General features: G+C 37.5%; 5 protein-coding genes and 1 non-coding gene across 7 annotated transcripts in view; 1 reads left to right on the forward strand and 5 right to left on the reverse strand.

Moving 5' to 3' along the window:
- The first annotated feature begins 35534 nt into the window (after nt 1–35534).
- Nucleotides 35535–36872, forward strand: LOC127806391 (uncharacterized). Its single transcript, XM_052343642.1, has 2 exons — nt 35535–35903; nt 36048–36872. The coding sequence occupies exons 1-2, from the start codon at nt 35535–35537 to the stop codon at nt 36870–36872; spliced, it is 1194 nt and encodes a 397-aa protein (XP_052199602.1).
- A 7113-nt stretch (nt 36873–43985) lies between these two features.
- Nucleotides 43986–45739, reverse strand: LOC127805768 (uncharacterized acetyltransferase At3g50280-like). Its single transcript, XM_052342534.1, has 2 exons — nt 45169–45739; nt 43986–45047 (listed from the first exon to the last, which is right to left on the reverse strand). Exons 1-2 carry the CDS (start codon nt 45737–45739, stop codon nt 44218–44220), a joined length of 1401 nt encoding a protein of 466 aa, XP_052198494.1. The 3' UTR covers nt 43986–44217.
- Nucleotides 45694–98939, reverse strand: LOC127805767 (transcriptional repressor ILP1). Of its 2 annotated transcripts, XR_008024183.1 has the most exons (7): nt 97727–98939; nt 60976–61143; nt 52322–53001; nt 51296–51575; nt 50367–50656; nt 47029–47311; nt 45694–45833 (listed from the first exon to the last, which is right to left on the reverse strand). XR_008024183.1 is itself a non-coding variant. In XM_052342533.1 (6 exons), the coding sequence occupies exons 1-6, from the start codon at nt 98858–98860 to the stop codon at nt 47128–47130; spliced, it is 2736 nt and encodes a 911-aa protein (XP_052198493.1). In that variant the 5' UTR covers nt 98861–98939; the 3' UTR covers nt 46854–47127. The 2 variants fall into 2 exon arrangements, 1 of the variants encoding a protein (XP_052198493.1); XM_052342533.1 differs by lacking the exon at nt 45694–45833 and having other exon boundaries at nt 46854–47311.
- Nucleotides 98940–107733: 8794 nt separating this feature from the next.
- On the reverse strand, nt 107734–107840 carry LOC127807036 (small nucleolar RNA R71). Its single transcript, XR_008024573.1, has one exon. It is a non-coding gene; the product is annotated as a small nucleolar RNA R71 (small nucleolar RNA).
- A 27427-nt stretch (nt 107841–135267) lies between these two features.
- Nucleotides 135268–136013, reverse strand: LOC127806561 (small polypeptide DEVIL 6-like). Its single transcript, XM_052343936.1, has one exon. The coding sequence runs from the start codon at nt 135743–135745 to the stop codon at nt 135602–135604; it is 144 nt and encodes a 47-aa protein (XP_052199896.1). The 5' UTR covers nt 135746–136013; the 3' UTR covers nt 135268–135601.
- Nucleotides 136014–140274: 4261 nt separating this feature from the next.
- LOC127806562 (serine/threonine-protein kinase STN7, chloroplastic) overlaps nt 140275–144179 on the reverse strand; it is a 13486-nt gene continuing 9581 nt past the window's right edge. Inside the window, exons 7-10 of the mRNA XM_052343938.1 lie at nt 141865–141958; nt 141720–141776; nt 140839–141252; nt 140275–140596 (exon numbers count right to left, since the gene is read on the reverse strand). Coding sequence (XP_052199898.1) covers nt 140435–140596; nt 140839–141252; nt 141720–141776; nt 141865–141958 — 727 coding nt within the window. The 3' untranslated portion in view covers nt 140275–140434. The remainder of the gene's footprint in view (nt 140597–140838; nt 141253–141719; nt 141777–141864; nt 141959–144179) is intronic.

Below are 144179 nucleotides of genomic sequence, written 5' to 3' on the forward strand. Positions count from 1 at the left end.
TTACACTGGTTTACACTACTCCAAAATTTTACCAAGTAATTTTACTTCAATCTATTTAAGTAAAATATTAATCTTATTTTACACAAATTTTATAATTTACAAGTAAATAATTTAAATTAAGTAATTTAATTAATACCCTCAAATTGAAGAAAAATTAATAACAGATGAAATAAGCGAAAATAACACAACTAATATTTTTTACTCAATTGTTAAATATACAATCAAAATAAATTATGTTCTTTCATAATTCAAAATAAATTATATTTTTTAATTTTCATTTCAATAGTTAAATCACCATAAAGAAAACAACAGAAGCAAAAAAAAATAACAGCAGAAAAAAAGAAAATATATAAATATATATAAATGTATATATGTACATGTAAAAAATTAAAATATTTATAACTATATATATAAACGTTGTCTTTTACAGCTGCGATGGGGCCTGACAATGGCGCTCCGAGCGACACGGGGGGGTCGACGACGGGCGACGATGGTGGGGCCATCATTGGGCAACGACGATGCGAGAGTAGTGTGCTGGGGAGGAGGGAACACTGCAATGCTGGGGTTTGAGAAAGAGAATGGGGGGAGATAAAGTAGGTTTGAGAAAGTGTGGGAGAGGGGAGACACTCCAAGGGTTTGAGAGGGGGGGAGAGACTGCAAGTTTGAGAGAGAGAATGGGGGGAGATAAAGTGGGTTTGAGAGAGGGTAGTTTTGAGAGAGAGAGAGAGTGAAAGTGAAAGAGAAAAAGAGTGAAAAGAACTGAGAGTAACAGAGAGAGTGAAAGCTTAGGGTTAATTTGTAATTTTGATTGGAGGGTTAATTTGTAATTTAAAAGGGTTTGTCAATCTGTTAGTCAAGTTGTTCGTTCGTGTAGCATTATCCATCTTTTTTAAGGTGGCCTTTAAGCCTTTCTACTCTGTTTGGCCTAACCCTTTTTTATTTATTTTTTAATTTATAAGTCTTTATATAAGTTGTGTAAATCTTAAAATTAAATAACATTTAAATTGATAACTTATTTTAATAAATATATTTTAACTTATCACGTATATAGTTATGTGTTTAATTTTAAAAAAAAATTGATAAATTATATAACTTAACAAAAAAACAAAAATAAACATATTATTAAATAATATAAATAAAATTTATAAAAATATTAATTTTTAATAAAATAAATTATAAATGAATAATAAAATTTTATTTTTAGATGTTGATAAATTATATATTATTATTAAAAAATATATATGTATATATTATATATATATATATATATATATACTAGAGAACACATAAATTCTTTTCTAAACCAATTAACTCTAGAAGGATGGAAACTTCCAAAATAAAGCTGTGACACAACAGATACATTAAATTCGTCCCCAAAGAATCCTGACTTGGATCAAAACAATCTGGTCCTCATTGGGAAGTTTTAATATCCTTACAACCAAAGATTAGTTCTATGGTGCCTCAAGTTAGCCATATATATTTATATCATGATGTCCTTTTCTTGTTTCGTCTGCATCAGGGTGTGTACTTTGAAGAGAAAACAGGAAAATAGAAGGGAAACAGTTGCCCATTGATGAATTACAGATACAGTCAACAAAGTAACAGAACTTGCCAAAAGAGGGGAAGCAACTCATATGTCAGACTCAGATGTGTCCATACAATCAAGCTGACTGCAAAAAGGATGCAACTCAAAAATCAGATGTGCCCATACCTTCAAAAAGTCACATATATCAGAAACAAAGTCACGAAGCTTTTGCATAAAGATGAACTTCTGAGTTCTAACCAGTAGCAGGTAGAGATTTCTCAAGAGCAGTAATATTCAACACCGATGCCGACAAATTTTCATCAGTCCGACTCCATGGTTCTGCTGTGAGATTCCTGATAAAAGAGACAAATTGACGTGCAAAGCAAGTGCCAAGAGATTATAAAAAAAATGCCTCCAAGCGACAAATAAGTAATATGCTGAAATTAGTATACGTAGATCACGATTTTGATTTTTTAGCTAGATAAGACCTAAATGTCAGCTAATAATTTACTTTTTTTGCCAAAATCGAGGGCATGATGGACAAGAGACCACACAAAGATGATAATCACAATAAATTATAAAAAGAATACAAATATATTTTTGATTATCACCAGCAAAATAATCATTAAGAAAAAGATATAAGAGTCCCTACAGCATAAGTCAAGTGATGGATAAGTGATACGCTAGGGTTAATACCAATAAGTCACGAGTTCGATACTCAATTTAGGCAAGGCCAAAGGCCTGCCTGCGATTTATCTTCTTTGTTAAAATTGAGGGCACGAGTGATAGGAGATCGCGCAAAGATGATAATTTCAAGAAAAAGATATAAAAGAAATAAAAAAAAGAATTAAAATAGTTGAAATTAAGGGCATCCCTGAAAGGAGAATTAGTTTATTCAAATTTTTTTACTTATTTTATTTCTGATTTAGATTTTTAGCTTTTTTTTGCAATAGATTTGTTTGAAAAATTAAAACTTGAATTTTTTTTCTTTTTCTTTGTCAGTTAAACATAGCTTATAAATAGGGGTGTGAACGATCTGATTTGATCAAGTTTAGAAAAATCTAGAAACCAAATGTATAAATTATGGTTTGAGGAAATTCCAACCCAATCCAAGCCATTTTAGTAGTGAAACCAAACAATAAAATTATAGTTTGGTTTGGTTCAAACCACAGTTGGGATAATATAAAAATTATATATATGTATATATTATGAACAACATATTTTATTAATATGTTAATTATCATTGTTTTTGGATTTGTATTGCCTTATGATTTTATTAGTTTAAGGTTTTTTTCACTCTTTTTAACTTTTTGCTCTTAGTGTTTTTTCCCTTGGTATTTTTTGCTCTTCATTCTTACTAATTAGATTGCTAATTTGTTTAGGTTCCTTTTTTATATATTTTTTAATGAAAAATCAAAATAGAACTTATTGGTATAATTTATTTATATACAAATTTTTAAACAAAAAAATTGGCTATTTTGTCACTAACATAATTTTTGGTATTACATTACTCAACAAAAATAATAACAACTTTTGGTGTAAGATATATTTTTATGTAAATCTTATAATATATAAAACAGTTTATGCTTTGGTTTGTGGTTTCTTGTGACAGAAACCCATAACCAAACCATAAACCAATTTTCTCAAAATTTAACGTTTTGGACCAAATTATGCACACCGGCCCCTACCCGGCCCCTACCCATAAATAGGCATTAGTGATGTAATTAAGAAAGGTGATTTCTTCCCTTTGTTGAATTTTCTCTCCCTCTCTTCTACTACTTCTCTCCCACCCTGATTTTCTTCTCCTCTCCATCAATTTTCTGCAACTCATTGTCAAGAATAAAACTTAGAACAGCCCTATGTACAATCAACCACCAATTGTGTCAAGAGAGGCCTGTTATGTTGCCCACTGGCGGGCAACATAGCAGGGGGCCCCACGTGCATGGGGCCCGTGCCCCCCTCACTGGCAAGCACCTGCTATGTTGCCCGCCAGTGGGTAATATAGCAGGCTTGTGTGTCAAGAATGGACAATAATTAGGCAAAAAAAGATGAATCTCTAGGTTGGATATAGCTGAATGACCTTTCACGGGAAACTTGATTTTTTTCTGATATGGTCCAAGGAAAGCTCAATAAAGGAGACTAGAAAATCTCTGATTGACTTATCATGGGAAGCATATGGGAAACTAAAAGAAAAAATCATGTCAAGAGAGGTGGGTGATTATTGATAGGGGAGAGCATTCGGTTATAACCGATTGAACCGTCAACTTTTTTACCAATCGAACCAAATCGATCATAGCCCACTAACCGAGCTGAACCGAACAGATAGGATATGCTAACCCAAAAATCGAAACCGAAATAACCTATGTAACCGAACTTCACTAAAACTTATCGAATGGGCGAGCATGATCGGAGGGAGAGAGATGTAGTTGGGGCGGTGTCGGCCTCTGCATAGGAAGGAAACGAAACGTCGAAGACAAAGATGAATGGCCAGTCCTTATTCGGTTCATCCCTTCGCTCGGCCAGAGGCCCAAATGGCCATTCATCTTTGATTGTCATGTGGCCATGAGATAGAGAGATAGAGAGACTGTCGTGAGGCGGCAGGAGGGGATCGACGGTCATGAGGCGGCGAGAGGGAGGCGACGTTCGTGAGGTGGCAAGAAGGGGGCGACGAATGTGAGGTAGTGACAATGAGATCGAGATCAAGAGAAAGAGAAAGAGAGAGAACGATAGAGGGGTCTTGAGAACGAGAACCGAGAAGTTGCGCGGGCAGGAGAGAAGCGATGGACCAGTGATGAGGCCAGAGGAAGGGGGCTACAGATCGATTGGCGAGCGGGCGTGCGCCTGCGAGAGAAAGAGAGAAAGAGGAGTCTGATGTTGTGACTCATGAGGCTGAGAGGTTTGGGGTGAGGGAGAAAGAAGTTTGGGGGGTGGGGGGAACCAGAGACTTTTTGGCAGAGAGTGTCAGGGGGTCACATGAGGGCGGAGGGCGTGAGGGAGAGAGAAAAGTTTGTGTGTGTGTGTGGCCTGTGGGGAGAATTCGGTTATTTCGGTTAACCGAAATATCTAGAATTTTTTTATAAATATAACCAAATCGATTTTTAGCCACATAATTAACCGAACCAAACCGATCGGTTCGGTCAGTTCGGTTGAACCAAAAAATGCACACCCCTAATTATTGAGATCTTCTTGTGGAAAGACTTAAAAGAGATTGTTGGAATCTTGGGTAAAAGAGGGTTAGCAAGATAGGTGTTACAACTATAAACATATGATTATTATGGAAAGGTTGATCTTTGTGGTGCAAGACTGTAAATGATAGATTCTATGAAAACAATCAAGGAAGACAACAAAGCAATCAAATCTAAAAAATCTTGAATGTATATGAGTTGTAATTAGGATGTATATTCTTTCATTTTGCTTAAGATTTCTAAGCTATAAATTATGAGGTTATAAATAGAGAATAATCCAAAAGGGCAAGGTGTCTTTGCCTATAATTTAAAACCTAGTTGATGTTATTTTTATATGGTATTAGAGCCACAACTAGGCTAGGCATAGAAAAGACAATCGTTTGAGTGAAAATGTTCTAAGAGGAGGTTAAATCATCTAGTGTTATAGGGGCTGTGGTGCCTACTAAGGGGCTTAAAACTGTAGCTCCTTCCGATAATCTATCATTGCTTATTAGTCTAGTGAAACTATCTAGCCTAGTTTTGCTCCTACAAATTGTTCATCAAAGCCTGAGGATTGGAAAACTACATCACTGGCATGAAAACTCAAAAACATGCATTTGGAGATGTACAAGCTCAATAATGGGAGATTGAGAACTTCCTTGTGATGTCTTGGTTGATCAAATCAATGAAGCCAAACATTGCCAAAGGGTGTCTACTACTAGATATGGTAGGGAAGATTTGGAATGCTGCATCACAAAGCTACTATCAAGTCGAACATGATGCACGAATTTACGAGATTCAAAAAAAGGTACATGAAACTAAACAAGGTGAGTGGTCAATTTTTCAATACTATGTTGAATTAAATAGTCTATGGTATCAAGCTTTTCAGGCAGAATGTTCTAATGATGCTTCTAAGATCCAAAAAATGATTGATAAAGAAAGGGTATTTGATTTTTTAGCTGGGTTAAATATAGATTTTGACCAAATAAGGGTTCAAATATTAGCAAGGGAGCCTTTTCCTACCTTAAAGCAGGCTTATTCCTATGTTCATCAAGAAGAAAGCAGAAGGAGTGCTATGCTCCAGCCTACTACAACAAATAGATCAACCATGATGGTGAAACCATCACTTGATAGGACCCCTACCAGCTATGGAAGTATCAATAAGAATAAGTTAAGGTGTGAATATTGTGGAAAACCTGGGCATACAAATGAGACTTGTTGGTCTTTACATGGTAAACCTACTAAGAGAAAGGATAAAAGGCAAGAAGGACGTCATCAAGGTCATCTGAAAAGCCTAGTCTCTTAAGGGAAGAATTGGTTTTCATACAGAAGCTGATGAATAAAATGAAGATGGACTCAAATACCTCTTCTACATCATACTATGCCCAAGCAGGAACATCTAGTAAAGATACTGTTACAGTATTCTATTCCTCAAATTCTATAGAATAACTAATCTGGATCATAGATTCTGGGGCTTCAGCCCATATGACTGGTTTGTATAATTCTTATTTAACCTACATTCGATGTTCCAGCAAAGAAAAGGTTAGAATTACAAATGGTACTCTCTCTCTCTCCTAGCTTTCCAAGACTACCTCCGAGATCAAGGAATCATACACCAAACCAATTGTGTTGATACCCCTTCTCAGAATGGTGTAGCAAAAAAGAAAAACAAACATCTTTTGGCGATCGCCAAGTCTATGCTCTTTCTTATGCATATTCCCAAAGTTTATTGGGGTGATGCAGTTCTTACTGCTGCCTATTTAATCAATAGCATACCACTTACAACTCTCAATTTCAAAATACCTTTGGAACTTCTAATAGGAGTTTCTTCCTATACTATCCCTTCCAAGGTGTTTGGTTGCACTTACTACGTATGAAACCACTTTCCTACAATCAACAAATTAGACATGCAAGCACTCAAATGTATATTCATTGGGCATTCTACTATATAAACAGTGTTCTAAAATACGCTAGGTGCTAGGTGGGTACCAAACTGGGGCCTAAGTGGCCTAGAAAAAATGCTATTTTTTTTTAACATTTTTTATGTAATTAGATGTTATTTTTAGGTAAATCAAAGTTGGAAAGACAAATGAAATAATTAAATTAAATCAGAGAAAACAAACTGTTATATTTGTTTTAGGTTCAAGAAAGAAAATGTAGCAATAATGCAACATAAACCATATCCGAAGAATCTAACTATCTAATTGGACTTCTTCCTCTTCATATTCTTCCAACACAATCTTCATCGAACTCAAAATTAAATTCATTGATTTCTTACTCTATTATGGGAAAGAATGAAGATTTGCAAGATTATTTGAATAGAATCAGTTATTTTAGTAAAGAATAATGTATCATTGTATAGGATCAGTTATTCTAAGGAAACTAGATTTTCCTGCTTCTTCTCCTTAATTAGTTGCTAGAGTCTAGAGTTGTATATATGTATAAGCTTTACAGAGTATATGATTTGGTATCCTTGGAAAAACATATACAGAAGATTTCTCTCAATAATCAGTTTTCTTTCATGGTATCAGAGCATGGCATGGTGCTGAATATTTCCACGATTGAGAAAGACTTCAGCCTGTTTCTCCTATTCAAGGATAAGTGAGTAAACTCGACGTGTATCCAGCAGAGGTTGCATCATTAATATCTGTCCACGAGAATTAGCATAACTATCGTTCAATCCCATAAGAAACTGCATAACTTTCTCTTTCTCATCCCGTTTCTTGAGTTTCTCCAACCCACCACATAAGTAGGTCGGGGTCTCATGATAAGATGAAAGTTCATCCCAAAAATCTTTAAGTTTTGTGTGGTAGACCGAGATTGATTGTTGTCCCTGCCTAAGTTCAACAATGTCCCGTTTAATCTCAAAAATTATTGAATCGTTCCCTTGGGAGAAACGCTCTTGTAGGTCCGCCCAGATTTCTGTTGCAGTTTCTGCATAAATCACACTATTTGCTATGTCTGGATGGATAGAGTTTAATAACCATGAGATTACCATGTCGTTACAACGTTGCCAAGAGGGAAAACTTTCATCTGTTGAAGGAGGTGGTTTGATTGAACCTGTGACAAATCCAATCTTGTTCTTAGCACTTAAGCTAATTCGCATAGCCCGACTCCATGTGCTGTAGTTGTTGCCTTCAAGCACCTTGGAGACGAGTATCATACCCGGGTGGTCCGAGTGGTGTAGTGAGTAAGAGTCCAAGGCTTCTGTCGTGGCCTTAGATGTTGTCAATCCTTTGCTGCCTTGTTCTATCATAGTGACGACTGTAATAGAGGGTTAGGTTGCGGAAGCGTTTAAAGCTTATTAGGTGTATCCAGGTATATCGGGTATAATCATCAACAATTGTTAAGAAATAACAAGCCCCAAAATGAGATTTTATTCAATGTCGTCCCCATATATCACAATGTATCAAATCAAAAGGTGATTGAGAAGAAATTAAACTAGATGGAAAGGGTAAACGAGTTTGCTTAGCTAGAGGACAAATTTCACAGACATGTTGAGAATCAAAATAAATTGTAGGATTGAGTTTTGTAAGAGTTTGAAGAGGACCGGATGATGGGTTCCCAAGACGTTGATGCCAAAGATTAGAATTTTTGCGAATGGCGCAAGCCAAGGCTGGATTTTGATCTTGTACCAGGTAGTAGAGGCCATTATGTTGCTTGCCCAGGCCAATCGTCTTCCTCGTAGCAGCGTCCTGCACGACACAAAAATCAGAAAAGAATGTCACTGTACATTTCAATTCTTGTGTTAGTTTACTAACTGATAGTAAATTAACTCGAAATTGTGGAACTTTGAGAACTCCATCCAGCTTGATATGTGGCGTGATATGCAATGGCTGCAGAATTACATGCTCTTGAACAGAACAACACTTGGACTCTTACACCACTTCCTTCTGGTCATCGTCCAATTGGATGCAAATGGGTGTACAAGATTAAACATAACTTTGACGGCACAGTTGAGCGATACAAAGCCCGATTGGTGCCCAAAGGCTTTACTCAACGTGAAGGGATTGATTCAAGGAGACATTTGCTCCCGTTGCAAAATTTACTGCAGTCCGCTGCTTACTTGCTGTGGCTGCAGTCCGCAATTGGTCACTTCATCAAATGGATGTTCAAAATGCTTTCCTCCATGGAGACTTACTTGAGGAAGTCTATATGCAGCTACCCCCTGGTTTTCGTCGACAAGGGGAGACATCTATGGTATGTTGACTCAACAAGTCACTATATGGACTTAAACAAGCCTCTCGTAGCTGGTTTCACAAATTTTCTGAACACATTCAGCAATATGGTTTCCATCAATCTAAGGCTGATTATTCTCTTTTCATAAAGGTTTTTGGTGATTCTTTCACAGCTATGCTTATATATGTAGATGACATGGTCATAACTGGCAATGATGAGAATGCAATTGCTGATCTTAAAAGGTTTCTTCACACCAAATTTCGCATCAAGGACCTTGGCCAATTACGATATTTCCTTGGTATTGAAGTGGCACGTTCAACTAATGGTATTTCAATATCCCAACGAAAGTACACTCTTGATATCCTAGATGAAGCAGGATTACTTGGGGATAAACCATTGTCAACTCCTATGGAAGAAAATATTAAACTCATGCCCACAGTAGGAGATCTATTAAAGAATCCATCCACTTATAGAAGGTTCGTCGGAAGACTAATCTATCTTACCATTACAAGACTAGAAATAAGTTATTCAATTCATATTTTAAGCCAGTTTATGCAAGAACCAAGAAAGACCCACCTAGATGTTGTCCATCATCTCTTGCGATATCTTAAAGGCACACCTGGGCAAGGATTATATTTTCCAGCGAGAGGAAATTTAATTCTAAAAGGTTTTTGTGACGCAGATTGGGCTCGATGTTCAATCACGAGGCGGTCTGTGACTGGTTATTGCATCTTTCTCGAAGGAGCTCTTATTTCATGGAAAACAAAGAAACAAGCGACAGTGTCAAGGTCTTCGGCGGAATCAGAATATCGAGCCATGGCTTCCATTACGTGTGAGCTTACGTGGCTAAAGTATTTATTGAATGATTTGCGAGTAAACCACCCACAACCAGCCAAGTTGTTCTATGATAGTCAAGTAGCACTCCACATTGCTGCCAATCCAGTTTATCACGAACGTACCAAGCATATAGAGATTGATTGTCATGTTGTTCGAGAACGAATTCAATCAGGTGCAATTGTAACTGCTCATGTTCCATCGACCTGCCAGCTTGCTGATTTGTTCACTAAGCCACTTGGTTCATCAATGTTTCATTCCTTCCTCAGCAAGTTTGGTGTTCTTGACATACATGCTCTAACTTGAAAGGGAGTATTATGGGAAAGAATGAAGATTTACAAGATTATTTGAATAGAATCAGTTATTTTAGTAAAGAATAATGTATCATTGTATAGGATTAGTTGTTCTAAGGAAACTAGATTTTCCTGTTTCTTCTACTTAATTAGTTGCTAGAGTCTAGAGTTGTATATATGTATAAGCTTTACAGAGTATATGATTTGGTATCCTTGGAAAAACATATACAAAAGATTTCTCTCAATAATCAGTTTTCTTTCATACTCATTTTCTTCTTCTGATTAAAAATCATCTTCATGAAACTCTTTCACCCTAGAACTTCTTCAAGATTGAAGCATCTCGTCTGCTCCGGATGCTTCACCAACCACTTCACAAGTGAGCCCTGTAACGACTTTATGAAACATTAACATAGATTATTAAGTTTAGGCTTTACACTTTGTGAAACACAACTTATAAGCTTACAAACAATAGAATCAAACAAAGACAGAACAAAAATAACAAAGCCATTTACAAAATACAACACAGACAAATAAGAAAGATAAATAAGAGTTCAAAATAACAAAGCCTGTGTGTAACATCCTGGTAATTTAGGAATAGTTAATAATTATTAATTAAAGTATTTGTGATGATTATTGAATATTTGTGAGTTAAAGGAAATTAATTTGTGAATTTGAGAAAATTATTTGTAATTTATCGAGGATTTGGGATTTTAGGGAATTTAATTAAGGATACAAATTATGTTCGAAAATAAGGAAAATATTTGAGAATTTATGAAACTTGTGGGTTTATGATAGATAATTTATGAATTATTGAATATTTATGGTCTTGAAGAATTTAACGAAGAATATCAAACTTAATTGAATTTATGAATGGAGAGGTATTGCAACCAATTGGAAGATGTTGGGGTCTAGGAGAAATTATCAGAAACTATTGGTCGAATCACCTTATGAATAAAATATGCAAGATATTAATTAATGAGGCATGTGGATCAAGGTAGGCGCGCGCATAGGGGTGAGGCTGGTTGCAGGTTCGAGGTTGCTAGCAGGCGGGATGCTGGCTGAGTTTTGCTGAAATTTTTTCCAGCATAGTGGGACTCCAAATGACGTTGTTTTTAGAGGCACGCAGCAACCATGTAGGGCTGCCTTCTTGTGCCACGTGGCAGTTGTTGAGATGCCCTCCTTCTTTGTCCACCACAGCTCAATTCTTTTCTCATTTTTTATGTAAATGCCCTTGAAAAATGAGGAGAATAAGAATGATGATGTAGTCAAGAGTGGACTACGAAATGATGGATTTGAAATGAATAATTTAACTGAAGACTCAGTGAAAGTGAGCATAAATAGGTGAGCAGGGAGTGAAATTGAAGGCATGAAGTAAAGAAAAAAGTAAAGAAAAAGAAGTGGCTGTGAACTTGAGGAGAAATTGAGGCAGTAAGGTATGGTTAATTTTAAAATTAATTTATCATTAGTTAATTTGGGAAGCTAGTCAATTAGTGAATTGATAATGTTTGGAATTAGTGTATTAGCTTAATTAAGTTAAAGTTTATTTTAATTAGTTAATTTAATGAGTTAGTTAGTTAGCTAAATTAACTAGTAAGTTAGTTAATTTAAGGGATGATGTCTAAATTAGTTAATTTAGGAAAATTAGTCAATTAATAACTTAGTGGACTCGGTAGCCAAATGAATTTAATTATGGGTTGCTAAATTAGTTCTTGACCTTGCTTTGTAAATATTTTGTTAAGGGATTTTAGGTGTGTCAATAGTACAAATTATCAGGCGACACGTATCTTAAGGTAAGGGTTTAATATGCTCTGTGTGTAAATTACTTTTTTCATGAGTTGCATAAGATGTTGGGGGAGTACCTAGGCATGAGGCAGTAGATTTCTGACCGTTGGAGTCTCGAGATAAGGTCTTGGAGGAAACCACTAGGGGCAACCTAGAGCCTGAGATAGGTGCAGTGGACAGGTTTGCATGCATGTTGCACTTCATATTTATCTATGATATCATACTTAATAATTTACTGCATTCCTTATTACCTTTATGGAGTCTCAGAACTCACTCCTTCATTCCCACTAACCACACAGATAGCTCAGGGTCCGGTAAGGAAAATGCGGTGTATACCGATGATCAGTTGAATGATGAGAGTGGCAACCTATGATGGGAATGCAACCTAATAACTTGTATCTGTCATGTAATTATTTTGTGGTTGTGTCGAACGCTGTTTATATTTGCCTGTTGGACTCATTTCTTTTAATGAGCACTTTGTACACGTAAGTTATGATATACCCTAATTGCAACTTATTAATTTGCTTATTAGGCATAGGTCAAATTCAAGACTCAAGTGTCCTTTCGCTTCCTATGAGTCTTAGATCTCGAGTTCTCGATGGTCAGAGACGGTGAAACCTGGACCCCACCCAGGGCGCCTACTTTATTTTTATTCTCCTACTATTAGGGCATAGCCGACCTTTGGAATGGGACCTATTGATGTAACCTTGGGTTACGATGACACCTGGTAGTGGGGACGAGGCGTCATATTATGCATGGTTGCTTTTCGTTGTTACTTGCTGCAACAAGTAACAATTTTTTGTATCGAAGGAAGAAGAATTGCAAACTCAGATGATGGTCATACGTACTGAAGAAAGAAGAGCAAGAATCGACAAGAAATGACAAAAAGACGATTGGCTACTATGATGACGACAACGAGAGAGAGAAAGCGACAAGTCCACGAGAGACAAATTAGGCGGGTGCGACAAGAGAGAGAATGGGAAAATGATAGTTAAGAGAGAAAGAGAAAGCAATGAGAGAGAGAGAAAGAAAAGGAAAATACCAAACAACTCAATATTAGCATACATGCATGTCTGAGCGACACAGGTGGCGACCTAGGTAGTTATGTGTCACCTAGGCCGCCTAGGCGCCTATTAGGTTTGATTAATCAAGTCGATGCCTAGAGGTGCCAATTTGAAAGTATTCGCGACGACCAGGGGCTGCCTTTTAGAACATTGTACACAGAAAGGGTACAAGTGTTACCATCCACTTATCCAAAAGTTCTTTGTCAGTATGGATATCACATTTAGAAAGGATGAGGCTTATTTTTAGTCCAACATCTCACATCTTCAGGGGGAGAATATTAGTCCCAATGTACAAGAAGAGATGTTCATACAATGGACTGATACTGTTGTTGATTTGAGGGCAGAAGGTGGAGAAACTACTGATGATTTGAGGGCAGAAAGAGGAGAGACTGCTGATGGTTTTTATTATTCTGCTAATTTTGATAAACCTAGGTAGGAGGAAGATCCAGAAAATGCTGATCAACAACAAGAACCAAACGGACCTAGAAATGGAGAGTGTTTGACTTATTTTCGAAAGAAACATGCCCTTCAACAAAGTCTACCTAGCCAAAAAGATTCCTAAGACCTCACTAATCCAAGTAAACACTCCATTGAATTTGAACAACTTCCAATTTTCAATCAATTTCCAGCAACTAACCCTGATCTTACTAATCTTAATTCTACAGTTTCTAAAGCTAAACCTGTTTTTGACTCTTCATTTGAACTCTTTGATTTTTACCTTTCAATAGGTATCAGAAAATGAGTTAGGAGCTATACACAACATCCTATCTCCACATTTGTTACTTATGATTCTCTGTTTGTCACCTATAAGAATTTTTTATCCTCTTTAAAATCTGTAACAGTACCCATAGATTGGAAGCATGTTACCAGTAAACCATGCTAGAAACATGCTATGGAAGAGAAAATGAGAGCCCTAATAAAGAATAACACATGAAAAATCACTAAACTGCCACTTGATAAGAAACCAATTAGCTATAAGTGGGTTTTCACTGTTAAGTACAGGACAGATGGAACAATTGAAAAATACAAGGCAATGCTGGTGGCTAAGGGGTTTGCTCAAACCTATGGAGTGGACTATGAAGAAACTTTTGCCCTAGTAGCAAAAATGAACACAATACGAATTCTTCTACCATGTGCAGCTATTCTAGACTAAGACTTACATCAGTTGAATGTAAAAAATGCATTTCTACATGGAAAGCTGGAAGAACATGTATATATGGAAATCCCACCAAGTTTTAACAATTCAGAAAAGCAAGGGAGAGTTTGCACCTTATAGAAATCCCTATATGGTCTTAAGCAATCCCCTAAGGCTTTCTTTGATAGATTTAGCAGGGCTCTAATAAGTCTTGGTTACCAGCAAAGTAATGCTGATCACACCATGTTCTTTAAAAGAAAGGAACACAAGCTAACTATTCTTATTGTTTATGTTGATGACATAATGGTGACATGGAATGACTATGAAGGAATACACCAATTGAAGGAATACTTGGGGGAGAATTTGAGATCAAGGATCTTGGGCAGCTAAGGTACTTCTTGGGAATTGAAGTAGCCAAATTTGACAAGGGCAACTTTATTTCCCAAAGAAAATATGTTTTAGATTTATTAACTAAAACATGTATGCTATGAAGGAGAAAAGGCTAATAAGGACAAGTATCAAAGATTGGTCGGGAAGCTGATATACATGTCCCATACCAAATATTGCGTATTCAAACTCTTGACAAGCCCATGAATATGCACTATAAAAAAATTAATTTTTTGCCAAAACATTGCATTTTGCGACAATTTGTAAACTGCCGCAAAATACATTTTTAACGACGATTTTTTTAACATTTTGCGATGGTTTTTCAAAACTGTTGCAAAATTCATTAAAATATTTAATTTTGCGGCGATTTTCAAAAAATCGTCGCTAAATTTAGAAAATAATTAAAAAATAAAATTGAATTTAGCGATGATTTCTGAGAAATCGTCGCTAAATTTAAAAATAATTAAATAATTAAAATTAAAATACATTTGCGCTATTTTCAAAATCGTCGCAAAATTGACTAAAAATTAAATTTAGCAACGATTTTTGAGAAATCGCCGCTAAATTAAAAAATAATTAAATAATTTAAAATTAAAATTAAATTAACATTTACAGTGGTTTTTTAAAATCGCCGTAAAATTCATTAAAAATTTGAATTTTACTTAAAAAAATAATTAAAAATTAAATTAATAAAAAGAAATTTAAAATTTAATTTAAATTAATAGCAAAATTAATTAAAATTTTTAATTTAAAAAAATAAAAATAAAAGATATTTAACAAAATTTTAATATATAAAATTTTAATAAATTTAAAAAATATATAAAATATTTTTTATTTTTTAATCAATTAATTTATTTTATTTAATTCAATTAAATTATTTTTAATTTATTCCTTTATTCTTTTAAAAAATAAGAAATTAGTTAATGTTTTTTAATTTACATTAAAAAATATAAAATATAATTCTAGAAAATAGTGGTTGGATTGCTATATAATTTATATGCGCGGTTATATAATAAGGGGGCTTGGTACATCAGACGGTTTCGGGCACGCGCACACATAGGGGAGGTTGCGGGTTCAAAATTGAGAAAAGAAATGTTGGAAATTTAATTTCTAGCATTGTCACGTGGTGTGCGGGTCTGGGCGTGAGCGGCCGACCTAGCCGCCCATGGGAGAAATTAAAATTTTAATTTTCTTTTAATTTTTACAGAACCACCGCTAAATCGCAAAAAATATGATTTGTGGTGATTATTCCAACGGTTGCTGAAAATTGCTGCTAAATATAAAAAAAAATCGTCATTAAATATCAATTTTTTTGTAGTAATGATAGGGAGAAAACATTCAATAGCAAAATTACAATATTGTTGAGGGGTTTAGGGTAATTTTGTCTAAACAATTTGCTTCGCTAAGGTCGTTGGTAAGAGGAGTCAGGCAGTATAGAATTGCTCTTATATTTTATGTTATTATAAATATAAATTCAAATCTTTTGGCTAGTTTAAGATATTAAAATTTCTTTTTTTAATTTTATTTATTTGGTAAAATTAGAATAAGATATGATAGTTGACAAGCTGTGCATTATCATATTAATTAAAATTAATATTAAATTTTAATTTGTTTCTGTATGAGTAATTAACATATATAAGAATTAACAACAAAATGAATAAATAATATGTGATTGAGTAATGCTATTTATGTAGATTAGGTGTAATTTTCCCATTGGCCAATGAAAAGATGCACAAAAAATGGACACTTATACATTTTCATTACTTAATAAAAATGTGTCATTTAAGCTGAAAATTCGTCATCAATATAGATAAATAGCATTATTCTATGCAATTGACAGGTATCAAAGTCATCACTTCATTTCAACCTCTGAGAATGGCGAATAATATCAAAGTCATCTCCACCAACACCGTTCGAGCGGCAACCGTTAGTGGTGCATTGTCGCACCGGATAGTGCTAACTTCATGGGATCTCCAGCTTCTTTTGGTCGGCCCCACCCAAAAGGTTTCTTAAACCCACTCCATTTCCACAATCAAGGGCGGAGCCAAGTGAGCCCCAATGGGGCAACTACCCCTACTGGGCCATATATTTTTTTAATTATTTTATATTATTTTTAATTAATTTTACTTTTTAAAAATTATTTAAAATTATTGTATTAAAACTTAGTTTAAATAGGTCAAATGGTCCAAATCCATTAAGTCCTAAGTCCTAATTCATTTAATTTCTAAATTTATCATATTTCTTACTTTTTTTCTCCCAATACCTACATAATTTTTTTTTGAAAGCTACTACAACAATTGAAAGAGTATTTTCTACAATGAACACTGTGAAGAATCGATTACGTAATAGGATTAAAAATCAATGGATGAATGATAGGTTAGTTGTGCATATTAAAAATAATATATTTAATAAAATTGATAATAAAGCCATTATACGACATTATCAAAGTGTAAAAAGTTGTAGGAAACAATTGTAAAAAATTTGTATATTTTAATATTATTATTAGTCTTATTTTTAAAATTATATTTTTATATTTAAATTCGCCCCTACTAAGTCAATTGAATTTCATGTAAATTATAGATTCAATGATTTTTGCACTTTTTAAAAATAAATTGAGATTTTATTTGGAGTTGAGGTGGGGGTTAATTAATTTGGGTCACTAGTTATAGTTTCTTATCTTTTTTTTATTTTTTTTTATCTCAAATCATCAACTAGCGTCACTTTACTCCATTTAAGAATAAATTTAGTATTTTTATTTTTAATTAACTTGTAACAATAAAATTGTTTTTAATTTTTTAAAATTAATTAAAATATTCTGGTTATTTTCTTCTTTTTTTTTGGCATATAAATCTAGGTTTTCTCAAAAAATAAAATTTATCAAATTATAAAATTTAAAGAGGATGGATTGAATTTTGGCCTAAAAATTAAAAAATCATTGCCACCAAAAAACTCAGGAAAAGAAAAAAAAAGAGAAAAAAAATTAAGTATTAAAATTAGGGTTATCTTATTTTTCTCAAAATTAAGGTTTTCTTATGAAATTTTGATTAATAGTTCAAGTAGATGAACCAATTGCTAGGAAAGCCCCCAATGGTAAATCTCCTCGTTCAACTCGAGAAATACTATACTCACAAATAAATTTGATAGATAGTTCTTATAAATTGATGTAAAATATATAAATTATAATAATTTTACAAAGATTTATAGTAATTTTATTTAATTTCATAGTAATTTTATTAAAATTAATAATAAATTTATTTATTATTATAAATTTAAATAATAATATTATAAATTTATATAAAATTGTTACTGAAGTGCCATGAAAAAAGGGATAAAATAAATCAAAAAGAAAAAAAGAAGAGAGAGGATTAAAGAAAGTTGTTGGCAAAATTGCCGCCAGTTGGCAGCCTTTGCAGCCGCAAAGAGCTGCATACGCGAGGCACAGATGCCTCGCGGCTCGCGCAGCCTCGCGACTGTCTGCCGCGAGGGGAGCAGCTGCCTTGCGACAGTGTTGGCCGCAAGGCACACTGCCGCGAGGCCCAGCTGCCCCGCGGCTGCATCGTAATAGCCTCCCCCACTTTTTCAGATTGGTCCTGACCCATTCAATGACTGCCACGTGTCAACACCAGTCACCCTTGAGAATCGAGCCCTATAAATACCCAGCTACAAGACATTAATGGGGACTCTCCCAACTTTGGTAAAATCTGGACACTTTAAATATACTTTTATTATTTTTTCGTGAATATTCATCGGGATTCGAGACTGACTTTGGCATCGGAGGGTCTTCGCGGGGAAGATTCCCGGGACCATTCTAACCCATTTTCTTAGCATTAACAGGGTTAAATCCTTGCAGCGAACTAGCGGCGAGGGAAAAGTCTTGCGGCGAACCTAGCTGCGAGGAAAAAGTCTTGCGGCGAACTTAGCGACGAGGGAAAAGTCTTGTGGCGAACCTAGTGGCGAGAGCTAGAGACAAGACCTTGTGGCTAGAGTTAGTGGCAAGAGCTAATGGCAAGACCTTGTCGCAAGAGCTAGCGACGAGAGCTAGTGGCAAGACCTTGTGACGAGAGCTAGTGGCAAGCCCTTGTGGCGAGAGCTAGCGGCAAGAGCTAGTGGCGAGACCTTGTGGCAAGAGCTAGCGGCGAGAGCTAGTGGCAAGACCTTGTGGCGAGAGCTAGTGGCAAGACCTTGTGGCGAGAGCTAGTGGCAAGACCTTATGGTAAGAGCTAGCGGCGAGAGCTAGTGGCAAGACCTCGTGGCGAGAGCTAGTGGCAAGACCTTGTGGCGAGAGCTAGCGGCGAAAGCTAGTGGCAAGACCTCGTGGCGAGAGCTAGTGGCGAAAGCTAGTGGCGAGAACTAGCGGCAAATCCTTACGGCGAGCATCCTAATGACAATCTCCCTTGAACCAACATCTCTTACGGCAACCTAACTTCACCCGACACCGAGCTCAAGTGGACCCCACATCACAAATTTTAATTGTTGTATTTTGGCAACAACAATTTGGCGCCGTCTATGGGAAACGCAACAAAAAGACAATTTCAGCACAAAATGCCGAGAGGGACAAGATCAGCCAGTTGGGCGAGCCCGCCTGACCTCACCCGAATGAGCGCCCGTACCAAGACGAGAGCCACGAAAAGCTCCCACCAGGTGCACTCTACAGTACCAGAATTTTTAGTAGATCACCCTAACAACAAAGTGCGTTCCGGGAACTTTCCCGTGCTCGAATGCAACCATACGGCCGGATTGGGGGGCATGGAGCATTCAGAGCAGGGAGAAGCACACATAGCTAGATTGAGGAGATACGCGATAGGGCGAGAGGAACAAGTCCCCCATGCAGTGCCCGCTAGTCAGGAACCACGCTCATTTGGACAATCTTCAATTCCAAATAGAAATCTCGTGGGGACTTCAAGAATAGCTCCACCCACGGTCTTACTCTCAGATTATGAACTATTGCGGAAGAATTTTGAGGAGCTGAAGAAACATAATAACGAACTCAAAATGTCCAATGAGGAGAATATGAGAAGACTACAGGAAGTCATTGTTTTGTTACTTGAACTAAGGTCGGACATTCACATTCCCTATATGGGACAAGTCGATACAAGGGTAGAACATCGGAGATCCCAAGACAACCCTTCAAGAGCCCCTCAACAGGGAACAAGAATTAGAACTCCAGGGCTGAATAGTCAAGTCTCGGAAGCAACGGACTCGAGAAGGAAAAATAACAGGAGGGCAAAAAAAGCTCCCACGTGTAGAGAGACAACAGAAAACACTTACTCGAAAGTGCCTTATGACCCATCTCTTTGCCAAAATGAAAGAAAGCAAGAAACACTCAGCATGTCCGACATTAAACGCCTCATAGAAGAAGTGCTAGAACAGAGGTAAGTAATGATGATACCAAAGGTAACTCCCTAGAAAAGGTTCCCTCTATCTAAAGAACTCCAAAGGCGACCAGTGCAACCAGGGTTCGAACTGCCGCACCTTTCGATATACTCGGGAAGGGAAGACCCCGAGAAGCATTTACAACATTTTGTCGCAATAGCCGTGTTACATGGATGGAATGAGGTCACGAGATGCAGGGCTTTCCCACTCTTCTTGACAGGACAAACTCAACAGTGGTTCACCGAGTTACCAGCAGGACATATACGATCATTCGAACAGTTGAAGAAAGAATTCCTAAATGCATTCTCCATCTATCTCCCGAAGAAGAAGAATGCGATGTATCTAATGAGCTTACAGTAGAAGCCGAATGAATCCCTGAAGCAATACATCGTGCGATTTAGAGCCACGGTGCAGGAAGTATGGAATTTTCCAATCGGGTTAGCGGTGTCAGCCCTACTAAACAGAACTACACACGCCCCGCTTAGAAGATCATTAGCTTTCTCCGAGCCAAATTCTGTGACTGAGTTGTTCGACCGAGCAGAATAGTTTGTCACCCAAATGGAAATTTTAGATGCAGAGAAAGGTAATAGAAGGAGAAGGAAAACCCAGCCCGAAGTGCGAAGGGCCTTACAAAATCCAGAAAATGATAGACCCCAACAGGTGCACACTACCGACACCACAAAGTGAGACGATAGGAAAAGCTTGGAACACCGTGCACCTCGAGAGGTACTTCCCGGCTTTAGCCCCAGGGGAAGGGACGAAGCACGAGACATAGAGTCAAGCCTGTCATCAGAAGCGTTACTCGACCCGGTTAGAGGCCGGAATTGTCTTTAAATTTTCCATTCTAATAACATCCCCCGATAAATAAAAGAATATATCCCATGTATTCCTATGGAGTAGGAAAAACTATAAGTCGAACCACGTAAAATCTGCAGGAGCCCAGATTATTTGTATGTGTCATGCAGGTATGGCGGCTAAAGCACAGCTCGCTTCCAATAGGTCAAGTCGCCTAGCGGCAATCTGGTGCCAATGACCACGGGTTGGCCTGGGATTACCAGAACATCTGATGCCTATGCCCGCAGACTCACCCGGATCCCTCATTTGAGTTCGATGCTATGCCTTTTTGGCAAGACCTCACTCCTTAGTTGATCTGGTGCCTAGGTCTCCTGGCAAACTCGGATGTCTGGTAGGAATCCCGTGCTGCACCACCGGCCAAACCTAGATTCCCTGAGGTAGACTGGCCCTAGGAAGACGAAAAATAAGTGAAGTGATCACCTGATAGCTCCAACATAAGACCACTCCCGAAGGTCAAGTCACCTAGTGTCAATCTGGTGCCGATGACCATGAGCTGGCCCGGGATCACTAGAGGATCCAATGCCTATGCCCGCTGTAATACCCGAGAAATTTGGGTTAATTAAAAAGAAGCAATTTATTAGAGAAATGGGATTTTAGAGAAAATTGGTATCTAAATAGCCCAAAAAATTGACCAAATCAACTACCGGGAGTGCCCTGGAGCCGAGATGCCAAAGAAAAATAATGTGACATTAACAAGCACCCCGAGATAGGATTTATGGTGCCTAAAGAAATTGGATCGGGAACAGTTTTCGGTACAGCAAAAATATAACTATCAATTAGGCTGCAATACCGAATTGTTATAGATGACTTATGGGAAGTCAACGAAAGCTTGAGGGGGCTTCGTTTTTTCATAAGGAACAACCCTTCAGTGGTTTCAGGAAGAAACGAAAAGGTTTAGGGCCAAAACGAAGATTTGGGCCTAAGTGCAGTTTTTTGAAATTGCTAGAGGGAGGCCGAAACGATATTTTTTTGGAATCTTCAGGGGTCAAATTGATGTTTTAGGACTTGAGGGTCTTGAAATCAATTATCAAAAGTTCAGGGGTTAGGTTGAAAAAGGCCAAAATGAGAATACCAAAAGTTGAGGGGCTAAAATGCAATTTTTCGAAAAAGCTAGCATAGGCAAATCTGACTGGTCGTCCATGGCCGATTTTGTCCACGGGGTTGCATGAGGCTTGGTTGGGGGAGCATCTTTTGTAAAGAGCTTTCCCGACAAAAGCCATCGTGGTGGCCAAATTTTGAAGAAAAAGCGGCCGAAAGTTGGCTGAATTTTTCGTGCGCCTGCAACTTGCAATTGCTGTCATATAAGGCTCGATTGAGGGCCATCTGAGGGAGGTCAATCCTCCTAAGGTGATGGGTAAGGCGGCCAAGGGTGTTTGAAGGCTCGAAAATGCCTATAAATAGGCGTTCAATGGTGGCCGAAAATAGGGAGAAATTTAGCTTCAAATCGAGGGCTCTAATGAACGAATTGGCCATCCATTTTAAGGGTATTTTGAAGCCCATGAAAGGTAGAGAATTTCTGGAAAATTAGAGGCGTTTTCGTGTTGGTTTGATGGTGATTCAAAGCTCGTCGGAAAAATGAGGCGGGCGGTTTGGCCGAGCATTTGGCCGGTCGATTGAGCCACTTCGGGTGGTCTTTTCAGGCCACAAATGGTGCCATTAGGATCGAATGGAGAAGGGCTATCTGAGGGAGGAAGAAACCAGCATCGCCGGCGACCGGAGCGCCAGGGAAGACAACCGGCGGGTGCCGGTCACGCGCTGGCCTTCACGTGCTCCACTCGCCCTAGGCGCATGGGGGCACGTGAGGGCGCGTGGGGGCACGTGGGTGGCTAGAAAAAATGTGGAAAACTTTCTAAAAAATCAGAAAAATTATTTTACAGAGGTTCATGTTAGAAAACATTGATCAAATCATACACAGCGGAAAATAAAATTTGATTTTATTGGTATCATGTTTTTCAAATCTTACGGTTAAATCGAAGACATAAAACGAAAAGTTACCTCGAAACAAAATCTGATTTCGTTGCCGATAACCCGCCTGATATCTCCTACGCGTGAGATGCCGAGTCGGTCCACCCGAAATCGCCAAGACTTCAATAGACTTGAGAGAAAAAGGGATTCGGAAATTTTCTCAAAAATTTCCATTTTGATTCAACTAATTGATTCATTGGATTTTGGGTTTAATGTTATATTTATAGACAAGAAACCCTAAAACCCTAAATGCTATTGGGCCGGGCTTTAGGTGCTAGCAAAAAGTCTAATCCAAATTAATAATTAAATAAATAATCATATTACTTATTTAATTATTCTTATTTCTTAAATAATTGCACTTATAATTTAGTAATTCCATAATTACTAAATTTGCCCATTTTTCTTTTAAAATGACTTCTATTGGGTGGGACTTTCTGGGTTCACAATTAAATTGGCAACGAGAATTAATCAATTATTAATTCTCGTAAAACATGAGTGACATCTAGCAATATGTCATGATTACCCAATTTAATGTGAAGCGAGAATGTGAACCTTATACTACGGTGCCCTGCAATACAGTCCCTCTATCATACTATATCCTGACGAGATATGAGATCACGGTCAGTAGGTCAAATCTCTCGATCTCGTCGTATGACCAAATCCAATAATCACACTTGACTAATATGACACACCCTCTACGGAATCCAAATTCCGTCATCATATTACCTCGGCCAAGGATTTATCGTCAAGTGACTATTGGATCGCATAGGACATCCTCCTCGTATATCTCGAGGTGATAGATTCCATGTCTGACGCACATATACCTCGTGTGTCACTGAACTAGGCACATAGATACGTACGGCTATCCCTGATTAGGACAACCATATAATATCGCTGATATCCTAATCCACTAATACATAGATATCCATGTCATCTCAGGTCTAAGGACTGATGCAAATCCGTAGTTAATATTAAATCATTGACCCGTGAGATAAAACTCATGTGATTCAATACTAATAGTCCCGTTCAATGAACTCGTTCCTATAACAAGCACCCACTCGTCTTCTTTCTGTATCTTATACAGAGTGGTACGAGACCCACCAATCTTGTCTTTTGGTATCTTATACCGAACAAGGAGGAAGACGATGTGCCAGCCTTTGCGAGTTACTAATTATCCAAGTTAGGAACTCTATGGCCAGGAACATATTTATAGTATAACGTATTGTGGATTATCGGTCTCAATTATTCTTAACAATTAAGAATGGTATCCACTCCTTATTATACTAAAGGATATTTGTATGTTCAATTTAAATCATATTGTAAATTAAATTAAACATAAAACTTGCCATTAAATGAGGTTTAAAGAATTACAAGATCAAGCCCTATTGTGTCACTAGAACTGGTCTTAAGGGCTTATATCTAACAGTTCGTGCAAAAATATCTGAGTTTAGGATTCCTGATGTCTCGATTTTAGAGCTAAAGAACCTCGTTTTACATGAAAATGCAGTATCCAGGTAAGTCCAATATTTTTCCTTGGAAGTTCATAGCATATTATGAATTGTTGTGGAGATAGATTTGAGAAAATGGTCCTGATGTATTTATTGGGATTTCTAGAAGGAAAAATGAAATAAAATGAAGGAAAATAGGAAATAAATGGAATATTGAGGATATTTAATGATTAAATATTATTTTATGATTGAGGAGATCGAGATGATGTGATTGGTGCAACTTTTGAGAGTTGGCACGAGAATCGAGGTGGGGCACCCATATCGAGGCGATGCACACTTTTTGAGAAAATGCAAGTTTATTTCAAATGTGAGTAATTTTATCCTAAACATGGTTTGTGAGTTATCCTACCCTATATGATATTCATGAGATGATTGTTTATATGCATGCTATTTGTGAATGCAATATTAATTTTGTCATATTGCATGGAAAGTCGTGATAATTGCATGACACGATATTATTGTCACATTGATATTTGTGTATGGGAATAGGGTGTCGCCCCCAGAATGTAGCCGTAATTCCCCAAAAGCGTTGAGGGAATAACGTTGGGCTTATCCTGCAGAGGTTCGGGATTTGCCTAGCATTCATAGCCGGGCTTGCGGGCCAGGGAAGTTACACTAAGGGCAAATGTTGTTCATATTACTGCATCATGCATTCATATATATATGTTTTGGACCCTCACTAGAAGTTTCATCTTCTAATGGGTTATGCCCCTGGAACATTCCACGTTCCAGTTTTAAACTTACAGTTAGGGTAGGAAGTAGGTTGAGATATGACGGCACGTGATGGCACGACCAATGGATTCAGAGAACTAACTCGGATATGTTTTAGTTAATGTTTTATTGATGATTAGCCTTGTTAGAATATTTTGGAATCTCCATGTATTTATGTATTTCAATATTGAGGATATGATGTTAACTATGGTACGAATTCTTATGTTATAAATAAAGTGAATTGATTATGTACCATATCAGGTTTCGATTATCGCTTCCGTATTTTTAATAATTTGCTGGGGGTTTTGTTTGGAATTCGGTACTTAAGGTTAAGTTATGTACCGAGAAAGAAAGAAAAAAATAATTTATGTATATTTGAGTCCCAGCATAGTGACACGCTCGGTAAGGGAAAAGCAGGGTGTTACACCCGCAGACTCACCCAAATCCCTCGTTTGAGTTTGGTACTATGCCTTTTTGGCTAGACCCGACTCCTTGGTTAATCTGGCGCCTAGGTCTCTCGGCAAACTCGAATGCCTGGTAGGAATTTCGCTCCAGGCAACTGTCCAAACCCAGATCCCTTGAGGTAGACTGGCCCAAGGAAGGCATGAAAAGACAACAACCCTATGACAACTCTGCCATGACCCCGCTTATCGAAGTTGAGTCATCTAGTTGCAATCTGGTACCTATGACCACGAGTCGGCCCGAGATTACTAGAACATCAGATGCCTATACCCGCAGACTCACCCAGATCCCTCGTTTGAGTTCGATGCTATGCCTTTTTAGCTAGACCCGACTCCTCGGTTGATCCGGTGCCTAGGTCTCCTGGCAAACTCAGATGTTTGGTAGAAATCCCATGCTGGATCACTGGCCAAACGTAGATTCCCTGAGATAGGCTAACCCCGAAAGACGGACATGGAGAACATAATAGCCAAAGCGCTATAATCCATCATAGGATCGTCGGATGCTCCGGAGACTGTGCCTGTAGGCTCATCGGGATCCATTGACTGAGTCCGGTGCTATGCTCCCGAGCTAGACTTGACTCCTTAGTTGATCCGGCGCCCAGACCTCCCGGCAAGCTCGGACACCCGGTAAGAATTCCACAATAAAGTCTATCTATCAGGGGTATGGTTGCCCAAAGATAATTTGGTACTTCAGCCCCTGATCGAGGTAAGATCTTCTTGGGCATTCTGAAACACTTGGTTGAGTCAAGGTGTTAGACCCGACTCCTTGGCTAAATATTTTACTCTTCAATTTTGTCTAAAGACAAAACAGAAGAGTATGGGGCAATTATAGTGCCATGAAAAAAGGGATAAAATAAATCAAAAAGAAAAAAAGAATACGGGATTAAAGAAAGTTGGCGGCAACAATTGCCGCCAGCTGGCAGCCTTTGCAGCCGCAAGGAGCTGCATGCCCCGAGGCACAGATGCCTTGCGGCTGCATGCCGCGACGCACAACAGCCTCACGGCTGTCTGCCGTGAGGGGAGCAGCTGCCTTGCTGCAGTATTGGCCGCAAGGCACACTGCCGCGAGGCCCAGCTGCCCCGCGACTGCATCGTTGTAGCCTCCCTCATTTTTTTGGATTGGTCCTGACCCATTCAGCGCCCGCCACGTGTCAACACCAGTTACCCTCGAGAATCGAGCCCTATAAATACCCAGCTACAGGACATTAATGGGGACTCTCCCAACTTTGGTAAAATCTGGACACTTTGAATATACTTTTATTATTTTTTTCGTGAATATTCATCGAGATTCGGGACTAACTTTGGCATCGGAGGGTCTTCGCGGGGAAGATTCCCGCGAGCCTTCTAACCCGTTTTCTCAGCATTAACAGGGTCAAATCCTTGCGGCGAGGGAAAAATCTTGTGACGAACCTAGCGGTGAGAAAAAAGTCTTGTGGCGAACCTAGCGACGAGGGAAAAGTCTTGCGGCGAACCTAGCAGCGAGAGCTAGTGGCAAGACCTTGTGGCAAGAGCTAGTGGTAAGAGCTACTGGCAAGACCTTGTGGCAAGAGCTAATGGCAAGACCTAGTGGCGAGAGCTAGTGGCAAGACCTTGTGGCGAGAGGTAGTGGCGAGAGCTAGTGACAAGACCTTATGGCAAGAGCTAGCGACGAGAGCTAGTGGCAAGACCTTGTGGCAAGAGCTAGCGACGAGAGCTAGTGGCAAGACCTTGTGGCAAGAGCTAGTGGCAAGACCTTATGGCAAGAGCTAGTGACGAGAGCTCGTGGCAAGAGCTAGCGGTGAGAGCTAGTGGCAAGACCTCGTGGCCAAAACTAATGGCAAGACCTTGTGGCGAGAGCTAGTGGCGAGAGCTAGCGGCGAGAGCTAGTGGCAAGACCTCGTGGCGAAAGCTAGTGGCGAGAACTAGCGGCAAATCCTTGCGGCGAGCTGGCTGCACTCCCACCCTGCAATTAAAACACAAAACAAAACACAATAAAAATTTTATATTTTTTTCTTTCTTTAGGTGAGAGGTTTATACTCGTCAGTGTACGAGTGCAATTGTAGTCCAAACTTAAATTTATATTTTCTGAATGAGTCCAGGTCGTCCACTGAGAGATTTATTTATGGAAAAATAAAAAGAATGTCACACACAAGCACACACACATTTGGACAAATTGGCAACAAGGTTTTTTATGGTTTTTTAAACAACAAATACTAGGAAATAAATCAAGGCAGTAATTGAAATAAATACTTTAAGTGAGAATATTAAATTGGATAGTACTTGAGTTAAGACAATTTCAGTGTCAACCCGTTGATTCTCAAATTTTAACAGATAAGGTTAGTAACATTAATTTAATTTCAGATATGAGGGTTTGTTATTAAATGCAATTAGAGATTATGATAGTTCTAGTTTAAGCAATCCCCATACATGATATGTGATATTCTAATTTAAGCAACTACCATAAATCCAATTACAATTAATATACAAGACAACTAAATTAATCATCCGGGTTTGGGTATGATAGCGTTTCCAGTTCTAGTAACTCTCATGCATGACATGAAAGCTCTAAGTTAGGCTTACGCTCCAATCCAAACCTAGTGATTTCTCAATAATTAAGATACACTCATACTGAAATTTAAATTAATGTTACTCATTTAAAGCGCAGCTTTCTGTGGGAATCATTGGCGTTGGACACTGTCCTTGTCTTAACCCAAGATTAGATTTAGTTACTCATTTCCATTTAAAAGTTAATTGACATGAATTTAAACGGCGTAATTTAAATAACAGAATTTAAATGACAAGAATTAAAATAGCAGAAACTAACCAGCCATTTAGGCGGTGAACAATTAAATGACAAGAATTAAAATTACAGAAATTTAAAGACATCAACTAACCGGCCATTTAGGCGGTGAACAATTAAAAGACAATAATTAAAATTACAGAAATTTAAAGGCATAAATTAACCTGCCATTTAGGCGGTGAATAATAAAGTAACAATAAATGACATAAGAATTTAAAAGAAGAAAGAAAGGAAGTAAGATCACAAGAGAAAATAATAAAGAATATGAGAGAGAACAAAAGCAATTTTCAAAGAGAGAATTCTAAGGAAATAACTAAACTTTGATTCAAGAATAATAATCACACTTACAAATGCAATCAAGTGAGCTATTTATAGGCCACAAGATGCAATACAAACCACACAATTTCAATTATTCAATTAGACATAATTATATCTAATGGGCACTCACACACTTAAAGTTAAATGGATTTTAACTATAATACACACCTAATATTAAATGGATTTTAGCTAAAATACATACCTAATAAAGCACTCATAAAGTTAAATGAATTTTAGCTATAATATCCACCTAATAGTTAAATGGATTTTAGCTAAAAAACACACCTAATAAAGCTCTCACATAAAAAATAAAAATAGATTTCTATAAATTGGTTTTTTAATCTTCATTAGGATTAAAAACAATCCTTGGGCCTTCTCCAAATAATATCTTCCATGGGTTGCTCAAATTGGGCCTTAATTCTTTATGGACTTGAATTCTTCATGGACTTTAATTTTTCATGGGCTTGATTTCTTCATGGGCTTGAATTCTTCATGGGCTTGATTTCTTCATGGACTTGAAGTCTTCATGGCTAAAAAATAAAAAATAATAATAATAATTTAATGTTATTAATAAATTATATATTATATATATGTATTACACATGGCACATATATATATATTAGATTATATTATATATATATTACATGCATGCATATAATGATGTATATGTATTATATATAATTTTATATATTATTATTATTTACTTTAGAACTTCATTTCATTCATCTTTCAATTTAAACTTGCATATAACCATAAAATATATATTAATATCTAATTTAAGCCATATTTAAGATCAAAAAAGGGGATATAATTATAATAAAATTTTTACAAAATTAATCACTAATCACGAGCATCCTAACGACAATCTCCCTTGAAGCAACATCTTTTACAACAACCTAACTTCACCCGACACCGAGCTCGAATGGACCCCACATCACAAATTTTAATTGTTGTATTTTAGCAACAACAATTACAAATTTACACGATGGATGTAAATTTGTAAAATTTGATTGTAAAAATTATGTGGAAACATCTGAGGGCTCCATTTCAATGTTTTTAAAATATTTTTATTTTTAAAATATCAAAAAATAATAAAAATATTTTTTGATTATTTCTATAATTTTGAAAATGAAAATATCAAAAATGTTCAATACGAGGAGATTAGAGATGAAACTTTGATTTTTAAAATTTATTTGAATGTATTATGAAATTTATGTTTATTTTTAATTAAATAATTAATTTTTATAATTTTTTATATCAAAAATTATATTGATAAAAAATTATATTTTTTTAATTTACTTATTTTTTATATGTTTATTTTTTTTCAAAAATATTACTTTTTATTTTTATTTAATATCATGTATATTGCCTATTTTCGTGTAACTTAACTTACATGGAGACATTTGTAGGAGTTCTACTACAGGGCCATACCACCTCATAGAAAGGCTTACAGAATAGGGTTGAAAAGACCAAAACACCCTCCATTGCATAGCCCAGTCCTCGCCTCTCTCTTTTCTCCCTCCCATGGCAGATCTACACGCAGAGCCCTTGCCTCCCTCATCTCTATCTTTTCTGCGCGACCCCCCAACCGCCACACCTTGCCTCGCTCGTCGCCTCTCCTCAGTTGTCACCTTGCCTCCAGCATTGTCGCCTCGTTACACCTCGCCGATCGTCGCTGGATGCAGCGACGGTCGGCGAGGCGACGATGCTGGCGGCGAGGCAACGAGAGAGGCAAGGCGCAACGGTCGCACGGAGAAGACAGAGAGGAGGGAGGCAAGGGCTCAACAAAATAGCCATGGAAGAAGGGAGAGAAGAGAGAGCCGAAGGTGGGCGAGGGCAATTGGGTCATTTTAACCCTATTCGGTAAGCCTGTCTATAAGGCGTCGGGCAATGTAGAATTATTCCATTTGTGGATGGAGAGCAGCAATAATATATATATATATATATATTTATTATAGAGATGGTTAGGGCCAGGGGAGGGGGCTCAAAGTATTAAATGCATCTCTATCTTCCAAGTCGACATATGCATGCACCTCCACACAACATGAAGACCCAGAGGTGTAGACTGGCGGGAGTGAAAGGGATTTGGCAAAAAGATTTGAGCAAGTCTAAGAGAAATTTAAACATTATATAATTTATTTAATTATATATTTATTAAAAATTAAATAAATTGAACATTATCACGCTTAAACGTTGTTTGACAGCGTTTTAGAAAATTTCTCCCTTATTTTTTTTCAAAATGTTGTTCATATCTTATTTAGTTGATCTAATATTTTACAATTTTAACCTTTAACAACTATTATATTTTCAATTTTATCTCTCTCTTTCATCTCTCTTACCTTATCTTTTTCATCGGCTCCTTCTAGCTCCTATACTATCATGACCCTCCTCCATCATGGCCATTGATTGCAACCTCTAATTCCTCCACTACAGTCATTGCCCGCCACCTTCAGCTCATCCATTGTGGTCGTCTATGTTGCACGGAAACACCTTATATGCCTATTTTTTTAGAAGAATATCCCTTTCCACGTTTCCATTTCCTATCAGAAACGTTTCCCGTTTCTGTTTCCGTGCAACATAGGTGGTCGTCGATAGTTATCTTCAGCTCCACCATTGCGACCACAACTTGCCGCCTCCAACTCCTCTATTATTACTCCAGCTTCCAACAAATTCATATATTTTTAATAATTATATTAATATATTTTTTATTAATTATATATAATTTATCAATACGTAACAATTTTACTAACTAAACATTAATTTATAATTTTTTTAATTAAAAATTAATATTTTTATTAATTTCATTTATATTATTCAACAACATATCCATATTAGTCTTTTTGTTAAGTTCTGATAACTTATCAGATTTTTCAAATCAAACACATAATTATATAAGTGACAGTTTAAAATACATTTATCCAAATACATTATCAATGTAAAAGTTACCTGTTACGGGTATTTCTCGCTCCACTCTTTGTAGGCCGGATTTAACATGATGGTTTGGCCCAAACGTTCGAGGCCCAATAAATCGAACTGAGCTCGTTAAAGCGAGCTCGGATAGTGCTGAAGCTCGGGGTCAAACATCGGGGCCAAGCGAGCTCCCGGTAGCGCCTCTGACTCTTTGACATATTCAAACGGCCCCCAGATATACTCTAGAAAGGTTCCCAGCGACCTTCACAGCTCGTCGGCTTAGCTCGTCAGCTCGCATCACAGAAGAGGTGCGTGTTGCGGCATACAGGCAAGCAAAGAGCCGCCCTGACTAGGCCCATTGGGCCCATTCTCTCGGCCTATCTCACCGACCCATGTCGGTCCCATCCTGGCCTTCTGGCAACATCATTACAGTCGCATCTGGATTTCCAAACGTCCCCCTCAGATCCCATTCTCATTAATGACAGATCTCATCCGCATTAATGACAGATCCCATCCACATTAATGGAAGATCCCATCCTCATTAATGAGTCTCGTCAACACCTCGCCGCCGCAGGAACACCCTCGCCGGCTTTTCCATCCCATCACCTCCACACATACGAAGCAGGCAAGAAAGCTTTTGAGCTGATATATATATCAACCAACCCTCTTAAGGGCGAGGGTATGTACTCTTGACGACTAACTTAAGAACATCCAATATTTCTGCTTACTCGCTCACTAACTTGAGCTTCGGAGTATCTTGCAAGGACGGGCCGTCCGCTCAGCAAAACAGACCAAATACCTCATTGTCCATCTCTCGGATCTACCATACAAGTGCGGGTTAACAAATCTCCGTCAACCAATTCTAAACGTCGATATTTTGGCGCTAAAAGGAGGGCTGCTCTGGTAAAATTATCAATGTCGAGAACTAGAAACACGGGAGGTTCCGGGGCAACAACCAACCGACCTACAAATCATGCCAACTGTATGCTGGAGATTCCGCAAGCTGGGGGAGTTGTGGCATCTACCTCCATGCCTCCTCCGGCCGAAGCTACCCATGGAATCCCTTCACGGTGCCCTTACCCGCCCGTGACTCCAACCGCCGATGCAGAGGTAACGCAGATATGGTAGCAACGTTAGGAAACACTGGAGAACACTGTCATGCAGCTCGCCAATGCAATGAAGGTGTTAGCCCAAGCACAAGTCCAGACAGCACAGACGCAGGCGACTCCCTCTCAACCTCCGGGTGGCGGACCCCCTCCAGAAGAAAGAGAAGGTAGGAGGGACACAAGGCGAGCTGGCTCGGTCCGCTCCTCCAACCTACACTCTCGAAGGGCGAAAGAGTGGCGATGCTACAACGGGGAGCCTAGGGTGCACCTCGCCAAACAAAGGACGAGTGCCAGCCCTTATGGAAATCGCGATGAATATACCCATGAAGGGAATCGCCGACTTGGGAATCCACGACATAAGAGTTCCTGGGCGGGGATCAGCAATGGTCATGACACCCGCCGCAGCTCCCCTGACGTTGAGAATAGGGGACGACCTCCCCCGCGAGATCGCCATCGCTCAGGACCAGTTTCCGCACGGGAAGAACAACCCCCACCGGATGGTCGGCGAATCAGGACCCCATAGTGGAGGAACTACTGCTAAGAATTCAACAGCTGGAGGCCAGACATGGGGCGCACAATCGGAGGGAAACCCGTAAAGAAAAGACCCTGTTCTCCAGGGAAATAGAGCTGGAGCCCCTCCCCCGTAGATTTAAGGTCCCCAGCATCCCTCAGTACAATGGGGACAGCGACCCCTTCGATCACTTGGACGCTTTCAATGTCCAGATGGACCTGCAAACCTCTAGCTCATTGGCCAAGTGTCGAGCTTTTCCCGCGACCTTGGGAGATATTCCCCGGGCGTGGCTAAGAAGACTTCACCCCCGCAACATTTGCAGTTGGGAGGAATGCCAAAGGAAATTTATAGATCAGTACAGGTCGTTTCGAAGGCAACTCGCTCCAATATGCCACCTCGCTACAGTATTCCAACGGTCTGGCGAATCTTTGAAAGATTACATAGAAAAGTTCAAACACAAAGTGAATAATGTCGAGAGCCCCTCCGACGAAAGTATCCTAACTGCGATCTCCGCCTGGCTTCGGAAGGATGGGAAACTTTACAAAAGCATCTATAAGTCTCCAGTAAGGGATCTCGGCGAGTTTTACGAGCGAGCTGCGAAGGAGGTTTGGTGGGAAAAAACATTCGGCCTAAAAAAGTCGAGCGACCAGAAGAAGGGGGCGGAACACACCGACCAGAGCAAGAAGAGAGCTGATGAAGACTCTCGCAAGGAAGGTTGAGAACGAAGCCCCAATGACCAGACGGCCAAAAAGGCGAGGTTCGGACAGGGAAATGAACGACCAGCACGCTAGAGTCGGTATGAAAATTACAACATCTTATCCGACTCCCAAGACAGGATCTTCGCTACAGAGCGCAACAAGGAGGATTTCGGAAGGCCTAATCCCCTGAAGACTCCCGACAAGTACAGAACCAAGAGCAAATTTTGCGCCTACCACAACGAAGTGGGACATACCACCTCTGAATGCTGGGCGCTGAAAGATGCAATCGAAGAACTGATCAGGAGAGGTCAGCTGCGTGACTATGTGGTGCATCCTAGGAATCAGCAGCCCAAACAGCCGACTCAGCAAAACCCTGGTCAAACTCCTGAGCAGGATCAGACGCCTATGGTGAGAACTATCTTCACTATCCATGGGGGGGCCCACATCACGGGGACTTCCAATAGGTCACACGAATGATATGTTCGGGAAGCCGACCACCTTCTGCTTATCGGGGATGGCAGCCAAGAGTGACCCTCCAAGAAATCCAAGACAGCTTCGGAAGATGTCTCTTTCACTAAAGATGATTTTAAAGACGTGCACTGGCCGCACAATGATGCCCTTGTAATCCGAGCTTGGATCGGCAATATGGAAGTACGGAGAGTCATGATAGACACAGGTAGGTCGGTGAACGTCATGTATAAGGAATGTTTCGACCAGATGGGATTAAGCCTGGACCAACTGACCTCCTCTCCGGAGCCCCTATACGGATTCATTAGTGATGCGGTAATACCGAAATGGTGCCTAAGGCTCCCATTAACAGTTGGGGAATCAGACCTCCAGGCCACGACAATGGCGGATTTCCTCATCATTGATAGTCATTCCGCATACAATGTCGTCATGGGTAGACCAACCATGAACGACTTGGACCTGGTTATCTCAACCAAGACCCTGGCAATCAAATTCCCGACCCTAAAGGGGATCGGTTGTATGAAGGGTGAACAGTAGTCAGCGAGGCGCTGTTACGAGAAGGCACTGAAAATAGGGCTTAAAGGAAAAAAGATAAATATGGTTTCCGGAGGGGAGGCCCGAGTCTCCAATAACCAGGGAGTCAGCCACAACCTAGACCCACGCAATGTGGACTGCAACCGAACCGCCAGCCCGGCGGACGAGCTGGAAGATGTTATAGTCAGCAGCTCAGACTTTGAAAGGCGTCTCCAGGTGGGCAGAGGTCTCTTCCTCAAGATAAAATCCCAACTGACCGAATTCCTTAATGCCAATCTGGACGTGTTCGCGTGGAACCATGAAGATATCGTGGGAATAGACCCAACGATAATGCAGCATCAGCTCAATGTCAACCCCAACCATAAACCGGTTCGTCAGAAAAGGAGACCGATGATGGCCGAGCGATATGTGGCTTTGAAGGAAGAAGTGGATAAACTCTTAGCCAGTAGGTTTATCCGGGAAGCTCAATATCTGACATAGGTGGCGAACCCGGTCCTGGTGAAGAAGAAGAACGGGAAGTGGAGAACTTGCATCGACTTCACTGACCTAAACAAAGCTTGCCCAAAAGACAACTTCCCTCTACCAAGAATTGACCAGCTCGTGGATGCAACGGCCGACCACCAGCTTCTAAGCTTCATGGATGCCTACTCAGGGTACAATCAGATCCCAATAAACCCCGATGAAGAGGAGCATACGTCCTTTATGACGGACCAAGGATTATACTGTTATAAGGTAATGCCCTTTGGACTGAGAAATGCAGGGGTGACATACCAACGGCTAGTCAACATGATATTTGGAGATCTAATAGGGAAAACCATGGAAGTATACATTGATGATATGCTGGTGAAATCCAGACAGGTCGCCAACCATGTTAACGACCTAGGAGAAACATTCTAGATTCTGAGGAAGTACCAAATGAACTTAAATCCACTCAAATGCTCGTTCGGTGTGACTTCTGGAAAGTTTTTGGGATTCATGGTAAATGAAAGGGGAATCGAGGCCAACCCTGAGAAGATCCAAGCTCTACTTGACATGCGATCGCCCACCAAGACTAAGGAAGGGCAAAGCCTAAACAGACAGGTTACGACCCTTAGCAGGTTCGTCTCCAAATCTTCTGATAAATCCATCCAATTTTTCAAAATCCTGAAGAAAACAAGTAGCTTCGAATGGACGGAAGAGTGCGAGACTGCCTTCCAGCAATTGAAAGACTACATGGGACGGGCTTCCCTCATGTCAAAGCCAAAAGAAGGGGAGGAACTGATTGTCTACCTAGGGGTGTCTGAATACGCAATAAGCACCGCCCTGGTTCGAGATGAAGACCGGGTTCAATATCCAATATACTATGTAAGCCACAGGCTACTCAACGCTAAAACAAGATAATTCCCCATGGAAAAGCTCGCTTTCTCCCTAGTGGTCGCATCCCGAAAGCTACGCCCCTATTTTCAAGCCCATTAGATCGGTGTGTTGACCAAACATCCACTGAAGCAGATTTTACAGAAGCCTGATTCATCCGGCCGCCTCCTCAAATGCGCGATCGAGCTCGCCCAATTCAACATAAAATACAAGCCAAGGACAGCCATAAAGGGTCAGATACTAGCAGACTTCGTTGCAAAATTTATAGGACCGGCGGAAGAACCAGCCCCCCCAACCTCGTCAGTCTGGGAATTATTTGTTTATGGCTCTTCCAGCGAGCATGGGTCAAGAGCTGGCGTACTCCTGGTGAGCCCGGAGGGACACAAAATCCCCTACGCATTGGGGTTCGGGTTTAAAGAAACCAACAACGAAGTCGAATACGAAGCACTACTAGCCGGTCTCCGCCTAGCAAAAGAAGTCAAGACAGAGCGGTTAAAAATTTTCAACGACTCCCAGCTCGTGGTATGTCAAGTACAAGGGGAATATCAGGAAAAGGGCCCAACGATGGTAGCGTACCTCCAGAAAGTTCAGGAATTGTTACACTTTTTCGAAGAGTGCGAAGTAAATCAAGTCCCGTGGAGCCAAAACTCTCATGCCGATGCCCTAGTTCGCTTGGCTTCAGTTGGAGAAATTGACTCATTGGGAACCATCCCCATAGAATTTCTAGCAACACCGAGCGCGGAGAAAAGAACTGAGACATTGACGGTCGAGCTAAGGCCAGATTCATGGATGAAACCAATCATGGACTATTTGCAAGGGGGACAGTTGCCAAGCGACAAACTTGAGGCACGCTGCCTTAGAGCCGGGTGGCCAGATATTGTATCTGCGACGATATGCTGTACAAACGAGGGTTCTCAGTCCCGTTACTCAGATGCATCGATGAGCCTGATTGCCAAGTGATTCTCAATGAAATCCATGCTGGCCACTGCGGCAATCATGCTGGGGGGATATCCCTAGCCTAGAAGGCATTCCGCCAAGGCTTTTACTGGCCTACCATGAAGCGAGATGCTACAGACCTGGCAATGAGGTGCAATGCATGTCAGAGGTTTGCAAAAGTGTCATGAGCTCCCCCCGCCTATCTTTAGCAAATGAGCAGCCCGTGGCCTTTCGCCATGTGGGGCATGGACCTGATCGGGTCGCTTCCAACAGCTCGCGGCGAGTGTAAGCATGCTATCGTGGCTGTAGATTACTTCACCAAGTGGGGGGAGGCAAAGGAGCTCGCACAGATATCCACCACAAAGGTAGAAAACTTTGTGTGGAACAACATCATCTGCAGGTTCAGCGTCCCTCAACAAATAGTCACCGACAATGGGACCCAATTTACCAACGAGCAATTCGTACAATTTTGCGAGTCACTGGGGATCAGAAAAAGTTTCACAGCCGTGGACCACCCACAAGCCAACGGTCAAGTCGAAGCCTTGAATAAGATAATCAAACAAATATTAAAGACCAGGCTGGAATCAAGAAAGGGAGCGTGGGTGGATGAACTACAAACCGTGCTCTGGGCTTATCGAAGCACAGCTCGCACAACCACGGGAGAAATCCCGTTTTCTATGGTATATGGATCTGAGGCGATGATCCCAGTGAAAAATGAAGTAACAAGCCAACGAAGAGTCACTTTCGACCAAGAGAACAATGATCAATTACTGGCCTCAAGTCTCAACCTGCTTGAGGAAACAAGGGAGACAACTCGCCTAAGAGTGGCAACTTACCAACAGTGCATGGCAAGATACTATAATCGAAAGGTCCAAGTCTGATGTTACAAAGTCAACGACCTCGGGCTATGCCTTGTTCTTCCCGGAGCTCGAAAGAGCAGTGAAGGGATGTTGGGCCCAAGCTGGGAAGGCCCCTATACTGTGAAGGAAAATCTTGGAAACGGAGCGTATCACTTGGCCAATATGGACGGAGCAGTTCTCCCGTGAGCTTGGAACGCGGAGCATCTAAGACCATACTTTCGATAAGCAAACGTCTTCTCCCTCTCTCACATTCTCAATTGCGAACTTTGTTGATATTTATTTCACTAAATCGAGCAACGAAATTCTGTTTGCACCATATTAATGTGTTCTTTATCTTTGATAAATCTTTTTTACACCCATGCTTTGGCTATTAAGAATAAGAACCAGAAAATAACTGAAGGAATTGAAGACTACAATTTGCGACCTGGGGCCCATTCAACTTGGCCAACGTGCCATGGTTTGTGGCTTATCCAAGCAATCATCTTAGTCTTCACCCTAAGTCATGGTTGGCAAAGCGGAGCCCATTCATCTTGGCCATAGTGTCATGGTTTGGCGCTAAAACAAGTCACCACCCTTAAAAACAATCATGGTTCACTGGCAAGGGTCCTATTATCTTGACAAAATGCATGAACCGCAACCTGCCTGAGTGTTCATCTTGACCTCCTCAAAGCCCTCAAAAGTCATGGTACGTTAGCTGGGGGCAAACCATGACCCACCTGGGCATATAACTTGACGGCAAAATTTGAATTAATTTAACAACTATCTTACTGCTGCATGTTAGTTTGGATTTAATCCCGCGATCGTAACCAACTGAGCATGTAGTTCGAGCTAACAGTGCCTTACTTAACGTGTTGTTTAAAGTCACTCGTTCTCAAATTTTCTTATTTCCAAGTTAAAGGTATACCCGAGTTAACTGAACTTAAGCTCATTTCTATGCTGTGTTTTCAAAATTTACAGCAAATAACAAAGAAACAAAAAGTCGATTCGATGAAAGAAATGTATTACTCCCGAGATTCGAGTATAGCAGTGAAGAAAGAAAAAGAAAAAATGGTCTAAGGGCCTGGAGGATCTTGGCTTGAAGTCGCTGTGCCTTGGAAAGCTGGGTTGGTGGTGTCCTCAGCAGAAAGATTGACCATGGCCTGGTCAAGCTCGGGCGCGGGGGCGTCGACTTCGGAGCTCGTAGCATCGGCGGCGTATTTCTTTATCGCCTCCACCGCTTCCTCGCCAAAGAATGAGAAGTCAAGGTCTAGATGCGCTTTCCATAAAGTGAAAAGGAACGAGCTGCAGACATCGAATTTGACCTCTGAGCACTCCCTCGCGACCCAGACCTCGACGTCGACCTTCAGCTACTCGACCTCCAGTCGAGCCCGCTCCAGTTCGCCCCGCATCACTGCCAAGTCTGCCTCCGCTTTATTTATCTTCGAGGTGGCTTAGGAATGGTCCAAGTCGAGCACTTGCTTCTGACGATACAATTCATCCTCAACCTCCTTCTTGGCCCTCTCAGCTTCCCTTACTCGATCCTTTAAGCCTTCGGCCTGACTCCGATATTTTCGAGATTCGCCAGTCACGAAGGCCAGGTTCTCCTCTAATTTCTTCTTGTCTCTTTTCAGCCCCTCGGAAGCAGCCTCAAGCTTCTCTGTTTCTGTCTTAGCGCGAGTTCTTTCTTCCTTCAGGTTAAAGACGCCCAAGGAAGCCTGTAAAATCGGAGGGGTTAGCATGTTCGAAAAGGGTAAGATGAAAAAGTGCAAAGTTGGGAAAGGGAACCTCACCAGGAGACTGTGGTGAGCGACGTAATCCTCAAACGCCTAGCCCGATACTTCTTTCCTGTCCAGGTTCTTGGCATAATTACCAAGAACCCGGTCCATGTTGTCAAGAAAGGGGGCGAAGTACGTCCCGCCAGCCACGACGTCTGACATGTTCGGCCCCACAAAGACGCTTGTTTTCTTCCTCTTATCTGCCTGGGCCCGCTGACTGAGCTGCGAGGTCGGAGGGATCTTCCTTTTGCTTCCAGAAGTTTCCTCGAAAACTGCAAATTTCCCACGACTCGCGGCGGTCTCAGCTGCCTCAAACTGCGAAGAGACGCCGGCAGAAACGAACCTTGAGAGAACCGCGGTCGCAGACGCGGGTTCAGCACCAGGAAGACGAAGGGGCTCGTGTCTCGAACCCGCTGCTTCAGTGCGGGCCCCAAGCCCTTGGGCCTTCGCAGGGGAAGAAGATGCACGGACAGCCTTGGGGATGCTGGAAAGCGTGGAAGAGCCGAGTCGTTTGAGCTGGAGCCTCATTGCCTCTGATAGTGTCGGTAGCGCTGCAACAGTAACCTCACCACGAGCTCTGTTCTCCCTATCCAAACTCCTGTCGAAGTCAACTTCGTCAAAAATTGACCTTATCTCCCTTTGGCCACGTATTCCGATGTCGCATTTTCTGACTTCCTTGATACCAAAGGGAGGGACGAGCTGATAATCGTAAAGAATGGACTAGTAGAACTCGCAATCGTCTTCGTCAGTCTTTAAGTCCAAAGCCGCTTGAAGATCTCGCGCTTCGAAAATGGTTAGTTCAGGCTGCCCTCTTATGAAGTCTGTAAAACCAGAAAGACATATGAAGGAAGGATAAGCACAGCCAAATTGATGATTATAGGTACAAAAAGAAAAGAGAGAATGGGGAGTGAGAAATTACTACTCACTTAGCACAAGAACGAAACTGAAGTTGTTGAGGTCGTTGAGAGAGGAACAAGACAGGTAAAAACATTGGGATTTATAGTCTCCAACGTTAGACCTGCCCTTGGCCTTTCCCTGAGGCAAGACTCTCTTGCAGTCTGAGAAGCGAGCTGCCATGTAATACAGCCCGTCCTTGGTACCCTTGAAAGAATAAAGGTACCTAAGTACTCTAGGAGTTGGAAGAGGAAGTTTACTCTTTTTGAAAAGAAGGGCAAGGGAGTTTATTTGGGCGTACGAATTAGGCGTCAACTAAAAAAGAGCGAGCTTAAGGTCGTTCAAAATACCTATGAGGTAAGGCTGGAGTGGACACCTAAAATCAAATTCTAAGTGTTGGGGGCTAATGGCAACAAACCCCATGGGGGGGAAAACTGCGTGGTCACCAGGGGAAGGGACCATCAGACGAGTCCCGTAGGGGAGGCGGTAAGTGGCAGCGTGCGACCTCAGCTCGCCGATCGTCAGCCTCGAGGGATACTGCTTAAAGATCTCATGAGCCGCATGCTCCTCGGCAGATCGCTGGGTTAAAACAGGGGCAGTACGCTGAAGAGCTCTCTCAGCGACCTCTGAACGAGATGAAGCCGCGTCTTGAACAGATCACGGTAGCATCATTCCTCTTTGCCTCGAAGAGCTGGAGGTATCATCGCTTTCTACCCTGTAGTTGCGGCGCTTCTAACCTGATGTCAACATCTAAAAAAAGAAAAAGAAAAAGAGAAAAGAAAGAAGAAGAGGAAGAAAAGAATCAAAGCGTCGAATCAAAGCTCCTAGAGACGCCTTCTACATGTCAGGTCGCGCACTTCACAATGGGGCATGACTCGAAAGAAAAATGGGGGGAGCTGGGATTTCTAAGTTTATCGAAGCTCCTGAGATAGGCGGAGCCTACTTCCATAAATCACCCCGCCATTGCCAAGCGCCAAGGTATAGGGGCGGAAATAATAAGAAGGATAGAAGCAGAGCCGAAGCACACTAAAGAGATACGAGGAACTCACTATTTTTTTTAAGTTGATTGTTGCAAAGATCACGAGCATGAACCAGTTGAGAAGCTGGAGCGGAGAGGCTTCGGGACCGACAGCGATGGAGTCTCGGAAACAAAGGGAAGCAAGTTGTAGAAATTAGGGAAATCTTTGAAATGAGACAGTAAAGGGGGAGCCAAATGACCCCCTTTCCCTTTTTTATAACTCAAGACACCTGTTGTTAGATGAAGAGACCGACGAGATTCCCCAGACCCAATGGCGGTGCGAGAAAGCGTAGGGAAAACGGGCATGATGATTAGCAGTTATGGGAAACGTGCACATTAAATGCGCCGCAGACAAGACATGCGGCGCGAAACAGTGTGATTTGAAACGATTGGGCGGGAAGCTGAAAAGACGTGTTGAAGGCCGAAGCAGCCAGGTATGTGTCAGCTCCTAGCGCGAAAGTCGCGATGCGAGCTGGGGGGCTTAATGTTACGGGTATTTCTCGCTCCATTCTTTGTAAGCCGGATTTAACATGATGGTTCGGCCCAAACGTTCGAGGCCCAATAAATCGAACTGAGCTCGTTAAAGCGAGCTCGGATAGTGCTAAAGCTCGGGGTCAAACATCGGGGCCAAGCGAGCTCCCGGTAGCGCCTCTAACTCTTTGGCATATTCAAACAGCCCCCAGCTATACTCTGGACAGGTTCCCAGCAACCTTCACAGCTCGTCAGCTTAGCTCGTCAACTTGCATCACAGAAGAGGCGCGTGTTACGGCATACCGGCAAGCAAAGGGCCACCCTGACTGGGCCCCTTAGGCCCATTCTCTCGGCCCATCTCACCGGCCCATGCCGGTCCCATCCTGGCCTTCTGGCAACATCATTACAGCCGCATTTGGATTTCCAAACGTCCCCTTCAGATCTCATTCTCATTAATGACAGATCCCATCCGCATTAATGACAGATCCCATCCATATTAATGGAAGATCTCATCCTCATTAATGAGGGTCTCGTCGACACCTCACCACTGCAGGGACACCCCCGCTAGCTTTTCCATCCCATCACCTCCACACATACGAAGCAGGCAAGAAAGCTTTTGAGCTGATATATATATATATATATCAACCAGCCCTCTTAAGGGCGAGGATACGTACTCTTGACGACTAACTTAAGAACATCCAATATTTCTGCTTACTCGCTCACTAACTTGAGTTTCGGAGTATCTTGCAGGGATGGGCCGTTCGCTCGGCAAAACAGACCGGATACCTCATTGTCCATCTCTCGGATCTACCATACAAGTGCGGGTTAACAAATCTCCATCGACCAATTCCAGTTTCGGACCCTATTTATGCTTATTTTTTTAGAAGAATATATGTTTCCACGTTTCCATTTCCTTTCGGAAACGTTTCCCGTTTCTGTTTCCGTGTAACATAAGTGGTCGTCGATAGCTATCTTCAGCTCCACCATTGCGACCACAACTTGCCGCCTCCAACTCCTCTTTGTTGCTCCAGCTTCCAACAAATTCATATATTTTTAATAATTATATTAATATATTTTTTATTCATTATATATAATTTATCAATACGTAACAATTTTACCAATTAAACATTAATTTATAATTTTTTTAATTAAAAATTAATATTTTTATTAATTTCATTTATATTATTCAACAACATAACCATATTAGTCTTTTTATTAAGTTCTGATAACTTATCAGATTTTTCAAATCAAACACATAATTATATAAGTGACAGTTTAAAATACATTTATCCAAATACGTTATCAACGTAAAAGTTACCCAACTTTAAAGTTTTATACAGCTTTTAGAGGGTGTTTGGCTTACCGTTTTGATTGTTTATAAACTATATATTTTCAATTTATAAACTATACAACTTATTTAGTTACGCGTTTGTTAAAATTTAAGAGTTAAATCTATTAAGATTATAAGTTTTTTTAACAACGTTTGAGATAACTCCTCCAAGCTTTTCCAAATAAGCTTTTGATAGCTTATTTCATTGACCAAGTAAATGACAAATTTGACTTTAAATAAAACACATATTTCCAACATCTACCCTTTTCCTTCATCCCTCCGCCTTCCCTGTTATTGCCTCACCTACATCTTTTTCGTCATCGCCTTCATCTCTTTCGTGGTCACTACTGTCTCCATCCCCATCTCCATTGGGCACCGTTTCTAGCCTCCATCGCCACCTCTTCCATGTCCGTCACCATTGTCCATCATCTCTATCTTTCATCATATATATATAACTTATATATATATTTAACGTATATACATATATATATTTTAATGTATATTATATTAATATATTTTTTAATTATTATATATAATTTCTCAACGATAAAAATTTTATCATTAATTTATAATTTATTTTATTAAAAATTAATATTTTTATAAATTTTATTTATATTATTCAGTAATATGTTTATTTTCGTTTCGTTATTAAATTCTAATAACTAAACACATAACTTTATAAGTAATAAGTTATTAAAATATATTTATTCAAATATATTATTAAATTAAATATTATTTAACTTTTAAGATCTACACAACTTATAAATATAAAGACTTATTAGTTAAAAAAAAAAACAGTCAAACAACCTCTTAATTAGAAAGGGTTAAAAGCCACCTTAAAAAGGGTAAAGCCAAACACCCTCTGAATCTGTAATGGGAGGTTGTAGAAGAAGATGAGGCAACAAGGAGGAGTTGGTGAAGAAGAAACAACGATAGTAAATCGATGCTGAAGAAGCACCAGTAGTAAAGATGAAGCGGAGGTAGCAAATTGGTGAAGGAGAAGAAGAACTTGGCTTGAGATTTAATAGAAGATGCATCAACATCATATGGTTACAGCTCCGATGAACTCCTCATCGGCCCCCAGAGCCTGCAACTTCTCCGGCGACATGCAAAATTCAATGTCAACACTCCCTTCTTCTCGGCCCGAAAATATCGTCAACTTCCCGGACTTCTTGTTCCCTGGCCCACTCCTCACCGCCACCGGCTTCCCCCAGCCGAAGTCATTGCCGTACACATTGAACCGTGGGGAACTGCTCGTTACCAGAGTCTCAGTCGTCCACTTCATTGACCCCCAAAAATTCGGATCCTTCACCCAGCTCTCGAACAACTCCACCACTCGTTCACTCGTATGCGATGAAATCATTTCGTTAATTTGCCATGCTGCCCAGCCTAGTCCTTTATCTACGAGCTCTTGCGCCGTGGTGGACACTCCTCTGTAGAAAACGGCGTTCCCAAAGTAACCCTCCGGCAGCGGTGGTTGCAGTCTCGACCTTAAACCTATCCCCAGTATGAGCCTTGTCTCTCCGTCAACGCGGTTGCAGCGCGACACTGATCGCCATACGTGAGCCAGCAGAGACTGCAGAGAGGAGATGGTGGTCATTCGCATCTCGGCCTTGGCTTTGCCTTTGAGCTCAGCAATTTTCTCTTTCGGAAAGTGGAAGACCCGTTCTTCCAACGGCGGTAGAATGAACTCGTCTTGAATTTGATCGGAGAGGAAAGGGACGGAAATGGGAGGCTTGACATCGCCAGGAAACCACCGGTCGAAGACTGGAGACCGCGACATGGAGAGCGGGCCACGCGATATTTCCGACCAGGAATTGAAGAAATGCCAGAACGACGAGCCGTCGGCGATTGAGTGATTCATCGTGCATCCTGTTGATGATAATCCAAATTAAATTAGCCTATAAGATCAACTTTTTTTCTCTCTTTCTCTTTTGTATCTTGTTTCTATTTCGGAGATAGTCAAACAAATGGTACTAGAGCGGGATCTTACCGATGAAGAAGCCGTCGACGAGCTCGGTTACTTGAACGGCCAGCAAGGGATCGGAAACGCCATGGATATTTTGGATACCATTGAGAGGGAAGAAAGAGTGGACAATCCGAGGCACGAACACGGGCTCAAGGATATCGGCGACTGTCACGTTATCGGCGACCGCGTGAACGAAGTCGGTGCCGGCGTTGTTGCAGTCGACGAAGAAGGAGGAGGTGCCGTCGGCGTTGTGGGAGACGCCGAGGCGGCCGGCGAGGATAGGGAAGAAATCGAGGGTGCGAGAGAGAGAGAGCTTGAGATGCTGAACAACAGAAAAGTGTTGGTGTTGTGAGGATGGAGTTGGTGGTTTGAGAAAGAGAAGGCCCTTCTGGATGGGGCCGAGCCGAAGAAGCTGGAGATCCCATGGAGTTAAATCTATCCGGTGGGGCGATTGAGCTTCTGGGCTGCAGGCCGCTGCTCCGACCGTAGTGGTGGAGATGAGCCTAATTAGCCGTAGTGTTTCCGCCATGTGTTGTTCCACACTCTGATGCACGGCATGGCCGAGGCTCTCTCTGCAGCACTGCCCAGAAGACATAAAATGGAGGAATTGGATATGGTGATGCTATGATGCTGTGTTGTATGGCGGCCTTCTGGACATTATTAGTTGATTAAATATAAAAAATATCATCCTGGAACCATCAAGGAGGCATCATTAGTTGATTAAATATAAAAAGTGTCATCCTGAAACCATCACCCGTGACATAACGCTTCCACTTCAAAAAGTAGTATTGGAGAGAGTTAATATCATAAGTTGGGATTTGTATCAATAAATTATAAGTTTAATTTTTTATTCTACGTAATCAGATAAAATCTTCACTTATAATTTATTACGTCTGTGAAATTAAAAATACAAACGAGAAAAATCTTCACTTATCATTTATTACATGTCAAAATTAAAAATACAAGCAAAAAAAATTATGTAAAACTATAATCACACGGAACGATAATCCCAAATATTGGCAAAGAGAGAAAAAAGAATTAAACAGGCAATTTAAAAGACCGTGGGCCCATGTGAGTAATGGGCCCCACCCCACTCCCTTGTTAGGCCCATGTCATGCAACACATCAGCTCCCAAGATTTAAAATTTTCATTTGTTTTTCTTCATTCTTTCTTTAATCAAGATATAAATCAAAAATATATATATATAAAAAAAATTAAATAAAAATATTTTTTATTATATTTAAAGTAGTCAAATCTTTGTTTGTTTGTGAACGGTCAGGTCTGCACCCTTTCGCAATTAGCCAGCCTCCTATACTCACCATTGGAGGTTAAGGATAGTGATAAAATGTCTTACCCCACCTTCATGATAATATTAATTAATTCTCTTTTGTTACTCGAATTCTAAATTAAGTTAAATTACGACCATAATTATCTTTACGTGATATAATAGAGATTTAGCACTGGGATTGCAAATCAACATTTTGGTTCCCCATGCCAGGTTTGTCTTGGTCTTCTCTACGAAGTGGGTCCTAATAAGAGTTCTAATCCTTCTTGACATCTGATTTGACTTAATATTGAGCAGAATGGTCAAAATCAAATTGCTAGTTAGCATTTGATTAGTTGCACTATAATTTTTGATCCAGGAAGCTTATGATGGATCATCAAAGATCAAACTTGAGAAGATAGATAGATAGATAGATAGATAGATAGATGAATCATAACTAATAATACCTCTATAACCTAGCTTTGGATTGGAGTGGTGCAGATGTTATGAACTATTTCCATTGCAGTGACAAACACAACTAACAAGAGAATTACACTAAATTAAAGTCCTCGGCAAAAATCATAAACTATATTTCTGCGGAATCTACTAAAACTACTTACTCAAGCTAACATTGGCATGCAGCTTCAGCTCCCAACTATAGAACCATCCGAGTTCTGGAGCAAGAATTACAGTGGAGGGAAACAGAAAGATCGATCAGATCAAAGCGCTTCCTTGAGATTGAAGGTTCTCGATATTGCCCTCGCTTGGTCGTATTCATCGAGTTCAACCAGCATCTTCTTTAACCGCCGAACAAGTCCAGCTTCACTGCTGCCCGAAACGTGCTTTTTCTCCAGTGTTTTTGCAAGGGTCAGCAAGTAATCCACGAGCGGTTGCAGCTTGGGGCTGCACATTAATTTGAATTAGCCAAGAGTTTCTAGTTGCGCAAAGCAAAAGGCCCAAACATGTAGAAAGCAGTTGATTTCCCACATATGGCATTATGAATGAGATCATAGAGTAAAACATTATTTACCCATGGCAGGAAACAAACACATTTAACAAAGTCGAAACTGGTTTTTTGTCCCCTTACAAAGCGGAGAGATAAATTTGAACATCCAGCAGAAAAATCAAACATTATAGTGAACCTGAAACTAATCGTACTTGTATCTGTATAAGTCAATTAAGAAAAATATAGTCCTCTTACCTAGTACAATATGGAAACCACAAAAAGAAAGATGGTTTAAGATTATCAGAAAGCATTTATAAATTATTGCTTCCACCTCTAACCATGCAAGTGCCACACCCCTATAGTTGCCTACAAAATCATAAAAGGTGTCCTCAGCAAATGAAACTCCTCACTTTGTGAGGGTTGTTTTTGTACATAACCTTACTTCACTTTGAAAAGAAACTTCTTTCGCAACTAGAACACGTGACCTTCCAGTTGATTGAGGAAATGCAATTCCAGAAAATCGTGTTTCCAGTACAACTACATACTTTCAAATTACTTTGCAAGACATTCAGGATACAATTCAGGAACATTTCCTATACTTTTTGGCTACTACTACCCCAAAGTTCTCTGAATTGATTTTTATGACAATAAACATTGAAGGAATGCTTTGGTGAAGAGTTTTCAACACATCTCTTGTTTGCTTCGAGACAAAAGAGCCCATGATGTAAAATTAATCCATATTACCTGTTTCCAAAATGGTCTGAATTAAAATATCATAGAAGATTAAGTCATTTTGTGCTTTATACATTTCTCTAATTTATCGTTTCAACATTGTTTTCAATATTGGAAGTGAAACAAGGTAAATCTCAAGTTCAATGAAAATTGAGCTGACACAAATACTTTTGCATTTCAAATTTAAACTTCTATCAAGTGAGGTGAACACCATCAAGAGTTGACACGGACCTACTTGGGATTTCCAAATCACCTCTGTACTTATTAGTAACACCAGAAAGTTCTTGATTCAACACCAACAATGTTGAAAAATATAAAATATGGATTCAACCTGATTAACTGTAGGAAGATTGAAAGTAAAAAAGATAATGTATAGTTTAGGCAGGAAAAGGCCTCCAAGACCAATATTAAGTTCCAAAGATATATATTCAGAGCTCAAGTAACTCATTGATATCCAAAGATTATGGATTACAGGAATAGACCCAAGTACATTCAAAGATTTAGGTTATGTTTGGTTGGGCTGAATGAGGCCAAGACAATGGAATTCTCATAAAAGACTATTTGGTTTCTACGAAGGAACAGAATGATCCATTCCCTCAAATTGATGGAAAGCCTTCCCATTCCATGTAATGGCACGTATTTTTACATTTTTACCCTCACATTTTTCTTCTAATTACAGTGTCACATATATAAGTTTGTTGCCGTCTACCTGCAGCCCTTAGCCGCCACTTAAATTAATTTTATTTGAAAATTAAATAAAATTTTATTTTTATTTGAATTTTTTACCTAAAAAAGGGGGAAATAATTTTTTTAACATATATTCAGTAGTTATATGATTTTTTGGAATTAAATATCATTTTTATAAGACTTTTCAATTTTTGTCAATTGATTATTTTTACCATTCCTTCCATCAAAATAAAGGCATACCAAATATAAAAATGGGATGAAATAGTCATTCCATTCTTGCCCGTATCACAAATTGTGATGGAATGGAATAATCATTCCATTCCATTTAAAACTATTCCGTCCAACCAAACGTAATCGAAGGTCTTGGAACTTTTCTTTTCTCTCTCATTCATTAAATTTTTCATCATTAAGTCCAACTCTTTGATAGTTATTGCACAATTAAGTGCGAGCCTTTATCGTTTCAAATCAGTTATAGAAAAAGGGGTAGTTGAGCCCATCTCCATTCTTACTGAGATTTCAGAGAATCACTTGGGAAAATCTGACTTGTCTTTACCCAAAACATAAGCTGTTCTCCCATCTTTCAAATGGCTCGGTTAGAAACTCTTAAACATGGCATTGCATGGAATTACAAAATACATAATCATGAATAGAGATTATTGGCAAGCAAGAACCTATGCAGCCTACCCTATCTAGTCGGATCAAGACTTGGTCTTCTTGTTAATTTTGTAGTCTTAAATAACACAAATTAGAAGGTAGAACACCAAGGTAGCTAATACTGCACAAATCACACTAGCTAATATTGGCAACTCTAAAGCAAATTGTTACTAGGTTAGCTATTAATTATATCTCCAACTCTGCTACCATTTCCAGTATAAACATAGAACTTCCTATTACTTCATTTATGCATCCGGTTTCCAGATTTAAGTCATTATGGTCAAATTAATTAATAAAAACAAAAAAAATTACCTTCTTGTGTTGCAAGCTTTTTGTTGAGCTTTATGGATATTGAACCAAAAAAGAACTAAAAATTTAGACGAAATTATTGGTGGTAAACCAGTGGAATGCACTTGTAGTATGACAATATAATCAATTTAGCCTAAAGATAAATTTTCACCTAAAATAAAAAACAAAATTCATTCTCCATATCTACAGCTCTACAATATTATCATCACAAGCCTTAATCCCACTGTGGGGTCAACTATATGAATTCAAGACCTCCAACCATCTATCTGCATGGCCACATCATCTATGAGGCTATTCATACATCCCATGTCATGTTTAAGGGTTTCTCACCAAGGTTTTTTATCTTCCTCTTCCTCTTTTCCATGTCTACTTCTCTAATTTAGGCAAATTATATTCTTAGATTAAAGACTGAAGTCAGTTCAAATTCAAATTAAAGAATGTATTAGACTATGGATTGGCATACCTTACAAAAGTTGAAAGGCTGACATTAAAAATTTGAGAAAAGGTGGAGAACCAATTCGATAGTTTACCCTTATAAATCCCAATCCATGCAGAAAATAGCAAATGCATTCCTAAAGCAAGAGGACATAATTTAAACATGTACGGTACAAATACTGATAATAATTGTACCTGCGGTGCCCTGCAACACTTGGACCTGCCCACACTCCAGATAATGAAGCAACAACTCTTTCAGTTCTTGTTATTGCATCATGAACATTTGACTGGATGCTTCGAAGATGAGGAAGAATTTTTGAACTCAAAAGGTCATCAAGAGCAAGCTTTTCAATAACAGGCAATGAAATAATCTTATTCCACAAGCATATGTTCCTCAGCAACCGAACAGACATGCCAAACCTATATGCTGCCACCCGCGCTGCATTTGGCACAGCCTTCATTACAACCTGGCTCCATGTTGGCACCTACAAATTGGATATTATCAAAGTGGAGGAACAAGAAGACTATATGAGTATTTAAGGAGGCTTCATTCTCTTCAATTACCAAAAGGAAAATAGAGGCAGAAAACATTATAGGGAACAGAATTGAGAAATGTGGTTCAAAAATACGATTGAAACAAAACATCAAATAAATAAATCAACCCCCCCCACCCCCCGCAAAAAAAAAAGAAGCAAAGAAACAAGCAGGACTTCCATACAAAATAGAGAACACCGGAACAAGGTAATTTAATACTGCTCCAAATAAACTACTGATTATTTGCTAACAGTTACTATAGGCTCATGGTCATAAAAAATGAAAAACAATAACTGAAAACATGCCTTATATAAGATTTCCCACTATTCCAATTTCCAAGTGTTTCTAAGAAGTCCTCTACACATTCTCCTAAGTTCTGGACTTGTTCTTGGTATGTTCCATTTAGAGAGAGAGAAGGTTGCCTTGAAGCGTAGACAGGCATTTGCTTAGCTGGTTTCCCCTAAAGTTTTCCATCCCACCAAGAAAATAGTTCCAGTTAAACCAACTTGAGTAACTACAGTTGTGGGCAAATTCTTTTTTTTTAAAGGAAAGCTAAAAAACTCTTTAACTAACAGACACAATAATTATACCACAAGGTTAGCAATAGCATCAGCTATTCGGTCGTGAAGTACAGCTACTAGTTCAACAAGAGCCTGGCTAGAAGCAGGAACATATCTGAAGACCAAATCTGTGGCGGAGACAGCATTTTTTGTCTCACATGTACTTAGCATATCCCAACAGTGAGCTATCTCATGATGCAAAATAGGAACTGCAACTTTTTCCACCAGTTGAGGAACAAGGTTAGCATCAGCATCATCAGGACTGATGTTATTTTCATCTTCAATACCATAGTTGTAAAGCAACAAATGCCTGAACATTGCAAAACCCATACAGTTAAATCATGAGAAATAGGGAACAGGAAGCACCATGGATTCAAAAGCAAATATTTCTTTGTTTCACGTGAACTCTTCTAAATGCATGGAAGATCATGAATGAGAGTTGGATTATAGCGGCATCCATCACTTGAATGTCCACATAATAAGCAAGAAAACTCCACTTATGTTAATATCTAACATAGTTGCTTCAAAATAAAAGAATATCTACGCTTTATGCTTAAGATTTCATTTACAACAACAATCACAAGCCTTAATCCCACTGGGTAGGGTTGGCTACATGAATTCTAGACCTTCATTTATTTCAATGTATGGCCATATCCTTTGTAACACCACTATATTTACATTTCACTTGAAAAAAATCAGCCTTGGAAATAACAGAACAGTAAAGAAAACTACTAAGATTTACTCTCTCATTATGGTTCAACTATGAAATTGCATGAAAAATATGACAATCAGGATCATACCACCCCCAGACATACAGCCAGGTCCAGGACTTGTTTAAAGTCAAGCTACTAAATATTACTAGTCAAACCAGTAAGAGTTGTCCAGAGAAGAATTTATTCTCCATTTATGTAATCAGTCTTCATTTGTTTAAGAACAGGTGCCAGACCATCATGTTTATGGCTTTATAATTTGTAGGTAATGACAGTCAACTGCTCTAATAGAATGGTAAAGTGAGAAAGTTTTCTGTAGCACTGAACTTAGGCAAAGATCACATACCAGTTCATGTTAATAAAATCTATATCTTCATGAAGTGGATCCCACTTCAGAAGCTCCAATCTCACATACGGAGAGAAGATAGCAGGTACACTTAATGACATGTAAGCATCCCGGTAACTTGATGAGTATTCCTTCTTCCATGTTTCAAACCTTTCTATGACCACTGAAAGATGTGAATATTCCTCGGCTGCATCACTGAAAATCTGTTCAGCAGTCTCAAGCAACAGGTCACGGTTTGACTGGTATGCAGCAGTCTCACTATCGCTTTCATCCGTACTTGATTCTCCTTCTATTCGCTGATAGGAGCCATCATGTTCCATGGATGAAAATCTCTTAGCATCCGATTGAGCTTTCCAGCGTTGCCGTGCATCAGCCCTTCGCATGATATCCATTCGTTTCTGCAGGTTTACATCCCTACCAAATTCATCTAGCTTCACTGGAAGGTTTCTTTGTTCTCTCATGGCTGTAGATGCAGCCTGAGCTGCACTTGCGGCCATCTCAATCATGGCAGCACTACCTCCACCTTTATTGAAGACAGACATCGCTGCATTTACAGCTGCTTCTACTTCTATCATTTCATCTTCATTATCAGCTGCTCTTCTTTCTGAAATTGCTGCTGCGCGTTCTTCATGAAGTTTCTGCATCTGCTCTTCAAGTTCCTCGATAAAAGGCGCTTTATGCTAAAAGAAAAAACCATACATCTGATTAGGTCAAATCAAGTAGCAGAACCTCTGTACCACCTTTAAGAAAGCATTTTAAATCAAGTAGCAGCAGCCCTATTCAACCTTTAGGAAAGCATTGAAGCAAAAAGAAACCATAAATAAAATATGGACAAACCAAAATACTATAATAAGTCCGTTGTAGCATTCTGACATCTTCTTTTGTTCTTTTTTTAATTATCCATTTTGAATTCCTCTCCCCTTTTTTATTCATGTGGGGTAAGACTGATCAGACGTGTCATCCCAGACATCTGATTGAAATGCATATGACCATGATGGTTAAAGTACAAATTAGTGTTCCTATATGAGAAAATAGGTAAGGGATAATAAATCTCAACAGTCCATAATAATAGTCTATCATAACTGTTGATAACTGCCTATCATAATTGGTTCCTGGTTGCCTTGCAATGCCTCAGGTTTAAAGAGAACTGAAATAAATTTTGGAAAAATAAATTCAAGTACTTTGCATAGAATGAAAGTGGCATCGTAAGATTGCCCCCATTGTAACCTAGAGGTCATAGATTCAAACCAGGAAACTGCCTCTTTCTAAGTAAGGGTAAGGCTGTGTACAATTGACATTCAGCCTTGTGCACTGGATTCACCTTTTCAGTCAGAATTGCAAGTCTGAACATTTTGCAGAGTAATTCTAAGATAGCATTAGGCCACCTCAACCTTTAAAAAATTTACTAAATGATAGAGGTCTAGTATTCTGCTTTGAGAAAAAAGGAATGGAAGAGAACTCCTTAGATCATATCCACTTAGCAAGATGGATTCATTCACATGAAATTCCCTTCTTGACGAGGTGTAGAAATTCAGATCTATAAGCATTTTGGGGGAATGAGGGGAAAAATATCTTTTTAAATAACATAGAATAAGGAAAACAAATGCCATGTATCTCTGGGACCAGATGGTATTGTCCATCCTTTTTGAGAGATGAAGCCACCATGCCCTGTTAGATGCATCAGACTATGTATCAACACGGAGACTAGCAGATAATCTACCACAGCCGTATTGACATAAAATAGACTGCGTGAGTATATATGTATATATAATGTTGCATACATGATAAACATTTTATAACAACAAAACATCAAGCCTTAATCCCACTATGTCGAGTCAACTATATATCTAGCTTGCCAATCATTTCTATCTATAGCCGTATTTTCTACTTACATGCTACCTCCTCCCTCCCACTTGAAAAATCCAGCATGAAAATACTGTCATTTCCAGAATCCAAGCAGCAGAAATAATATTATTTGCAATCTTTGTGGCAAAAGTAACTTGTTGAGATTGCCTGAAATTCAAATCTGGATAACCCAACCCAAAATATAGTAGATGTAGGAATTCTATACCCAATCCAAAATTCATCAAGTTTAGGATTTTTTACCTATCTTTTTCTCTCTATAAACAGAACTGCATGTTTGATATTTCCAATTGGGGGTGGTGAGCATTATAGAGTTCCCAAAGAGATTTGTGAGATTGGATATATTGCAGTTTTGGGGGTTGAATGAGATTATCTCTTTTTCTAACTCATTATTCACATAGTGCATTTTTGTTCCTCCACTCATGCATGTAGGCCTATTGCTGAACCACCTTAAATCTATGTGTCTGATATTGATCTCAAGTGGGTGTTACAAAATTTATTTATTTGTTTTAATTTATTCTCCAACAATTCATATCAGAGCCAAGTTATCAGAGCCCAAATATTAAAAGAGGCTATTATAGCCAAATCAGTGCTTGTTTTAGTACTTTGAATTTCTAAATATAAAATAATTTTCCGTTTGGAGAAGGAGAATTTTGATCAACCCAGCGAGAAGACCCAACCATCGGAGAGACCTATCAGCAACAACCATCTTGCCATTGTTCTCTCATAACTACCCAACAAGGAGCTTGTTTTTCTATCAACAAGAGCAGCTCACTACTATCACCCACTCAAACCTCTGGCACCAATTATCGGATTCCTTATCACTGGCTTTTTCTACAGGCAAACCACAAATTGTCAGCACACTCCACTCAATTCAGGTTGACAACATATCTAGGGGCAACCAAAAGGAATTTCAGCTTGACACATTGGTAAATATTCTCATTCATAGTTGTCAAAGATGCAAGGAGCACTAAGGCAGTGCAAGCCTCTTGGATGTGAGGCGCACATTTCTTCAAAATCTGAAAAAAAAAAAAAATAGTAAATTAATTCAAGTGATGGTGTGCAAGCCCCACATATACCTCATGATCCTAATGATGTTTAAGATTAATTCAAAGAAAAATAGTAAATGAATTCAAGTGATGGCTGAAATGACACGTGCTTTCTTTTGAGAATCTAAGTGGCCTGGGTGGTGGCTTAACTTTTAGAGTGAACAACACCAAGCTTGAGGTGGCCTTAAATTGATTGGTGGATTGATAAATCATTTTGGGTTTAAGTAGGAGGTGCCAACGTATCATGTAATCTAAGAAGTGACATATCAAATTTCCAATGAGCTGGCCAATTATAGTTTTAGGATAAGGACTATTAATTAAATAAAGCATAAGAGGCAGGCTATGCATTGAGACTGGTATTTAATGGTTTCAAATCTTCTAGTTGGGTGCACCAAAGCAATGGATTTTTTTTTTTTTTTTCTTGTCTAAAAAAGCAATGGATGGTTTTGAGTGGAAACTAATAGGTGTCATCTTGAGAGTAACAGTGGCAGATTCAAGTTTTTAAGTGTCATTAGAGTAAACAAGAGAAGTTTTGCTGATGCCTGTATTGCAATTTTGAGACTTCAGCAGATTTTTTGGATAAGGTGGTGTTAAAAATTAAGCGCTATAAATTGGAGTGGAGTTTTGTATATTTGAGGTTTTGCAGTCTCGGTTGAAAGCGTAAACCTAGAGAGGAGTGCAGCAACTTGGGATTCTTGGGTAAGCAAAGGATTCACAAGGAAAAAGGGCATTACAGCTTGAGTCATGGCTAAGAGAAACTGAGTGCAAACAAGGAAGAGAAGAGGTCTAGGTTCTACTGCGATTATCTTCTCTGAGCTACACAAGGTAAGGGTTCATTTTTCAGATTTAAATGAGCATGTACTATGGAAGATTAAATTGTAAAGGTTACAATTTGCATGTGCATGGTTTAAGTTTAAATGCATAAAAGTGGTATTCTGTGCATTTCCATGAATAGCTATGTCCATAGGTAGTCTAGTTGTGTCTTTGGTTGTGATAAATTATTCATCCATGTTGGGACAATTGACGAGGGTCATGGTAGTACCCTATGATGCCTAGGCTCACCATAGCAGGATGAATGGTGGAGTTTGTATGGATCAACACCAAACTTGCAGAAGTTTGATATTGGAGTTCTAAGTCTCATATGTAGTGCTTCTGGTTGCGAGAGAAAGTGAAGAATTGTTTAGCATGTAAGCAACCATTATTACCTATTTGGTGTTTCGATTTAGTAACTTGAAGCTATTCATTAAGTTATTTTTTTGTTTTTGCAACTTAAAAGGAGAAACATGCCATCACAAGAATGCCTAAATGACTTGGCATTCATGGCGCAGCGTGTAGCGCGTGTGAAAAAATACACCACAATAAACCCTTGAAAGAGCAAACTTCAATGGTCGAAGCTTGGCTTTTAAGAAAACGCAAAAACAAGACTGTTTTGTTAAGAAAACCCAAATAGGTTGCTGAAATTTGATTAAGAAAAACTTGATTACAAACTCTAGATCATAGGCATATTTATAGTATTTGGCTAATCCAAATCCATCTAATATTTGTAAACAAAATCTAACTAGAATTCTAATAGAAATAAATCATAAATAAAAGTCAACTAGAATCCTAATAAAAATAATACCCTAATCAAACATGAAATAGAACCCTAAATCAAGTAGAAACATGAAATAGAATCCTAAATCAAGTAGAAATATAAAATAGAATCCTAAATCAAGTAGAATTCTAAAACTTAAGAAGTATTAAAATAACATTATGGCACTACTATTTTGGTAATACTGTTCCGGTTTGGTTGGGTCAGCCTTGGGCCGAGTCTTGATTGGTGACCGCATCATTCACCTTCACTTGAGAAAAAATTCAACCTCAAATTTTGATCCTGTTTGGACAAATCCACATCCGGTAAGTACGAAGAGAGATTAGCCACATTGAATGTTTGGAAATACCCATATAATTAGGCAAATCAACAACATAAGCATTATCATTTATTTTCTTTGTAATCTTGTATGGATCATACTTCTTTGGTTTGAGCTTGTTATGTTGTCCTGCTGGAATCCGTTCCTTCTTCAAGAATATCATGACTTCATCTCCAATCTCAAATACCTTGTGTTTTCTATGCTTGTCAGCTGTCGCCTTGTACTTCTTATTTGTGCAACCTTTGCTTAACACCTTCCTGAACTGCCTGAACTTTTCTGCTAAGGGAACATGAGCAAAGACATTCCTCCCCTTCTTAGCCATATCTGCATTGGCATGGGTCCAACTATTGCCTTGTTTGTTGCCCTCTACCTCCATTATATTATTACTGTTAGATCGAGGATGTTGAACATTCCATCTTGAGCGCTTCTCTAATTTGGTAGATCTTATCACAAATCTTTCTCCTCTCATTAACTTTCTTGATTTTGACTCATCAGCGGTTTCTGAATTCATTCGTAAATATTTCTTGCCAGGAGAACATTCTTTTGCAACTGTTTCGAATAAAAGCTTATTCCATGACTACCAGCAGTCTCTCCATCACTTAAAATATTGATGCTTGAATCCTCCTTTGGTCTAAGCACTTGATCAGCTATAGCAGCAGCTGCTACAACATTCTTAGTTTTAGAATCTAATTTCAAATTAATATCAAAAGCAGTTGCACTACCCGAGTTAACTAGTCTAGGAGATCCAACACCCCTATCCACAAAGAGACCCATGTGACCATTTTGCTTTTGCAATCGTGAAGGTGAATATGTTCCTATTGCCTTCGATTCAACCATGCCAGAGCTTGAATAAACTGTAGAATGATTTGCTACCATGACCTCCATCTCCTTTATAGTCGCAAGTCGATCAAAAGAAACACCACCATCATTGGGTTGCGAAGCAATGCCTGAGCCCTCAGGACTGGAAAATACCCCAGTATGAGTCAATAACCTTGGAGTTTCTGTCATGTTAGCAGCATAAATCAAACCTGAGTTTGTAGACTTTGAGGTTGCTGGGACAACATAATCTTCGAAATCAAGCTCCAAACTCATCGAAAAGCCATTCTTTAGTTTATACTCATCGTTTCTCCAATGGTTGTGTTGCTGCGCATTCATCCTAACCCCCTTACCACTAGGGTTGGCTATCATACGACCAAGATCATCCTCATTGTTGCTATCATCCATCATTGGTCTTCTAGGATTAATAAGGACAGGATTAATAGCTGGTCTTCCTGGTTTAACATAGCCGGCTTGATTCACGCCATTAGTCTAGTTCCGATTATCCTTAACTTGTTGTAAAATGCCCAATTGGTTGCGAATTCGCTCCAATTGCTGGTCCATTGTACGAGTTATTTCTCGTTGTTCTTCGATTGCTCTCCAAACCACGGGTAGCCCCCGATCATCGTCACGAGGCTAGTTGCTACCGTTATCTTCAAGATTGGCCATCTGATTGGTTGATGAACCACTCTGATATTACCTGATGTAGCGTGTAGCGCGTGTATGAAAAAACACACCAAAATAAACCCTTAAAATAGCAAATTTCAATGGCCGAAGCTTGGCTTTCAAGAAAACACAAAAACAAGACTGTTTTGTTAAGAAAACCCAAATAGGTTGCTGAAATTTGATTAAGAAAAACTTGATTACAAACTCTAGATCCTATGCATATTTATAGTATTTGGCTAATCCAAATCCATCTAATATTTGTAAACAAAATCTAACTAGAATTCTAATAGAAATAAATCATAAATAAAAGTCAACTAGAATCCTAATAAAAATAAAACCCTAATCAAACATGAAGTAGAATCCTAAATCAAGTAGAAATATAAAGTAGAATCCTAAATCAAGTAGAATTCTAAAACTTAAGAAGTATTAAAATAACATTATGGCACTACTATTTTGGTGATACTGTTCCGATTTGCTTGGGTCGGTCTTGGGCCGAGTCTTGATTGGTGACCGCATCAGTTCATCAAGTATAATGGAGCATTCAAGTGTAGATATAATAATTGTGATACTATTGATCCTATACTTTTAAATGACATTGATGACAGTAGTAAGTGGTTGTTGTAAGGATGGACGATAATTTTGACGATGAAACTGATCTTTATGATAATTCTTTATCATGGAGCCACATCGCTAGGGTTGCTAGTGTAAATGAGCCTATCCATCAAACAAAATCAAAGGCAAGTGTTGCTTCATCATCAAAAGGAAAAAGTGCATCTAGGTCTACTCAATTTTGGCGCATGAATGAGGAAAAAACTAATTTGGAGAAAACTAATGAAGAAGAAAATATGTAAGCGTTGGAAGAAAAAGAATAGGAAGAAAAGTTTGACCTTTAATTTTATGACAAGGATTGAGAAATGAGCATAATGTGTAATTTTTAACATATAATAAATTCAGAATTTAGACCATCATTTAAAATTACTTGTGATTTGTTATTTTTGCAAATTGTATTTCATTTTACTTCCTTTTGATTTTATGAATTTGACTCCTTGCATTTGAAAGTTGAAACAATGCTTCTAATTGATGTTCTAGACTTCTAATACTTTTTTGAAGCAATATTGTTACTTATAGGGTGTGTTTGATAGCATTTAGTTGGAAAAGAAAACATTTTCTAACTTGCATGGAAAACAAAAACCACCTCCCCCCTAAATGGAATTTTCCATGAAAAAGAAGCCAAGTGATGCTTTAATGGTTGTGCCATGAAATTCAATTACATGGAAAATGTAGTGTGTCAAACAACAAAAATAGAATCCAATTCCTTGGATGGGATATTTTCCAGGGAATTTCCATTCTATCAAACACACCCATAGTGGTAGTTATTTGTCAATCATGATTTTACAACTTTGCATTGACCTCCTAATAGGTATAAATTGAAAATAAAGGTGTCCAAGTATGTTATATGCATTTTGAATAAATTAGATGCCACATCTATTAGGCACATGCTTATGCCCGTGCCTTGTGCCTTGACTCCAAGCACTGTCTGCACTGTGCACCTTGCACTTTTGACAACTATGGATCAGCTTGCATTGTTTTTAGCTCGTCAATCATTTTTATTCTTGACTATATCTTCTATAAGGTTATTATATCCCATGTTACTCCAAAGAGTTACCCAATAAATTTTCTTTGATCTTCTTCTACCTCTTTTGCTCTGAAATTCTGCCACTCCATACACTCTTCTTACCAATGGCCATTATTGATTTTTTCCTCATATGTCCAAACTATCTTAAACACGTCTTTATGCAACTTATCTTTAACAAGCATTACTCTAATTTTATTATAGATAACTTTATTTCTAATTTTCTTTTCTTATATAACCACACATTCATTATGATATCCTCAACTTGAGCTACAACTACTAGAACACATAAATTCTCTTCTAAACCAATTAACTCTAGAAGGATGGAAACTTCCAAAATAAAGCTGTGACACAACAGATACATTAAATTCGTCACCTAAGAATCCTGACTTGGATCAAAAAAACCTGGTCCTCATTGGGACTGCTGCATGATCAATTTTAATATCCTTACAACCAAAGATTAGTTCTATGAAGTAATGGTGCCTCAAGTTAGTCATATATCATGATTTCCTTTTCTTGTTTCTTCTGCTTCAGGGTGTACTTCGAAGAGAAAACAGGAAAATAGAAGGGAAACAGTTGCCCATTTATGAATTAACTGATAGTCACCAAAGTAACAGAACTAGCCAAAAAAAGGGAAGCAACTCATATGTCAGATGTATCCATACAATCAAACTGACTACAAAAAGGATGCAACACAAAAATCAGATGTGCCCATACCTGCAAAAAGTCACATATAACAGAAACAAAGTCACGAAGCTTTTGCATAAAGATGAACTTCTCACCAGCAGCAGATAGAGATTTCTCAAGAGCAGTAATATTCAACACTGATGCCGACAAATTTTCATCGGTCCTACTCAATGATGCCATGGTTCTGCTGTGAGATTCCTGATAAAAGAGAGAAATTGACGTGCAAAGCAAGTGCCAAGAGATTATAAAAAGAATACAAATATATTTTTTATTACCACCAGCAAAATAATCATTAAGAAAAGATATAAGAGAAATAAAAAAACGAATTAAAATAGTTGAAATTAAGGGCATCACTGAAAGGAAAATTGGTTTATTCAAATTTTTTTTACTTATTTTATTTCTGATTTAGATTTTTAGCTTTTTTTGTAGTAGATTTGTTTGGAAAATTCAAACTTGAATTTTTTCTTTTTCTTTGTCAGTTAAACATACCCTATAAATAGGGGTGTGAACGATCTGGTTTGGTCCAGTTTAGAAAAATCTAGAAACCAAATGTATAAATTATGGTTTGAGGAAATTCCAAACCATTTTAGTAGTGAAACCAAACAATAAAATTATAGTTTGGTTTGGTTCAAACCACGGTTGGGACAATATAAAAGTTATATATATGTATATATTATAAACAACATATTTTATTAATATGTTAATTATCATTGTTTTTGGATTTGTATTGCCTTATGTTTTAATTAGTTTAAGGTTTTTTACTCTTTTTAACTTTTTGCTCTTAGTGTTTCTTTCCTTGGTACTTTTTGCTCTTCATTCTTACTAATTAGATTGCTAATTTGTTTAGGTTCCTTTTTTATATATATTTTTTAATGAAAAATCAAAATAAAACTTATTGGTATAATTTACTTATATACAAATTTTTAAACAAAAAAATTGGCTATTTTGTCAATAAAATAATTTTTGGTATTACGTTACTCAACAAAAATAATAACTACTTTTGGTGTAAGATATATTTTTATGTAAATCTTATATATATAATATATAAAACAGTTTATGCTTTGGTTTGTGGTTTCTTGTGACACAAACCGAAACCAAACCATAAACCAATTTTCTCAAAACTTCCAAATCAAAGCATTTTGTAAAAATAACTTAAATTAAACCAAAAAAACAGATTCAGTTGGTTTAACGTTTTGGGCCAAATTATGCACACCCCTACCATAAATAGGCATTAGTGATGTAATTAAGAAAGGTGATTTCTTCCCTATTGTTGAATTTTCTCTTCGATGTCCCTCTCCCTCTCTCTTCTACTACTTCTCTCCCACCCTGATTTTCTTCTCCTCTCCATCAATTTTCTGCAACTCATTGATGTCCCACATCAATCCCTCTAAAAGCATAAAACTTAGAACAGCTACAATAAACCACCAATTATCAAGAATAGACAATAATTAGGCGAAAAAAGGTGAATCTCTAAGTTGGATACTGCTGAATGAACTTCCATGGGAAACTAGAAATTTTTCTGATACGGTCCAAGGAAAGATCAATAAAGGAGACAAGAAAATCTCTGACTGACTTATCATGGGAAGCATATGGGAAACGTGGAGGGGACTATAAAATGGGATTTCAAACATGAAAGCAAAAATTATGTCAAGAGAGGTGGGTGATTATTAAGATCTTCTCATGGAAAGACTTAAAAAGTGATGGTTGGAATCTTGGGTAAAAGAGGGCTGGCAAGACAGCTGCTGTTACAGCTGTAAACATATGGTTATTATGGAAAGGTTGACCTTTGTGGTGCAAGACTGTAAATGGCAGATTCTATGGAGGCAATCAAGGAAGACAACAAAGCAATCAAATATAAAAAATTATGAATGTATATGAGTTGTAATTAGGATGATTCTTGTATATTCTTTCCTTTTGTTTAAGATTCCTAGCTATAAATTATGAGGTTATAAATAGAGAATAATCCAAAAGGACAAGGTGTCTTCGCCTACAGTTTAAAACCTAGTTGCTGCTATTTTTACATGGGGTATCAGAGCCACAACTAGGCTAGGCACAGAAAAGACAATAATTTGAGTGAAAATGTCCCAAGAGGAGGTTAGATCATCCAGTGTTACAGGGGTTGTGGTGCCTACTAAGGGGCCTAAAACTGTAGCTCCTTCTGATAATCCAATCATAGCTTATTAGTCCAGTGAAACTAGATGACAATAACCATCTAGCCTAGTCTTGCTCCTACAAATTGTTCGTCAAAGCCCGAGGATTGGAAAACTACATCACTGGCATGAAAACTCAAAAACATGCCGTTGGAGATGTACAAGCTCAACAATGGGAGATTGAGAACTCTGAAACAGAAGCTTTGAAAGAGAAAGGAAAGAGAATAAGAAAGAAGAACCTTGTCCAATTTGATTGAGAAGAATAAACGAATCTCAATATCCGAATACAATTGAAAGGCTATCTTATAATAGCCTTGATCACCTCTTCTACATAACGTAAATAACTATCAATCCTCTACAACTAAAACCACAAGCTAGTAATATAACCAACCAATCACAAATACAGCACATAAAATAAAAAACAGAATAAAAGAGTAGAGGCTACAACTGATCTGCCTTAGTCTCTTCCACATACCTGTCATGACCCAAGAATCTATAGAGGGCAATATAGTAATAGGTTAATAATAGTTGTTATAAGATATTTTAGATATTTTTGCAAGTGGTTAGAAGCACATGGGAGCATGTGCTAGACTGTTAGAAGGCAAATAGGCCTATAAAAGGTTGCTGTAATGTTTTGTTTCCTTATCCAGAATTAATGAATTGAATACTGTTGAATGAGATCAGTTTATGTTAGAAGTATAAGTGGAGAAGGACTCTAGAAGCTGATAATATCTGCTGGAAACCAAGATTATCTTTAGATTATTTAAATTTATGTTTGTTAGTAGTAGATAATTGTTATAATCTTTTGTATTTTACATCTTCTTTATCTCCTAAGTTTTAGGAGATAGTCATCTCTATTTTTTAGGAGTTGAGTACCAAATCCTTTCCTACTTTCTAGGAAAGTGATATAGCAGCAGTTTGTATATATATTTTTTGCTACTCTGAGATTTAATTCAAGCAAGCTGTTGGATTATTTTTCAAAGTCTTGTTTCATGGTATCAGAGAACTGTTCGATCAAGGAAGAACGGCAATGACTTCTCTCGATTTCATTCATGGCCGACGCCACTCTCAACCCAACCCTAACCGAAGCCCCAGCCACTTCATCTCCAAATCCTTCTCTTCCATCTCCGTCTCCCTCACACCTCACTACAACACCTATTGATAACCATCCCCTACAAATTACTCAACACAAACTTAATGGGAGTAATTTTAGGGAATGGTCTCAATCGGTGATGTTAGTGATAAAAGGCAAAGGAAAATCGGATATTTAACCGGATCCATCCCTGCTCCGCCTGCTACAGCAGCTAACTATGGCCTTTGGGAGGCTGAAAATTCTACCATCATGGCTTGGTTAATTAACTCCATGGAGCCAAAAATAGGGAGAACATACCTGTTTTACAAAACGGCCAAGGAAGTTTGGGAATCAGCCCAAGAGATGTATTCAGATTTGGAAGATTTCTCTCAATGTTTTGAAGTCCGATCAGCCATCAGGAACACTAAACAAGGTATGAACAGTGTGACCGAGTACTTTAATGTTTTGGTTGGATTATGGCATGAGATGGATATGTTCTATGCAATAACTTGGGAGTCTCCAACTGATAGCACACAATATAATAAGATGGTAGAAAGAGAGCGAATTTTTGACTTCCTATATGGTCTTAACCCTGATTTGGATGAAGTTCGGGGTAGGATTTTGGGTACAAAGCCTCTTCTATCACTCAAGGAAGTTTTTTCAGAAGTAAGAAGGGAAGAAAGCAGGAGAAAAGTAATGCTTCAAAACCCATCAGATTCAGTCTTACCTCACCAACATTCAGCTCTTGCCTCTATTAAACAGGGGGATGTTTTTGCAAAGAGCCAAGCAAGGGACAAGTTATGGTGTGACCATTGCAAGCAGCCCAACCATACTAAGGAAAATTGCTGGAAAATCCATGGAAAACCAGCAAATTGGAAGCAACGACCGAGGAAAGATAATCCCAAAGCAGCAGCCTATAATGTCGAGGCTCCAACAGAAAATAAGTCCAATTTGAATCTATCAGAAGAGCAAGTTCAAGCCTTGTATAGGCTTCTAAACCAAGGTACAGATCAGTCCATCCAAACAAATCCTCAGCCCTCTGCTTCTCTAGCACTGCAAGGTAATTTCTAGCCCTACTCCTTGGTTTCTAAATGTCTTTCTAAGAATATATGGGTGATTGACACTGGAGCACCAGACCATATGACAAATTCAGCATGGTCTTTGACTGATTATACCTTATGTGACTCATCTCTCAATATATCTATGGCTGATGGAACCACTTCACCAGTTTTGGGTATGGGGACTGCATATATCTCTAATCTAAAGCTGAATTTTGCATTACATGTTCCTGGACTGCAACATAATTTATTATCAGTGAGCCGGATCACTAAAGATATGAATTGCACTATAATGTTCTACCCTTCTTATTGTGTTTTTAAGGATCGAGTCTCAGGGAAGATGATTGGCAATGCTAAAGTAATGGATGGCCTTTATTGTCTTGCAGTAGATCCTTGTTTCCCTTCTAGTTTTTCCTCTAATAAAGTTGTTCTAAGTGTAAAAACCAATGCCAATGTCCTGTTATGGCATAAACGCTTAGGACATCCTAGCTTTCCTTACCTTAAATCTTTATATCCTGATATGTTTGATAATAAAGAGCAATTTCTTTCATGTGAACAATGTACTCTTGCTAAGCAACATAGATCTCATCATCCTACTCAAATGTATAAGCCTTCTACTCCAACAACAACAACAACATATCCAGCATTTATCCCACTATGTGGGGTCGGCTACATGAATTCTAGACTTCCATGTATTTCTGTCTTTTGTCATATCCTCATTTAGATCCATATATTTCATATCAAATTTTAATGTCTCTCCCAAAGTCTTCTTGGGTCTACCTCTACCTCTTTTTGTGACTAATTATTCCATTTCATCAACTCTCCTCACAGGAGCATCTCTTAGTCTCATTCTCACATGACCAAACCATCTTAGTCTAGTCTCTCTCATCTTCTCCTCGATTGGCACTACTCCTACCTTATTACGAATAACTTCATTTCTAATTTTATCCTTTCTTGTATGTCCGCACATCCATCTTAAGATCCTCATCTCCGCTACACTCGTCTTTTGCTCATGCTGGTATTTGACTACCCAACATTCTGAGCCATACAGCAAGACTGGTCTTATAGCTATCCTATAAAATTTTCCTTTCAATTTTAATAGGATTTTACTATCATATAGCACCCCGATGCATTTCTCCATTTTAGCCAACCTGCCTTAATTCTATGTGCGACATCCTCGTGGATTTCTCCATCTTTTTGAATCATTGATCCCAAATATCGAAAATGGTCTTTTATTTGTAAGATTTGGTCTTCTAATTTTATTATGACATCATCCACTCTTGCATTTTTACTAAATTTGCATTCCATATATTCTGTGATATATATGGAATGCAAATATCACTGGTGATATTTTTACTAAATAAGCCTTCTACTCCATTCCAATTAATTCATAGTGATATTTGGGGACCCTCTAAATGCCCTAATATCACTGGTTCTAGATGGTTTATTACATTTATCGATGATCATTCTAGGGCTTGTTGGGTGTACTTGATGTAGGAAAAATCTGAAGCTGGTAATATATTCAAACGATTCCACAAATTAATTTTGAATATGTTCCAAACTTCCATCAAAATAATTCGCACTGATAATGGCCGAGAATATTTTTCAAATGATCTCTCTCATTACTTGGCCAAGCATGGTATTTTTCACCAAAGTTCTTGTCCATATACACCCCAACAAAATGGAGTGGCTGAACAAAAAAATTGACACCTCCTAGAAGTGGCTAGAGCTATGATGATCACTATGAATGTGCCTCATTCTTATTGGGGAGAAGCAGTTCTCATTGCTGCCTACCTAATTAACCGTCTTCCATCCAAAACCTTGCAATTCCAAACTCCTCTCAGCATTCTATGTACTATGTATCCAACCATCTCTACCATCTTGTCTATTGCTCCTAAGGTTTTTGGTTGCATCGTCTATGTTTACAACAATGCCCCTTCTCGAACCAAGTTGGATGCTAAAGCCACCAAGTGCATTTTTGTTGGATATTCCCCCTCTCAAAAGGGTTACAAACGCTATTGTCCTACCAGTCACAAATTTCTGGTTTCCACCGATGTGACATTCTATGAAGATCTTCCCTATTATTCCCTCACAGGCCACCAAAACAGTTCCAACAAGTCCATTTCTCCCTTATTTTCCTTTGATCCAAATCTACCAGTATGTTCTGAAGGGGGAGAATTCTTAGTCCCTCATGGCAACATACTATTTGGTGCTGAAAATTCTGAAAATTCTGAACCTGGCACCAAAGATCCTGCAAATTCTGAGTCCTCTCATCATTCTGAGCAGGAAAAACCTAGTCCTACAGCAGGCAAAAATCCTCCTCTATTTGTCTACTCAAGAAAATCTAAAGGTCATACAGAACTGAAGCAAAACCAGCCATATTCAGAGACCGATCCTTCAGCAAAAAAGGGTAGCAATGAGGGGACAGCTGCACTAGAAAATGACAGTAGAATTAAAGAAGAAGATGGCTTAAATTGGGCTATTCCAATAGCATTGAGAAAAGGGGTAAGATCATGTGCTAAGTACCCAATATCTAATCATCTAACCTATGTGAAATTGGCTCCACAGTTCAGAGGGTATTTGGCTCAGATTGACAGCATTAATATTCCCAAAAATATTCAGGCTACTATGGAAGATCCTAAGTGGAGAATAGCTATAATGAAAGAAATGAATGCATTAGTGGGAAATAAGACATGGGAGATAATTCCATTGCCTCCTAACAAGAAAGTGGTTGGATGTAGGTGGGTATTTACAGTCAAATACAGGGCTGATGGGAGCATTGAGCGATACAAAGCTAGGTTGGTTGCACAAGGTTTTACCCAAACCTTTGGAATCGACTATGAGGAAACATTTGCCCCGGTTGCCAAATTAAATTCCATTCGAGTACTATTATCTATTGCTGTGAATTTTGATTGGCCTCTCTTTCAATTCGACATTAAGAATGCTTTTCTTAATGGTGATTTGGAGGAAGAGATTTATATGAAAGTTCCCCCCGGTTTTGAGCAAAAGGTTGGAAGTGGTAGTGTGTGCAAGCTGAAAAAGTCACTCTATGGTCTAAAACAGTCACCAAGGGCTTGGTTTCACAAATTCAGCATGACCCTCAAGCAGCTAGGGTATAAACAAGGCCAATCCGAGCATACTTTGTTCATTAAACTCAACAAAAATGGAAAAAGGGTTGTATTGATTGTTTATATTTATGATATTATTGTAACAGGTGATGATTTGCAAGAAATTGATAATCTAAAGCAACAATTGAAGGCTAAGTTTGAAGTTAAAGACCTAGGAACTATGAGATATTTCCTAGGCATGGAAGTAGCTTGAAGCAAAGAGGGTTTGTTCATCTCACAACGGAAGTATACCTTGGATTTGCTTAAAGATACCGGAATGACAGCTTGCAAACCAGCTGGAACACCCTTGGAAAAGGGCTGGAAACTCGAAGAAAAAGGTGATGATGCTCCCGTGAACAAAGAAAAGTATCAAAGGTTGGTAGGGAGGTTGATTTACTTGTCATTAACTAGGCCAGACATAGCCTATTCAGTGAGTGTAATCAGCCAATATATGCATTCACCCACAGAAAGACACATGAGAGCAGTTCAACATGTTCTAAGATACCTAAAGGAAACTCCTGGAAAAGGAATAATGTTCAAGAAAACTGAAAATAGGAGCATTGAAGGCTATGTAGATGCAAACTGGGCTGGTTTTAGAGAAGATAGTCGTTCAACTTCAGGGTATTGCACTAAAGTATTTGGGAATATTGTTACATGGAGAAGCAAGAAGCAGTCAGTTGTGGCTCGCAACAGTGCTGAAGCCGAGTTTCGAGCAATTGCTCATGGGATATGTGAAGTAATCTGGCTAGAAAAGCTCATGGAGGACTTAAAGATTCCCTTATCTCAACCAACAAAGGTATTTAGTGATAGCAAATCAGCTATCAGCATTGTTAAAAATCCAGTGCAACATGACCGGATGAAACATGTGAGGATTGATAGACATTTTATAAAAAGAGAAATTGAGGAAGGAGGAATAATCTTGACCTATATACCATCTAATGATCAAGTGGCTAATGTTTTAACAAAGACGGTTGCAAGACCAGTTTTTGACGCTCTAATTAGCAAGCTGGGAATGACTTCCATCTATTCTCCAGCTTGAGGGGGAGTGTTGGATGAGATCAGTTTATGTTAGAAGTATAAGTGGAGAAGGACTCTAGAAGCTGATAATATCTGCTGGAAACCAAGATTATCTTTAGATTATTTAAATTTATGTTTGTTAGTAGTAGATAATTGTTATAATCTTTTGTATTTTACATCTTCTTTATCTCCTAAGTTTTAGGAGATAGTCATCTCTATTTTTTAGGAGTAGAGTACCAAATCCTTTCCTACTTTCTAGGAAAGTGATATAGCAGCAGTTTGTATATATATTTTCTGCTACTCTGAGATTTAATTCAAGCAAGCTATTGGATTATTTTTCAAAGTCTTGTTTCAAATACTCTTTTCTCTCTAATATTCCACTCTTTCTCTCTCGTTCTTCTTCCTTTTTCTTCTATTCTTCTATTCTTCTATTTCTCCCTCTCTTTCTTTTAATATCTCTCCCTCCTTCTATTGATTTCCCCCTCCTTCAATCTGATTTTCTTCCCCATTTCCCCTTTTAACCTATCACGAACCCTAGGTCCGTGACAATTGGTATCAGAGCAGTCAATCCTTGGCTGTAGGTTTGATTTCAGTGGACGAGACCGATGAAATAAATTCCAATGACTGAGCTCTAGATTGAGGAGGCCTCAAGGCGACTACTGTGAGGTGAGCGATTGTTGGTGATTGAGGCAGCGGGGCTTGAGACGATCCAAATGGTCCAGTGAATCCAACGGAATCGGAAGTCCTAAAGCTGGTTGATTGCGATTGGTGAGGGAGTCCGTCAAATGCGTTCTCGGAAACTCGGGCCTATCATTTGCGCATCGTCTGGCGAATTCAAGTAACAGTGTCGGTGGGGAGTCAAGTTGCTTGAGGCGAGGACGAGACTCACTTCAGAGGCGACTTTGAAGGACGGTAGCGGAGCCGACATCGGCCATCCAGGCAAGCTTAGGGAGCGACAACAGCGGTGCAGGTTGGTCGGACGACTGGAGTGGGTGACTAGAGGGCGACGCAAACGGCCAAGAGGTCACGATTTGGACGTGGGAGTGTTGCGATGCAATGGGTTGGACTCGGGGGTGTCTCGATACAGCGAGTGTTGCGATTTGGACTCGGGAGTGGGTGTAGTTGTTGAACTAACAGTGAGTTCTGGTGATTTTGGAATCAGAGGCGATTGCAAGTGGGCTGGAGCCTTGGACGGTGATTGGGTTGAGAAGAACCGCCATTAATTTCTAGGGCGACTAGGCTAATTTGATCCGACAGTGCCTTCGGTGAGCAAGGAAGGCTGTCGATTAAGAATCAGTTGCAAGTGGAGAAGCCGAGCAAAGTAATTTTGGCTGGGAATCGAAGACGACACAAGCCAGGAGAGTGCCGACGGTGATACTGGTTCTTGGTGGCTTTGAAGGTGGTGGAATAGGTCTTGAATCTCGGCTAAGAATCCCAACAATTTCGTAACTAATTCCAGCAAGCTCGTAGCAACTGGGAGTGTAGTTTTGAAGGCATTCCTAAGCCGATGAACCTCAGCCATTGAGTGACAGAAGCGTGACAGAGCAGCGGAAGTGTGGTGAACCTTGTTGAAGAACCGAGCAGTGGATTTTTCGTGTTTGAGATTTAAGTCGGAAGGAAACAAGGTTGATCGGAAATTGACAGCAAGCAGTCCAGGCTGTCTAGGGTGCATTCACATCGATTATTGGCTATGATCTCTATTCAGAATTTGAAGGAGACTCCTAGAGCAGTTCGGTGATTCTCAATTGCTGCGATTTCGATTGTAATTCTCGGCTGACAGTTAAGACGGTCTAGAGGACTCTTGAAGGCCGATCAAGTCAATGTAAGTGTGCAAATTTTTCTGCTGTTACAATAAACTTGGTCTTGAAGCATAACAGTGGCTGCAATTGCCACTTATTGGATCAATTTTAGAGGTGATTGGGTGAGGCAATTACAGAAGGAAATCAGGATGGAAAGAGCCGTTGTTTCTTGGCCTATTGCTTTTCCAGCCAGTGAGATTTCGACCAGGAAGAGCAGTGCACGAAGGAGTCCAATGGAATCTTAGTTGCAGCAGAAGAATTTTTCCTTTTCAATTGGAATGGAGCATCAATGGCAGCCAAAGAAGGCTGCATTTTCAGTGGGGTGTCCTACTCATGAAGCTAGGGAAGGCAGTGCATACATGAAGCAGAATGCTTCATTTTCAGTAGGAATGGAGCATCAATGGCAGCCAAAAAAGCCTGCATTTTCAGTTGGCAGCAACAAGGAACAGAAGAAGGGGATCAGCTAATTGGACAAAGGAACCAGCGGTGGGTTTGATGAAGAGTGCAAGGAATTTGGCCGTATGTTCCGTGAGAAGTTGCAGAAGTTTGCGATGATACTAATTAAGAAGTATCATTACAACTTTCCAATAGAATATTTTGATGATTATCATAGAAGTTTTAACAAGGACGACTTCCTTGGAGTAGAGCAGCCGAAGGAGGAGACAAGAGTAAGAACGACCGATTCATTGCCTACTCTAGACTTTGGGCAAAAAAAGAAGCATTGTGACGGCGGCAACAGTGACCAGAAAGATGGTTGCAATATTGAGAGTAAATTTGGTGGTGAAAAGCATAATCTCAAGGAATATTATAATGAACAGATTGATAGGGCAGCCAATGCAGAGGGATCATCTGATTTGGCTGAAAAAGAAGTCCAAATAGAGGGGAATTGCAACCAACAAAAGGGAAAAGAAGTTGTTGAATTACTTGCAGGGAATCAAGAGATCATAATTGAAACTTCAGTCATCATTAAGGATGTTCCAGGTGATAATCGAGGAGGTCCAAACCAAGAAATGAATGGGATAGTCAATCAGAAGATAGTACTGATGGGAGCCAACAAGAAATTGGGAGACTTGGACATGAATTTGGCCACAGCTGCTTTGCAACCAGCCCTGCAACAACAATTGAAGGCTGAAGGACTACAAGTTTCAGCTATTGCCTGTGATCAGAAGCAGCTAAATTCAATGAAGGCCCCATAAGATGACATATTGACTGGATTTGGCATCATATTGGATCCTCAATCTATGGGTACAAGCTATCTTAATTTGGTAGCTATCACCAACCCACGGAAAATGGTATGTCGCTCCTTGGAGGAAGATGCAGCTTTGATTGCACTGATTATTATTTTTGTTTCAGCTGAGGAGTATCCAAGAACACACAAGAAGCGGCCTAGAAAAGGAATGATTAAAGAAAGAACAACCAAGCTAGAGAGAGTTGGTATTGGTTGAGGAGCAATGGCTAAATTGTTGTAAGTTCTTGGGGACAAAAACTCTCTCAAGGAGGGAGGAATTGTCATGACCCAAGAATCTATAGAGGGCAATATAGTAATAGGTTAATAATAGTTGTTAGAAGATATTTTAGATATTTTTGCAAGTGGTTAGAAGCACATGGGAGCATGTGCTAGGCTGTTAGAAGGCAAACAGGCCTATAAAAGGTTGTTGTAATGTTTTGTTTCCTTATCTAGAATTAATGAATTGGATACTCTTTTCTCCCTAATATTCCACTCTTTCTCTCTCGTTCTTCTTCCTCTTTCTTCTATTCTTCTATTTCTCCCTCTCTTTCTTTTAATATCTCTCCCTCCTCCTATTGATTTCCCCCTCCTTCAATCTGATTTTCTTCCCCATTTCCCCTTTTAACCTATCACGAACCCTAGGTCCGTGACAATACCCCTTCAATCTAGACCTCCTTGAAGCATTCTTCAGTGCTGCTGACGTAGCTGTTAACTGTTGATACATAGGAGTTATTTTAAGCTTATCACACAAGAATAGAAATCTATCCTTAGGCAAGCTTTTAGTAAAAATATTAGCAACTTGGTACATTGTAGGGACATAAAGAATCTCCACAGCACCACACTCAACCTTTTTCTCGAACGAAATGCACATCAATTTCTATGTGCTTGGTTCTTGAATGAAAAACTGGGTTTTTAGCTATAGATTTTGTTGCCAAATTATCACACCAAAGTATAGGAGTATTAGAACACGAAAATCCAAGCTCATGAAAAAGAGATTTTAACCACAATATTTCTGTAACTCCTTGTGCAACAGCCCGATACTCTGCCTCTCTAACAAATCTTGCAACAACAGTTTGCTTCTTAGAGCCCCAAACAAGAAGATTATTCCCAAGGAAGGCACACCAACCACTAGTAAACCTTCTTGTGATCTAGCAACCAGCACGATCAACATTAGTATAGACACTTAGAGGCAGATCAGTGGATAAGGGAGTAAAGACCAGACCTAAGCCAACTGGCCCTTTAAGATAGCAAAGTAACCACTTACAAGCCTGCCAATGTTGATCCTTAGGACAGCTTAAAAACTAACTTAACTTGTTTACCACAAATGCAACATCTAGTTTGGTATATGTAAGGTATTGAAAAGAACCAACAATGGTTCTATATAGAGATGGATCGCAAAAGATATCTCCTTCGTCAATTAATGAGGTGGCAAAACTTAGAGGAATAGCACAAGGCTTACAAACAGACATAACAGCCTTTTTGAGTAAATTTAGGGTATATTTTGACTGTGTTAAGTGAAGACTATAGAGTCTCTATAAGCTTTAAACCCTAGAAAATAGTTCACCAAACCAAGTGTCTTCAAGGCAAAGTGTTTATCCAGATCACCAATAAAGTCATGCAAAGCAGCAAAGTTTGACCCAATTATCAAGATATCATCAACATAGATAAGCACAAATAAGACAAACTTAGAGGTTCTTTTAATAAAAAGAAAGACATCTGACACTGCTCTTTTAAATCCCCAGCTCTGTAGTGTTGTTCTGAGTTTAGTATACCATCTCTTGGAGCCTGCTTAAGGCCATAGAGCGATTTCTTTAACCAACAAACATATGAAGGACGTGACTGATCAAGAAAGCCTTCAGGCTATGATATAAACACTGCCTCATTAAGATCCCCATTTAAAAATGTGTTATTCACATCAATTTGCTCAATATCCCAACCATATGTAACAGCCAAAGGAAACAACACTCTAATGGTTGGTGCCTTGACAACTAGACTAAAGGTTTCAGCAAAATCTATATCGGGTGTTTGGAGAAATCCCTTAGCAACAAGGTGAGCTTTGTTCTTTAGAAGAGAACCGTCAGGATTATACTTCACACGAAAAACTCACTTGCAGCCTATGAGATTCATGTCCGAGGAAAATGGAACAAGTTCCCAAGTCTTATTCTTTAGTAAGGTTGAATATTCCTCCTCCACGACTTTAGTCCAATTGGGGTCTAAGAGAGCTTCTTAACAAAATTGGGCTCTAGAGAGCTCACCAAGGCATAAGGTGAAGTGAGGGAAAGCCGTTTGGCTTTTGCACAAGTAAGCATAGGATGTGCAAGAAGTGTTAGGGCCTTTTTAGGCTGAGGAGCAATAGGTGTAACAAAAGGAGATGGAGATTGCTCAGGAACAGCAGGATCAGCATTGGTGACAAGACAAGAGATTAAGGAGTCAGGTGAATCAAGTTGCAGTGCTACTGGAGGTGAATGACCGGAAGAAAAAGGAGGACATGAATGCAAAACAATAGTGGACAAGCCTATGCTGGATACAAACTGAGGAGGATAAGACTGAGAAGGAAATAATTGAGGAAATGAAAATTCCTCATGGTTAAAAAAAACATGCCTGGTAATATAGACTCTACTCGAAGGATGTAAGCATTTGTACCTAGATTGAACATGGTTGTAACCAAGGAACACACACTTTGAGGAATGAAAATTAAACTTGTGCTTGTTATAAGGTCCAAGGTAAGGAAAACAAACACAACCGAAAGGTTGTAACTGCAGTACCTTGGTTGTTTGTGGTATAATTTCTCAAAGGGAGTAAGAAATCGAAGTGGTGAGGCTGGGAGCAAATTGATAGTGTAAACAGCTGTGTAAAAAGCTTCAACCCAGAATTTCAAAGGCATATTAGCATGTGCTAAAAGAGTAAGTCACATTTCAGCAATGTGTCTATGTTTCATTTCTGCCACACCATTTTGTTAGTGTGTGTAAGGACAAGAAAAACGAGATTGAATACCATAGATATGAAGATAGGGTAAAAAGGCTTTAAACTCTCCACTGTTATCAATTTGAAGAGTTTTGAGTTTAAACTGATATTGCAATTCAACAAACTTATGACAGGTTTTGAAAATGGATAAGACTTCAAACTTGAGTTTCGTTGGGTACAGCCATGTATAATGAGTATAGGCATCAACAAAAACAATATAGTACCTCTAACCCTCAACAGAGAACATAGGAGCAGGACCCCACATATCTGAATAGACTAACTCCAAGGGTTGCTTTGTTGTAATTGGACATTGTGCAAAAGGTAACTGATGCAATTTACCCAACTTGCATGAATCACAAAATGACAAATCAGTAGAAGAAAAAGGAATTCTAATTTTATATAGAACTCGTTTCAATACAGAGAAAGAAGGATGCCCCAACCTAACATATCACTGTTGACAAATTCCATCAATACAAGCTACTGGCATGCTAGGTTTATTACAATTTCCCTTACTATTATTACAATTTTCTAAATAGAATACAGATGACATAGAAGACCTTGAAGGCTCTCTGATGAAGAGACAGCAATAAAAGAGCTAGGAATAGCTAATGGTGCAACATGAACGAATGTTGGATCCAACTGATAGAGGCCATTTTTAAGAGTTTCTCGAAATAGCACCTTGTTCAAGACCTTGTCCTTAATCAAGCAAAGATTATAGTGAAATTCAGCAATGACATTATGATCATTAGTAAGCTATGAAACACATTAAATTCTTTTTCATGCAAGGAACATGAAGAAGTCGAGGTAAGGAAAGAACAGAGGGAGGATTAGTTTGAGTTAGGATTTTACTGAGTCCAACATTAGCAATGAGAAGAGCCTTACCATTTCCTACTACTACTTTGTCACTACCACCATAGGGAGTATGAAGAGAAAGGTTGTGAAGGCTAGAGGTGATATGGTTTGTAGCACCAAAGTCTACACACCAGGAGGTATCACCGAGTTGATAGGATGATGACGAAGAAGGTTGAAATTGTTCGTCCAAAGGCTGAGAGGATAGACTGTGATGAGTCTCAAGTGCAAACCCTGAGTCTGTCAAGAAAGCTCCATTAAACTCATGAGAAGCCATAAAAGCCTGAGAATTTGATTCACTACCACCTCTATCAAATGAAGGTTGTTGAAAGCTGTTGTCAAATCTATGATAACATCTACTATCAGCTAGATGTCCAAGTTTTCCACACAGTTGACAGTAAATTCTCCTGCCATAAGATCAGCCTCTGAACTTAATAAGTTTTCTCCTGATAATAAGTTTTCCACGCAGTTGTGAAGCTTGTGAGTTAGATAAACACACAAGAAGTACTTACCCTGAACTTAATAAAAGGAGTCCTAAGTCTTTCATGATTGTCCATTCAGATGTCTGGGGACCTAGTAGGGTTAAAACACTTGCTGGATACAGGTGGTTCATTAACTTTATAGATTGTTTTAGTCAAACAACTTGGGTTTATCTTATGATACATAAAAGTGAGGCTGGTCATTGTTTCAAGTCATTTCACAAGATGATAACAATTCAGTTCAATACAAAAATCCAAGTTCTTAGAAGAATGGCTTAGAATATAAGAATACTACTTTCCAAGACTACCTCCGAGATCAAGGAATCATACACCAAACCAGCTGTGTTCATACCCCTGCTCAGAATGGAGTAGCATAAAGGAAAAACATACATCTTTTGGAGGTCACCAGGTCTATGCTCTTTGCTATGCATATTCCCAAAGTTTATTAGGGTGATGCAGTTCTTACTGCTGCCTATTTAATCAGTAGGATGCCACTTACAACTCTCAATTTCAAAACACCTTTGGAACTTCTAATAGGAGTTTCTTCCTATACTATCCCTCCCAAGGTGTTTGGCTGCACCTGCTACATACAAAACCACTCTCCTATAATCAGCAAATTAGACTCCGCGAGCACTCAAATGTATATTCATTGAGCATTTTACTACACAGACGGTGTTCTAAAACGCGTTAGGCACTAGACTAGGGCCTAGTGCCTAGGCGGGGACTTGGCAAGGCCTAGGAAAAAAAAAAAAAAAAACATTAACTTTTTGATGTAATTAGAGATTATTTTCAGATAAATCAAAATTGGAAAAACAAGTGAAATAATGAAATTAAACCTAAGAAAATAAACTGTTATATTAGTTCTAGGTTCAAGAAGGCAAAAGCAGCAATAATGCAACATAAACCATATCTAAAGAATCTATCTATCTAATTGGACTTCTTCCACTCCATATTTTTCCAACACACAATCTTCATCGGATTCAAAATCAAATTCATTGATTTCTTGCTTATCTTCTTCTTTTGATTGAAAATCATCTTCATGAAGCTCTCTCACCCTAGAACTTCTTTGAGATTGAAGCATCTCACCAACCACTTCCCAAGTGAACCCCGTAATGATTTTATGAAACATTAACATAGATAATTAAGTTTAGGGTTTAGACTTTGTGAAACACAGCTTATAAGCTTACAAACAATAGAATCAAACAAAGACAGAACAAAAAAAACAAAGCCAACAGCAAAATACAATGCAGACCAATAAGAAAGATGAACAAGAGCAAAATAACAAAGCGTGTGCATAGTTGCTTTTTGTTGTTGCTGTAACAAGAAACAACAACAGCAAGCAACTACTACAACAACGCTTATTGCTTCTTGCTTGCTACAGCAAGTAGCAATTTTTTGTACCGAAGGAAGAAGAACTACAAACCCAGATGATGGCCATACATACTAAAGGAAGAAGAGCGAGAATCGACAAGAAAAGAATAGCGAAGAGACGATTGGCAACAACGGCGACGGCAACAAGAGAGAGAAAGCAACAGTCCACGAGAGACAAGCCAGGCAACGCGCAATAAGAGAGAGAAAGGGAAAGCGACAACGACGAGAGAGAGAAAAGGAAAGGGGAAATATTGAACAACTATATATTAGCATACACGCATGTCTGGGCGACCCAGGTGGCAACCCAGGCAGCTAGGTGTCGCCTGGGCCGCCTAGGCGTCGATTGGGCCCGATTAATCGGGCCAATGCCTAGAGGTGCCAATTTGGAAGTATGCACGGTAGCCAAGGGCTACCTTTTAGAACACTGTACACAGAAAGGGTACAAGTGCGCTACCATCCACCTACCCGAAAGTTCTTTGTCAATATGGATATTACATTTAGAGAGGATGGGGCTTATTTTTAGTCCAACATCTCACCTCTTCAGGGGGAGAATATCAGTCCCAAGGTACAAGAAGAGGTGTCCATGCAGTGGACTAATAATGTTGTTGATTTGAGGGCAAACGATGGAGAAACTATTGATGATTTGAGGGTAGAAGAAGGAGAGGTTGCTGATGGTTTTTATAATTCTACTAATTTTGATAAACCCAGGCAAGAGGAATATCCAAAAAATGTTGATCGACAACAAGGACCAAACAGACCTGGAAATGGGGAATGTTTTGACTTATTTTCAGAGGAAACAAGCCCATCAACAAAGTCTACCTAGCCAATAAGATTCCCAAGACCTCATTGATCTAGGTAAACACTCCATTGAATCTGAACAACTTCCAATTTCTAGTCAATTTCCAAAAACTAACCCTGATCTTGCTAATCTTGATGCTACAATTTCTAAAGCTAAACCTGTCTTTGACTCTTCATTTGAACTCTCTGATTTGTACCTTCCTATAGCTATCAGAAAATGAGTTAGGAGTTGTACACAGCATCTTATCTCCACATCTGTTACTTATGATTCTCTGTTTGTCACCTATAAGAATTTTCTATCCTCTTTAAAATCGGTAACAACACCCACAAATTGGAAGCATGCTATCAGTAAACCATGCTGGAAACATGCTATGAAAGAGGAAATGAGAGCCCTAATGAAGAATAACACATGAGAAATCACTGAACTGCCACCTGATAAGAAACCACTTGGCTGTAAGTGGGTTTTCACTATTAAGTACCAAGGCAATGTTGGTGGCTAAGGGGTTTATTCAAACCTATGTAGTGAACTATGAAGAAACTTTTGTCTCGGTAGCAAAAATGAACACAGTGCGAATTCTTCTACCATGTGCAGCTATTCTAAACTGGGACTTACATCAGTTGAATGTAAAGAATGCATTTCTACATGGAAAGCTGGAAAAAGAGGTATGCATGGAAATCCCACTAGGTTTCAACAATTCGGAGAAGCAAGGGAGAGTTTGCACGTTATAGAAGGCCCTATATGGTCTTAAGCAATCCCCCAAGGCTCGGTTTGATAGGTTTAGCAGGGCTGTAATAAGTCTTGGTTACCAGCAAAGTAATGTTGATCACACCATGTTCTTTAAAAGAAAGGAACACAAGCTAATTGTTCTTAATGTTTATGTTGATTACATAGCGGTGACAAGGAATGACTATGAAGGAATACACTAATTGAAGGAATACTTAGGGGAAGAATTTGAGATCAAGAATCTTGGGCAGCTAAGGTACTTCTTGGGAATTGAAGTAGTCAAATCAAATAAGTGTCATGATCCTTGGAGATGAGCTAGGGAATGAAAGGAAGATCGAGAATGATAAGAGAAGAATTTGGGGAGAGATCAATTTGGAGGGAGAGAACAGCAAGAAAATAAAGGGAGGAGATCACCGAGAGAGAGAGAGAAAGAGTGGAATATTAGAGAGAAATAGTATTCAATTCATTAATTCTGGATGCCCCTTCTTACAACTAAGGCAATATATATATAGCCTCATTTAGCTATCAGACAAGGCTCTTTAACCAACTAAGTTACAAGAAAAAAATAAAAAAATAACAACACCCATGTGCTGTAACAGAAATAGCTCCTAACCAACTAAGGTAACTAATTACATTATTGCCCTTCTAATTACCCTTGGGTCATGACAATAAGGGCATCTTTATTTCTCAAAAAAAAAAAAATATATGTTTTAGATTTATTGACTAAAACAAGTATACTAGGAAGTAAGCCTACAGATTCACCTATTGAAGTAAATCATAGACTTAGAGCTGATGAAGGAGAGAAGTGAAGCAAATCATAGACTTAGAGCTGATGAAGGAGAGAAGGCTGACAAGGGCAAGTATCAAATATTGGTCGGGAAGTTGATATGCGTGTCCCATACAAGGCCAGATATTGCGTATGCAATAGCGGTTGTAAACCAATTCATGTAGAACCCTAAGTCAATTCATATGGAGGATGTCTACAGGATTTTAAGGTATCTGAAAACAGCTCTTAGGAAGGGTTTACTATTTTCTAACCATAACCATCTTAATGTAGAAGGATACATGGATGCAGATTGGGATGGATCTCTAGATGATAGAAGATTAACCTCAGGTTATTGTTTCTTTGTTGGAGGTAACCTAGTCACATGGAGGAGTAAGAAACAATCAGTTGTGGCTAGGTCAAGTTCTGAAACTAAGTATAGGGCAATGGCTCTAAGCATATGTAAATTATTATGGGTGAATAAAGTTATAACAAAGCTAGAATTCCCTAAAAAAGAACCATTCTTACTATATAGCGACAACTACAATCATCATTGCTAACAATCCTATTCAACATAATAAGACTAAACACATTGAGATTGGTAGAGACTTCATAAAGGAGAAACTAGTCAATGGACAACTATGCATCCCATTTGTTCAGTCAAGGCTTCAACTAGCAGATACCTTCACTAAGGCTTTACACAACAAGAACTTCATGACTATGATATCCAAGATGGATATGGAGGATATTCATACATCATCTTAAGGGGAGTGTTGGAATCTCAGGTAAAAGAGGGTGGCCATGACTGCTATTACACCTATAAACATATGGTTATTATGGAAAGGTTGATCTTTGTGGTGCAAGCTTGTAAATGGAAAATTCTATGGAGGCAATCAAGGAAGACAACAAAGCAATCAAATCTAAAAATTCATGAATGTATATGAATTGTAATTAGGATGATTCTTGCATATTCTTTCCCTATGTATTCTTTCCTTTTGTTTAAGATTCCTAAGCTGTAAATTATGAGGTTATAAATAGAAAATAATCCAAAGGGGCAAGGTGTCTTTACCTACAATTTCAAAACCAAGTTGCTACTATTTTTACAGAGATCTAGGAGGCTAGACAGCCCAAGTATCTACTTGGCATTGCTTTGAAATATGTCACAAGAATCACTTTCACAAAGAGCTCTTTTGCAAGATTTACTAAAAACAATAAAAGAAATTTAGCATTTGACCAAATCACCAAGAAGTGCATTGATATCGTTACAAAGGTTTGGCTAGTAATTAGATAGGGTGCTTTTAACTATAAAATTGCCAAACAAGACATTAGCATGAGTGCTTTTGCTGTTTTTTTTTTTTTTTTTTTTTTGGGGGGGGGGGGGGGGGGGGGGAGTATTTGACAAGAGCTTTTAGCTTTAGTTTTACATTTGCAATTTTTTGTGTTCAGTTTTTATTCTTTTGGAAAAAATGAAAACTGAGTCTGTGGTTTGATAACATTAGTTTTAAAAATTCTGACAATAAAACTGAACATGCTGATTGGTTAAAAAAAAGACAGTTTGATTTTTGTTGCTATTAAATATACATATTTTAAATTTGAATTTATTTGTTCATTTTTGAATTTTCATTATAGTTATAAAGTATAATATTACTTATTATTTTCAATATAAACAATTAAACACGAAACCCAACAAAATGTATAAGAAAAAATTCACCTGCAGTAACCTCCTCAGATCTAAAACAAAAAAAAAAAGGTTAAGACAAGAAACCTCCTTGCATTCACCTACAGTAATCATATAAAATACCCTAAAGGAAGTAGAGATACAGAAACTACCATATCTGAATGAAACCAACTCAAATAAAAAGAAATCACCTACAGTAACTTCCTCATGTTTTTGGAGCTGCAACTGGAAGTTGGAGAAGAAGTAGCCCAGCAGGATAAGAAGAGGGAGGAGTCCAGGTCCAGCAGTGGAACAAGAAGAAAGAAGTTGATAACGAAGGAGAGGAGAAGAAGATAGGAGCTTGTCTATCAGAGAAGCCAACAGGCATGTCGATGCCTGTTGAAAAAGGGGCTGACACCTGTGATGGTCAATGAAAAGGAGATCTGGGAGAAGGCTACCAGTGGTTAGCGATGCTGCTGGCAACATCAAAGGCCAAAAAATTGGGTATGGTGAGAGTAGCCAGTAGCACAAGAAGTCAGGTGTGAGGGGATAAGAAATGAAAAACAACCAAAAATAAACGTAAGGTTTCAAGCATACTCAAAATTTATGAAAAATTTTGAATACGAACATGGGTAACCAAACACTGTTTTCAGTTATTGTTTTCAAAATTTGAAATTGAAAATTGAAAACTGAAAATGAAATATCAATCAAACGTGTCCATATATTAAATTTAACACTTTTTTAAAGATCAAATACTAATTACAGAAATTATTAACTTTTTGCACACCACGATGTTATTTATTGGTCCTACAAATTAATTAACTATTAAAACTTTCAATCAGTTGAAATTGATCCAATGCTTATTGTTTTATACATAGACCAATTCAAAAATCTCCAGTTCCAAGTACAACATTTAGAAAAACTCCAAGCTAGAGAAAATTCAAAAGAAAAAGGTCACAATACACAACATTGGTGCTCAAAATTTGGTAACTTGTACCAGACATCTTAGGTCAGAAGTGAGACAGCAAACCTTTGTTTCTGATTCAGATGCAATGAATCTGAGGGGATTGTGGAGAAGAAGAGCTTTAAAGAAGACAACAAAAATAGAAGTGTGTAGTAGACCAAATTCAATGATCAATTTCAGGGGGGTTGGTTCCTGAACTTTGAGAATGGCTTCAAATGATGTTGATAGAATCTACTTCTGCTTCTGCTTCTTCTCAGTGAATGTTATAAATTGTTGATGAGTAGAATTGAAAGAGAGACAAGAAACAGAACTATAGGAGTTAGCAAAGTTGGTAGCAATAGATTTGGATAAGTTGGACAACAAACAGGGACAAGGAGGGCGATGGCAAAGGTGATGATGCTGAGCGAACAACAATGTTAAGGATAAGCAAGCCCGGGCAACAGAGCTGTGAAATATAGTAGCAATCACCAAAACAACAGGTCAATGCTAAGGCCAAGTATGCCTAAGTGGCTATGGTGATAAAGATATTTTAATATGTTTTCTATCACATATTTTGATATGTTTTCTGTTTTGATTTTAAAATAAGGTTTAGGTTAGGTTTTTATCTGTTATCTTGTTCTGTTTTGATTTATCATAGTTGTTTAGATGATAGAATTTTATTTGATTTAGGGGTTAGATAGACTTATCTCTGATTTTAGAGATTATACCCATACTTTGATTAGTTGTTATCTTTTAGATAGGTTATCTTTTAATTTCCTATAAATAGGCAACATAATGGAACCTTTCATTTAATTTCAGATTTTGATGAATGATTAATATGATTTCTCCTTCTTGAGTTTCTGATGCGGGACAGGAATGAATCACAAAAAGTTGGAGATAGAGAATTGATTAAGAAGAGGAGAAGAAGCAACTAGAGAAGAGAAGAAGCCAAGTAGAAGAGAAAAGCCAAGAGAGAGGAGATAAAGGAGAAGTCAAGAAGGGAAAATCATATTAATCATTCATCAAACTCTGAATAAAAGGTTACATTACATTTCTTATTTATAGTATAGGTAATTAAAAGATAACAACTAATCAAAGTATGATTATAACCTCTAAAATCAAATATAACTCTATCTAATCCCTATATCAAATAAAAGTCTATCATCTAAACAACTATGATAAATCATAACAGAACAAGATAAAGCACAATCTAAACCTTATTTTTAAAATCAAGGTAGAAAACATATCAAAATATCCCTATCATTATCCCTCGGTGGGAGAAAAACTCGTCCTTGAGTTTTGTTGATGCTTGGATGGGCTGGCTTCTAGTGCCACATGATATAACTGTGTCACTAGAGGCCAGACCTTGCCAGCAACATTGACTTGTCAGAAGTAGGAAGGTCTCGTTGCCAACATATCTAGAACAAGCTGTCTTTTGTCTAACTCCAATAAGGCAGGGCTAAACAATGGCAACGGCTCGTTAGGAAGCATTAAATCTGGAGGATTCACCCAATGAACTAGAAAGAATTGTACCTATCCATCCCTGGTATAAAATTCTGCTCATCTAAAAAAAATGCCAAATTTAAAGTTGTGTGCATGCTAGAAAAATAATGGTCAACACTGGACTTGAGTTTGTTGGGCGGAACAGAATTGGTCAACACAAGGTTCACTGAGAGGAATAAAATGATGGAGTTCACCAGGAGTTTTATCTAACTCTAACTTGTTCAAGGAGTGACATCCTGTGATGAGGTGAAGAAGGATTTTGTGTGAAATCACATCAATAGAAGATTGACGAACAGGCAAAGAGCAAAACGGTGTGGGAAATTCCTCAAGGAGAACATCAAAGGATTCTTCAATTATAGGGCATACTTCTTTCTAAAGTTCTTTAGGATTTTCCTCAACTGCCATAATAATTTCTTCTATTACCTCAAGTTCAGGCTTTTCTTGGTTAATAACCTGTATTTTCTGTTCTTCTAATCTTCTTTTGTTTTCTGTGATCAACATCCAAAACCATAGATGGACAACTAAGAAGTATGGAAACCTCATAGGATAGTATTCCCATTTTGAACACGTTTCAAAAACTGAAACTCTATAGAAACTCTAGGAAATGCATGTTTCAAAAACTCAAAAGGTTTCCTCTTAATTTATAAGATATTCAGAAACTTTAGGGAAACTTCCAAAAAAATGTTTTTGGGATTCTTTTGTAATTTTCAAAAATAAAGAATATCTCTTTTAAAAATTAAGAAATTAAGTGGATTGTGTATTAAGTGAGAAATTATTTTTTTTATGGTATGTCAAGATAATTAGATAATATAAATTTATATATATTTTATATAGCGTTTCCTAAATGTTTTGTTTCCAGATAATAACATTTTCATGCTTCCTTTCCTTTCCTGTTTTCATTTATGTGCAACCTAGATGAACAATCTTCAATCAAGTGAGTAGTATACTCACAATATGGACACTTTGGTTGTGATTGAACAATTGAGGGCAACATAATAGGCAAAAGATGAGCTAGCATAGACATGTGGTTCAAAGAGGATGTATGATGTATAGAAGAACAATGATTCCTATTGTTGTGAGGGCTCTTATCTAGTGTTTCAATTCTAGCGGTCAAGGCTGCAAATTGGGCTTTTGTCTCTCTTCTCATCAGGTCTATTTTGGCTTATGTTTCTCGACACATCTTTTGGAGAAAGTCCATTATCTGGGTATTTGAATGGGAAGAAGGGTTTGACAAGGTATACTGCATGGCTAAAGGAGACGACTTATGCTCCGAAGATCTAAGTGACACGATCCTAGGGTTTAGAAAGGAATCTAAGAAGATTATGGGGAAGAGAGAGCAAAAGGGAGGGAGAAACAGAACAGGAACAGAGAGAAGAGAGGAAATCGAGGGAGAGGAATGTAGAGAGGAAAGACTAAAATCAGATTATCATTCCACCATATCCCTAATTCTCTAGGTTGCAGCCCATTTATAGGCTTTCTAGGTAAAGGTACAACCAACAAAGTAATAAGGTACAACCACTAACTAATATATGTAATATCCTATGCCTAATCTACCCTTGGGATCGTGACAATCCCCTTTCCTTGAGAGGTTTTTTGTCCCCAAGAAACTTATTACAACCGAGCTGTTGTTTTTTCATCCAATTCCCATCTTCACTATCTGGTTTCTTTTTCGCCTTTTCTTTTTCTTTTCTCTTACTTGCTTTAGCCTCTTTTTCTTTCTCCTTCTTAGCCGTATCTTATGAATGAAAGAGGAAATAGCATCTCTTTGTTCAGCAAGTATTTCAAGCTCTCTTGAAGTACCTCTATTTTTCTCTATTAAAATCAGCACCAACTCCTCTGCATCTTCAACAACTAAGAAATCTCCAATAATATCATCAGGTGCCTAAAAGATCAACAAAATCTTTTGCCACACATTGACATTTTTTAACTGCTCTTTCCTCCTCTTTGGCTCTATTCTATAGATCCTAAAAAATTAGCTTTGTATCGTCATCAAGTATTGAGGAGTACCACTTTTTTCAAGAGAAATAGACTTGAAGTCTTCAAAATCTAGAGTTGTTGTGATCATATCCTTTATCAAGTTCACATCATCTTTTAATTCCTCATCTTCCTTAAAGATCTCATCAATCGAAGTATTTTTTACTTCCTGAATTTCCTCATCCATTACGGGAAGTTCATCAACTTCTTGCTGCAAACTAGAGGTAGCTGTGGAAATACCTTCGTTCTGCTGGCTGCTCTTAAAATAACTTTTAGACAGTAGCCCATGCTTTCTGTAAATGGCTTCTAGTGTCCACTCTCATCCTAGCCCTCTCAACTGCTTGTTGTAATGTGGCAAGACACATCATTTTCACCATAGTCCTCAACATATCGTCAAGACCATTAATGAATCTCGATACAAAATAAGACTCGGTCAAGGTTGGATAGGAATTGAGTGCCAGTGCTTTCAATTTCTCAAACTTAACTAAGTATTCAATAATCGAGTCCTCATGTTTTAGCTTATTGAGCTCCTCTTTGTAACTCTCGTCTCCTTCGTGGTAAACATTATCAAAAATTTATCAAACTCACTTGATAGACCTTTCAATTTGCTATCAATTTTGTCCCAAGTATTTGCAATTCTTGTATCCATCTTCTCAGTTCAAATCCTTGCCAATTTGCCTCTAAAACAACAATCTTTCAATTGCCTTGAGCAATTTCCAAGAATCGTACAGCCGAGAAGCATCGAAAATAAGTAGCCCATAATCAACCATCAAAATTCACCTAATACACAATTCAATAGTGACGCAACGTGTAGGGCGAGTGTGAAGAAAACACACCAAAATAAACCCTTAAAAGAGCAAACTTCAATGGCCGAATCTTGGCTTTCAAGAAGACGCAAAAACAAGACTGTTTTGCTAAGAAAACCCAAATAGGTTGCTGAAATTTGATTAAGAAAAACTTGATTACAAACTCTAAATCCTAGGCATATTTATAGTATTTGGCTAATCCAAATCCATCTAATATTTGGAAAACAAAATCCAACTAGAATCCTAATATAAATAAATCCTAATCCAACATGAAGTACAATCCTAAATCAAATAGAAACATGAAATTGAATCCTAAATCAAGTAAAATTATAAAAACTTAAGAAGTATTAAAATATTGTTCCGGCGTAGTCGGGTCGGCTTTGGGCCGGGTCTTGATTGGTGACCGCATCATTCACCTCCACTTGAAAAGAATTCGTCCTCAAATTATGACCTGGGTATGATAACTCAACGTCCGGCAAATACAAAGAAAGATCAGCAACATTGAATGTTTTGGAAATACCCATATGATTTGGCAAATCCACAACATAAGCATTATCATTGATTTTCTTTGTAATCTTGTAAGGACCATACTTCTTTGGCTTGAGCTTATTCTGTTGTCCTGTAGGAATCCGTTCCTTCTTCAAGAATATCATGACTTCATCTCCAACCGCAAATACCTTGTGCTTCCTATGCTTGTCAGCTGCTGCCTTGTACTTCTTATTCGCCTCGTGCAACTTTTGCTTGACATCTTCCTAAACTGCTTGAACGTGTTCGGCTAAGTCACTAGCTGCAACACTGAAACCTGGTACCTTTGGTAATTTTACCAAATCCAATGCATGATTAGGAACTTTCATGTATACGATAGAGAATGGTGATCTTCCTGTTGAGCTATGCATGGCGTTGTTGTAGGCAAATTCCGCTTGAGCTATGACTAGGTCCCATTGTCTTGGCTTCTCTTTGCAAACACTGCGAATCAGATTTCCTAAGGTACGATTCACCACCTCTGTCTGTCCATCAGTCTGGGGATGTGCTGTGCTACTGAAATTCAAAGATGAATCGAACATTCTCCACAAGGTAATCTAGGAGTGACTCAAAAACCTTGTATCACGATCCGAAGTAATAGTTTTAAGGACTCCATGTAGTCTAACAATCTCCTTGAAAAACAGTTTGGCTGTAGCTACTGCATCTGTCGTCTTCTTGCATGGGAGAAAGTGCGCCATCTTGGAAAACCTGTCAACCACTACAAAAACAAAATCCATACCTCGTTGGGTTCGCTGTAGACCCAACACGAAGTCCATAGACAAATCTTCCCAAATAGCATTGGGAACAGGCAATGGCATGTAGAGACCGGAGTTAGAAGAGTGCCCCTTAGCTGTTTAACATATATAACACCTCGTCACAATAATAGAAACATCTTTCCTTGCTCTTGGCCAATAATACCTTCCCATAACAGCTTCAATAGTCTTGTCTCTGCCAAGATGCCCTGCTAAGCCACCACCATGCAAATCCCAAATAATTTTCTCACGAAGAGATGTGCAAGGGATGCACAACTGATTTCCCTTCATGAGAAACCCATCATGCACATAGAAATCTCTTGATGGTTGCTGAGACATGCATTGTTCCCACACATGTTTGAAATCTTCGTCTGTCGCATATAATTCTTTCAAGCACTCAAACCCAACAATCTCAACACTAAGGGTCTTGATCAAATCCACATGCCTACTCAAAGCGTCTGCCATTCAATTATGCTGTCCCGACTTATGTACAATTTTATATGAAAATTTATCAATAAAAGCAGACCATCTAGCATGCATATCACTCCTCAATTGCCTTTGGCTACTCAAGTACTTAAGAGCTTGGTGATCCGTGTAAAGAACAAATTCTTTGGCAATCAAGTAATGTTCCCATATCTTAAGAGCCCTCACTACTGCATAAAACTCCTTATCATAAGTAGACCACTTTCTTCTGGCTTCACACAACTTCTCACTGAAAAATGCAACTGGTCTCTTCTCTTGGGACAACATAGCACCTATACCCACTCCACTCGCATCAAACTCAACCTCAAACAATTTGTCAAAGCTTGGCAAAGCTAAGACAGGAGCGGTACATAATTTATCTTTTATCAAGGTGAAACTTTGCTCTTGTTCTTCACCCCAATGGAACTTTCCTTTCTTTAAACACTCAGTAATTGGAGCCACAATACTACTAAAGTGTTTGATAAACCGCCTATAGAAAGTTGTTAACCCATGGAAACTTCGCACATCACTAACATTTTTAGGAGTTGGCCACTCTCTAATAGCTCACACTTTTTTCTCATCTACCTTTACGCCCTCTTTACTTATAACAAAGCCCAAGAACAACAAGCTCTCACTCATAAAAGTATACTTCTTCAAATTAGCATAAAGTTTGTTTTCCCTCAACACACTCAACACCTCTCGAATATGCCCCTCATGCTCATTAATAGACTTACTATATATCAAAATATCACCAAAATACACCACAACGAATTTACTAATGAAATGGCGTAATACTTGGTTCATTAGTCTCATGAAAGTGCTTGGTGCATTGGTTAGTCCAAAGGGCATGACTAACCACTCAAACAACCCATCTCTCGTCTTGAAAGCTGTCTTCCACTCATCTCCAGGTCGAATTCTGATTTGATGATAACCACTTCTAAGATCAATTTTGGTAAAAATCATAGCCCCATCAAGTTGATCAAGCATGTAGTCGAGCCTAGGAATTGGAAATTTGTACCCAATAGTAATTTTGTTGATGGCTCTACTGTCAACACACATCCTCCAACTCCCATCTTTCTTTGGTGTCAATAATGCTGGCACTGCACATGGACTCATGCTAGTCTGAATGTGCCCTTTTCTCAACAATTCATCTACCTGCTCACGCAAAATCTCATTCTCCCTAGGACTCATCCTGTAGTGTGGTAGGTTAGGCAAGCTAGCAACAGGAACCAAGTCAATGTGGTGTTAAATATCTCTCATAGGAGGTAGCTCATTAGGCAACTCCTTAGGAACCACATCATGAAATTCCTCCAACAATCCCTGCACCTCCACTAGAATTTGATTCACCTTCAGTAGCTCACTCACACTCTCTCCCTTAATAACCAATAAGTGAACCTCTCAAGTATCCTTACACTCCCTCACAAACTCAGTGTGTTTATGTGTAACGGTAAGAAAATTTCGCCCCTCCACTTTAGAAGCTTTGGTTTGATTCTTTTCCACTATGGGTAACAAAGTATAACGCACACCTTCTTTCTCAAGCTGATATGTGTTCTTCCTACCCGAGTGCTTAGCATCCACATCAAATTGCCAAGGCCTCCCAAATAAAATATGGCAAGCATCCATATCAACAATATCACAATAGACTTCGTCGAAGTACTTACCAATAGAGAAAGGCACCCTGCAACGTTCATCCACATGTATGCCACCAACTTCTTTGATCCATCCAATCATGTAAGAGCTTGGATGTTTTTCAGGAGTTAACTGCATCTTTGCCACCACGTCTCTTCCTATGATGTTCTCCTGACTTCCACTTTCAATAATCAACTCAAACATTTTTCCTTTCACTGTACACCTCGTGCGAAAAAGCTTATGCCGCTTAGTAGTATCTTCATTCTTTTGAGATAGCATTAACTTTCTCACTACGCAGGTATATTACCCAGTGTCCATAATCTTCTTCGTCATCCTCCCCATCAGGCCCGCAATATACTTCCTCTTCAACAACATCTTCCTCTTCCTTTTCTACAATGTTAACTGTTTTCCTCCTTGGACAATCACTAGATCGATGCCCAACCTCATTGCACTTGAAACATTTTAAAAGAATAGGCTTTGCATAAGGATTAGGGGATTTTGGAAGATTAGAAGTAGTAACTCGAATGTTTCCCCCCGTTGTAGCCTTATTAGGGTTGACTGTATGGGGTGGATTGGAGGGTTGCGCTCCTTGAACCGACTTGCCTTTATCAAAAGCTGGTTGTTTATTTTCATTCCCACTATACTGATGACAGTTGTCACTACGAGACCTCTCACTCAACATTAACTCAGCCTTTAAAGCTAAGTTCCTTGCTTCTTGCACACTCAGAACCATCTGAACCCCAATTTTATCACGAATAGTAGGCTTCAATCCATTCAAGTAATGAGCTGCTTGTTGATTGTCACTTTTTGGACAATTGGTTTCTCTCCGCTAATCGTAAAAACTCAGAGGTATATTCATTCACACTCTTCATTCCCTGTGCACATCTTTGATAAGCTTCAAACATATATTGTTCATAGTCAGGGGGCAAAAACCTACCTGTTAACAGTTGCTTCATTCATCTTCATGTCTGAACTGGCTGTCGGCCTTCCCTCAATCTCATTTCGGTTAATCGCTCCCACCAAACAGATGCACCGCCCTTCAACCTATAAGCCACTAACTTTACTTGTCGTTCATCTGGGATCTCCATGTATTCGAAAAAACGGTCAACCTCAATGATCCAATCCAGGAAGCCCTCAATATCAAGATCTCCACTAAAGGTGGGAATATCAACTTTTAGTTTATACTCATCATTGCCCCAGTGGTTGTGCTGATGCACATTCCTCCTAACCCCTCTACCACCAGGGTTAGCTATTGCTCGACCAAAATCATCCTCTTCATCACTATCTTCAATCACTGGTCTTCTAGGATTAACAAGGGCATGATTAATGGGTGGTCTTCCCGCTCCGGCTTGATTCACCCCATTATTCAGGTGCCTGTCATCATCAACTCGTAGTAAGATGCCCAATTGGTTGTTATGTTGCTCCAATCGTTGCTGGATAGTACGAGTTACTTCCCGCTGTTCTTCAATTGCTCTCCAAACTGCGGACAACCCCTGATCACCGTCACGAGGCTGGTTGCTACCGTTACCTTCAAGATTGGCCATCTGATTGGTTGATTAACCGCTCTGATACCACCTGACGCAACGTGTAGCGCAAGTGTGAAGAAAACACACCAAAATAAACCCTTGAAAGAGCAAACTTCAATGGCCGAATCTTGGCTTTCAAGAAGACGCAAAAACAAGACTGTTTTGCTAAGAAAACCCAAATAGATTGCTGAAATTTGATTAAGAAAAACTTGATTACAAACTCTAGATTCTAGGCATATTTATAGTATTTGGCTAATCCAAATCCATCTAATATTTGGAAAACAAAATCCAACTAGAATCCTAATAGAAATAAATCCTAATCCAACATGAAGTAAAATCCTAAATCAAGTAGAAACATGAAATTGAATCCTAAATCAAGTAGAATTCTAAAAACTTAAGAAGTATTAAAATATTGTTCCGGCGTGGTCGGGTCGGCTTTGGGCCGGGTCTTGATTGGTGACCACATCAAATAGCCTCGAGAATCAATTGGATCTATTATGGCTTTCGAAGAGTTCGCCTAAATCGACAGAATCCACCTAGCTCCGCTTCATTGGATCTACTAATAGAAGTGTCGGAAGCGTAACCAAGAATCGATGGCTCTGCTTCCAATCACACCTTCCTTCTCGCCTTGGTCACATGCACTGACCTAGATTGGTTCCAAGAGTCACTCACTTTGTATCGACTTCAAATCCGAGCAAATATTCACAATCGGTTCTATATCGGTCCATAGTTACCTAATACGCCCTTCCCCCCCGGGAACCACGTTCTAGTACGCGCACACTGAAACGCGGTGTGTTTGCGTCTTGGAATGCTTGGGGACGCGTCCCCATTCCCCTGTAATGAAGACCCGGATCTTTGATGCCATTAATTTTGGCCTACACTCAGGCCCGCCATTAACCCCTCCTCAGACCCTCTCTCGCTCAAGCGCCCGCCGCCCAGCCGCCTCTACCCTTCTCCCTCTCTCGCTTCGCTCGTTGCCAGCTGCGGGCCGCTGTCTCTCACTCTCACTCGCTCCGGCCTCTGTGCCGTCGTCGGATGACTCAGACTGTCGTTGACTCGCTCGCCCTCCTCGATCGCTCGCCTCGCTCAATCGCTCTTCCTTGCTACCTCTCTCTAGCTCCGTCACTCGCCTGCGCCGCCTCGCCCTCGCCCCCTGGCCCCCTCACCCTCGATTGTCGCTCGCCCTCGCCAGCCGTCAATTCTCCCCTCGATCTCTTGCTTGCTGTCTCTCTGGCTCTCGCTCCGTCGCATCAGCTGGTGGAGACTCCACATCCCATTTTATTTTTTTAAATTTTATGATTTTATAATTATTATATTAATATTTATTTTTTTAATATTTTTATTATTATTAATATATTTACAAAACTAAGTGACGAACCGGCAAACCGAAGAAGCCTACCCCCCACGTACCGCGTTCCAGGAAAAGTGACGTACCACGTTCCCGTACCGCGTTCTGCGTACCTAACGTTCCACGAACCAGGTAACTATGTATCGATCTCCATGGAACTACAACAGAGTTCGCCTAGCTTGACGAACCCTTGCAACTGATCGCTATCTACTCACGATCAAAGCGAATTCAAGATCACACGGGCCTCATCCCCCGTTGTGCCTTCACTACTCGCAAGAATCGAAGTTGCGATCATGGTGATTCAACGATCGCACCAGCCAACGCCTTCTTCTCACCCAATCATCGTCCAATGACTGGAGGACCACTGGCTCTAATGAATTTTCCGAAATCACTAGATGTTGACCTTAAGACCGCCACACACAACAAACTATCCCTCAAGAACTCACTGATTATACCCCCCAAAACAAACACACAATCACTCGATAGAAAATACAAGAATAGGAATAGAAGATAGCAATAAAACACAACAAGAGATACAAGATTTTATCTTGGTTCAGTCTCATAAATGAGACCTACATCCAGACTACCTTAGGCCCATGAAAACTCCACTATCTTGAAACCCTTATAGCAATTACATGCACTAGGAAAAACCTCTCTTTCCCTCGGTCTAAAACCCTAGACTAAACAGAGAAGAAAACCCCAAGAGAAATACAAAATTAACCCTTCTCTCGGCCTAGCACATTCACTCAACTCTCTCAAGATAACCCAATGTTTTCATAAGAATTTCCAAGCCCTTCCAGCCTCTATTTATATAGATCATAGAGGCGGGCAGAGCAGTTACAACTAACTGCCCATCCTAACCGGATTTAACCAACTACCGGACAGCTTGAAAACAAACTAACTAATACATATTACAATCAAGAAAAATATGCTAATAGATTTCCTAAAGGAAATACTAAGAACAGAAACTAATCTAAAAACAAATGTCTTCACACTAGAAGTTGTTGCTTCTTGACTCTTGCGACTCGTTCAGTTCCACACCCAATCGTCAATCAGCATCTTCACCTGTAGTCCTTAAAACCGCCACACACTCACAGCAAACTACCCCTCAAGAACTCACTGATTATACCCCTAACAATATACACACAATCACTCGATAGGAAGAACAAGAATAGGAATCGAAAAACAGCAACAAGATACACCAGATTTTATCCTAGTTCAGTCTCATAAATGAGACCTACATCCAGACTGCCTTAGGCCCATGAAATCTCCACTATCTTGATATCTTTACAGCAATTATATGAACTAGGAAAACCCTCTCTTTTCTTTAGTCTAAAACCCTAGACTACCAAGAGAAGAAACCCCAAGAGAAATACAGAATCTCTCAACCTAGCTCACCCGCTCAACCCTTACAAGATATTCCTAAGATCTCACACCCCACAACCGAGCCCTCCCAGCCCCTATTTATAAAACATAGAGGTGGGCAAGGCAGTTACAACTAACTGCCCCTATCCTAACCGAATTTAACCAACTACCAGACAGCTTGGAAACAAACTAACTAATTTATATTACAATAATGAAAAATATGCTAACAGACTTCCTAAAGGAAACACAAAGAATAGAAACTAATCTAAACACAAATGACTTCACATCACCTGCTATGGATCTGCAATCCACAATTCCAAGTCGATCGTTGTGGATCACTACAATTCGTTGATTTGATCACAATCACTATGATCTCAATCTCTCAAATTTTACCTCCAATCCGCAACTTCTTACTCATTGCAATCTTAACCACTAGGCAAAGATTGATCCGCTCTAATACCAATTGACACAATCCTAGGGTTTGCTCAGGGTTTAGAAAGGAATCTAAGAAAATTACAAGGAAGAGAGAGCAAAAGGAAGGGAGAAACAAAATAGGAACAAGAACAGGGAGAAGAGAGGAAATCAAGGGAGAGGAATGTAGAGAGGAAACACTAAAATCAGATTATCATTCCACCATACCCCTAATTCTCTAGGTTGCAACCCCTTCATAGGCTTTCTAGGTAAAGGTACAACCAACAAAGCAGTAAGCTATGACCACTAACTAATACATGTAATATCCTATGCCTAATCTACCCTTGGGGTCGAGACACTAAGCACAAAGAAATAAATTGACATTAATTTAGCAAACAAAAAATCTAGCCAAAGGAGGAAAGAAATAACTTTTTTTTTTTTTTTTTACAATGGACAATTCAGTGGCTAGGGTTAATGATTGGTCTGGGCTTAGCAAGATTTTTGTCGGAAATTCTCAGCTCTTAAGACTCAAGAAAACTGAAGATTGTTGATAGGATCTGGATGCTCTGACAACTTTGTTGGCTCTGCTGATGATGATTCAATGATGTGGAACTGATGGGAGCTGATGAAATTCATAATCGAGTTTTGCTTTGATACCAAAATTTGATGCAAGACATGAATGAATCACAGAAAGTTGAAGACAAATAATTGAAGAGAAGCTGGAGAAGAGAAGAAGCCAAGAAGAAGAAGCAAGTACAAGAGAAAAGTCAAGAGAGAGAGAGAGATTGATATTTTGATATGTTTTCTATTTTGATTTTAAAAAGGTTTAGATTAGGTTTATCTTGTTTTGTTTTTGTTGTGTCATAAGCAAAGGCCCATTAAAAGCCCAAGAGCCCAAAATATCTTCTTGGGCTAAAATGCATAAATTTCAAGTAAGCAAGGCGAGGGGGTCCCACACAAACGCGCAAACTAGATAATTCTGACATCCGAAAATTTCTCCGATAAGATAATCAATTATCCATAGAGAATTCTAATTCTAAAAAGATTTCGAAATATTGGGATAAATATCATCCCTAAGAAATTTAATCCCCAAAAAAAGGCAAGATAAACGTCATCTATAAGAGATTGACGTCATCTACAATGATCAACAATCCTAGTCCCTGTCAAACTAGGGATAATCAAAATAGACGTTATCTACAATAATACTATTTCAAAATTACTAAAGATTATTCCATATTCCTCTATAAATAAGCAGGCACTCATCCCTGAAAAGATACGATGTCTCTAATACTAATTTCAATACAATTTTTATTATTTCCAGTGTCTGACTTAAGCATCGAAGTGTTTGCGCATGGACCCTCCCACGCCCTCTAAATGTTTTCTTTTTTTTGCAGGATCAAGTAGCTTGACGACGACATTTTCATTCAAACAAATTTATTGTTGTAATCAGGCAACAACTATTTTGATTATCATAGTTGTTTAGATGACAATTTTATTTGATTTAGGGATTAGATAGAGTTACATTTGATTTTAGAGATTATAATCATACTTTGACTAGTTCTCTCTCTTTCTCGGCCTCTTTTTCTCTTGGCTTTTCTCTTCTGCTTGCCTCTTCTTTTGACTCATTTTCTTCTTCTTCTGAATCAATTCTCTATCTTCAACTTTCTGTGATTCATTTCTTTCCCACATCATATGGCCAACATCTATAAAAGGAGTATTTGATCAAATGGAGGCCCGATCAATGCCTTGCTATCAATATATTGCAGTGGAGCTACTGCTGGCAATCCAGGACTATAAGGTGTTGGAGGACTTTTGCAGAGAGCATGGATGCTAGATTGAAGGAATTGGATGCAGCAACTTCTCTACTATGGAGTTCCGGACAATATTTAAGGACTGCAGTGCTGTGGGAATAGAGATTAGGGAAGGTGATACTTGAGTGTGATTCAGAGGAGGCTCTGCTACCATTCAAGTTGATACAGGTCACATAATCAAAACCTCCTTATCATGAAAAGAACATCAATGGCAACAAAGTGTTCCTCTCAATTATGCCATATTCTAACAAAGGAAACTGGTATACAGATAGATTAGCAACCAGGGTCCACAGAACTTAAGGCACCATACAGTACAGCCACTTTTGGCCTGGGATGTTAACTGGAGACCTTTCAAAAGAGTTTTTCCTTAGTTGTCAGCTCTGGGTACCCACCAGAAGATATGGCCAAGGCTAGTGATGATTGGCAGGGATTGGTGGTGTCTTGTATTGATATCTCTAATTCTAGTTCCACTCTCTAACACTCAACTATTGATTAGCTCACACCTTTTATCATCCAAAATTTCAGATCTAAAACAAGATTATACGATGGAAGGAGAAAATTGCAAATATCAAAGGCACTAGTCAATTAAGAACCTAACTTTGTGAAAGTCCAATTTCCTTACAAATGCAATCTAACTAGAATGCATGGCAAAAATACAATGTCCCTAGCATAGTTTAGAACAAGAGAACATACCTTAAGCCTCTTCAGGTTCTCGTGCAAGGCTTTCTTAGCAATCTCAGACTGTTGGGAGATTGGCATTACATCCAAACCAGGCAATCCTCCACCAATGCTCAGATTAGCTGCTGTACTCAACACAGAAGAATACAATGCTGGGGCAGGAGGATACGCGTATGTTTGTTGCGGGAGGCTCTGAATTACAGGCACGGCATTGCTCACTGCCCTACTGGACCCATCATCCATTCTCTTCCCTAACCCTTTTCTGAACTGTTCTTCTTCCCAAATCTTATCCTCCTCATCTTCTTCTTCATCAGCACCAACTTCCCTAGCCTTCCTAAAACCCCCATCCATTGCCCTCTCATCAACATCCTCGAACACGCCCTTCTTCCCGCTCTCCACCTTCTCCCCCAAGAAGCCAATCCTGCGCTGAAACTCCGGCTCCTCATCGCTCAACCCCTCCGCGGCCCCGTGATTGCTCCCGGAATCCAACGATATATAATCCGGCGCCGCCGCCCGCGACTGCCGGAGCCGCTCCCTCTTCGCTCGAATAGCATTGATTGTTGCCTGGTCAGGAATCAACGAGCCCGATGGGTCCCCGCCTCTGCCCAACCCAATCGAAGCCGTACGATCTGCGGCATCGTCAAGGTCCAATTCTTCGACTTCCTTTAGGGTTTCGGCAACCGGGTCGGGCTTGACGAGGCCTTTCAAGACAATCCGGGGCTCCGAGGAGGGCGGAGCGGGACGAGGAGCGGCTAGGGTTTTGGTATTCTTCTGGAGCTCGAGTAGGGCTTCTTTGGTGTAAGTGCCGGCTTGGGGCTGGACGTTAGAGGGAACAGAAGAGGCGGTGGAGGAAGGCGTTAGCCGGTCCTTCGAAGCCGTCAGTCTGTGAGACGAAGCGGCTGAGTGCTTGGCGAACCGAGAAGAGGAGGATTTGGAGGAGGGGCGAGAAACGGGCGGCGAATCGTTGTCCTCGTCGTCGTCCGCGAAGCTGAGGAGTTTTTTGGGGGCTTGCTGGGTAGGCTTCTTGGGTTTAGTGGCGGTGGTGGAGGTGGACTTCGATGAGGGTTTGGTTGTGATGGCGCCCTTCGCGTCGTCGTCGTCGTCGTCGTCGCCAGCCCGGCGGCGGAAGTTTCTGGCCTTGCCGCTCATCTTTGGCTGCGGCGGCGGTGCTGAAACTGCGAGGGCTTACTGCGTCGCCGTCGATGGGTTTGTACTCAACACTATGGGCCGGAGTTTCTACTCTTAACGGACCTCGGCCCAATTTATTGAAATGGGCCGGTACGGAACTTTAGCCCTTTCGCATGAATAAATAATAGGAAAATTTTATTACTAGCCAAGTTCTTGCTATTCGTAACCATAAGTACAAAAAATTATATAATTACTCTTAGTAACTATTTTTATTACTCTTCACAGCCACTAAAATTCTAAAATTACCCTCTTCTACATATCTCATATCTCGCGCACAGCCACAACCCACACATGCACACTCGTCATTGCCTTCTCTACTAGTCGTCATCTTCTCTGCTCTGTCACCTACTGTTTGTTTGTCACCGAGTTACCTTGTCTCATCGAAGTTTTCAAGTAATGACTTTAGATTTTTTATTTTGTAACGGGTTTACGTTCGGAGGTTAGCGATCGTATGCAAAGAGTTTGTCTCCTACCGTAGGGGTTTAAAGGCGAAAGCGGTGGCCACCTTTGACCTCGGGGGTTCGGAGGCGGTGGCGGAGAAGGTGGGCCCCAGATTCGGTGGCAGTGGTAGGCCATGGTTCGAAGGCATGTTAATAATTTTCTAGTGTGTTATATTAAAAGTATAATTGTATAACTATAGTACGTGATAGAATAAGTGAAATAGAGCGAGTTGTTCCTTCTCCATCTCGGTAACGTCCCACTAATGAGAAAGCTTGAGGGTACTAATCAGCCACTAGATGTATCCATTTCAAAACCAGTACATGCACCTATTTCAAAGCCAAATTATGCCTCACTATCTATTATTGCTCCTAAGTATCGCGCCAATGATCAAAAGCAACCATCTTTTAATATTTTTTAGCAGAATGATATTTCTAGACCATTACTTGGAGTCCCTGAGGATCCATCAATTCTAAAAAGTTTAAAAAATCACGTTGCATTTGCCATATAGGCAGGAGATGTAAGTTATATTAATTTTTTTTGTAAATTTATTATTATAATTTAAATAATTTCAAAGATATGACTATAACATTATATGATGCGGCTATTATTTTGAATATTTCAATCACTAAAAGACTTGTATATATCCCTCATCATTTGACAGGTAATGAAGCTCGTAAATTATTATGTAGTTTACTTGGAATTTTAATATATACAGCAGCATAACAGAATGCAGAAAATTGAGAACCATTTGTAAAGTTAGATTGATAGAGAAGAACATTTATATATATATATATCAAATTCAGTTTCAAATGAAGAGATCTAACATGTTAGTAGAGCATATCTGTTATTTTTATTAAGCTGTACCTTATTTGTAGATAAGAGTGGTATATTAGTTTCAATCGCATATCTGATATTGTTGGATGATTTGAATATGACTGGTAGTTATGCATAGGGAGCTGATTACCTAGAATATTTGTATAGATAACTTGGCATTGTAAGTAAACGAGAGGTAAAGGGTATCGCTGAAAATCTTATAATACTGGAGGTAATTATTTCAATTTCATAACCATATACCATATATTTACATATATTTAACACATATTAATAATTATTTATATCAAATGTACACAAATATGGGTATAAGAACACTTTTCATTTAGTAGAAATAGATATAATTTGTTATACAGTGACGAGTAGTAGAAATAGATACAACTTATTATACAATGACGAGCAGCCACGGGCTCTCCGTTGGATGCATGTTCGTGATACTGATATTTTGCAATCTATTAAGGAGCAGATTGATGCTTTATCACCAAACGATATATTTATCCTGCATATTATGATTTTACAAGTTAATTAATATATTCTAAAATTAAATTTCAAAATAAAAAACACTTGCAAGCAATTTGGATGTCGTATTGGAGGGCTCGTGCACATCACCCATTACCGAAAATTATATTTTTCTCAGGTTGTCTGAAATGTGGAAGTGTCATAGAACCATATCATCCTGAAAGGAAATTACGACAGTTTAGGTATGTGCAAAATATTCCTTCACCCCCATTATCGCTTGTTGAAACTAAGCAGTGTGCGAGCACGGCATCTTATCGGATAATTTATATATTTATTGATGATAGTTAAAATCGATGAGATATTCATTTATTGCCACCACATCGACGTGGTAAATATTCTATATTTTTCATGACAGTTTACACATGACTATTTGCCATGATATGGACGTATTACGCATGAATTCATATAAAATCCTATGCGTCGATCAAGATTTGATAGAAGTGGCGAAGATATAGTCAGTCTTACTAAAGTAGTAAAATTTCAAGTTAATATTTAAGTTATTATTAAATATAGTTGATTTAAATTGAAAAAAAAAATTGATATAATTATTTTTTTAGCATAATCGACTGGCATTATATACTCTTAATCGCACAATATCAAATGCAGAGCCCGTATCTCCTAATGAATGGAGAGAAATGTGTGTTGCAATAAATGTTATTTTATCCTCTCCTAGTGGCTTCAATTCATCGCCATCGTATGATACTGCTGAAGCGTCGACATTTGGAGTGTCAACATTTGGTACATCTCAACTCTCGACATAATCAAGTTCAAGTTCAGTTCGACCACCAATAATAGTTCAACCACAAAGAGCATCGAGAATTACTTATAATTGTTATTTGCGGTATTACTAAATTATAACTTTCGAATGTGGCTTAAGTTATTTGTAAGAATATTTCATTTTAGTATTTGTTGTTAGATTTTATTTAATTTATGATAAAATATCACAAATTTAATATAAATTTTGAAGAAATAAAAATAAACATAATTTTATTATGATTTACATTTAACTTAAAGAAAAACTAAAATTAAAGAAACATTAACTCAAGAAAAAATAAAACTAAATAAATATAAATTGATGGAACTTAAAAAAAAAACTCACTTTCGTTACATTATTATTAATTAACAAATAAAAAATAAAATACTCCTGAACCCTAGGGTTCGAAAAAGCCAAATGTGCCCAAACCCCAGGGTTAGGGCAAATAAATAATGCTATGAATAGACATAAATCATCAATCTAAAATATATATATTTATAAACTTTGATCATTCGTCACTTAAATCAAAAACATCTTGTGTGATAACATTTTTGTCAATAAGAGATAGAAAAGCTTGAATTCAACGTATATATGATGTTTCTTATTCACGTGCAATATCAGATCAATATCTATGCCAGTTGTCTGCAATGGGAGGAATTGGTGAGCCTGGTTTAAGAAATACCTAACAAAATGATAACACAAAACTATTAATAGCAAACTTATAACAACATAACTATATAAATACACAAATAAATTATTAAATAATAATACTTGCACAAAATGATAATTATCAACAAAATCGATAGTAATAAACCTATGTTGTAGTGCTAAAGGGGGGATCGATCTCAATGGAAGGTATGTAAGACACTACAATTGAGACAAATAAACTAAGACAACATTGTATTTTGAAGCAATTAAACGGCCTATATCAGGTAAAGTCATCCAATGCTGGCAAGGTGCAACGTAGTCAAAGCAAGATAGTGTGTGCATTAACTCATTTACAAGCATAGCAGATCCGTATAACTCTGTATACTTAGCAAGAAAAGTATGCAACTCTCCAATCAGATTCAAACGAATATCTACCCAGTTGTGCTTGCTCATACCAAGTAATGCAGCAATGCATAGAACCCACAACGTCCATCCGACTCTACATTAATAGCATTGTATATAAAATGTTGTATCTTTGATAGGAATGAATCATCATAACCTAGCAATCTATGTTTGACATTGGCACGATAAAATAAAAGTTTACCTTCATTTGGTGTCTTAATTGAGCTCCGTGTTGTTGGGGATGCATTATCATGACCAGACTGTACTATCTCAAAGTATGATGGATCGCATCGGGTGGATGTATCAACTTGAACTTTATTCTTTGATGATGGCTTACCTTTTGTTCAAAATTTCACGACTGGTGGCATCAATGAAGTCGTAGATGGATCTACTAATTCTCTCAACTTCTGTTTCAATACTATTTTACCTGCTACTGTTCTAATTGGAATATGTTATATATGTTTTCTATCTTAGGATTAATAGTGAGTAGGGATGACACATCATTAGAAGCAGTCTGCCCCAAAATTTAATTTTGCCTAATCAAGGTGCAAAAACGACAAAGGAATTGCTCGTCCATGCATCATCAACTTTGTAATTTCATGTGCACAAAGCAAACCATGTGTGCTTCTGATCACGCATCCACATGCAACTTTATCCACCCCAATTTTCTAAATTATCCATGTTTGCTTTAACACCATATTCATTGTATTTCTTGATATAATACCCTCTCAATTCATTGAAAATTCCTGTCTTGAAATTATGATGTACCAACATTAAGCTATTCTCAAAAGACCCATTGTCTGTTACAACTCAATAAAAGAGTTAATAATTATCCATGATGACTCAAAGTCACATTAAGATGATTCAAGATATCTCTTTAGCTTCGCATGTGCACTCTCAACCCTTAAACAAAAACATATTGATGTATTAGATTCATTGGAGACAGTATAATAAAAATAAATAAGGATAACATTTGAGTTTCATAAAGAATACCTATTAGTAGTAACATTGTCAAAATATATTACTTTATTTGTTCATGCTGCAATAAATTTTTTCTTATAATCATTCAACCATGGTATTTGATGAAGGGTATAACCGAAATTATCAAAAGAATGAGGCTTTAGGGTACACTATTGCAGTCTTAAGCGACTGAATCAATCAGAGGAAGTACCCCGAACCCTAGATAGCCAAGGAAAATTGTATAGTATCGACAAGTGATTCGAATTATGATTTTTAGTGATGAAAGAAGTGGAATCGAGAACAGTTTTCGATACAACTAAAATGCAGTTGCAAATTAGGCTTAGAAACCGAATTGATATAGAAGATCTCCGAGAAGTCAACAGTAGCCTGATGGGGCTCCGGTTTTTCGTAAGGAATAACCCTTCAGTGGTTTCAGGATGAAACAATAGCCCGATGAGGACTCTGGGGCAAAATCGTCATTATCGAGTAACTTTGAAGTTATTAAATTTGCGTTTTCAGTATTATAATGCAAATTAATTTTAGGTTTAAAGATGCACTTGCAATTAGAGATTTACCCGAGTAATATATAGTTATATATATATATATTCATGTACGTGTGTGCTGGTTTAAGCGAAGCTTCTAGGAAGCTTCATGGCCAATTTGCTTGGAGTGATAGCCAAGTTTAGCTAAAGGAGTGATGGCTAAGCTTGCTAAAGACGATGGGTCGGTGGGATCTCTATAAATAAGGGTCATTTGAGAGCATTGAGAGCAAAATGGAAAAATAAAAGAAGAAGGAAGCATGGCAGCACCGCGAAGGCAAAGGCAGCGAACATGGGCAACTATGGCAGCAAGCCATTAACTAGGTGATCGAGAGGGAGCTGGGCATTGAAACTTGTGGCCGGAGGCAGCCGCGAGAGAAGCTAAAATTGTAACCAAGCTGTTCGCAGCAGGCGAACAGCATCCATGGCTGCAAGCCACGGCTATGGCAGCACGCATGGAAGCTCGGATGATAGCCGAACAGTAACGAGAAGAAGGCGACTAGGGGTTGCGCGGGGGCAAGAGGGATCGGTGGTGGTCGTGGCAGGCGTTGGAAGTGGCCGGAGTGGGCCGCACAGCAAGTTGCGGCCATAGCCGCAAGCTTGCTGCGGTTGGGTAGCATCCATGGCGACCGGAGCAGCTGTAAGGATGGCTATTGGAAGGTGGGGCGGCGACTGGCGGGACTAGGGAAGGCCGATGAGGCCTACGGCAAGCGGCGAGGCAGGTGGCTAGAGTGCGAGCAGCGGCGGGCAAGCTAGTTCGCACGGAAGAATAATGCTAGAGGAAGAAGATGAAAAAAAAAAAAAAGAAGAAAAAGGAAAATAGAAGAAATAGAGGAAAATGAAGAAAAATTAGGAAGAAGCTTCCGAAAAATCCCAGAAAATTCTGAGAACTAATTTGAGGTTAATGGAGCATGTTAAAGGCAGGAAATTATTCAGATGCGCATTTTAAGGCTTAGCATGCATTACGAGGCAAAAATTGACTTTTCGCATAAGGTGAGTAGTCTGACTCTAGTTTTACCCTTGTTTTGGAAATATTTTGGTGTGAGTGTAGTGAGTTCAAATAAGCGGTCTTACCGGAACTAGGGATGCTATGCATATGCGTTTTATTCATGTATATATGGCATCATTTGCATATTGATCATGTGGTATATCGCATCAACTGTGTTTACTTGCAAAAGAGTCGGTGCATGGCGTGTGAATTTCATATCATCAGAGTATTGATTTTCGTGTCGTTATTGGGTCCATATGGGACGAGATGGGGTCTTCTTGAGAATGGGACAAGGTTAATCCTGGTGAACGAGTGACATGGTAGGGCACTCGAGAGATTAAGTATGTCGCGGCAAGGTCAACCCCAACGGTGTGTGGAAGGTGTTTTCCACGGGAGGTTGAGTATGTCAGGGAGATTTCTCAAGATAGACATGTTTGCATGTGTCGTTTTGTCTGTGTATGCCATACTCGTATGTCTTCCATGCATTTTGTAAACTGTTTCATACCATCACTTAGATGTTTTATCATCTAACCTGGGTTATTGCCCCTGGAACGTTCAATGTTCCAGACAGGGACTGCTGCAAAGGCAAGGACATGACTGATTGAAGGTCAATGATGTTTAGATCGATAGTCGTTGTAGCTTTTGGAGGTTCTAGTATGTAGTTTAGCTTGTGTATGAATAGTTGTATGATAACGCTGTTATCATTTGGTCATTTGTATTACATATTTTATTATGGAAATACTATGTAAAAACCTCGATGTTTGATGTTAATGTATCCGCTGCGTTATGAAATGTCTTGTTTAGTTGTTAAGATTATTGATCTTGTTAAGTTAAACGGGCAAGACTAGGGCTTTCAGGATCCTGTATGTGCATGTGAAGGTTGTTCATGGAGTACCGCGCATGATGAAGTTATTTAAAAAAAAAAAGATTCCCAAAAATACCCTTATAGTAACACTCCCAACAAGACGGGGTGTTACAATAGGGCTGCTGTACAAATTAGTTTCTGAAGCTCACGGTCTTACAGCGGAATGCATACCACTGTAAGACCGCTTTAGGAATTGCTATCTGGAGCTCACGGGTCTGCAGCAACAAACATACTGCGGTAGGGTTCAAAGCTTCATGAAAAGGCCATTTTAAGCCCGTTTCAATCCAAATCAAAGAGAGATAAACTCCTTCAAGGTGCATGACTTTGATAACCTAAAAATGACTATATAAAAACTTATTCGTGGGAGATTTGGGGAGTTTTTGGAAGGAAGAGAAGCGGACAGAAGATTGAAGACTTTACTATTAGCTTGTATTTTTCTTTTCTTTCTCAATTCTTTGCTATGGATTCCAACTCTTTTCTTTTTCTTTTGATTACAAGAATGCATCGCTAAGTGTTTATAGTTATGGTGAATGATGAAACCTCGACTTCTAATGGTTTGATTTAAAGTTATTCAGTTTGTTATTTTCTTATCCATTCGGGTTGATTGTTTGTTATGTTTATAATGTCGTTTTGATGCTTGATCACCATTGAAACGTAGTTGTGATTTGTGTTGCTTTCGAGAGATTCAATATGGATTAAACATGGTAACAAACAACGTAGGGTCCTATAATAGGTAGAGATACTGTTATGCCCTATGAAATCATTTTGTGATAATCTTCGTGATTGAATGCATATTTATATGTTCGAAGATTAACTAGAGATAGTTAATTTCATATATATACATAGAACTGAATGACCATTGAGAGAGGCTTTTGGTTGTAATTGTATCATCGATTTTCAACCAAAGATAAGGAATAACAAGACCCGAGTAATGAATAATTGAATCATAGAAGGCCGACGGTGGATTCACAAACCTTAGTGCCTTAGTCTTGTGAGTTTTAAATCGAAAGAAATTATTCTAATTGCATATTTTATTCGTAAATTAGTTTTCATTGCAGTTGAAGTCATTGTTAATGTATGTGTTAGGTTAAGGTTAAATCAGTTAGAGTAAACGTCAAAAGTTAGTCCTCATGGGTACAACACTTTATTCACCACTGTATTACTTGTCATGACCCGTCCACTTGCGGTATAGAAATAGGGAGAACAAGTTTTTGACGCCGTTATCGGGGACTAACTCTTTTGATTATTGCTTTGATTGATATTAGGTTTGACTGTTAAATTTTGTTTTCATTATTTTCTGGGCTAAGCTATTTCAATTTGTGTATATGTAGGGATTGAGATAGGGCATGAGTCGTTCAGAACGTACGGATATTTGTGAGTTCGATCCAGAGATAGAAAGAACGTTCCATCAAAGGCGTTGTGAACATAGAGCAAATAGGGAAGAGCAACTGAATAATATGGGTAACAACGTCAATCAACTCGTTCAAATGGCGCATCCCATTGAAGTTAATGAAAGAGATATTCAGATGGGGGACTTCATGATGCCCCCTAGTGATTGAGAACCGGTTAAGTATAATTTATCCTCTTTACGGGCATGAAAACTTTCAGTTAAGGCCGGACGTGATAAATCTCTTCGCCAACAACATCCCATTTTATGGGATGAGCGAGGAAAATCCACACTATCACTTGACTCAGTTTCTAGAGTATTATGGGAATTTCAAGTATCAATGAATTAATGAAGAGGCACTTAAGATGCGTATTTTCCCTCACACTCTGAAGGATAGGGCTCTAGAGTGGTTAGACTTATTACCACCGGGCAATATTACTACATAGGCAGATTTGGTACAGAAGTTCGCACTCAAATACTTCCCACCGGCCAAGATCAACAAGCTCAAGCATGAAATTTCAACCTTCCAACAAGCCGAATCAGAACATTTTCATGAGGCATGGGAACGGTTCAAAGAGTTGTTGAGGAAGTGTCCAAATCACAGTTTTCCATTACCAGCTCAAAATCATTATTTTTATGCCGGTTTAACTCCTTACAGTCGTTTAGCGGTGGACTCTACAACAGGTGGTTCTATTCGAAATAAAACAGCCAGGCAACTTCATGATCTTTTTGAAACAATGAGTGAGCAGTTTGTAATGTGACCGGATAGGAATTCACATAAAAGAACACCAGGAGTGCATGAAGTGGATATGAGTACTTTAATGCTAGCTAAGATTGATGCTTTATCAAAACAGATGGAAGCATTCAAATACACCTCATCCGCTAATATGGTGCAAGGATCTCATCCTATTTGTATAACTTGTGGGGCAAATCATCTGTCGTCCGAATGTCCACTAGTCATCATGGATCCTTCTTTCACAGAGCAGGCCGCATATGCACAGAACTTTCAACGTTAGCAAAATTTTCAGTGGCAACAAAATAATCCATTTTCTCAAACGTACAATCCCGGCTGGAGAAACCATCCTAAGTTCTCCTATGGCAACAATCAGAATAGTCAAAATCCACCAAAAATGGGAAGACCACAAGAAGAAAGAGGAAGGTGGGAAGAAGTAGTTTCAAAGCTTCAAGAACGAAGCGACCAAACTAACGTAGCTATTAAGAATATTGAAAATCAGATTGGGCAGCTAGCAAAAATCTTAACAGAGAGACAACCGGGCATATGGCCTAGCAACACCGAGGTGAACTCGAATGAGCAAGTAAACGCAATCACAACAAGGAGTGGGGTGCAGCTACTAGAAATTCATGTTAAAAGACCAGGTGTGGCAAAACAAAATGGTATTGTTCAGGAAACAACAGATCAACTTAAAGAGCCCGAAATAGTAGCTGAACAAGACAAGGTAATTCTACCATCGGTTAAGCCATATGTTCCTCTAATTCCACACCCTCAGAGGTTGCGCAAGCACAAGATGGATAAGCAATTTGAGAAGTTTTTGGAGGTATTCAAGAAACTTCATAATAATATACCGTTTGTGGATGCCTTAGCCCAAATGCCCAGCTATGTGAAATTCATGAAGAAAATCTTATCAAATAAGAGGAAACTAAAGGAGTATGAAACAGTCAACCTAACGGAGGAGTGTTTAGCCATCTTGCAGAAAAAGCTTCCACCAAAACTCAAGGATCCAGAGAGTTTTTCTATTCCTTGCACTATTGATGAAATTAATTTTGATAAAGTTTTATGTGACATTGGTGCAATCAAACTTAATACTTAGTTTTTCATGAATAATAACAACATAATAAATATTGACTAAAAAGTAAAACCCCGTTTTTTCATAATCTCCATCTTCAAGTTATTCCAATATGCTGCAGAAATTGGGTTCATACCAATAGTGTCAGTTTCTATTATCTTCATTTCATATTGCCATTCATTATTCTTTTCTTCAACTTCTACCTTCTTTTTTTGAACTTCTAATTGCATTTCTTCAATTTCTAACTGTTTATAATCTTACACCAATGATATCTCCTATTGAGCAAACATTTTCTCATGCCAATCCGCTTTTTGTCGTTCCACTTCCATTCTTTGATTCTTGTGGTGATAATCTAGTATATCTTCAGCCCCGTTTTGCTTATCTTTGTTTTTAAGTTGTTTCTTCGAAACTTTTCTGTCCAATGACATATTGAGGTTGAGAGTAGACAATGATTCAATGTTATCCCCTAAATGTGGAGTTGAATAACAAGATTAACATGATTTGATTCAGCAGGACAACCAGTTCAATGGATTTTTGCTCTCTTATTGTTGGTGAGATTATCAGTTAATTTCTGCTCCATTTTCAAGATATTCCAACAATGCTTGTATTGAAATGGTCTTTCAATAATCTTAACAAACATTTCTTTTGCTTTATTAACCTGAAAAACATATGAAATCATTAAATCAATAGTTCAAATATTAAATCATAGTAGTGTCTATCTAAAAAACACTCAATCATTACATTATTTTGCTCGGTGTGTCCACTTTGTTGTAGTCTTTCAATTTGACTATAAAAATCAATAAATTTGGCACATTTTGCATTTATATCAGTCCAACGGCTTTTAATAGAAGCTTGCGAACGTTCTTCTTGATTGTCTCTATGAAGTTCTACGTATTTCAATATTCTATGCCAGAAAGCACCACATTGTTGTTCATTCCTAGTAATTGCATCTCTACTCGTGTTAAGCCACTCAGATACAATTAATTTATCTTCTTCTTGAGAGAAGTTCTTTGTCCTTTGCTATTTTCTCACTTTTGAAATGACTTCATCTTGTACTAGCGCCAATACTATTCGATTGGACCGCATATTGTTATCATATAAATTGGTGTTACTCATAAGCAAATTAGTGAAAGAACCGTCAAATTGAGAATCCATCTAAAAAATAATTAAAAAATATAATCAATTTAAAGAATGAGCATAAAATAATAAATTAAAATAAATTTTAACAATTAACTAAAATACTTATTTTAAATTAAAATCAAAATATATAATTCTAACCTAAAAATATCAATTCAAATTCTAACAATTAACTAGAATAAAAACATTTATATATATGATTAATAATTAATTAACTAAAATAAAACATAACAAGTAACTATAATTAATATATATAATTCTAACAATTAACTTTGAATAATTGTTTTGCAACTCCCCCAAGCACATATTGTTTAAACATTTATAATTGATTAATATATATATATATATATATTATAACATACCTTGAGTACCTCCAGAACCTTCTTCTTTGCAAATTAATTGGAAACATTTATAACATAACTTGGGTCCCTCCAGAATCTTCTTCTCTGCAAATCAATTGGAAACATTTATGATGATTAATATATATATATATATATATATTATAACATACATTGAGTGCCTCTAGAAACCTCTTCTCTGCAAATCAATTAATCCTACTCACGTCTCGCCCCCTCGCCCTCACCCTCCCCTTCGCAAGCGCTGCTCGCCCTCTCCTTCTGCCTTTGGTTTCTCTTGCTCTGCCTGCCTCATCTGTTTAGGTAAATATATATATATATATAATGTAAAATATAGCCGTTGGTCTCTTGACCGTTGGCAAATGCAATCTCTGATTTTCTTTTTCCAAAAGTTGTAAAAATGGCACCGGATGAGAGATGTTGCCATTTTACAACCTCGTATGCCATTCCCGTTGGAGTGGACATTTTGTATTTTGGGGTGCCATTTTGGCAGTTACGCCGATTGCACCCCCAATGGCAACTCCTATTGGAGTTGCTCTAATTTATTCATTAACTGTTGCATTTGTGATCGACCACCTTTTTATATAAGTCTATATAATTGGCATGCATTATATATAGTTTTGATGGTGACCACGTTATTCTCATCCTCTATTTTTAGGGTCATCAAAATATTTATAGATTTCACCAGATTCTTAGACATTATTTTTAAAATTTCTTTCTCTTTTTCTATAAGCCACCCTACATATGAATGACCCTCAAGTTAAGCAGTCGGTGCATGATTGTGCAATCCACATACAACTTTTAACTCTCATCACTCATTTAAAAATCTGATGCCAAGTAATTCAAATGGACAATCACACTTTTTTTGTGCATTCACAAGTAAGACGAAATAAGTTTTTTTAGGACCCCCAAATTCTAAACTTTTTATCACAATAACAATTCCATTTTCTTTTCTAACTTTCTTAGCCTATCCAATTACTTATTCTCTACTATCAAAAAGTTGATAGAAGAAAACATTTAGATATATTTTTTCTCTAATTAAAATAATAATTTTAAAAAATTTATTAAAAATCTATCATACCTCATTATTAGCAAACTGTTGAATAACATTAAATGATTGGTGAATTACAAAATTGGTTTCATTACCATCCTGATATAAAAGAAGAAAAACGAATAAAATACAAATTAAAATAAACCTTGGGATTCGGGAAACATGGATTTCCCCGAACCCTAAGATTCAAGGAATCCCAACTTCCCTGAATCATAGGGCTATGTTTCCCAAACCTTAGGATTGGGAAATTCGTGGATTCTCGAACCCTAAGGTCTAGGAAAGCTGGTGTTTCCTGAACCTTGGGATTCAGGAAATCTGGTGTTTCTTGAACCCTAGGATTCGGGAAACCTGAAGTTTCCCAAATCCAATTTCCCGAACTCCTACAAATAGATACTAATACATACAGATTTACTTACTCATGCGTCGAATGATTTGTGGCGTTATTTTTCTAAGTAGTTGTTATCTTTTTCGTCAAACTCTACCCATGTCGTCGTTAACATTTGAGTGTAGTAATCCATGGATAACTTTCATTGGCTGATATTCTAAGAGAAAATGGAATGGCTGAGTAATGGTGGGTGTGAAATAAGAGGAATGGGTGACCTCTCTACGTGAGAAAATAAATTTGTGATGATGGGTATGAAATATGTAATTGGGATGACAGGCATGAGATAATATGAAATAAATTACAGAGTTTGGCTGCCGGTGAGAAAAAAAGTGCGAAGGTAGGTGATTGCGTAATGTGGGTGGTTGAGCATTGAAGAAAATGAAGGGTAAAATTGAATTTTTGCTTTAGGCTATTTTAGGTATATTGGAAAGTAGTTGTAGAGAGCGAAAACTGTGACTACGAATAGAATTTCCCTAAATAATAATAGGTAAATCCCACCTAATACCCTTAGTAAAATAGTTTAGGTATTTTTTACATATTAAAAATAACTGCCTAAAATTATAAATTATACATCACTTTCCCTACTTTAGTGAATAAAGGATAGTCAAATTTTCAAATAATATCCAAAATACAATTTTCTTGTATTTATCTTTCTTATGTAATTATACAAAAAATAAAATAATAAAAAAACTATGGCTTTAGTTGTGTTTGGACGTTGATGGCTAAACACCACCAACACTGAAAGAACTCCATTTAGGTTTATCTATCAAAGCAGTTAGGCAGTTGAACTTAGGTTTCACTAGCCAACTATTTCAATAAAGAAATTTAGACATGATTTCATACATCAAAGCCTCCAATAAATTCAATAGAGCCCAGATTGGGCTCTTTTGCTTTGGTGGAAGAATTAAAGAAATGAACTAAATTTATCGTTACCATAAACTTTTTTCTCTCTCCTGATTGTTGTCATCCAACAAATTGAAGGTTTGTTTTCACATGTTACTAATCAACAAATCACTTTTGTTCATTGCAAATAAAAAATTAAACCACACTAGGGTTTGCTCAAACCCAAGTAGGTTCAATCTACTTGCAAAATCAAACTCAAGTCCAAAATTAAAGAGAAATAGTGAGAACAAAAAGAAGAAGAAAGAAATTAGGTTGTTGAAAATGTAACCATTATTATTGTAACACTCCAAAATTTTACAAATTTTTAAATTTGTTCCTTTCAACCCAAAATAGGGTGGTTGGACGTGAGTTTGTAGCAACCGAGAATGGACGCTGGGTAGTGGCTGGCACCTGTAAGCACTTTGATGCTCAAGTAAGCAAGAGATGAAAATGACTGAGTATCAGTAGGCTAGAAAGAACATACATTGGCTCTGGATAGAGTTGATCTATATAGAAGGAAGAGATATCCTCTTGCATACATGCTTGCACCGGGCGTTGTAGGGTGATGTGACTGGATATCCAGCATCAACAGGGCTTTTTAATGGTGGCATGGTGACGACATGACCTTTATTAAATATGGATGAGATCTGTCATTAATGAGAATTGAATTCTTATTAATGAGAATGAGATTTTGAGTAGGTACAGAAGTATCCAACATGCAGTAGTAATGATGGTTGTTGCAAACTGGCGCAGGGCCGAGATTAGGTCGTGGGCCAAGATAGAACTGGGCTGGACCAGGCTTGATTTGGGCTAGTATGGTCCACAACTCACAGGCTAGTTGGTCGTGAAGCGAGCATTCGAGCTAAAAAATGAGAAATTGGGTGAATTCGTAGTCCGACCAAGGTTTATAGCCGAGTTGGTGTTTGGACTCGGCCGGGATAGAAGGCCGAGCTGAGGCTTTAGATATGTCTGAGTTCGATGTCCGAGCTGATGTGTGGTCGTGCCTAGGCGGATGTAGGCCCTATAGGTACCTGAAGTCAACTCGAACCCTACGATGATGAGGTTCTATTGAGGCTTTGGCACGTAATGCATGTAATTTCGAGATTCAAGGCGTCACGCTCAGAAGATGGGTCATTGCAAACAAATAACTGACATCCTATTATTTTGCTCTTGGTTTTAAATGTGTAACAGATGGTGGCTTACTAGCGGTGGATTGGTGAAGGATGACCTTCAAAAGTCGAATGCGTTATGCAAGTGAGCATTATAAAGGCCTTCTTCAACCTAGAGTTTTCTGCTATTTGTTTTTTCAAGTTTTAGAATTCTTGCAATCTAGCAAGTTCTTGGTGCTTTTCTTTCGCCTTTGCGACCTACGATCGAGATCGTGCTTCCTGCTCAAGTTCCCCTTTCGTCCATGACTCAGACCAGGTAATTCCTCGAATCTGGATTCCTTTCATTACTGTGGGCTTGTGTTGGGATGTTGTGGGGGTTTTTGCCAAGTACGTGAGTGGTTTTTTCGGCTTCGCTCACCCTTCTACTTCTGTTTATCTCATCACATGTGCTCATGCCTGTGTATTCTTACTGTAGGCAAAATGGCACCAAAGCTTTTCAAATGAGGACATGAAGACTCTCTTTGCTTGCCTTTGTGAACTGTCTACGCCTGAGGTCCAAGTAGGCCCTAAATGTTCATTCTAGCCCAAAAAGGGGTAATCGGATCTGAGCTTGCAGCAATAAGGAATGGACTCTGAGGGATAGCTGTCACTTACAAGCACTCCGACGATCAAGTAAGTAAGAGATGAAAGTGACAAAGTATCAGTAGGCTAGAAAAAACATACTTTGACTATGGAGAAAGCTGGTCTATATAAAAGGATGAAAGGTCCTCCTACATGCATGCTTGCATTGGGCGTTGCAAGGTGATGAATTGGATATCCGGTGCCGACGGGGTTCCCTGATGATGGCGTGTCAATGGGACCCTCATTAAATATGAATGAGATCTACTATTAATGAGAATCTCATTCTCATTAATAAGGATGAGATCTGGAGCGGGTGTGAGAATATCTAATATGCAGCGATAATGATGGCTGCTGCAAACTGACATGGGGCCGAGATTGGGTGGTGGACTGAGATGAGGCTGTGGGCCAAGATGGAGTTGGGTTGGGCTAGGCTTGATTTGGGCTAGTACAGTCCAAGATTGTTAGTTTTGAGAAAAACTCATTAAATGGATGCATTGATAATTAACAAAAATGAATTTTGAAGATAAAATTCTTTTGAAAGGGTGTCATAACACCAAAGTTTTTTATGGAATGTTGGAATGTTAATTTATGAGAAAAATTTATTAAAAATAGATGTGATTGACAAATAAATTCAAAATTCTAATACTAGTGCAATTATCCAAAGTTCTTTAGGATTTTGGAGTGTCAATATTTAGAAGTTTGGGGTACTAGGAGAATTTTCTAAATCATTTGGGAAGTTAACTTTTGATAAAGTTTTTGGTCAAAAATGAGTTTAATAGACAATTATTAAAATTTTAAAGTAACAGTGTGATTATTAAAAATTTTGATATTTTAGTGGTTTGGCACAATAATTATTGTGAAAATAATATTTAGAATTATTTTTTAAATAAATATTGTAAAAATTGGAACTGAGATAAATTTAATTGATAATTAAATAATAGTACCTGTAATGAAATAGTGAGACTTGAAGATTTATTTGAGTTAGTGAATAAATATGAAATCAAATTGGCCTTATTTGAAGTCAAATTGACCCTATTGTCACGTGTTACCTATGCTAGCGACAAGGCTCCAAAATTATTATTTTTTTTAGATGAGTTATAGTCAAATTATTCTCTCATGTCACATTTTTCTCTTAAAAATATATTTAATTTAAAATAAAACCATAAATCACATTAAATTGAAAAGTCCAAAAAAAAAAAAAAATTAAGTCTTTTCAGTTTAGATGGTATTTCACTATTACGAGAAAAGACAAATTTCGAGATCTTAATAGAGGAAATAAAAAGAAAAAAAAAAGTTTGACTAAAGAGAAGAAAGCCTTTAAAAGAAGAAGTCTCGAGATAAATTAAATATTTTTCAAACACATTATCTTAAATACTTTATGAAAAATATTAAAAATTACCATACACAATTCTATAAGAGAATGCATTGTTATCAAAAGGGTGATTGTGTCTTTTTCCTGAATCAAATTACTAGGTTCATTTGATAAATATAAATGTTGATTATTATCTCATTTGTCGTAATAGTGTAGGAAGTTTTTTTGCATATTATGAAATTGTTGATATTTAAAGGGAAAAAATTTATTTTGACGATTTTACTAAGTTTTATCACTTAGTTCAACATATTCAAATGTATTACTAGAAGATCCGAACTCACTAAAAGAGAAATAGAAGATAGTCGGGTAGAAGTTAGTTATGTATTTATGCTTTTCCATATCTTAAAATTTCATCAATTCTTGTTAATTTTTTGTTTTTTTATTAACATGACTTGATTTGTACATGTAAATGTAACAATATGTTTATTACTTTATTTTAACATTTAATGTGTGTTTGATAATATGAAAATTTCATAAAAAATGTCACATTTATGAAATTGAATCACATTTTTACTATTTAACACTACATTTTTTATGAAGTACAGTCATTTAAAGCCTATTTTGGACATATTTTTCATGAAAAATTAATTATAAAGAGGTGATAGTTTTTATTTTTCATAAAAATTAAAAAATATTTTATTTTTCAACTATATGTAATCAAACACACTCTTAATTTTCAATTATTGCATGTCAAATTGGTTCGATCTAGATTATGTCTCCTACTATATTCTGATCTTTATTACCAAATTCTAGAATTTTGTTAAATTGCTAGATTAAGATCGATAGAGGAATTTTATAAAAATAAAAGTATGTTATTGGGTTTAAGAGTGATTTTTCAACCATAATACACCCAAAAGTAGGGCGTTAGGGGCTTGTGTCAAAAACAAAATTAGATCTCCTTTCCCTTTAAACTTTATATTATTGTTAATTTTCAAAATGGGCTTAAAAATTCCCCCCTAATAGAATTGGTTGTACTTTATTTAACTTGGGTCTGCTTTTCTTTTACACAAACTGGGCCAGATTTATAACCCAAGTTCATAATAAAACTGGGCCTCATTTACATGCCCATATCCACAAAAAATTCGGCCCATTTTTTCTAGGCTCAAGCCCAAACCTAGAAAAAGCCCATCCATAACCCAACTATAGAAGGTCCACGCCCAAATTACCAACCTAAAGCCCATTTCCAAATCAACCCCAATTGATGAAACTCTTCTCCATAATCAGGGCACAAAACTTCAGTGGGTCGAGTCTGAACTTAATTTAATAACGGAATAGAGTCGACTCGATCCTAGTTCCTATTGGGCCAGATAAGAGGAGAAAATGGCTCCTTTTGTGCCCTACTTTGATGAATCACAAAAGAGAAAGGCGGAGAGCCATTGTCGACAACGTTGAAAGGCAGAAGATAGTCAGTTAGCAATCGATGAGGTTGACTAACGATGAGAAGGAGATAGTGCTACAGGCGGCGTCACGTGCAAGGGATGAAAATAAAGACTGTTGTTTGGGGCAAGGTAAAAGCTTCTCGGTCGACGATGGCTCCCCAAATATCTATGTTGCAACACTCTCTGGCTATCAATGGCGCCATCATCGGTCACAATGACCTTTAGTGTCGAGCAACCATGGGTGCCCCTTTGAAGCTTTCAGCTTGCGCTTTGGCCGCCTCATGTATTCTCGTCTCTGTCCCTTCGACCTATATGGCTATAAGAAAAGAATACAGAATGTTTTGTATCAGAGATTAAAGATTTAGGTCTTGGATAGACTTTACTAAATATTTAATTTTAATTGTATATAGATTCTGTTCGCATCCGAATTTATTTGGGATGAAGGTCACTTGCAAATTAGTTAGACGAATCTCGAATACTTGCAAAATAGAAAAAAAAGAGAAAATATTTTATATTTTTAATGATTACATATGGTTCTACCAACTCTAATAAAATAAAGATTAACTTATCGTCAAAATAAAGATTAACTTATCGTCACTCACCGTAAATTTATAAAATGTAACTAGATCTTCTTTACTAGGAGTTTGTTTAAACTTGTTTGAAGTGCTTATCTCCTCGAGGATCATTGATGATGGCAAAAATTTTATTTTTATTTCTTTATTTTCATATATTTTTATATAATTATGTAAATTGACTTGAAAATATAGACTTAAAGATATATTTAAAATAATAAAAAATTTAAGGTGTCACACGAATAAAAAAGATCAAAGTACAGGTATTACATTGGCTCAAAAATCAAATTCAGAGATATAATTGAAATAATAAAAAATTAAAGAGTGTACAAACGAGTTCGTTCAGTTACCAAACTAATCAAAATTCACTAGTCGATTAAATCGGATTGGGGAGCAAAACAAAAATCGAATCGAACCGATTAAATTGAAAAACATAAAAAAATAAAAAAAAATAGAAATAACCAAGAAAAAATACACAAAATCTAAGAAAACGACGTCGTTTTATATATATTCAAATCAACATTGTTTTAATGTTCAGTTATTCTAATGATAAAACCAAATGAAAAACTAAAAATTAAAAATTGAACTTTTGAAAAAATTAACCGAACAGAATTGATGTAAGAAAAAAAATCAAATCGAACTGACAAGTTCGATTAATTTGGATAAACCAAACTTTTGCTCTTCTAAAAATTCAAATGGTCACCAAAAAAAAAAAAAAAACATTATGTCTGTATAAATGGCATCCATCCCCCTTGTATGTTTGGAATTAAGATATATTTTCTATGAATTTTATGATCATGAATTATTATTCTCCTACTATTAACAAATGACAATTAATTTTTTGTAATTTCCAAAATGTCCCTTTCCCTTCTTTCAATGTAAGTAAAGAAATGAATAAAAAAAGAAAGAAAGAATTAAAGCAAGTGGTGGTTACCATCAACTGAAGTTGATTGTGAATATTAGAGTTAAAGAAACATTAATCGCCTAAGCTTAACTGTCTAATTACTTATATTAACAAACTAACTGATTTAATAAATTAGTCAATTGTCAACAATTGACAACTAGGCATCTAATTCCTTATGTGTTTGATAGACCAACAAGAAGAAACAATATGGTAAAAAAGCATGCCAAAACAATGAGACAAACCCAAACCAATCAAGTCTTTGAGCTTAAGATAGCCAGATACTCATCTTATCAACTTATAAGCAAATAGTTCGGTTATGTTGCCTGATTATATTGTCTGACACTGACGCAACACCATTATCTTAGTGTCAATAATGGGGGCTGGGATAATTGGGTCTCATACCCTTTACTGTTGCCTTGATATGATAGTGTCACGTCAATATCGGATAATAAAATAGAGTTGTGTAAGTAAATGGACTAAGTATTATGAAAACAACTAATTAGGTTTATATTGATATTTCAATAAAATAGAACGAGGTAAGATAACCCAAAAGAGTTGCGATAAGCATAAAATGAGAAATCAGCAAGTCAATGACTCCATAACCCTTTGAATCACAAGTAGAAAGGGACAACCCAGAAAACTAATGAATCGAACAATGAGACACAAAAATAAATACACAAGAAGCTACATTTATATTTCGTGTTTTGGGATAAATATAGATGTTTTATTAAAAATTTAGGAGCATCAAAAATGGCCTCCAAACTATCAAAGATAGACAACTCAAAAATCAAAACAAAAACAAAATAGGCACCAAAGCTAGGAAGATGTAATCTTAATATATCTTCTTCTTCTTCTTCTTTTTCTTTCTCTTCTTCTTTCATTTTAATTTTGGTTTATTGGATTAAACGTAGAAAGATTAGGTCGAGGCAAGTAAGGAAAGCAATCCTCAAAAGATAAAACGAGAAGTGAATGACCCAAAAGGATTATAGTCCACAAGGCACATGCTTCCCCAAGAACCACCCAGGGTAGTGCAATAAACAAGACAACCAAAACACTTAAAAGCAAGGAAAATCAACAGGCTTGGTGGGAGAACGAGGAGAAGGGGAGGATTAGATAAGTAGGAAAGAACCAGTTAAAGCAAGGGAAAAGAGGATGACCAAGATTGAGAGAAGTTTGGATCATAGGATATTTTTCTGGGTTAATCAAGAATATATTTGGCAACTAGCTAGCTAAAGAGATTAAGACTTTTGATTGGGATTGTTATTGTTGGAGAGTGGAGACTAAAGTGGTTGATTAAGCAAGAAGCAAACGTGTTCATTGGCTTAATCACCAAAGTGGTTGATTGCTAGTCTTTACATTTAATTGAGGTGACTTGTACCCATCTGCAGAGCAATTCAAATGCATCACTCATGTATATCTTAATGGAAATGCTATTTGGATATGAGGAGAGAACACCTAGAAAAGGTAAAATTATTAAATTGTACATGAAAAATAACAAATTCATTCCTGTTGCGTGTTTCTTGTTGACAAGAAATCAAAAAACAACACGTATCATCTTATTTAACTTAAAATAAAAAATAAATCAACAAAATTTAATTTTTGAATCGTAATCCAGAAGAATTCAATTCTATTAACAGAATTAAGGGTTTATCTCAATCTAACTCGACGGATTCACCTTTAGTTAGAGATAATTGAGAGCAAGAGTCTTAGAGATAATTCTGAATATCATAACTCTTTTGTCTATTTAAAGATCAAGACCTCTTAAGGCACATTATCGTACTTATTAAGTATTCACTACACTCTTGTTATTTACTTTATACTAACTTGAGGTCAGAAACCATATCTGTGAGAAGTAGTCTTGCCCTTTCTTGCATGTCCTCACTTCGAGGCAAACTTTGGTAATTAATCCCAACCATCATCACGACACTCAAGTTTGATATTTGTAATAACACTTTATTTTAATGTATTTTATATCATATCTGTATGAACTAAAAAATATCAATGCATACAGTCAGTAACATGGTCAGACTTAAATATTCAAACAACGTTTCCGATATCTTAATTAGGCTTCCACCGGTGGCTTCTCCTCAATGATCAGTACTGATTTTTCTTGTCATTAGTTTGTCTCTTTCGGACAGATAGCTGAGCTTCTTATGATGATAGAGTTTGCCAGCAGTGTTCATGTTTCTGTTCTCCATTTGTCTGCAGCTACTACGTTCAGGGCGCTGCCTAATTAGAAGCAGCAATATGGCGGGCACTGGCAATTGGGCCGTTCTCTGTCTGCAGGTTGCATGACTACTAGCGAGTACTAACACAACTCAATTAATGTACAGCTAGCTAGCTCCACAATAACACGTGGGACGTCGGATTGTTTGGAAACACCTTTCTTTTGTTTGGTAAATAAAAAACACGAGATTTCTCGCTTTGCAAGATATGTAGATAGAATTTTATTTACTGTTTCATAAAGAGAAGATGTTGTTTTTGCAATTTAATTAAAATTTACACCACTATTCAGCATTAAAGAATCAATTAGTGATCTCTCTGTTTCTCGTGTGTCATTTGGTGGCTACAAAAATCTAACTTGATTCGTTGCATATTCATACGAGTGCAGCACAGCTTAGAGTTGAAAGATTGACGAACCCAATTATAATAGAGCCAAGATGGTTGTCATGAAAGTGGCTTTGGAGACCACATTGCTGAGTAGGGGTCCCAAGTGCTTCGGGCATGAGCAGGCAGGTATCGCGTGGTTGCCCTTTCCCCAAGCTTGGTGAAAACACGAACTCATCCGATGAGGCACGATTCTTTGTTTTAAAAAGGGTTCTTTTAACGAAGGAATATGATTCCTTTGCTTATAAACAGTAACTCACATTTGATTCACACTAACTTTGGATTATTATTCCTCTCAACATGAATTGAATCTCTCCGACTGATAAAAGTTATGACAAATTAAAAGTAAGGGTCGCTCTTCCCTTTCCTACAGAAAAACTCTTTCAAAACAAGATGGTGCAAACAATCCCAGATACATTTATGAATCAAATTAAAAAAATAAGAAGAATATTGTAATTGTAAATGCATGATCACATGCACAAAAAGAATGGAGAAATGTGTGGAAGCCCATAAAGGTCAAGAACGACGAACCCATCTACATTAACTACACATCACTTTTTAAGATGCTGTCTGTGGTCCTGTAGTTGCATGGGCCATGCACATTAATATATACATATATATATGTTTGTAAGGGTATGTGCAGGTGATATATAAATCAATGCACGAATAACAAACATGGTAAACCCTATATCCAAGATCAATTCCATATGCAGGTGATATATAAATAAATGCACGAATAACAAAATGGTAAACCCTATATCCAAGATCAATTTTATGGAAATTGAGGTAATTCTACATATATATGTGAGAAAGAAAATGGGATTCATATAAGAATTAATTTTGTTTTAAAAAAATAATTTGTACATTTATGAGTCCCTTTCGTAAATTATTTTCCTTATTTAAAAGGATCGATATTAATGAATCAGCTCATTTTAATGGTAGAACGACTTTGCATGAAACATTCTTTTTAAAGATAATTAAAGCAATGACATATATATAGCTAGAAATTCCATATATACTCAAAATAATTTATTTAAATTTTTTATATATAGCAGAAGATATGACTCATTACACTACAATTTGCTTTTTTAAAAATAGTTAACTACTGAAGGAGTTTACAATTACAAAATATTAATTGTTAACGATCTAAGGGCAATATTTGTCTTCTAAATTGGAGGTCAAATGATGTACCAGGCTTACCCGTTAGCCATCCAAGCAACATTGCCAACTCTTTGTTTTTAGTATGTGATAAAAGGTGTCAAACTGGTAGGCTGGGCTCTCCTTTTTTGGTCGATCAAGTGAATTTTGGTCTTTTTTTAAAACGTGTTATGTCAGTGTTTAACTGATATTAGGAAAGGGGGTTAACATGACCTTAGAAAAAAAAAAAAAAAACATTCAAGGCCTTAGTAAAAGGGTCGAGCTGGGCCACAAGCCGAGAGAGGCGTGCCGTGTGCGCAAGCTGGCCTTGGTGCTATAGTGGGTCAGATTATTGGATTAAATATATAGGTCGACCAATATAATTTAAAAAATAATTATTTTAGTCCCGACAAATATGATACAGTAGTAAATCACTTAAAATTTTATATAAAGTATCGAAATTCGAATCAATACGGTAACTTAAAAGATAAATTTATTGCTAAAAGACAACATTTAATTGGAAGATAGCAGTAACGCTGGAAAACAAGTCTCGCATGGACTGCACCGAATGTTCAGCTCCAAGTGTGCATAGATTGTGTCCGCATCTAAATTTATCTAGGAGTGCATTAGGGGAAGGTCACTTGCCCCTGGAGATTAGTTGGACGAAACTCAGACATTACAGGTGAATAAAAAAAATTATTTTAAAATACAAAATTTGTTATAAAATATAAATAAAAAATTTCAAATTATTTTTATTTGTTTACAAAAATTTAAATAAACTTCCAAGAAAGCTCATATTTTTTCAGTTTTGAAATTTAAATTGTAAATCTCATAATCATTTATGTTTATTTTATTTACAATAGATTTACTTATAATCAATTGTCAAATTCATTAATTTTTCATAGCCTTGCCTTTCTAACATCTCTTATGCTAAAATTGTCTGCAAAAAATTACTCTCGAGGTTGCCTCTAAAGCACTTCGATACTTAAGTTAATATAAATTCATAAAAATATATATTTTTTAAATATGAGAAAACAATGAGTTATTAAATTACATAAAAGAAAAACAATTCAATCCTCCAGTGGTGTTCAATAAAAAAATATATAATTTAGATAGGAGAGAATACAAGTTATTAAGTGATATAAAAGAAAAAAAACTAATCCGCAAGTGATTTCCAATTTTCTTCCAATACTAAAAGTATCTACAAAGAACAACCTTTTAGTATTTACAAAGAACAACCATCAAGGTGGCCCCAAGAACACTCCGATGCTTAAAATTAGTATGGTTTTATAAAGTAATAAATAATTAGGTGCAATGTGAGTGAACAATAAGTTATTAAATCACATTTAAAAAAAAAAAAATCAATTTGTGAGTGGTGTCCAATCTCGTTCCAATAGTAAAAACACCAACAAAGATTTGCCTTAGGGTTGCCCCAAAAGGCACTTCGATACTTAAATTACTATAGTTTGACGATAGAGTAATAAATCTAAGTGAAAACTAACAATTGACAATTAAAATACATAAAATAAGCTCAAATTGATTATTAAAGGGTGTCTAATCTCTCTCCTAGAATGAAAAATAACTATTCTGTGGATAGTCCTTCGGTATCATGATGCTTCGATTCACTAGATCCATTTATCAATTCTATTCCTTGGTGGTTGAATTCAACATCCAACCAACTCTTAAAGCATATGCAAATTTTTAGAAAAAAAAAAAAAAAACAGACATCTCTTCTCGTTGCAACTATTTGAGATCAGCTATCTTTGTTCAGAACTTGAACTCTAGCGCATAGCATTTCGCCACTACCCCTAGAGCCCGATTCTTCACCCGACGATACACCTCCTGTCGATCCCCTGAAGTAGGTGGGTCGGACACGCCCATAGAAGGTGTGCCAACAAATGACCCAGCCCCTCTAACGTCCCGTGGGCGTTTCCTAACCTATAACCGTCTCTCATCAGTAATAAGTCTCTCGAAGTGCAACACTGAGGCAGCACTAGAAGTAGGCAGGAAGAATGACACGGCGAAAGATATAGAATCCACAGCCGGGAAAGAGGTGCATCCCTCGCAGGCGCTACTAGAGGCCTTTCTCTTTACCTCGAAGATAACTTTCAACATTTTTCTCTTAAGCCGGGGAGCCATTTCTCCTCAAGTAATAATTAAAGAAAAAGATTTAGGAAAACAACGCACCTTAGAAGCAAGAAGGAAGAACACTACAAAAAAATTGATTTTTAGCGGTAGTTTTTTTGGCATTTAGCGGTGATTTTGAGCTGATACAGTCGTCGTGTAGCATTTAGCGACAGTTTTTATCAACCGCTGCTATAACGGCCGCTAAGTGATATTTTTAGTGGCGATTTTAAAACCGCCACTAAATTTAATTGAATTTAATTATAAAAATAATTAACGGTAATTGTTTTTTATTTTTTACGACGATTTTGAAACCGCCTCTATTTATCGCATGCAAGCCAAAATCAAGCGTGCGCCAGGCCCTGCCCCTGCGCTCCCACTACCCTGCCCCTGCGTGCCATGGGCGCGCGCGCCCACCCGTGCGTCTACCCGTCCTCCCACCGCGCCTGTTGGAATAAATTCCAGCAATGTAATTCTCAAGTTTCGATCCCGTGACCACCCTTACGCGTGTACGCGCGCAAAGCCAGCTGATCTGCAAAGCCACCTTATAATATATTCGCACATATTAATTATAAAGTAATCCAACCATTATTTTTCAAAATTCACTTTGCACCCACAAACTCAAGTTTTTGAAATTACACTTAGCCCCAAATTAAATAAAATAAAAAAGTAATTTTATTTTTAATTAAATTGAATTAAATTAAATTAATTAATTGAACTCTCAAAACACCTAAAAAAGAATTCACATATTAACTTAATTAATTGAACATAAAATGTTTTAAGCCAATTAATTAAATTAAATTAATTAATTTATTAATTAATTCAAAATTAATTAATTAATTAATTAATTAATTCATAAATTTAAAATAAATAAATTATTTAATTTAATTGAATGAAATTAAATAAATTAATTGATATAAATAAATTAATTGATTAAAAATAAAAAAAATTGATTATTTTTTAAATTTTAATTTAATTTTATTTTTAAATTATTAATTTGTTTTTAAATTAATTTTTTATATTTTTTTATTACTGAATTTTGCGACGGTTTTTTAAAACTATCGTGAAATTTATTTTTGATTTTTTTTATTATTGAATTTTGCGACGGTTTCGACAAAATCGTCGCTAAATTTAATTTTTTTGATTTTTTTTATTATTGAATTTTGCGGCGGTTTCAACAAAATTGCCGCTAAATTTAATTTTTTTGAATTTTTTTATTAATGAATTTGGCAGCGATTTTGAGAAAACTACCGCTAAATTTAATTTTTTATTTTTTTATTAGTGAGTTTAGCAGCGATTTTTTAGAACCGCGGCTAAATTTAATTTTATAATTTTAATTAATTAATTTTGCAGTGATTTTTCGAAACCGCTGCAAAATATTGGACAAACTGTTGTAAAAAACATATTTTGCGGTGGTTGAATACCATGTTTTGCGGCAGTTTTGAAAATCGCCGCAAAAAACCCTTTTTTTTTATAGTGGAAGTAGCAATAGAAAACCTAGAAGGGGACACACCCTTTATAATGTTCCCATACAACGCGTCCAAAAGAAAGCAAAACGCCAAAGGTGCTTAGCATCCGCTAAGGGCATGCCACCTGTCACGCATTCAATCTCTCGAGGGAAATCATGAGTTGTCGCTCATACCTACGGCACTGCGTCTTGCAAGCATGAAGCTCCATACGCCGAAGTTCCACAAGTCGTATGTCAAAACATCAAGCGGGCTTCCCCCGCCACATATCTGGTCCCAATCTTACGAGGATTAAGAGGCCAACCATAACCAGAGCACCACTCCTAAAAGCGTATTCAATTCTCGACAAGGGTAGCTCAACATTTTCCTCTACCTTCCGAGTTTGGGTAGCAAAATCCAAGCGCGAGCTCGGCTATGCCCCGAGTACGTCCCAACAGCATCTCAAAACCCTGCATATGCACATTCAAGATAAATCAGCTGGCCACCACACCCAGATGTCACATCAGGCCCTCTTAGGTATAACTCCTCAAATCTTGAAACCACGCAGGCTACGCTTACAACAAATCAAAGCATAAAGAGAAATGCTTTGTCGTAGAAAGCCAAGCGAGCTCCAGATGCCTTTAGAACAAACATCTGTTTAAAGGAGACCGTGCGTCAACTCGACCATCCCTCTCGGCCAAGTCCTAACAATAATCCAATTCTCCAAAATTGGCATACGTAACAAATCACCCAAACTTCCTTTCTTTAGCTCGAATGCTCACTTCTTGAGCATCCGACTTGGGGGGTTGTGAACCGTTCGGGCCCAATCCCTGCCCATTTCTCTCATGACCCAATCTCGACCTATCTTTCATGGCCCAATCTCAGCCTATCTCTCATAGCCCAATCTCGGCCCATCTCTCTCATGGCCCGATCTCAGCCCATCTCTCATGGCCCAATCTCGATCCATCTCTCATGGCCCAATCTCGGCCCATCTCTCTCATGGCCTAATCTCGGCCCATGTCTCATGGCCCAATCTCAACCCATTTCTCTCGATCCAATCTTGGCTCGATCCTAGTCATACGCCAACTTGCAACAACATCGTTGCGGCTTCTACTGGGTATCCGTGCGTTAGCCCCCAATCTCATCCTCATTAATAGCGGATCACATCCACATTAATGAGGGTCCCGTCAACACCATGCTAACCTCTACCGGCGCTGGATACTCAATCCCATCACCTGCAAACACGCGACACATGTATGCAGGAAGATGTCTCCTCCTCCTATATCAACCAGCTCTCTTTAGAGTCTAAGTATGTTTTTCTCTCTAACCTACCGATACACTGTTATTTCTTTACTCTCTCACTTACTCGAGCGTCATAGTGCTTGCAGGTATCAGCCGCCTCCCGGACGGATTCGTCACCAGAGCCCACTCCCTGCCGTTGCGATCCTGTCTCCAACCGCTCCTTTTGGTCAAGAAGAAACAATCGTCATTAGCTATATTAACAATATTACCGGTCTTTCTTTACTTGAGCTTGCATTTTTAGGTGTCTCCTTAATTTGGTGGGTAAGGGGTTGGAGAGGTAGTGGTTACTCAGTTGGTGGCAATGTCATTAGGGGTTACGCTTTTGATTCAATAAAATTTAGTGATGGGCGCGTTTACTTTTACTTGGTACCAAAAAAATTAAGGGGAAATGAAAATGAAAATGAAGGCTAAGGTGGATGAGGATTTGCATATGATGTACCATCCAGAATGACGTCTACAAAAGGTGTATCTTGATTGTAGAAAACATTTTTGGAGTAGTCAAGAATTGACGAAAATTAGATATGATTGCGAATAAATGTTGTGTAATAAAAAAATGTTAATCAAATAATTAAGAGTTGTAAAACTAAGAGTAAAAAAAAATAATAAGACACCATAACACAGAGTTACAAAGAGAGTGATAATAAGGAAAAGATAGCAATGTTTAAATTTTTTTAAAAAAAAATGTCCTTTTATGTAAACAATTTTTTACCTTATAGCAATTTAAAATTTAAATATTCAAACTTCAATTCCGACTATAGTCTATGAAACTATGAGTGCATTTGTAAGAGTCCTTCACAAGTTGTTACTAGCATCTCACGTGAACCCAACACACATCTTTATATCCTTATAGATATGGTATTGTTATCTTATTTATGTCAAGTAACATAATATTTGTTTGATACAAACAAAATGAGAGGATGTGGACTACACCCCCTCTCTCCGAACATACCCTTTATATGTATAAAGCGGATAGGAGAATAAATCTCTTTTTAGAGATTTCCTATAAATATGTTGTACATGCTTGAGTGTGTTATGCATCACACTTATAAAATATTTACAAGTAAGAATATTTACTTTTATTTAATTTTTTGTGTTTTTAGTTTTTAGTTTTTATTTTTTTATATAATTAAATATTTATTTAATTCTTTTATAAAATTTTATTGATCCAAAAAGTGAAATCGTTCATTCCGGGCGCCCCCACACCCGACCCGACAAGATGTGGGAGAATGTTAATTATGGTGACCCAGCTGGATGCAGTGCCTAGATCCGAGCTCACCACGCACAAGAAGTCCCCTCACTTTGAAGAGAGGTATCCCACACTGTCGCTTGCGAGACTCGATCCTCGGTCTTGATCCAAAATTTACTACGAAAAATACTTTGTATCTTTTTTCTTGACCAACTGAACTGCTCATGCGAGTAAAATTTTGTTATCATGATAGTAAGTTGAGTAAAGATTAACCTGAAGTTAAATTGATTAAAGACGTCAAATGGGTCAGATTGACCCACAGGCATAATGTATCATGTCTGGTCACAAGATCAAATCAATATGACTTACATGTTACAACAACTAGTTATATCAAACTGAATTACTAAACGAGTGGGTTAAATCGATCCAAAAATTATTAACTTGTGTAGTACCTTTAATATTATGTAATTTAAACCATTATTATAGCATAATAAAGGTAACATCATATATATGCCGTTATATATATATGTATATTAAAAGTTTGATAAAAAAAATATATGATTTGAAAAGCAGAAATAGAAAAGAAGGGTGGAGGGACCAGGGAAGGATGTGAAGGGACAAAAGTAGAAAGGACGAGAAAGAGGGGGGCGCACGTGGGGGGAGGATAAGGCTGCTACCCACTGCTCACTGCTGTTGGGTCTGACGTTGTTTTGTTTTGACCGGTCCCGCCTTCATCTGTCTTGTCGGGAACTTCAATTCCTTCCCCTGCGCTGCGTTGCGTGGCCGACACCCCAATTTCACACGGCGGATTCCGCTTCCCCGTCAAATTCTCCTTCTTGCCCCTACCCTCCCCGCCTTTTTACACGCCCGCCCGCCCCCTCAATTTCACAAATGAGACAACAACTCTATTTTAAAGTAAAATATCATTGCCTATGATTATGGGTGTGAAAACAGTCCATTTAGTAAATGCAAACGATTGATTTGGTAATTGAATCAATTAACATTTTTTTAATTTATTAAATTAAATTAATAAATAAAATTGAACTCTCGATTGATTAATTTAAAAAATTAAAAAAATAAATAATTAACAAAATTAAATATAAATAGTATAAACTGAACTAAATTAATTAAATCAAAAAAATGTAAACAAATAAAGGAAAAATGAAGTAATCAATATAGAATATTCAAAATTAAATAAAATTACGTAGTTTTATAAATATCGAAATAATATCATTTTAAAGTTCGATTGGTTTAATTAGTTTGATTTTTTTAACTAAAAATTGAAAACTGAACTTTTGAAAAAAATTACAGAATCAAACTGATGAAAAAAAATAATAATAAACTAAACTGATTAATTTAAATAAATTAAACTTTTACTCTTATCTATCTATGATTTACGAAAATGTTTTGAGAGTATTGTTTCAACGTTTTTTAAAACGTTTTTTATATTGAAATGTCGAGAAATATTAAAAAATATATTTTTAATTTTTTTATAATTTTAAAAATATTTTGGGATAATTTTATAATATTAAAAAAATATCAAAAACGTGTTTTTATTCATAAAAAGGATACAGATCGATTTTTTTTTGTCTAAAAAATTTCAAGTCTAAATTGAACTAGAGTTAAACCAAACTCTTTGATGAATACATCAATGAGACCATTAAGAAAGAGAATGATGAAATGGAGGACCTTTTACATATTATATTATATTTTATTTTGTTTAAATTTATTATTTATTTTTAATTAATAAGTCATGATTTATAAATGATAGAATTTATATTTATATTTTTACACGTTTTTGTTTCTTATCTTTTTAAAAAATATTATTTTTTTATTTTTATTTTGTATCGTATCTATTTTTCGTTTCCATTTTCATACAACTTAGTTCGTTATTACAAACATCCCACCTGATTAGTCAATTTTATCAAAATAACTACAATCCAATTAATTTGATCAATTTTCTTTTTAAATCTTATGATCATCTTTAATTGAGTTGGATAAATTTTTATTTTTATAAATAAAAAAATAACATTTCACGTAAGATATAAAATGTAATGAATTTATTTTTTTATCATAATTTATATTTTAAGTGCATCATCATATGAAAATGGGTTGGTGCGGGCAGAAACCGAAGAGGGCAAAGCGGCGAGTTCTCTGCTGCAGCGGTGGTTGTACTCGGAGTGGCAGGAGTACTTCTGGCACTGCGAAGCTTTGATTCTTCAACAAAAGGCCTTCCGCCTTCTACATTGCAAAGCCAATCTTTAGAAAAGCGCCGCAACAAACAAACAAACAAACAAAAGGCCGGGCGGGCGGGCGGGCCGGCTGGCTCTGTTGATGGATCCTCTCACCTCACCTCACCGCACCGCACCGCACCGCACGTCGTTTTCTTACCGTACACGTGGCGCACGTGAACGTGCGTTGGACGCAATAATTGGTGGGCCCCGCTGGCCAAAACGTCAAGGTTTATCAGAAGCCCAAAATAAAAATAAATTTAGGGAAAAAAAAAAGTAAATTACTTTCGAGTATGCTCTTATTCTCAAACGGGACAAAGAGCAGTGGTCCGTATCACGCGAGTGTTTTAAAAATAAAAAATTAAATAAAATTTTATTTTATATATTTAATAGTATTATTATATAATTTCTAAATTAATCATTAAAACAATTCAATTCTTTTCGCAAACTTACAATTTTATTCAATCTTTTTAATTTTAGTAATTAAGTCTAATTTGACTCAATTAAGTGTTATTTTTTTAATATATAAAATTAATTTAAAGAAAGTATGCTTATGTTAATTTAACATAACAAGTCTCATATAAACATATTATATGCTAACAAGTTATATATATATATATATTTTATTTATATGTATATATAAGTTTTATAAATATATTATTATATGACAAGTTAGTATGAATATATTATTTTTAAATTAATTTTATATATTAAATAAAATTATACTCAATTAAGTCAATTTAGACCAATTACAAAAATTGAAAGAATTTTATTAAATTGCAAATTCACTAAATAGATTGAATTATTTTCGTGATTAATCCATAATTATTATGTAAAATATCAAATAAAATAAAATTTGACAATTAGGTAAAATTAATCTTTAAATCCTAAAAGATCATCTTAACGAATAAAACTAATCTTTTCAAAATTATTTGAAATGACTATTCCTAGTCACTATCGAACAAAAAAAAGACTTAACACTAAGTAAATGATTATCTTTTATTTATAATAAATAAAGGAGAATCTCACATTGGGATAAGTATTTTCACTCATAATCTTTAATTTTTTTTTCTAGTTTTTGTGCTATTATTTAATATCTGATATAGACATCAAATTAATTTTTAACTTTTTCAACACGCTTGAAATATAATTTTATCGTTCTTTTTTTCATTATTTCAAGTTGATTATTTGAAAGCTAAACATATTTTGTCGTTTAGTATTCATTACTTTTTTGGGGGGGATTATCGTACTTTTGCGGTCCTCCATTGCTTGTGCTTTCGATTTTCATAGAAGAGATAAATCGCAAGTGGAGATTTTATCTCATTACGTAAGGTAAAAAATCAAACCTACGATCTAATGGTACAAATCTCAATAACCCAACCTCTTAAATTTGATCCTAAAGGCTAGATTACTTTTTTCTTTATAAATATATTAATAATGGTCTGATTTGTACATCGATAGTTGCCTAATTTTCTTAATTTATAACAATAACTAATCCATCATCAAAAAATTGATATAGTCTTGTATAATTTTGTTTATTATAAATAGAATAATTAACCAATTAACTGTATCACCAAACTGTACTTATCATCAATGAGTTAAAATGTAACATACTATTGTATTTTTGGTTGGGTCCTTAAAAAGACAATTTCAACCAACCATGCAAAGCCTTTGTCAACGTCGCAATCTCCGTCTTCTTGAATACCACAGACGCATTATTTGCCTTCGTGCAATAATTAACCTGGAGATAGCAACCAAACACATTCCCTATCTAAACTTTGATTGATATATTATTGTCACGCTTAGATCGATAACCATTGAAATAACAAATTTTATTTGGAGAAATGGCCACCAAATTTGAAGGACCCGAAACATATGAAAAGGATACAATTCCTAACGGTTTCAACAAGTATTTGTTTGTTTACGATTTTAAACCCTCTTTATTTGGTAATTTTGTGTTTAAGACAATATAAAAAAGTAAAAGTAAATAGACGAATATATAGTAAAGAAGTGAAAAAAGAAGGGGCCACAGTCACACCTTCCTAAACATGAGGAGCCATGATTGAGAAGATAAACCTTATTTTGCTTTTATGACCACTTTTCTAAGCATGCTTTTGGATAGAAATTCAAAAGGATCAAACATATCTTTCACGGATTTAGTTGTTGAATTGGGTGATCTTGTAATCTAAGGATAAATTTACCCTTTGTATGATTATCGGACCCACAAAATTATACATATTAACATCATCACTGCCCTGATTTTACTTTCACAATGCTTATCCACAACAAGGTAATTAATTTGAGGGTGGGTTGGATAGTCATGCAAGTGTGAGATTATATTTAGGTCATTTTCATGTCCTATATTATAGGCCCTTTAAACCACTTGGTTCGCCCCATTTGTCAATAATAGGATCACACTCATGGGTGGGTTCTTGGCCTCTCCTATTGTTTGTAGCCTTTGTTTTTGTTGCTTAATTGGCTTTTGTTTGTATGAGTCTAATTTATCCATTTCTTCTTTGTTTTTGGTGTTTTAAAAATATATAAGATATCATCCTTATATAATCTATCTTTGAATTCTCAAATCATATAATGAATAATCATCTGAATAATTACTAAACATTAAAAATTAATTTTCAAGAGAGCTTATACATATATATATATTTATGAATTTATATCTAAATTGAGTTGAGATAACTCTTTGATAGTGGAATGAAGTTGGTAAATTATAAGGTGGGATTATTAGGTGAACACTTTACATGATTAATGGGCCCTCGTGATGGACTAAGATTATTAAATGGGACAATCTTGACCTAGAAATGGTAGCCCCCCCTTAGGCTTTGCTTTACTTTCTTTTCTTTTCTTTTTTTTCTCCATTTCAATTGATTAGAGAGTTGATTCACAAACCTATGTTGCTGCTATTATGGCCCATTCCTTATCAGGATGGAAGGTGACCAACTAGTTGTTCTTTTATAGTCAGAGTTTGCATAAAGAGATTAAGAGAAAGATATTGACAAGATAAAAAGGGATCCACCCTTAACCCCATATACATGCATCATATGTAAGTAGATTTACAAATGAAACAATTAAAATATACTTTTATTATTGAAAAATAGAATACAAATAAAAAACATATTATTATTTTGATGCTAAATTAATTATTTGTAAATAAACTATATATTTTTAATATTTGAGAATTGACATCACAAATGTCAACACTCACACAACATAGTTTGAGTTATGCATATATTTATGTACCTTAAGTGATTATTTTGGTGAATATCCTAGAGTTGTCGGTACAATTGTTAATTTTGGACGATTAAGACCAACATGATCCTTAGGGAAGTTGTTTGGATGGATTCATTGGAAGGTGTAGGGGAGAGTAAAAGTTGGGTTTACTTACCGAACTGATCGAACTTGTAGGTCCGATTCAATTTTTTTCTTGCATAGATTTGGTTTGATTAATTTTTTTCAAAAGTTCAATTTTCACTTTTCAGTTTGATTTTTTGATTGGAAGAATCAAATTGATTGAACTTTAAAACGATGTTGTTTAAATGTCTATAAAACGACGCGTTTTCTTTGATTTTGTATGTTTTTTATTTGTTATTTTAATTTTTTTTTATTTTTTTTTGTGTTTCTTTAGTTTAATCGATTCGTTTCGATTTATACGATTTGAGTTTAATTTTTTTTAATTATCAATTAGTTCAATTTTTCAGACTAATCAATCGATTCGGTTCGATTTTACTCCTTAATTTAGTTTAATCAATTTCGATCGATTTGATAATTGAACGAACCGTTTACACATTCCTAAAAAAGTGATACTAATGAAAATCTTCCCTAAAATTTATACATTAGGAGGATTGTACATTATATAAAAAAAATTATATATTTGTTTTAATTCTGGATAGACAAGTTCTTATATGTGGAATAAACATAGGGCAGAGAGTCAGAGACCATGATTTTTGTGGATTGGTTAAAAAATTTATTTTTATGAAATTTAGTTTAATGTTTTACTTTTAGAAATAATTAAAAAATTATGAACAAAAGAGATTTTTTTTTCTTTAATTTATATAATTTTAGTTCTAAAACTATATTTAAAAGAAGAAGGATAACATAAAAATAACATCCAAGACTCCAAGTGATGAAATGTCCATTTTAATCTCCTCTCTCTCTCTCTCTCTCTCTCTCTCTCTCTCAAAATACAAACACAACTTTCCGATTCCCAATTCCCATTCTTTTTGGGAAACTAATCAAAGTTCAGCTCATCGGAATCTAAATTCTTTCCCCCTTTTTTGTAATTAAGAAACTGAAATGGATGATAATCAGAAAGGAAGAATTTCTATACTCAATTATGGCTCAGTCTTCGACTCTCTTTCACATCAGAATGAGCTCAAATTCGAGCCCCAACAAAGCATGTCAAAACAGAGAAAATTGTCAGATTTCATGGCTCCCCCATGAATGTTCGAGCCAGAAACCAACCATTATTTATTTATTGTTTCTGATAAAACCAGTCATCATATGAGTTGTTAATCAGAAAGGAAGAAGAAGAAGAAGAAGAAGAAATAAGTAAATATACAGAAGAGCTAGCACTGAAACTTGTGAACTAATAAATCTGCTAATCAAAATCACAGGTCCATTGATCAAGTACAAAATTTGCTGAAGATGATCATATCCTCAGTAGATCGATGCTATTTACATTCCCAAAAGGCCAACCCAGAAAAGAAGAGAGAGAGAGAGAGAGAGAGATGGAACAAATTAATTAATTATCAATCATGCCAGCAGAGAAGCATGACAACACATCTCCTTATAATGTAAAGCCTGGTTCTTTGCTCTCTAAGCGCTCCTCCAAGACCTCTACTGGATGAAATCCTCCTCTTGGATCCCCCCATGCTTGTGCTGTTCATCTTCATCCTCTCTTCTTTAGTAACTAGAGACAAAATACTTCTAATTGGTTGAGAGATCTGAAATTTAAAGAGACAACTGAGATAACTGGTTAATTTCCCAGCTAGTTAGAGAGAGGAACAGAGGACTGCTTTCTGAGAGGAGTACTTGTCTAAGCAAGTTGTAGATGCAGAAGAAGAAGAAGGGTTTGAATGGAAATGGTCAAGGCTTGAAGGAGAAGTGGAAGGTTAAGAGGGTTTTTATATAGGATATTGGGGAGAGAGAGAGAGAGAGAGAGAGAGGTGGTCCTAATTGGCAATGGCAATGGTCTAATAAAGAGCCAACGATGAGACATCAAAGGGCGTGCAGTGCCCCCTGGCTCACCGGAGAATGCCCTCCAGGCCCCCCCACTTGGGATTCCATAACCACACCTACAATCCTTGTATAAAATGAAACAATCTAAAACAAATTGGTTAAGAGTTTTTCATTATTTTTCTCTAAAGTGAAAAGGAGATAAATTTGTTATCAAAGAATTTTCACGTGGAAGTTAGATTATATTGAATCCTCACCCATTTATGAGGTTAGGTTAATTAGGTGGGTTTTTAAAGTTATATTTTAAAAATTATTTATTTCATTAATAATATCTCTTGTTAAATTTTTGTAATAAATTTATTATTAGTCTCCTTACTTGTTTAATTTAACTAATAATTAATGATAAAAATCACGTAGCGAGGTGCGTCTAACCATGATTATTTATTATTAAATGTAAAATTTCATACACTTAAATGAAAATTGGAAAAAAAGAAAAATAAAAATTAATAAAAATTTGATCAAAAACTCATAAAAATAACACACACATATATATAATAATAGTCTTAGATATGAATAAAATTTAAACCCACTTGATAAAATTAAAAAAATGAGATTATTAATCTCCCATCTCACACACTCTCTTCATCTCTTGGCCAAATATTGATATGGCATCCTCCCCATATGGATATGGAGTGTAGGGATCACCCACCAACATGTGGGTCGCCCATTACCTCAATAAGGTAACACATTGCCATAGTTTATATGAGCTGCCCCTTTCATTTTGTTGATGATGAGTTGATAATGTTAGACACCACTTGTTGGATGCATATGCAATTTGTATTAACATTATTTCCTTCTTTCTTTCTAGCCACACATATGATAATTCTGTGCTTGGATCCACCATTCAACACCACCTAGCTACCTATTGCCAATAATTAATGGGGGGCTAGGGTTCATCAGCTCAACTGAAACCTAGTTAAGAATATGCACATCTTAACTACTTTCCCTCAATCTTCCACTATTAACCATAATAATTGGCTCATATTTTCTTGACCTCAAGCGGACATGCATGCCATATTTAATTATTTGGACACGTAAAGTGCTAGTATTGGACCCCCCCCCCCCCCAATACACAAACTATATACATACAAGGGCGATTAGCAAAGTGGATTAGTTAATAAAAAGATTATGAAGAGTAGCTCCTATCACGACCACACACACTTGACCTTAAAGAGACAAAGTACTTGACCAAGAGCAAGACATCGTCTCTCTCTAACACTATTAATTACTTGAAATACATATCGTTATTATTTGTTACACCATAGTTCATATTAATAAATATTTTTCAGGGTGAATTTAACTCTACACCAGGTCAGCTTTCCTAACTGTTGTTCCAGTACTAGTACTACTGAGCCAGGTCAATTTACCATTTATTATTGAGCATTCTTTACATTATCAGCATTTTCATAAATTTGGGTAATATTTTTACCTTAGAGAAAAGAGAGAGAGAGAGAGAGAGAGAGAGAGAGAGAGAGAGAGAGAGAGAGAGAGAGAGAGATGGGATGGGATGGGAGCATGATAATTAGCATAAATGGATGCCCATATCTCAAAGAGCTTTGTGAATCACAAGAAGCTGGGAAGGCAAGACAATTTGCAGTAGAAATTCGGGGAAGCTGCTAATTGCTAAAAGAAAGGAATCAAAATAGCAGTCAAAGCAAGCCCCCACGTGAATCCCCATTTGTTTATTTCTTTTGAAGAATGAGAAAATTGCCCAAAGCACGAAATTGCATTAGTTGTAACTTAACTGCATTCCCCATTTAATTAATCTCTGATCAGTGATGGATTAGTAGTTTACACTTCACCACACAATAATTAATTAATTAAGTAAGTAAAGCAACCCATTCCACAACTTGCTTCTCCTCGTGCTTCTCCCATTTCACTTTGGACTTCTAAAATTAACCCATTCATTTAATATTAATAATCATTCAATTTTTTTATTTATTGAAAACTTCTTATACAAAATGATGTGATCAAAGTATATACCACCTTGTAATGATGTGCCTGTTGATATAATTGTGAAAAAATTATTTTTAGTTTTTTGAGGGATTATAAGACAAAATAGTTAAAGGCGCTTAGATATTTCATGTATGAGCTCGCTCTATGATGTTTAAGTCAATCTGAAGAGTGTTAAGTCACTCATATTTATAAAGATTAAAATTGATAGACATAAGAATATTCGTATCTTACAGGATCGTTTGTTTCACTTAATTTTTAAGGTATATTAATTTTGAAAATTGGTTGAGATGCTTAGATCAAGATCACATTAAAAGGGTCTTGGAGAGACCTGTATGAGAGAGTTGTCCAATCTTTTTTAGTTTTTTTTTTTTTAAGTTTTTTGGACTTATTTATTCTTAGATATACTCTTTTTGCAAGTGAGCCATAATCCAAGACAATTCACATTCTATATAAATGAGATTGAGAGATGTTCTTATTTTACAAGAGTATGTGCCTTTATATAACTTTTTTTTATTTTTTTAAAAAAATATTTCTACCACTTTAACCTTAATAACCTTTTTGTCATTTTGCATGAATATACAATATTTTGTAAAAAATTCATTTTATTGTAATGAGCCCTTAATCTAATGGGGCTCTCATTGAAGAATGGATGTTAACAAGTTGGAAACTATATGTAGTGTAAACTTTAGGCTTAGGAAATATCACAGATGGCATTTTTGTAAATGATGTATAGAATTTTCCTATTAACAATATCATTTTTGTAATTATGAGTCACTGCATTTGAAGGTTTTATATAAAATTTTAATTCACATATTATAATATAATTAATTACCCAAATAAATTGCATCATTTTATATGAAAATCTCTGGCTGTCAATGCCATATTGTCTGTTGCTTCTTTGATTTGAAGTAAAGATGGATACATATATATATATATATATATTTAAAATAAGTCTTGAAATGAGAAAGCTATTGGGCTCATCCTTGAGATTGCCAAGCCTCACTAATTAGATAGCTTAACAAAGGGTTTTGATTTCATTTAAGCTTAATCTTAATATAATCACATAAAATGTCATCCCATTCCATGTTATATGTATGATACCTTCGAAACCAAGAAATTAGCAACATCTCATTCACACATAATTACGTAGTGATAATATATATATATATATATATTATATGCATCCAACATGCATATAATATTCCACCAATTAATTAAGCATATTGATTTTATGTACATGCAGCATGCTTAGATAGCATAATCAATATATTTAAATATGCATCAAGGAGTGGGAGACACCCAAGGCTTTGGGAACTCAACTGGGGTGGATCAAAGGAGACAATTAGTGAATAAACTAAACCCTAATTATAAAAGCACCATATTCAAAGTGTTCCAGGCTCAGTCTGAAGTGTCCCGTGCTGTTCTTATTGTACTGTCTTTGTCTTAAGAAATGGTCTAATGGTACTGAACAAGAAGGTCAGAGTTGCACGTGAAGGTCTCGTGATTGACATCCATGGCTGCCGCCCACAGTATCCTCAACAGCGTGTCATCTCCTCCAAGTTAATTACTTCTTAATTTAAAAACTTCAACTTCAATTAATCATAATATATATTATTATTATTATTATTAAGGCTTGATGCAAGCTCGTCAACCCAGATAATCAAATGCTCCATTCACTGCTGCTTACAGCTAATTCCACAAATCAGTATCAGAGAAAGAACAGCAGAGAATTAAGAGAGAGAGAAAGAAATAAATTAAGAAAGAGTTCGTGCAGAATGATGCAGCTTTTTAAGAGTGCCATAGGTAAGCTAACCATGGACTGATAGATATAAGGGCATTACACTACAACTGCCTTCAAATATAATATAAAGATGACTCAATTTGAGTTTTACGTAGATATAGAATAGAAGTAGGAGATTTAGTTTTATTGGATTCATCATCTGTAAACAAGTCTAGTCTACAGTATAGTTGCTGAATCACACATCAATAATCTGAGAAATAATATTATTATCGCCCAATCATAACAATGAATTTATAAAGAAAAAATTAATGTCGTCAGGTTAATCGAGCTTCTAAAGAAGAAAACAGTCAGGGAACATGAAATTTAATAAATACCGTTTTTTTGAGTGAAAAAATGACCAAATTATATATTATAGTTAGAAAGATTGCAAGAATTCAGCATACTGATGGAGTTAAAGCAAACGATCCCATATGGACATTTGTGTGACAATTGATCAATTTTCTCAACTTCAGAGCATCATCAATTAGATATTGCATCACATTATGTAGCTAGTAATTAAGGATGGATACACAAAGATTTATACAATTTTCTTTCCTTTTCTTTCTTGTTCATCTTTCTTCTTTCTGAAAAAACTGTGTATGTACAAGCATCATTCTTCTCTTGGGATCCACCGGCTCCACCAAAAGCTCTTCCTGCGTTGGTTAAGTTCATCCATGCTCTCATTCAGTGTTCTTATAATCTTCCTCTGCAGCCGGAGAGCCGATGCAAGAAAATTCCTTTGCGCGCTTGCCGCCTTCTTCGGCTTAATCTCCTGCGTATCAGAACAAGAAATTCAACAGCAAAGTTTTAAAAACCTGTCCTATGATTAACAACCATGTAAGCAACAAGAATAATGATCCTTTTTTTTGGCCGAAATTGTGGGCCGAGCAGTTGAAATGACCACTCTGCCCCTGGTGAAATGATACCGCTTCACCTGCTCGGCCTACAGTTTCGGACAAAATATCATGGTTCAGGGAACATGTGCTAATTCAGATGATATGGTTAAATGCAGACTCTGAGCTCCAGAAGCTGGGCTTCCGTGAAGCCACCGTCTTGTTTCGTTCCCGACTTTGCCATGAGGCGAATAACCCACTTGGCTGCTTCCCCGTAGTCCTGCTGCGTCGCTCGAAAGAGCTGCAGCCGGAGATTCTGCATGGCGGACAAAGCCAGCAAGCCTTCTTTGTCGAAGTATGGATGAGCCAAAGCGGTTTTTGCACTGGTTCTTTGGCGAGCTTTGTAGCGAACCATGGATGTGAGAAGTTCCCACCCTATTCCTCCATCTAAATCTAATAATTCAAAGCCTCTCCGCAGTTCAGGGCTAGCTCGAGGTTCTACAGTCTTCCTCCACGCAACCAAATCGTATTCACATCTCTTCAGCTGGCGGTTGAATTGTATGAGACTACTGTCGGTGCGCAGCCCCGGGAATGCCTGCGTAGAGAACACAATTAGAGTGTCAACTCCAACTGATAACTTGACAGAAAAGTTAGCAACTTTGATCGCAATTCTTTTATTTCCTGAGTTTCTCAAACGCTTCTGTCAACTCAGAATTATGTTCTGTAACGCTACAATATTTCCTTCTGTTGGCACTAGTATATTCTTTACATCTTTGCAGTTTCTTTGTTCAGAGTGAATTTTCATCAACAATACAATTGCATCAACCGGACTTCAGTAAACTTAAACTATTATAAATCAACATGGTGTTATTGGGTCATGAAACAAATAGATTATAGAATGCAGTAATTCTCCTAAACAAGGTCAAGAGACATGTCTAAATCAGTATATTTGGCCGATCATGACTGAAATGGCAGATTTTGACAACTCTTCTAGGAGTCATCCGATGAGATATTGTAAGCTCTAGTAAAAAAGAGTGGTACTGTAGCTAACTAGTCACTTACCATTTGTAGGAAAATGAGACCGGCACTGTAGATATCGAATCTATCTGGTAGATTCAACTGTTGAAGGATAATATAATCAATAGCATGGAAAAATTTTGCTTCATTAAAAAGAGGAACCAATTGCAAAAGGTCAATGTAGGGAGACCTGCCACAAAACTGGGGAAAGAGCAGATGCCACAGGAGCGGAAGGTGCAGATGGAGTTTGCGTGCTCATAATATATTGCTCGGGTGCTGCATATCTGAATGGGAAAGAAAGAAAATGTCAAGAAGACAGTATCAAATGTTAAGAAAAATAGTATGAGATTAAATTCGAGTGAAACTGTGCCCTATACTGACCCAATGATGAGAAGCAAGGTCACAAGTTATACTAGGCTGTTAGACTGATTAAATTCAGTTATCATGGCCTAGTCCTAACTCCTACGGGTGCGTTAAATGTACATGAGAATGCCTTTCTCTTTTTCCTTTTCCTTTTATAATACATAAAGAATGCTAGACAAACAACTATCCTTTGGACCATGGAGCAAACCAATCTTCCGATGCTTTGATTATCACAAAACTATGCCAAAATAGCACCACCCAACTTCCTTTGCATAAGCTCTAAAATTATGTTCTGGCTGTAAGGTTATTCAACTTCCCAATTAACTGCTAAAACATGCTGAGAAATTGGAATTCGGGGCATTTAATTACTCCAACTTCATGACCATACTATAAATATTACCTGGAATAAAATCAGCATAGTACCACAGATAGTAGCAATAACAATGCATAAAGCCTTAATCCTACTAGGTATAGGTGGGGTCAGCTATATAATGCTAGCTCGACGATCATTTTTACCTATGGCTGTATCTTTTGTAAAGTTCATATAACTCGTACTTTATGAAAGAGTTTCCCCCCAGGTTCTTGATCTTCATCTACCTCTTTTGCTAAAGGTTTCTTCCATTCTGTCTACTCTCCTTACAAGAAACTCTTATCAGCCTTCTTTCACATGATCAAATCATCTTAATCATATCTCACACATCTCATATTTAATAAGAGTCATTTTAACCTTATTACGAATAACCTTTTTTCTAATTATATCCTCTGCATACATCATCATGACATCCTCATCTTTATTATACCCATATTTTGCACATGTTGCTGCCCAACATTCTATGCCATACAATAAAGTTGGTTTTATAGTCATCTTATAAAATTTACCTTTTAGCTTATCACATAAAATGTCGGATGCACTTTTCTATTTTAACCATCCTTCCTTAATTATTTGGGAAACATAGTTAACACATATGGAGCTATAATTTTTTCTTTTCTTGATGGTCACATCATGAAAATAATGTCACGCAGACTTGTAATACAAACAACACAACAACAATAACAACAACATATCCAGCCTTTATCCCACTATGTGGGGTCGGCTACATGAATTCTAAACTTCCATGTATTTCTATCTTTTGTCATATCTTCATTGAAATCCATACACTTCATATCAAACTTTAATGTCTCCCTCAAAATCTTCCTAGGTCTGCCTCTACCTCTTTTTTTGATTAATTGTTCCATTTCATCAACTCTTCTCACAGGAGCGTTTCTTGGTCTCCTTCTCACATGACCAAACCATCTTAGTCTAGTCTCTCTCATCTTCTCCTCTATTGGCACTACTCCTATCTTATTACGAATAACTTCATTTCTAATTTTATATTTTCTTGTATGGCCGCACATCCATCTTAACATCCTCATCTCCGCTACACTCGTCTTTTGCTCATGTTGGTATTTGACTGCCCAACATTCTGAACCGTACAACAAAACTAGTCTTATAGCTGTCCTATAAAATTTTCCTTTCAATTTTAATGGGATTTTATCATCACATAACACCCCCGATGCATTTCTCCATTTTAGACAACCTGCCTTAATTATATGTATGACATCCTCGTGAATTTCTCCATCTTTTTGAATCACTGATCCCAAATATCGAAAATAGTCTTTTCTTTGTAAGATTTGGTCTTCCAATTTTATTATAACATCCTCCACTCTTGCATTCTTACTAAATTTACATTCCATATATTCTGTTTTCTTTCTGCTTAATTTAAATCCCTTAGATTCTAAATTGTTTCTTCATAACTCAAGCTTAGTGTTCACTCCTTCTTTTGTTTCATCCACCAACACTATCTCGTCTGCAAATAGCATACACCATGGCACCTCTGTCTGAATATCTTTAGTGAGTTCATCCATTACTTGTAATACAAACAATCATTGTAAAATTAATTGAAAAGATGAATGAATATATTAGGTTCATTTGTCTTCAATCCCTTCCCTTAACCAACAGTTAGTGTTGAAAAGTGCTATATTTGCTGCTAAAGATCAGAAGTTGAAGAAGTCAAACAGTTGAAATTGTTGAGGATTTGGTGGAATAACAAAAGCTAAAAAATTGCTGAGTTTTTGAATTTGATTATGAATTTCAGTTGCTTG

Source organism: Diospyros lotus, chromosome 7 (genome assembly GCF_014633365.1).
Source record: "Diospyros lotus cultivar Yz01 chromosome 7, ASM1463336v1, whole genome shotgun sequence".
NCBI classification, from domain to species: Eukaryota; Viridiplantae; Streptophyta; class Magnoliopsida; order Ericales; family Ebenaceae; genus Diospyros; species Diospyros lotus.

Excerpts from the sequence above, each read along its gene's own strand:
- LOC127806391 (XM_052343642.1), top strand. The coding sequence starts at position 35,535 with ATGGTAAATGAAAGGGGAATCGAGGCCAACCCTGAGAAGATCCAAGCT. Across the intron at positions 35,904-36,047 it reads TTCAATATCCAATATACTAT|ATTTTACAGAAGCCTGATTC; the intron begins GTAAGCCACAGG and ends CCACTGAAGCAG.
- LOC127805768 (XM_052342534.1), bottom strand. The coding sequence starts at position 45,739 with ATGTCTTCTGGGCAGTGCTGCAGAGAGAGCCTCGGCCATGCCGTGCAT. Across the intron at positions 45,048-45,168 it reads CGTCGACGGCTTCTTCATCG|GATGCACGATGAATCACTCA; the intron begins GTAAGATCCCGC and ends TATCATCAACAG.
- LOC127805767 (XM_052342533.1), bottom strand. The coding sequence starts at position 98,860 with ATGAGCGGCAAGGCCAGAAACTTCCGCCGCCGGGCTGGCGACGACGAC. Across the intron at positions 61,144-97,726 it reads AGAACCTGAAGAGGCTTAAG|GAATCTCACAGCAGAACCAT; the intron begins GTATGTTCTCTT and ends CTCTTTTATCAG. Across the intron at positions 47,312-50,366 it reads AGTGTTGCAGGGCACCGCAG|CCCCAAGCTGCAACCGCTCG; the intron begins GTACAATTATTA and ends ATTAATGTGCAG.
- LOC127806561 (XM_052343936.1), bottom strand. The coding sequence starts at position 135,745 with ATGAAGATGAACAGCACAAGCATGGGGGGATCCAAGAGGAGGATTTCA.